Source organism: Mauremys reevesii, linkage group 1 (assembly GCF_016161935.1).
Source record: "Mauremys reevesii isolate NIE-2019 linkage group 1, ASM1616193v1, whole genome shotgun sequence".
Lineage (NCBI taxonomy): Eukaryota > Metazoa > Chordata > Testudines > Geoemydidae > Mauremys > Mauremys reevesii.
The window spans coordinates 58,690,393-58,834,571 of record NC_052623.1 but is presented as its reverse complement, the minus strand read 5'-3'; the positions used below and the strand labels follow the sequence as shown (position 1 = coordinate 58,834,571).

Sequence of the window (144,179 nt, the reverse complement as noted above, 5' to 3'; positions counted from 1 at the left end):
TCATCAGTGACAGTTACCTGGTTTGGTGAACCTCGGGTACTAAAGAAAATAATTGTGTAGCAAATGAACCAAATATTTTTCAGAAGATGTTCAGGAAAACAAGCCATCTGGCTTCTCTGTAGTAGTTTTTAGCTCTCCAGCCTATTGCTATTTCCCTGCTGTGCAACGCATGCGAAATATGTCACTCGGCTAAGAAACAATTATAAATAAGCAATAGTTTGTTCAAATGAAAAATGTTTCCCCAACCAACCAAAATAAATATAGAGAAAGCAAAAAAAAAAAAAAAAAAAAGCGGTGGGAGGAGATGCAAAATCCTCAGCCTGTGGTATGTTGGAAAGGAGGTGTCTCACCTTTTGGTGCAAAGGAGACTCAGAGCTGGGCAGAGAGAGATGCCACATTTTAAAAAATGGTAGGTTCTAAGTGAAAACATGGATGAAGGGATTACTGCTATTTATCATTCACATTACAGTAACGCCTAGAGGTTCTAACAAAGATCAGAACCCGTTTTTCCTAGTCACTGACATGTAGTAAGAAAAACGCTGCCTCCAAAGAGTTACAAATCAAATAAACAAGACAGTCAAAGGGTAGAGAACAGAGGCACAGAGACTTGTCTAAAGTCACACAGTACATCATTGGCAGTGCTGGGATTAGAACCCAGGGCTATTGCCCTAGGCTACTGCAGCATACTGCCTGTCTCACATGCTCCATTTTTTGTGGTTGCCTTTTTTTTTACAATGGTTGTCTCTCTCTCTCTCACACCCCACTCCTCCCCCAGTCAGAATCTTTCTGTGCTTTGGTAGCTCTGTAGGTCACAGAAATAGGAGATTGCAAAACCCAATAATCGGAGATTGTGGTTTCTTTGGGATATGAGATAAACTATTAGGGGTTAGTAGCTCTCCGTCATACACACATTCTTCCAATATCACAAAGAAAGTCAGATGAAAAGAATGTTCAGATTATTAATAGCCAATTTCATCCATAATCTGCCTGCTGTGTTCATTAACAGGATTGCCTTACAGTGACACCTCCTGGGAGAGACAGCAGTAGCTTTCCATAGGCTTGTGAGTCAATAGGCCATGTTAACTTGGATACTGCTCTGTTTCTTTTTCATTCCCTAAGCAGCCAGAATTCGATGCTTGTGCAAATAATATTGGAAAACACAGTGCAATTTCATTGTGAGTTTGATTTCCCAGTAGACACTAAGCCACATACCACAGCACTTGGAGGCCAAGACCCTGGCTACTAAAAGATTAAAGAATTATTCTTTTTCAGACGGTCTTTTTAAAGAGGCATGGGCCTGATTCAGCCCTTAGTTACAACTTGGTGACCCCACTGGAATTTGATGAGATACATCAATGGAGTTCTTCTGGATTTATACTAATGGGAAGAGGAGAAGATTTGGGCCCAGGGGGGTTGCCCAGCTGTAACTAGGGACAGAATTTGGCTGTGTAGGTTTGCATATGTAAGGCAACTGTTGCCCCCTTACTAACATTCAGTGGGGGTGTTTTGGTTGGCTAGCTCCCAGCACTAAAAGATTGGGGAGAGGCCAATGCTCCAGGTCAGCCTCAGCCTCTGAGCCTGATTGACAGGGTGGGCAGGCTAATCAGGGAGTCAGGAGGCCGGGGGTCCCGTCCTCCATGTGAGCTGTAATTGCCTGGGTCAGACAGAGTGGGGCTAAGCTAAGGAGAAAGCAGGGGCCCAACCTGTGCTGGGAGCAGAGCTGCAGCCACAGAGCCAGAGACACAGCCCAGGGAGAGCAGATCCTGTGCTGGGAGCAGAGGTGCACCCACAGAGCCAGGTGTGGTGAGCAACTGGGTCCAGCCAAGGGGGACGTTGGGCAAAGAGCCCAGTGCAGAAAGATACCCCCAGCCAAGGGTCCTTGCAGGCCAGACTGGGAGGGGGATTTTAACCCAATGGGGGGCTGACGCTGGAAAGAAGGGTCCCACCACCCAAAGCCCGGAGGGGTGTGGCCACGACCATTGCAAGTGTCCAACCTGCAGCATCCCTGCAGCACTTCCATGGCCTGAGAAGGAGGCCTGGGACCTACAAGGAACAGACTTTAAACTGCCCTGACGTTCCAGAGACACTGTTTGTGATGTTCTCTGCCACAGAGCAGGGTGATGTGTTTCCTTTTCCATTTTTCCCATTTTTCCTTATTCTTTTTTTAATGTAATTGTTAATTAAACTTTAATTTGTATGAAATTGCTTTAAATTGTATGAAATGATCAGTGGGTCAGGGAGATGCCCAGTGCAGAGAGGGTACCCCGGAGTGGGGACACCTAGCCCCTGTCCTAGGTGATCACAGCAAGCTTGGGGGTTGAGCCCCCAGGAATTCTGGGCCCAGCCTCGGCAGAGTTACGAGGACTCTGCCAGACAGGAGAGTGGAAGGGGAGTCCTCGAGGGCAGGGAAGCCTCTGCGTAAAGGAAGTAGGAGCGAGGACTCAGATCCTTTCACTAGCCCACTTCACCAGGGTAGCGCAGAAGCCAGGAAAGTTCCCTACAATAGCGGGACCATTCTCCTGCTTACACATGGGTACTCCTTTATATAACTCGGCAAACTACTGACTTTCTTGTATTTCTAGTAAAACCATGAAATAAAGAGGCATTATGGTATGTTTATACTGCAGTCACGAGCTGTGACTATAGCCCATGTAGACATAAACAAGCTAGTCTAGATACTGGGCAGTGAAGCTGGAGGAGCATGGAGTTCAGCACAGGTTTGCCACCCATGTAATCACTTAGAGCTCTGAACAGGCTTGACCAGCCTGTACTGCTATGACCTCATTGCTTTGGTACCCAAGCTAGCCAGATTAAAGCCAACTCAGGTATGTCTACACAAGATGCGATCACTCCCTGGGACTGCAGTGCAGACATACCCTAAGCTAGATTCTGATCTCACTTACATGGGTGCAAATCAAGAGAAATGCAGCTGAAGTCAATGGAGCTTCAACATGACCATCCTCATGCCAGATTGGAATTAGGCCCACTACATGTAGTTATTACTTGTAATTTATGTTGGCTGGAGGATTTATCACAACGAGTCCTCCGATCATTCATTGTTCCTATCGACTGTAATGATCTCTGCTGATCAAGAAAGAGCAACTGAGTAGAATACTTCTGAACTGAGAGCCTCATCCAGCCACGCATTTAAGCACAAGTGCAAAGCCTTAAGCATGTGACTGTGCTCCCATGGACTTTAATGGAACTTGCTGGATGGGGCCTTTCCATAAGAATTCATTGGCGCTTTCCAAAGGGATTCAAAATGTGAACTTCTTGGGAACTTTTTTATGCACCACGTTTCTTACCTCCCTCTCAAACACCAGAGCAGCAGCTAAGAATTAAACTATATTTTTACCACTAGAGTCTGCTAATGTGCAGCGGAAGAGTAAGTCAGTTTGAGGTTGAGGCCTTAGAGCTGAGGCTGCCATTAATTACCCAAGTCTAAGTTTATTTAGTAGTCTATTAGGGAGAAAGAAATAGGGAGCACATTTCAGTCTTTATTTCCAACAGAAGTGAAAAGAGGCCTTGCCTGAGTAAAGACTAAGATCTGCAGGATTTGGCCCCAGGTTGCCTCAGAGAAGAGTACGCAGCACGCTTTCCAAATCCTGAGGAAGGGGAACGAGTAATGTATACTGTATCACACTGATTCAAATAAGAAATATGCTCATGTGTTTCCTATTACGCATTTTTTGACATCTGCAATGTAACATCTTCTGTAAGTCATGAGCCAAATGCTGCACAAGGCCCGCTTAGGGCTTCAGGCTGGAACAGGAAATTCAGCATGGAACAAGAATTCTCTGTTCAATGAACTTTGGAAACTGGATCTGCGTTGTGGAATGTTTGGGTATTGAGCAATGGAGGAAAGTGGAAAATAAGCACTAGCAACTGCTTTGTTAAAGCACTAGCACGAGTCAGCAAGCAGGCTGCGTGTCCTGTCAGCACTCACTGGGTACGTCTACACTGAAAAAAAAAAATCCCCCTCAGCAGCAAGTCTCAGAGCGCAGACCAAGTGACTCAGGCGCATGCTAAATGTCTAAAAATAGCTCAGGCTGGAGCCCAGGCTCTGAGACCCACCCCCCTTGCTGGGTGGTCCAATAAAAGATATTACCTCACCCACCTTGTCTTGCTAATGTTTATTTGCTCAGACTAAACATGTCAGCAGTAGCCCTGATCTATTCAAGGCTGACCTTGATATGCAAAGCTTCAGACAAGAGTGGGACCCCAGGCTGCTTGGAGAGAGAGAATGGCAAGGGAGGTCACCTCTCACTCCAGGCCTATTGTCAGAGGTTGAAAGTGGGCCATGCTGTGAGTTTCAGAGTAAGCGCAATAATGGGGCCCCCAAAAAAGCATGGGAACACAAATCATTACTGTCATGGACCAGGGCATGGGCAGTCATGCCTAGTGGTTAGTGCCAGAGTCAGGCTGCAGGACTCAGAGCTGAGATTCAAACTCAGAGTCAGAAATCAGAACCAGGAGTCAAAGGCAGAATCAGGAGCCAGGAATCCAGCAGGGAGGCAGGGTTGGGGCAAGGCTAAGAACAAGGCAGGAAAAGGAGCGATCACAGCTGTGGGCGTAAGCATTGAGCAGCTGCTGGCCAAGTGCTACTGCTGGGTTTAAGAGCAGTCCTGGAAATGCTGCTGAGCCAATCAGGTGATCAGTCCAGTTAGGGGTTTGAGCTGTGGCTAGTTGGCTGATCCCAGGCCCTGCTACAGGCCCTCATTCCTCACAGTACCCCACTCTTTGAGCATGCTTCCCAGGGACCCTGAGGCCTGGTTGCTCAGGATGAACTTGGTAGAAGTCCTGTACAGGTCCAGGATGTGGATGTTTTCAATCAATTCCCAAGATCGGTTGTCCGGACTGTAGCCCTCCCAGTCCACCAGGTACTGGAGTTTTCCTCTAATTTTCTGGGAGTCAAGGTTTTGCTGGACTAAGTGTTCTTCTTGCTCCCAAATAGTTATGAGCAGTGGTGGTGGCCTGGAGCTATTTGAGAATTCAATCTGTGGCTTAATGGGGGAAATGTGAAATACTGGATGGATCTTAAGTAGTTGCAGCTTGAAGGCCACTGGATTGACAAGTTTTAAGATCTTGAATGGGCCAGATACTGGTAATCAAATTTCACTGACAACCAGGTTGACTTGAGGTTCTGGGTAGGTAGCCAGACCCTTGTTTCCCCACAGGTAGGATGGGGGCAGTCCAATGGTCCTGGTCAACATGGTGTTTGTAAATTTCCTTTGGAGATCTCAATTGCTCCTTGAGCTCTTGATGTACTTAGCACAGGTGGGCAGCTCAGTCTCTGGCTGAAGATATGGGGGAGTTTGTGGGTACATCATGATGAAACTGAAGATGAAAACTGGTAGTTCACAAAGAATGGGCTTTGTCGAGTTGAGGTGTGGGTTGCATTGTTGTAGGTGAATTCTGCATGGTGGAGTAAAAAAAACCAGTTGTCCTAGTGGTAATTCAAGAAATGACATAGTTTTTGTTCTAGAATCTGGTTGACTCATTCTGCTTGCCAATCACTGGTCTAGGGGTGGTATGCAAAAAAGGTGAGGGACTCTATGCCAAGAAGCCACAGAAAATCCCACCAAAAATGAGACATATTGTGGGCAACATGATTCCAGTGGGTGGCCTGTGATAGCAGAAGATGCTGGTAAGGTTGGCGCAACGTGGAACAAAAAGCACCATTTTAGTTAGGAGGTCAAACGCGATTAGGATCACTGATAGGTAGGAAGTACAGTAAGAACAGGAGCGAGCACTGATTCATAAAATCATGGAACTGGCTGCAGTCACCACCAAACTTGTCTGGCAGCAGACTATTAGGTTCCCCGAGGGAGAGGAGTTGCAAGTGATGCAACCTATGCCTGCAGCCTAGCATCCTGCACCTGCAGGGAGTCTACCTGCATATGTAGGGCACCCACTGTTGCCAATAGGGAACTGCTGGCCTTAGCAGGATCCATTCCAGTAACCAACCTGTGCCGACTCCTCTGCTTTCCTTTTTTTGGGCTGCTCAATCTGTCACAGACCGGGGTGTGAGCAGTCAAGCCTAGTGCTCAGAGCACTGGCACTCAGGCTCCCAGACCTGGAGCCAAGGTTGGGAATCTGTAGTCAGAAACCAGGAGTCAGGAACCAGACATGGGGGCAGGGCTACAGCACAGTGGAGCGGGGCTGGAGCAAGGCTGGGAACAAGGCAGGCACAGGAATAGTCACAGCTGTGGGCATAAGTGTTGAGCACCCCCTGCCCATGTGCTAGTGTTGGGCTCAAGAGAAGTCCTGACAATGCCATTCAGCCAATCAGTTGATCTGGCCAATTTTAGGGTTTCAGCTGTGGTTAGCTGGCTGATCCCAGGCCCAGCTGCAGGCCCTCATCTCTGACCATTACTTATTGTGCTTGGGCCAAAAGACAGCCCTAGTTCTGTTCATTTGGGAGCACAAATAGTGAATGAGGAGAATAGAAACATTCTGATCAGAGAATAAAAATGAATATGCCAAGAGACTCATGTTTTTGTTGGATCCTTGAAGTGGTTAGCTTTAATATTTTGAATCCTTGCCATGCTTTTCATCTATTACGATAGTACAAAAGTCAGCAGCAAAATTCTGTGAAATAATGTCCTCTTGTCTTATGATCATTCCCATATGCTCTGCTTTCCCTTGATTCCCAAGAAATACTGCATACCAAAAAGTTTTCAGATGCCATGCTGGAAGAATGATGATTCCTCTAGGTGTTAGGGATAAGATTTAAATCTGTTCTCTCACTTTCACTGTGTCACATTCCACCTCCACAGTCTTATTCAATATAGTGTCCGTAAGGGGTGAAATCCTGGCCCCATTGTAATCAACGGCAAAACGCCCATTGACTTCAATGGGGCCAAGATTCCACCCACAGCCTACTTAATAATAATAAATGGGGGAGGGGAGGCAGTTTGCAAACACGCTTATTTTCATACATAACTTTAATAGTCCCATTAACTGCAGTGCCCCTACTTTTACTTACTATATAAGGGCTTGATTCTGCAAGGTACTGAGCACTCTGGTCCTGACCCAGCAAAGCACTTAAGCACGTGCTTATATTTAAGCATATGAATAGTACCATTGACTTTAAGGTTTTTTATGTTATATTCCTTACAGGATTTACTGTTATCTCCATTTTAATTTTTTCTTGCCTTGTTTATTTCCCTCTTCTTGTTCCTACCTCTTTTTCTTCTCACTCTCTCATTCTGAGATAACACATTGTTAAAAGCTGGGAAAAATCTTGTTATGGGTTGAGTTAAATCCCCCTTGAGACTGATTGGTGTGAACTCACCCTTCAGGTAACATAGCTGTAAGCAAAACCCCTCCTCAATAAAAACTGGGTGTATGAACCTGCCCTGGAGGTTTTGGCTAAGTATCGTTTTGGTTAGGAATGGGGTGGGGGAAGAGAAATCTTACAGAAATTGAGGTCAGACAACAACAGAGAGAGAGAGAGAGAGAGAGAGAGCCTGAAGGAGCATTTAAGACTGTGGCTGACCCAGGAAGAAACCTGGGGTGCAGGCTAAAAAGCGTTCTCTTGATGCTGTGAACAAAAGTAGCTGTTTCCTGTTATTTGGTTCCTTGTGCATTCAGAGACCCAGGACTTTGTTCAGTCTTTGTAAATCAACAAAATTGCATCAAAGAAATACATCAGTTTCTACCTTGACTGGAACACCCAAAGGGCCCCAAACTTTGACTAGCCACTTGGAGCAAAGGGGCCACACTAGTGTCAGCAGTGGGATCTGGTTTGCAAGGAGAAGATTGTGAGCTGGTATTCCTGTTGAACCAAGAAGGAACAAATATCAGCGGTGCTTGCAGAAATCAAAAATGGCCAGCAGGACTTAAAACAAGACCTGAAACAGGAGCTGGAGATGTAACAAAAGGAATTAAGACAAGACCTAAAATAAGATCTAGAACAAAAGCTGAACGTTTCTCAGAAAGGGTTCAGAGATGACTTGCAGGCTGAGATGGGATCCCGGTTGGAGTAGCAATTACAAAGTAACCAGACAGACTGGGAAAGCAAGCTGCGACACACCAAGGCTGGAACGGTGACACGGATTGATGAGTTAACCAGCAATCTGATTGCCATAGATCAGAGGCTTTTGCATGGAAGAGCGGAGACCACATAAACTTTGGTCAGTCTGGAACTTGCCAACCGAGAAGAGCTGTAGCAAAGACTTATGAACCTAAAACATAAGCTGCAGCAGGAAATCAAAGGCTCCCTGACCACAATGGTAGACTGCTACCTGGATGACAGCTGGGGCCAGTCAGAGAACTTGGGTAAGACTAGACATTTACAGCCATTTTCATCTCATATGTAACCTACAGAGGCCTTGAGGGGAGAGATCAGACGGCTCCAGCTCACATAATGCAAAATCCCACTATCTTGAGGGAAAAAATCCCCGTGAGGGTTATTTGGTTCAATTCAATATTGTAGCTCAAATGAACACCTGGGAGGAGGAACAGAAAGAGAGTTTGCTAGCAGCCAACTTGTGTGGCCCAGCTCTGATGGTGCTTCAGAATTTACCACCAGCAAAGAGATGGAGTTATCCAGACTTGGCGTTAGCCCTTGACATGTGGTTTGGAGTTAGCCATCAATCTAAGCTAGCAGGGCACTGCTAAGGGCTAGAAGGAAAGAGAAAGAAGAAACCCCACTTGAACTGGCAGAGGACCTGAACAAGCTTCAGAGGGGTAGCCGTGTTAGTCTGGATCTGTAAAAGCAACAAAGAATCCTGTGGCACCTTATAGACTAACAGACGTTTTGCAGCATGAGCTTTCGTGGGTGAAAACCCACTTCTTGCATCTGAAGAAGTGGGTATTCACCCACGAAAGCTCATGCTGCAAAACGTCTGTTAGTCTATAAGGTGCCACAGGATTCTTTGTTGCTTGAACAAGCTTGTGTTTTTGGCATATCTAGATTCCACCAAGGCCTTCTAGGATAGATGGTAGATAGGCAATGGACCAATATATAGTCCAGCAGGATCAGTGAAAGAAGGCCAAAGACACCCTGAGAGGCTGTGGGATTTGCTACAGAATTTGAATCTTTGAACTTGATTTTTTTTCTTTTTTTTTTTTTCCAGTGGTGCACCAGCAGAGGAAGTAGCTGCTAGCGAGGAAATACGTAAGCCTATAAGTACAGCTCTGTGTCTAATATGGATGATGGAGGGGATTCTAATCTGGTTCGTGACCATATTGAACAATTAGAACAAATGAGAAATTTGGCTTGTAAAACAAGGGAAATTGGAATAAGGCAACAATTAAAGGAAACAGTTCTGCTAAACGCTGCCAAGTGTGACCAAATTGGCCACAAAAAGGAGGATTGTTATAAATTTAAGGCAGGCCAAAAAAGATTGTCACAGACGTGTAGTGAAAGCCTCTCCCATCTTGGGAAATCAGATGACAGCAAGCTGAAGGGCAAAACTTAGGTACAAGGATCAGCTCCACAGTTTTTATTTAGATCTGGGCAGTTAAACAATAAAGGGAGTTTGGCTATCAAGTGTGTAGTAGGATCTGTGATGTGTATAGGGATAGCTGACACAGGCTCAAGCATAAGTTGTTAGATCAGACACGTTAAAAAGGAGAGGGAATAGGGGATCCAAAACTGAACTGCCTAATTGGTCTCAAATGGAGACAGTGACAGGGGCAAGGGCACCTGTCAGTAAACTGGGAAAATTGGGTTTGAAGACTGGACCTCTGGGATTTGAGCAAGAAGTCTAGGTGGCTGAAATGGATGAGCTAATAATTGGCTTGCATTTCATTATGGCTAATAACTGTGTAATCAATGCCAGAAAAGGTGTCTTACAAATTCAGTCTGTGGAAATTCCTATTAAAGGTATGGCCCAGGAGAGACAAATGATTTGTAGGCAATTGGTTTGCAGTGAATAAATTATCCTGCCCCTAGGGTCAGAAATCATTATAATTACTACAAGCTGTAGTAGCTTTCCAGCTAGGGAAAGATGGGGAGTGGTTGAAACCTGTTTTGAGACCCAGGGTCTTGGGGGAATCTTAGCAGCTAAAGCTCTTGTGGATCTGAAACCAGAAGTGATCCTTGTTCATTTGTTGAAAGTGTTGGGTAAGGAGCAAATAATAAAAAAGGGAATGGTGGTTGTGAAATGTCAACTGGTGGATCTGGTAAATACTGGTATAGAAGAAAACTACAAAGGAACAGGGGAGAAGGTGAACTCCCAGAGTTTCTGTTGGGCTTGTTCCAGTGTCATACTGTAGATTTAAATGGGGAACAACAGAACAGTCTAAGGGATTCGGAATCAGGAGTTGTTTTTCCAAACCAACAAAGATATACGTTGTACTGCGCTGGTCCACCACAAGACTGATACTGGATGAAACTGAGTGAAGAGGCACTACAGACCATCAAGGAAATGTATCAGGAAGGCATAACAGAGCCTTCAGTCTGTCCTTGGACCTCACCCATAGTTCTGGTTAAGAAAAAGGATGGCAGCATCAAATTCAGTGTGTACTATAGACAATTAAACAAAGTCACTTAAAGGATTCTTATCAATTACCACAAATAGATGATACCCTGCATGCTGTACCAGGTTCAGTCTGGTTTTCCACACTGGTTCTTAAAAATGGCAAGTTGAAGTGGATACCAGAAGATGGGGTCCAAAAACTGCTTTCACAGTTGGACAAGGCTTGTAGCAATTTGAAGTGATGGCTTTTGGCTTGTATAATGCACCAGCCACGTTTGAGAGGCTAATGGAGAAGAAATTTCATGGTATGCCCCTCTCAGCCTGTCTGTTATACCTAGATAATATCCTGCTACCTCAGGGTTTCTCAAACAGGGGTCACCGCTTGTGTAAGGAAAGCCCCTGGTGGGCCGGGACGCTGTGTTTACCTGCCCCGTCTGCAGGTCTGGCCGATCGTGGCTCCCACTGGCCGTGGATCACTGCTCCAGGCCAATGGGAGTTGCTGGAAGCGACGGCCAGTAAGTCCCTCAGCCCGCGCCGCTTCCAGCCGCTCCCATTGGCCCGGAGCAGCTATCCACAGCCAGTGGAAGCCGTGATCGGCCTGACCTGCGGACAGGGCAGGTAAACACACCGGCCCGGCACACCAGGGGCTTTCCCTACACAAGCAGCAACCCCAGTTTGAGAAACCCTGTGCTACCTGTTAAAACATTTGAGCAAATGGTCTGTGATAAGCTGAAAGTGGCCAGTTTGAATCTGAACCCCAGAAATGTGAGTTGTTCCAGAAAGGGGTAATTTACCTGTGGCACACAATTAGTGAAGAGGGAAATTCCACTGTCAAAAAGAAAATGGAGGCTTTACAGAGCTAGTCAATGCCCTGGGCCCTCACAGCTGTGCAGTGTTTTATAGGGCTCTGTTCCTACTACAGAAGATTCATCTGTGGGTTTGCCAACATTGCAAAACCATGGCATAGACTGGGTGAGAAAGGGAAACAATTTCAGTGCTCATCACAGTGTGATGTACCATTTTCATATGTTCACCTTATTTCAGATGTCCCTTTTTCAGACTGCTCCTGTTTTGGCTTATCTGTGTTTCAAAACCCCTTTCATACTGGACGCTTATGGTTTGAGAGCAGTATACATAAGTGACTTGAGAGGGTGATAGCTTACTATACCGTTGGATCGCAGGAGTAAATACAAAGTTATCCATAACTTATCATGGATGGATTGTTCCCATACTGGACATGCATACTCTGCTATGGAGTAGCACAAGGTGATAGCAGTCATCTGCAAAGTAACTAGATTGGCTCCCCACTTGGAGGTGACCAACTTTTGGAGGATGTTGCTATGGGTTTTAACTTTCCCTTTCATCTTCTCTACATGTGCTTTGAAGGAAAGTGTCTGGTCTCGTGTCACCCCCAGGTAGAAAAGGTTCAGATGATTACAGTGGGATTCCAACTCAGGTGGTGTTTAGTTTCTGCTTGGCTTCTCGATGGTGTAGGAGAAAGGCCATCACCTGTGTCTTGGTCAGGTTGGCATGAGGCTGGTTCTTATTGTAATAAATTGAGAGGTTGCTCAGTGCACGTCTGTCTATTCTTCACAGTGGCAAAGTCCTTCTCCTGTGACGTGATGCATAGATCATCGGTGTAAATAAAGCTCTTCATATTGCTCTGTATGGATTGGTCATTGGTATATGTGCTGAAGAGGGTTGGTGTAACACACTGCCCTATGGAAGGCCATTTCTTTGTCGTCTCCAGTGGCTCTGTTTCTTGCACAGTTCTACGTAAAGACATCTGTTCTCAAGAAGAGGTCGGATGAACTGCACTAGGTAGTAGCCATGTGTCATATCATAGACTTTGGCAAGCACGTTTTGGTGGTTGACTGTATCGTGTGCCGCTGATAGATCTATGAACGCAGCACCTGTTATCATCCGTCTCTTGAATCTGTCTTCTATATGCTGGGTGATATTTAATATTTGGCCAGTATAGGACTTGCCTGGTCTAAATCCAACTTGTTTAGATGCTGTTCCATATGAGGTGAGAGGCAATTGAGAATGAGGCATTTATAAAGGTGGCATACAAGTGATACTGGGCTGAAGATCTCTGAGTCAGAGGCATCCTTTCCAGGCTTTAATAGAGCTATTACATGAGCTTATCACCATAATTTAAATATTCTAAGGGTTGATAAGTAATTGTGAAAAAGGCATCATTTGGTTAACTTGGTTGCAGGACCAAAATGCTTAATCTGCTCCATGCTTATATTGGTGAGTCCAGCTGCTTTGCCATTCTTCAAGTGATTTATTCTGGCACTGAGTTCATCTAGTGTCTATGGCACGCTGAAGTGATTTTCTTCCAGATCAGTTTATTGTCTAATTCATATTTTAAGCTGCTTGTTCAGAGTTTTCCCATAGAGCAGAAATTGGTGTGCCACCTGACTGGCTGTGAGGTTGTGGTGTTGCTCTACTTTCTTTGGGTCATTATTCAACTTGCGAATGGTCAACCATGCTTTCTTACTAGTGTGGATCACATCTATTTCTTCAATCAATTATTTCCATTTCTGTCACCTTACTTCTTGAAGCTTGTTAGCTAGGGCTGTCCCTGCTGTGATAGTGTCTTCCAAAAAATGGTCTCTGGAACATTTGTTGGTATTTTTTATATTCGGCTGCTAGCATGGGACTGAACCCTGGTATGTGCTCAGTTCTACATCCTCAAGGTATATACCTCTTGTAGGTATTGCACAGTGCATTCACAAAGAGGTCGAATTCTCTGTGAGTCAATTTTTCCACCATGAAACGGCATGCAATAATTAACCAATATTACTGTTATCTTCTCCTTCTCTCTCATTAAGGGAAGATGGATGTGTATTTCATAAACCTATATCATCATTATGGTGCTCCAGAACATACTCATTAAGAAGAATGATACAGACAATTAAAGATTCTCATATTTTTTTAATTCATAGTTAAGAATGTGAATGAACTAAACAGATGAGTTATTGGTACAATTTTGTACTGAGGGTTTAAAGATGATCACATGGTTTGCCAGACAGAGCTCCCATTGTATGAAAATACTAGCTAATATCTCAGTTCGCTTGTTAGCTTTCAGAGATGAGTAATTTCTATCTATTTAACAGACCTGCTATATTTCATTCTTCCTATATAAACAAATTGCACAGATACATTGCTTAGGAATTGAGAGTATATTTTTAGCCCTTCAGAATTTTAGTTGAATCATGGCCCCCAAGACTGGAGACCTCTTTATGTCTCAGCACCAGTGCTATTTGATAATTAGGTAGTAAGGAGAACGTACCTCTCTGAACACCTCCCTAAGCTGGGCTCTCTTGGGTATATATATTGCAAAACATTGGTACGGCCATTCCAGAACAGACTAATGGTCAAAGACTAGTCTGGTATTCCATTCATAGTTCCAGCTCTTGCCAGTGTTAGATGCTTCGGGGATGACACAGAGCTCCCACAGCACCTAAATTTGTAGACTACTCTTGTGTACTATAGTATGCAAGGACATTTTTTCTGACTTCATTTGGGGAACAGCTTATTCCCTAAAGCAAAACGGAAAAGTTTGATTATAATGGAAAGTGACTAGAGATGTTGCACATACCCTTCTCATAAAGATGCCAGTGGCTCAAAAATGGAGATGCTTTCTATAGGATTTTATCCCGAGAGGTGCAAATGTGATGGTCATCACCTTAGCCTACATCAGGGATTGAACTGGGACCTTTACTGGTGAAAGCATGAGTATCTACATTTTGAGCTAAAGAAAAAGGCTCTGTAGTGGGAGGCTAGAACAGACCTACAAACTTTGTGAATCAGGAACAAAGGGGGAACATGTAACATAAGGTACACTGATTAGCAGGATATACTATTGTCCTCAACTTCTGTTGACTTCAATGGAAGTTGAAGGTGATCAGCATCTAGAAGTATTAGGGCCATAATGGGTGAGTGTGTGTATGTTGGTTTGTTTGTTAAAATATTTACTTAACTGTAAGGGCAATGCCATTTTCTAGTTGTCATTCCATAAAGGTAACATTTCCTTTAGGTAGTTTTTCTGAGATAAGTGAAGCAAATCCCAAAGCACAGATTTTCTGACATTATATTGTACGTGGAATTTTCAACATCCAGATAAATTCCTGGAATGATGTCACTGTGTACTTGATCAGTGAGTACACTATATTTGGGTGAAGGCACATAATGGGATACTCTCCTACCCACACACTTTTACATATGTATGTGAATATTCCGTGAGAAAGTACATGTGGATAAAACCATCTCACAGCTTAACCTGAGGACTTGCAGGCCCCTCAATGGTACAGTACCTGAGAAATTCCATGCAGGCCTGCTAAAATATTGGAATCCTCAGAGCTGGCCTAAAAGACCCACAGCGAAGATTATAACCATGGACCTTCCCTCATTTAGGGGAACCAGAAACATAAAGGAGAGTCTTAGATTTCATTTTAAGACATATTTCTGCCCTTTTATGAAGGGTTAGGGTTAGGGAAATATAAACTGATGTAACCCAAGATGCACCAATTGTCAGGTTGAAAAGAACTTCTGGGTCTGGCTTCTGCAGCAGGAAGCCAGGGAGACCAACAGAACACCTTCCCTTCTGTCTACTCCCTCCCTCAACTTTTTAAGTTTGGGTGTATATGGCATAATTTTGCATATCCTCCCCAGAATCATGACCTCAGCCTTGTACATTATGATGTAATTCACGGTGAACAGGAGTCAGTCATGTTTGGGGAAATGAGCAACAAAGTTTGACAGGTCTCTCTAAAAACGTTGATGCTGACTCTGTGACTCCATCTTGTTAATATCCTGTGATCTGGTATTTCAAGTCCATTTGGGTACTCTGTACATCCTCTTGTACATTCTCAAAGTGAAAAATACAAATCTGATATTTTAGTAACCTTCCAGTTTATTGCTTACCTCTCCTGAATATTTAAATCGCCTAGTTACTACACTGCTGTTTTCACAAAATGTCCTTTATTAAAAATGCAGAATTTTGCAGGTATTTTTTAGCCCTGGGCTGTTCTGCCAACAAGGAAGGAGCATAAATGTGTGACCATGATTTAAATTTAACGGAACAAAGATTTAAACTAGGTGTTTGTTTGGAAAGCTTCCCTCTCCATCTTCCAGGGAGCTATTAAAATATGGAATTATTGGTCACATGTTCTTATGGAAAAATCCTGCAATTTAATATCCTTTCTATATAATTGTTAAACCAACTCCTAGCTTCTATAGCAGGGATAACATTATCTATTAAATTTTATAGGTTGTTTATAGTAATTTGTATGGAATTCTAATTTGTATAGATTTCATTCCTAATCAGTTAAAAGGATTTTACTATAAGAGTAATAATAATGCTTAGCACTTATATTTCACTCATCTTCCAAAACCTATTGCACACATTAACTAATTAATTCTAAAGACATCCCTGGGAGGTAGGTATTTTAATCTTGATTCCACAGAAAGGGAAGCTGAAGCACAGAGCTTTGACCGTCTCGTGGCTGCAGAAGAGACCTTTGATGAGTGCGTTGGTTAAAACGGAGAGGTTTGAGGCTCCTGGTCCAGTGCTTAGAACATTAAACTCAAAGGGTCAGAACCTCTTTGATAAAATGGGGGGGGGTATTTTTCAATACATGATAAACACACAAATAAAATGAAACTGCCAGCAGTAGCAAGATTGAGACTCACTGGTGTGGTGCCTCCTGCTGGTCATCCTGGGAATTAGCTCTTTTCAGCCTTGGAGATCCCTCTGCTGGCCAGTGGCTCACCTGCCTCAGGCCCCGTGTTCCTCCCGGACCCCAGTGCCCTTTACCTCGGGGTTCTGCCTCAACTGTACCCCCATGCTCAGGGTCTCACCTCCCAGGGGAACCCCCAACCCTCTAGCCCCACCTTGCCTCAGTGGCTACTGCCAGTCATCATCTAGCCCCCTTTCACTGGGGCAAATTGCAGTCTGTAATGGCCTCTCATCATTGGCACGGGGGCCAGACCAGCTGCCTCTGCCTATTCCTGGGCTGCACCTCTGTAGCCCCAGTATCTTTGTAGGCCTTCACCAAGGCCTGCAGCCTTGGGGTTCACTAGGCTGGAGCTCCCCAGCTCCCTTTGCCCTTTTCCCCAGCACTGCTCTGTCCAAGGTGCCCTTTTCTCCTTCAGGCAGCTAGGTCCATCTCTCTGCAAAGCTAGAGAGAGACACTTCCAGCTCCTGGCCCCACAGCCCTCTTATCAGGGCCAGCTGGGCCCTGACTGAGCTGGCCACACCTGTGTCTACTTCCTCAATCAGCCTAGCTTGGCTGCTTTTAACCCCTGTTCTGCAGGAGTGGGGCAGCTGCCCCACTACAAGCACAACACAACCAGATCAACTCACCATCAAGGGCAACCCACAGCATGCCCTGAAGGTCAAAAGCCCCAGGCTCTTCTGCACTGTAGGGGAAATCTGTTCAAGAGCTGATGGCCCCTCACAGAGAATTCCTTACCACCAGGCCCCTCTCTCTGAAATCAAGGAAGATCCAGCTCAAGTGCCTCCTCTGCTTGCAATGTGGCATGAGGAGAAAGGTGATCCCTCAGGGCCCCAAGCTCTTCAGAGCTATTCAGCACCAAAACCCAATGCCTTAAATTCAATCCAGAAACCAGTAAACAGTTGGTGCAAATCATAAGGTACAGGTGTCATGTGTAGCCACCAAGAAGCATCACCTAATAAGTGTGCTGCCACATTCGGCATCAGCTTAGGTTGACCTAAAGCATGGACACATGTAAAGCTTATTGCAGCCATCCAGTCGTGATATGACAAGAGCCTGGACAACAGAGGCAAGGTCCAAATCTGAGAGAAATAGTTGTAATCGCCTAGCTAGGCACAGATGGTAAAAATTGTTCCTGGACACTAGTGTTATATGAGCATGCAACAGCAGCTGAGCAAAAGATACTGTATACGAGGATAGGAAAATATACTCGGACACTATTTGTTGGCAGCATAGTCAGCATTATAAGGTGGGGGCATGGAGAAGACAGATCACTGGCTCTCTCTGTCCATAAATTCTGTACATTTTGTTTGTCTCCTGTTCCTATAGTCTGATTAATTTTTTAATAAAACACCCACATCCTCACTGGCCGGTCACAGTGCAGTGTGATCCATAACAAAAGCAATAAAACCATTATAAAACACAAAAATACGAATGGAATCTTAAAAACCACCCTGGAAACTGAACCCCCTCCCCATGAAAGACAGAGCATGGCCCTGTGTTTAGGTTTGCGACTAGGGTTAAGCATGTGAGTATTCCTACTGAAGTTAATAGAGTTAGACATGTGCTTAAATACCCTGCCAAGTCATGGCCTAGGACACGATAAAGGGAAGGTTGTTTGCATGAGATCTGACAATGGTCATGAATAAATTAGCAAAAGAAAAGGTTTTGGGTGTTGCTGAGAAGCAAGGATGGGTGGATATAATAGATGTTGAGAGACAGCGTATTCTACTCCACAGGAGCTACTGCGGTAATGGTGTGATCACCTGCTGTCCTCAGGGGTAACGGCAGGTCTCTAAAATGGAGGTGGTTTCAGAGAACAGATACCCACCAGGAGGGAGCTCGAGTAGGGGGTCTGTAATATAGCCAGGCCCTTCTGTATTGGGGACTTTAAAAACAAACTGTCCTAACTCATACGACTGTTCTCAGTGGTACCTGGTGACAGAACAAGGAGTAATGGTCTCAAGTTGCAGTGGGGGAGGTTTAGGTTGGATATTAGGAAAAAACTTTTTCACTAGGAGGGTGGTGAAGCACTGGAATGGGTTACCTAGGGAGGTGGTGGAATCTCCTTCCTTAGAGGTTTTTAAGGTCAGGCTTGAGAAAGCCCTGGCTGGGATGATTTAGCTGGGGATTGGTCCTGCTTTGAGCAGGGGGTTGGACTAGATGACCTCCTGAGGTCCCTTCCAACCCTGATATTCTATGATTCTATGATAACCAGTCTGCCCCAGTGAGCAAACATTCTGCTGCATGAACAGAGAAGAATGGCTTGAAGCCCTATTGAGTGGGAGTTACAATAACCAAGCCCCATGATCCTGAGAGTGTCTATTGTTGGTACAAGGTCATTGCAGGATAAACAAAAAAGACAGATGGAACATATTAGGGGGAGGAGGGAGGGATGAAAAATCCTCTGTATCTCATCCAGCTCATGACTTGCCATGGAAAGGACACAGCTCACAGTGTTAGATTCCTAGTCTGGCTCGTTCACTCCAGCTGAACCCCTTCAATAGACAGAGACGCCACCTCTTATCGATAGCCCACTTCCTATTAACTAAAAAATATGTTGGAGATAAGCTTAGATTAGTCCTCAGTAGGAGTTGTGGCATTGCCTCTCTCTTAGACTATCTGCATTTAGTGCCTGATGCTGGCAGTGCTGAGGACTTCCTGTGTGCTGCTCAGCGCTTTCAATGCCTGTTAGCATCAGTGGGTGTTAAAGGCAATCGTTATGCATATATGATCAAGCCCTAATTGATCTGGCTCCCTAGAAGGGCTTGGTGAGATTTGGAGACACTGTGCAGTATTCAGGGTCAGTCTCTGGATTTGTCCAACCCCCCAAAACAAATCTATAATCCATGATGTTTGCATCTCCATATGATATTTCATTAGTGCACCATGAGGCTATGGGGAATTGATGCAACATTAAAATACAAATACACACTGTTGCACTGCTGGGAATAAATTGAGACTTTTCAATTCTTCTATAAACTAGGCTTGCAGAACATGGTAGGGCAGATTAAGATAGGGACAATCCTGTCATGGTTATCAAAGGACTCATACAACCTTACACTACTGAAGCCAGCCCTAGCAAATGTAGCATTAGGATTTCATGAAACTAAAACCAAACAAACAAAAACAATTTTATCAAAATGTATTTCCCCAAGCTGATCCTGATTCAACTGTGCCATGTACCGTATGTCATCATTTACACTTGAGCAGAGTGGATGCAATGTGCTGCCAAGTCAGAACGCTGGAAATGACAACTCAAGGTGCAAGGCATTGAAGAATCAAGCCATGAGCATTTATGCCTCAGATCATTTTTAAAGCGTAGAAGTTATAGGAGCTTAAAAATCTGTAATTAGCCAGTAATATGGTACAATACTTAAACTGGTCTCTTTACAGCATCATCTTTCATAGTTTGGATGGATCCTGTAGAGGCTCGGCATTTTTAATCCTGTCACCTTTATGATTTCTCCCCTCTGGGCAATTACAAGAAAATTTGAACTATCAAAAATAAAATTAAGATTCAGCAACTGCAAATATCAGGAAAACAGCACGGCCTAAGCTCGGAAAAAGATTTACAGAAAGGGGAGAACATAGTTAGAATGCAAAATATGGTATAATTTCAGTTCACAGTGTAACAGTTGAGTGTTTTCAAAGTAAACTGACTGCTATGTGAAAGGCAACAAAGTTCACTTTGCTGCCAGAGTTTTAATTGAAGAAACGCAGACTCAGAAGAAAAACTTCAGACCAAATGATGGTGCAATCCCCCCAGGAATCCCTGTAGGGAATATGCTAAAAGGAATTAAACATTTGGACTGGAATCCAAAGAAACTTTACATGTTTCATATCACTTGTTTCTTTTTACATCTGAAAAACCACACTTGCACCTTATTAATGGAAATCAATTAGAAACAGTCTGGGAATCAAACAGAAGCCAAGTGAAATGCAGAGTTGACTAGAGGCTCTGAAGGAAATGTGCTTTGTGTTAACTAGGTTATTAGAGAAAATAAAATATAAAAGCACTGACAGCTTCAAAGACATGTCATGGCCCCGGTCCAAATTCCCAGCAACACACTGGGCTAGAATAGATTCACTGGGCTGTCTGATTTATTTAACCCTTTCATTTCCCAAAGGAGGTCATGAGAACCAAATATCATGCATATAGTAAATATAAATAAATCATGTTGCATTTCTTTGAAAGCAGTAAATTGGGGCTAGATCAAAGTTTTCATTTTTCACTTAAAAGCTACTTAGTATAACTGGGAGCTAAATTGGCTAGAAGATTAAGAAAAGAAGAATGTAAACAAGAGAAATCTCAGGGACTGGAAAATGAAGAGAAAGTGATAAAGACGACTGGAGAGAGTTGACTGGTATGATTGGGTTTTTAATTTCTCTGCAGAATCCTTTGTTGTTTACCACATCACAATATTGCACCAATGTTAGGAGTTTGATGCAGAAGGGAAGCTATGCAAATCCTATCGCAAGCAGGAGCACTCACCACTCGATCATTCTGAGTAGGGATCGCTAAAGGAAGAACTGTGACCCTGCCCCCCACTCCATGGAGAACTGGTCACAAGAGACAGACAGAGCATTACAAAGCTACTTCTCTGATCTTTTTCGGTAGCAGGTGGGAGGAGGTGTCATTGTCCCCCATCCTTTCAGCCAATTGGGTCCTGGATTTTTGAGTCCCGAAGGCCAACAGGGCCATATTCTCTTCCAATGTAAATTGCTTCAGTTCCATCGATTTTAAATGGCAGAGAGTTTGGCCAGAAGTCTATTTTGCTAGCTTGTCTGTGTTCCCAAAGTCTCCTGATAACATGGAGTGGGGAACAGGGCAGCCACAGGCTCCTTCCAACATGGCAGGGAGGGAGGGAAGGATTGTGAGAGTTGGAAGCAGCAGCACAGCACAGACTAAAAGAAAGAGTGAGGAGCAGAAGCCAAGAAGAGAACCCAAGCCTGTCCTTTGTCATGGAGACGATGTTCCCAGGTACTCTCTTTAACAGAGAGCAGGAGGAAAACAGAATGACACTTAACAAATGTCTACAAAGTGATTAGTTAGTAACTAGGAAGTGCACTCTGAAGGGAAATGCCAGGGAAGGGAAGGCTCAGAATGCACAGGGTCCTGAAAAGAGGCGAGAGAGTTTAGAGTATGTAAAATTACATTTTAAAGTATTCTGAGAGAGACACACGCATGTGAATAGATGCACAGGGGATGAAATCCTGTCTCCATTGAAGTCAATGGTAAATTGGTGTCAATGGGAATTTTCCCATTGACTACGCTGGGGCCTGGATTTCACTCAACATACAAACAAACAAACACACACACACACACACACACACACACACACACACACACACATGTACACTCCACTACTTACATTTGTATTCTAGAAATAGTAGTGTCTCTGCCTCAGGCACTGGCATACATTACATGGGGGATTAAGTGCCTTTCATTTTTCATGAGAAAACAAAACCTTGGTATCAATTAGGGCTGTCAAGCGATTAAAAAAATAATCACGATTAAAAAAAAATTGTGATTAATCGTGTGATTAATCGCACTGTTAATAATAGAATACCATTTATTTAAATATTTTTGATGTTTTCTATATTTTCCAATATATTGATTTCAATTATAACACAGAATACAAAGTGTACAGTGCTCACTTTATATTTATTTTTATTACAAATATTTGCACTGTAAAAACAAAAGAAATAGCATTTTTCAATTCACCTCATACAAGCACTGTAGTGCAATCTCTTTATCATGATAGTTGAACTTACAAATGTAGAATTATGTACAAAAAATAACTGCATTCAAAACTAAAACAATATAAACCTTTAGAGCCTACAAGTGCACTCAATCCTATTTCTTGTTCAGCCAATTGCTCAGACAAACAAGTTTGTTTACATTTAAAAGAGAATGCTCTCTGCTTCTTGTTCACAATGTCACCTGAAAGTGAGAACAGGTGTTCACATGGCATTGTTTAGCCGGCGTTGCAAGATATTTACATGCCAGATGCGCTAAAGATTCATATGTCCCTTCATGCTTCAACCCCCCATTCCAGAGGACATGTGTCCATACTGATGACAAGTTCTGCTCAATAATGATCCAAAGCAGTGCGGTCTGATCCATGTTCATTTTCATCATCTGAGTCAAATGCCACCAGCAGAAGGTTGATTTTCTTTTTTGGTGGTTTGGGTTCTATAGTTTCCACATAAGAATGTTGCTCTCTTTTAAGATTTCTGAAAGCATCCTCCACACCTCATCCCTCTCAGATTTTGGACGACACTTCAGATTCTTAAATCTTGGGTCTTGCTGTAGCTGTCTTTAGAAATCATGCATTGGTACCTTCTTTGCGTTTTGTCAAATCTGCAGCAAAAGTGTTCTTAAAATGAACAACGTGCTTGATCATCATCTGAGACTACTATAACACGAAATATATGGCAGAATGCAGGTAAAATAGAGCTGGAGACATACAATTTCCCCCCAAGGAGTTCAGTCAAAAATTTAATTAATGCATTCTTTTTTTAACGAGCATCATCAGCATGGAAGCATGTCCTCTGGAATGGTAGCCAAAGCATGAAGGGGCATATGAATATTTAGCATATCTGGCAAATGAATACCTTGCAATTCCGGCTACAAAAGACCAATACGAACTCCTGTTCTCACTTTCTGGTGATGTAAATAAGAAGCGGGCAGCATTATCTCCCTTAAATGTAAACAAACTTGTTTGTCTTAGTGATTAGCTGAACGAGAAGTAGGACTGAGTGGACTTGTAGGCTCTAAGGTTTTGCATTGTTTTGTGTTTTAGTGCAGTTATGTAACAAAAAAAATTTCCCTTTGTAAGTTGCACTTTCATGATAAAGAGATTGCACTATGGTACTTGTATGAGGTGGATTTAAAAATACTATTTCTTTTTATTACAAATATTTGCATGGTAAAAGTGATAATCAAAAATAATAATATAAAGTAAGCAGTGCACACTTCAGATTCTGTGTTGTAACTGAAATAAATATATTTGAAAATGTAGAAAAAAATCCAAAAATATTTAATAAATTTCAATTGGTATTCTATTGTTTAACAGTGCAGCTAAAACTGCAATTAATCATGATTCATTTTTTAATTGCAATTAATTTTTTTTTAGTTAATCGTGTAAGTTAACTGTGATTTATCAACAGCCCTAATATCAATGCCTCTAACTTAACTATCCAATCATCCCCCTACGTGCATGCATTATGGAAGTCTACCTTGAGATCTGCACATCTGACTTCACACAGGGATCCAGAAACCTAGAATAGGCCCCTACTTTGAGGACTGAGACTTAGTGGTGGAGCAAGAAGGGGAGATCTTGCACTGCTGATGCTTGTACAGTACCTTGTCTGTAGATGAACAGAAGACTTCATTCTCCATTGCTCTCTCTTGTCCCCTTTCATGAGCATCCAGTCAACATTAGAAAGGTTTAAAAGGGAACAAGCTCTTTGTTATGTGTGTGTACAGTGCCTAGCACAATGGAGCCCCAACCCCTGACTGGGTTCTCCAGGCACGACACACAATATAACAAATTCATAACAATAAAAGTATTATAACCAAAACACAAGTGTGCTTTTAGATAAGGATTTTTGTCTCACTCTGGAACTTGCCAAGTTGGAACTGAAGATAAGGGCCTCTTTGTTACTTCTAAGGAACTGAAAAAGAAAAGATTGGGTTTGTTTGTTGGAGGAGGCTGCAATGAAACGAGGAAAGGATGTGTACATTCCCATGGGCCTTCGTGTAGTTGTGAGAATTTCTGAGGCAGGACAAGGTCATGAAGTGTATGTGCTAACAGTGATTATGTAAAATCCTGGCTCTGTATTGGCATCGATGCTGTGCACAGAAAGGAGGCATTAATCAGTTGTGTGTGTGTGTGTGTTTGTAAGGGAGGGCAAGTGCAGCACAGGCTGGATTAATGCAGGGGCTTTAGGGGCTGCAGCCCAGGGCCTTGGGCTAAGGGGGGCCCTGCAGGCCAGATGCGGCCCACTGCTTCTTTTCATCCAGCCCACAGCAAGTCTCCGCGCCATGGACTGGACACCAGTCCCTGAGCCTTGGCACCCCACCTGGGGCTGGAGCTGCGAGCGCCGGCTCGCTGATGTGCCCCTGCAGCCCCTAGGTGAGGGGCATTCAGGGAATCTCTGCACACTGCCCGCCCCCCCAGCGCCAGCTCCGCAGCTCCCATTGGCCAGGCACTGCAGCCAATGGGAGCTGCGGGGGCAGTGCCTGTGGGCACAGGCAGCGTGCACCACGGCCTGGCCCCTCTCCAGAGGCTGGACATGCCGGTTACTTCGAGGAGCAGAGCAATGTGTAACTTGGGCAGGCAGGGATCCTGCTGTAGCCCTGCTGCACCGCCAACCAGGAGCCACCTGAGGTAAGCGCTTGCACCCCTCATACCTCCCTGCACTCCAACCCCCTACTCCAGCTTGGAGCCCCCTCCTGTACCCAAACTCCCTTCCAGACCCTGCACCTACCCCTGTCCCATCCCTGGCCCCACTCCAGAGCATGTTCTCCAACTGGAGCTGCACCCCCTCCCACACCCCAGCCCCCTGCCCCAGCCCTGAGCCCACTCCAAACCTCCAGGGGCCCCACAAAATCTAATAGCCCCAGGCCCACAGAGGAGTTAATCCGGCCCTGAGTAGATGTTTTTAATTGAAAAGCTCTTTTTTGAAAATAAAAATGTTTGCATTTTTCAGTATTTTCCATTTCTTTAGACAAAACCTGAAACCAACAAAATGTTGGGATTGCAATTTTCCTTCCTTCTCCTCTCCTCACCCACAGCTCTTTGTAGTGGCAAAGTGGAAAAAGAGAAAAAAGAAGAGGAGAAAAAAAATGGGGAAGAACAAAGAGAAAGTAATGGAGGGGAAAATAACTTCCCTCCACCCCAAGCAGTAGACCTGAACAGTTTTAAAACTGAAAATTTTCATTAAAAAAATTTCAAGGACTATGTTGAATAAATGAAAACTCCTTCATTTTCAGAACCCAAGGAACAAAAATTATGATTATTTTTTGCACAATAGCATGACCATTTTCCAACCACCTCTAGTTATTATTATATATTATGTTTATTATAGTAGCACCCAGAGGTCTTGATCAGGGTCCTGTTGTGCTGGGCATGTACAAATATCTATACATATACACCTCTACCTCGATATAACGCTGTCCTTGGGAGCCAAAAAATCTTACCACGTTATAGGTGAAACAGCGTTATATTGAACTTGCTTTGATCCACCGGAGTTTCCCCCCCTCCCCCCCGAGCAGTGCTTTACTGCGTTATATCCGAATTTGTGTTATATTGGGTCACGTTATATCGAGGTAGAGGTGTATATAAAATATGGTCCCTGGCCCATAGAGCTTACAATCTGACTAAGGATAAGATCTGCCAAGTGGATGAAGAACAGAAGGAGAGAGGGTGGGGAGAAGGGAATGACAAGGGGGACAGTAATAAGAACACCAGGAACCCAGGGCTGCATAGATTAACCGTGTGCATAATTTATAGCCTTCTGTTTTTTTAAATGTACAAATAAGTGAACAGGAGATGTTAATGGATCTGTCAGAAACCACCTGCTTAGTCATGATCATTAGGCAGTCAACCATGGGTATCGGGCGATTTTGAGATGGAAATTTGAAGGACAGAGTGGTGGCCTTGCAGATGGATTCTGGCAGGGTGTTCTGTGTCTACAGAACACAACAGGAGAAGGTACAAGGTCATTATGAGCAGACACGCCAGCATGGAGGCTGCCACAGACGGAAGAAAAGCAGGAAGATGGCTGCCACAAAAATAAAAGCAGAGCTATTGTATATTGTCCCTTTTTGCCCACCCTCCATCTAAAGGTTTTAATTTTTCTAATGAATCAAAAGAAAATTGTAATAGAATGAACAATAACATAATCATTGTATATACACCTCTACTCGATATAATGCTGTCCTCAAGAGCCAAAAAATCTTACCTCGTTATAGGTGAAACCGCATTATATCGAACTTGCTTTGATCCACCGGAGCATGCAGCCCCGCCCCCCCGGAGCGCTGCTTTATTGTGTTTTATCCGAATTCGTGTTATATCGGGTCACGTTATATCGGGGTAGAGGTGTAATTATCAAAGCTGGGACATAACTTAAGAAAGCCTGGCTCCCAGTACTGTGCTCATACAAGTAAACCTTGCCTGACCAAAAAAAAAAAAAGATTGGCCTAGGAATACTGTATAAATTACATGTGCCTACATGCATCATAATACAAAGAGAACTATAATGAATGGCTAGAAATGTAGGCAGAAAATAAATGGAAAAAAACAGTCTTGTACACCCCAGCAGAACTAACCTGACACATATACTGACTGGAGGGCAAACCTGAAAAACAGAATGCCGAAAAAGACTTAGGGATGATAGTGGGCAGTGTGATACAGCAACAAATATTCTAGATAATCTTGGAGCCATACACAGAGACAATTAATATCAGACTCCAGGAAAGTGACAGGCCCAGGCAACTGGGAAAAATCCAGTGGCCCAGAAGCTCTGGACAAATGAAAGTGATATCTAGCCAAGTGAGCGTGTCTGGTTTCCTGCTCATCAGACATGGACAACAGGGTGTAGGGGCAGGCTGTGTGCCACAGAGGAGGGTGGTCCTGCCTGAGTGAACAAAAGGGAACTGAGTTGCCCCAGGGTAGGTGGAGCTAGAAGTAGAGGCTGAATGGAAGGACAGAACTGAGCTGTCAGTCAGAAGAGAAGAAATGAGCCCAGTCAACATCAGCCACACAAATAATGCTGTGGGAGAAAAGGTTGGGGCCAGAAGGGGGTGCATTGCTGATCCTCCCTTTGAATGTGTTGTCTGTTAGCTAGTTCTCTGATAAATTCAAAGATTGTTATCTTTGCTAGAGAGGCTAGCAGTTGTTTAATTTTCCAGCCAATCCAGAGCAGGCTGTGTAGCAAATTTTAGTGCCTAGAGATCTCTGAATTCTGACCCTGTGCCCCCTGAAAATTATTACAGCATTGAAGCAGGAGCTAATGGATACAAGCTATAAACCCAGCAGCTTGCATGCCATAATCAGTGATTCTGAAGTGATAGTAAGTGGGAACCCCTCAGTATTGTGGATTCACAGGTGAACTTTATACTCTGCTTTTCTTGGATTCTATACAGGAGCCTTAACCATCTGTCAATAGAAGTTTTACCACCACGATGGGACAAATTACAGCCCAGGTTACAAATCCATTTAACATCTAGCAACAGTGATTAGCAACAGACATTTTATTGTGTGATTATCTTCCCCGAATGAAATCAATAATGAGCCTGATCACACTGCTGTCTCTCATGTGATGCCTCTGCTCCCTTCTCTGAATAGAACTGTAAAATACTTATTTTAATATTATTACCCAAAGGGGTTATGTTTGCACCTTGTTCTTGTTCTCATTATCATCAGTGTCATTAGAAGAGATTCATTTTGTGCCATATCTTGTTCTCATTATAATCTTTGTCACAAGAATATGGTACAGAATCAGAATTTTTATGCCTCATATATTCTCTGAAAGATGATGATGGCAGTAAACTCTCCTGCTTTGACCTTCTCAATGTTTTATAATTTGATTCATTGGCCATACCATTCTTTCTCCCCCACCCGCATCCCTTCCTGCCCATTTATAGCCTAAAACAACCAGAGAAGAAAGGCTCAGGTGGCTAACCAATCAAAATACAGACTATTTACAAAGTTGAATGGACCCTACTTATAAGCCTTTCGAGGTCCCTTCCAGTCCTAGCATCTATGAATAAGGAGCCCGCTGAGAATAACATTTGTCAGAAGACTTCTTAGCTTGGCAAATGCAGCCAGATTCCAGCTTCTTTGAGTATCAGAGGGGTAGCCATGTTAGTCTGGATCTGTAAAAAGTGACAAAGAGTCCGGTGGCACCTTATAGACTAACAGACGTATTGGCACATAAACGATTTGAGACCCTGGGCAGGATGGAGAGGAATTTACTGCCATCTGCTATAATAGAAAATGCCAAATACTCTCTGTTCACCCTAGTTTGATCAAATTTGAAAGCACCAGCTCTGTTTATTTCACTTTAAATAGTATGGCAGTCTCAGTTTCACTAAACATTGGCATTAATATTGGAAATCCAATATGCAGTCATGGCTGACACTGCCAGCCCTGGCTAATCATCTAATTTCTTTTTGGTCTTATGCCTCAGCTTTCTCCTTTGGACTCCACAGAGATGTCAGGTTCTCAGATACCGTCATTCCAAGTGCATCATTCCAAATCCAGGTGAAAGCAGAGTGAGAGTAAGGTCTAGTCTACACTAGACGCACTACAGTGGTAGCACCACTGTAGTGCGTCTAGGGAAGACTCTTTATGCCAACAGGAGAGAGCTCTCCCGTCAGCATAATAAAACCATCTCCCGAGAGGCGTAGCTATGTTGGTGGGAGCAGCTCTCCTATGCTCCTCCGTCAATCAGGTCTGGGCACAGCCTGGTCACTTCCTAGCTCGGGGTCTTTAAGGCACGCTCCCAGGGCAGGCCACAAGTATGTCACCCTTATTTGGGATGTGGGACTCTGCAGCCCAGCTGCATTAGCCCTCCCACAGCCTGAGTTGCTTATTAGCAGAGCTGTTTCTAATAATGTTTTCTTCCAGACAATGATTGAGAAACTAATAAAAGGCACCAGGTACCACGCTGGAAACAGAATTTGCCCCCCTTTCTGGTAGGAAGAGTAAGCTGAAAGTCTGTGTATAATTTTGTTCAGATAACTGTGGAAGCTGGCTGCTGCTATTGATACCTAGTCAGTCACTATTAGTTATCTTTTTATATGATTATATATAATTTGAGATTTTGGAAACTTTTGCTGTGATGTCAACTTTGGAAAAAAGTATCCCACTTGTACTGTGAGTTAGCTTTGTACAAATTTCATAGCCCTATTGGTCTAGAAATGTTCAACTTATTTTTTTTCCATTCGTACCAGGTGTAGTGGGCCGGCGTGGCTCCCCTCCAGCCCGGAGGAGGGAGAGCCCCACCGGAGGCCAGAGTGGGCAGAGCTACGGAGCTTTGAGCCCGCCCCTCAAAGGATCAGGCGGCGACCCAGAACTATAAAAGCCAGCCCTCAGAGCTCAGTCAGGCCCCAGCAGCCGGAGAGAGCAGACGTCCCTTAGGGAGCTTGAAACTGGGAAACTCCTGTGACCCAGGGCAGCCGCCCAGACTGGCCTGAGCTCCTCCAGGTAGCAAGCCATGTAAGGACATGTGATATGCTCATGTGACCCTGGACTCCATCTTGGGCCAGTAACTGTCCACAAACATGGACTGTGGGCTTTGTTTGGGGAAGTAAATTTACATGTGCATGGCAGAGGATATAAAAAGGCTACTAAGACATCTCAATTTGTCTTCATTTCCTGCTTCATTTCTCTGCACTGGATTTCTAACACTGAAGCTCTAAACAGGGACTGATGACTACCAATCTATTTGGGTGATTCCAGAAAGACTTTTATTCCATGACTGCTACAAATCTAAGAACTTTGTAATCACTCATATGTATATGATATATTAACAATTTATAACTCTCTTCTTTTATTATTAAACCTTTAGTTTTTAGTTAGTAAAGGGTAGGCATCAACATGATTACTGGTAAGATCTGAATTATACATTGACCTTGCTAAATGGCTGATCTGTTGAGATTTTCAATAACCACTCATCATAAAGTCTAGTGTCTGGGTGGTAAGCCAAGGGCTGGAATGCCTAAGCAAACTGCATTTTTTACTTCTTGTTAACCAGTGTGGTGAGACAGAAGTTTACTTTTGCTACTGGCTTGGTATAATTTAGTGATAGAATAACCACCAGTTTGGGATGAGTCCAATCTTTTTCTTAGCAGTCTGTCCTGAATTTGGTATTCTCAGCTGAGAGTCACTGAGGCACAGTAATACCAGGTCTCCAATGGTATGTCTACATGGCATTGAAAAAACGAGGTCTGGGGAAACTGGGTCTGCAGACTCAGTGTTTCCAAGCCCATGCTATTGCATCTACACTACATAGTGAACCTGGGTTTACAGTTTCTGATCCTAGGTCTCACAACCATGCTGACTTGTCCATACTGCAGTAAGACCTGAGTCAAACCTTCTGATTCCTATCTCATCATATTCCAGGCTTCCTGGCACCCTCCTCAGCTGTACTGCTCTAGGTCTTGGTTCATGGTGTATTGTGGAAAAACTTGTCTGTCCACCCCATGACACTTGACCGGATGTTGTCACAGCCCATCAGCACATCCAGCCAAGCCATAACCACACTCCCAGTAACCAGAACCAACAACACAGAAGCAGCACTGTTGGAAGCATTTGTCCAGACTGTCGCTTTTGCTCCGGTTTCAGGAAAGAGGTAAAGTGTCTGTGAGACACTGGTGGGCATTCTGGTGAAATTATTTGACCTAGTCACACAGAGACAGGGACAAAATGGATGCTAGCAACATCAACAACTTTATTGTTAAAAAAAGGGAAGAGAGTGTAGACTGTCTCCAGCACTTGGTAAAGATGTGCTGGGTTATGCTTCTGCCAATGCCAGCTAGTGATCCAGGGCTTGTCTTCATGTACTGCAGCACATGTACTTCATGTACTGCAGCTGCGCTGTACAGCTTTAGTGAGGACACTACCACACCAATGGGAATTCTTCTCCCGTCAGCGTAGTTAATCCACCTCCCCAAGAGGCAATAGCTATGTTGGCGGGAGAAGCTTTCCCATTCACATAGCGCTCTCAGGTTGGCATAACTACATCACTCAGAGGAGGGAAGTGTGTGGATTTTTCATACTCTTGAGCAACCTAGTTATACTGATATAGGTCTGTAGCGTGGACCTGGCCTAAATGTTATAATGCAATTTAAGCTTTCCATACATCTCCTCCCCCTTTGTAATCTTTCTTTTTCTGCATTTTAACAATTTAAAAAAAACTTTCCCCCCCAACTAACTTGTTACTCATCCCTAAATCATATTGTTCTTTTTTTAACGATATGGCCAGAATGAGTAACATGTTGGTGACTAGGTTGCCTTTTATTTGCTATGGCTTTCTCTGGTGAGTTTGGAACAGATGGATCTTCTTCTCCTGGATCTGCATCTGCAGAGTTGCTCAGCTGATTGATCAGTCTCTGGAATGAATGAAAGATGATGATTTCTGTTGAACTCTCCACAATCTTCCTCAATAATATAATCTGGGCAATGCAATCTTTGTCTTTACAACACCTGAAGTTCTGAAACCCTTTCCTCCATCCAGTTTGACACAGACATGGTCACCAAGTGCCAGATCAGGAAATTCTGAGTGACGTCAGTTATAGAAGAGCTCATAAGCTCTTTTTGCTTTTTGATCTGATTTGGCCACTTTCCTCATGGCTGGCCATTCTGGGGCAAGATTCTTTTCCAGGGTTGGAACAGAAGTCCTGATTTGCCTTCTTATCAGGAGTTGAGTTGGGTTATAGCTGGTAGCTACTAACAGTGTTAAACTGTAGCTCAGAACAGCAAGGAATGGATCTTCCTGCTTTAGTATTTTCTTGGCTTCTGTACAGTCCACTCAGCCTCGCTGTCCATTTGTGGGTAATGTGGACTGCTAATGGTGTGTTCAAAATCATATTTTGTTTGGAATGACATAAATTCAGCTGGAGTGAATTGTGGGCTGCTGCCTGTCAGTAGTTGTTTTGGAATATCAAAACTGGCAAAAGTGCTCTTTAATTTCTTGACAACACTGCAGCATGTTGTATCTTCCAAACATATTATTTCAATATATCTAGAAGAATAACCACAGCGAGGTAATGGTGTCCTCTGAATTAGCATAACTCTGCTTGCCTCTTCCAGGTATTCTTAGAGGCTCTTTGCATTGTGTTTGATCTGATAGTTCTGCAATGTTCACATGAAGATATGTTATTCTTCATGTCCTTGCTGATCCCAGGCCACTACACTGACTGGCCTATTCACAGTATTTAGTCCTTGCTGTCCTTCATAGATGAGGTCTAGAATTTCTCTGCTATCGTTCTTTGGAAAATGTCTGGAGTGCTGGTAATCCTGAAAGGTAGTTTTTGAAAACAAAATCTCCCAAACAGCATAATGAATGTAGCCAGTTTAGCACTTTCTTTGGCTAAAGGAATTTTCCAGAAACCACTTGAGTCATCTAGCTTGGGAAATACAGTAGGGCCTACCACTGCCTGGAGAAAGTTTTCTAGTGTTGGGAAATATATTTTTCTCTCACTACAGCTTCATTAAGTCTCTCAAAATCCACACCGATATGTATTTTCCCATTTTTCTTTATAACTGGTACCATTGGTGTTCACCATGCAGTTGGCTCAGACTTTCTCAATTACACCATTCTTTTCCAGTCTTTAACTCAGCTTCTACTGTAAGAAGTATTTATAGGAATTTTGTGGGAGGTATGTGCACTAGATGCGTTAGCATTGTCTTTTAGAATTATTTCCACTGGATCTCCTTTTAAAAATCCAATATCGCTAAATATTCCATCAACTTCTTCCACCTGTCTCGCTAGACCTGTCATGGGAACCACACTGTGACTGAGGAGATTGTCAGCCTTTGATCCTCTAATCACAAATACACATTAAAATTAAAGCTTTTTGTCTCTGTGGAAAATTGTCCAATGCAATTCAAAATACTTCCAAGGCTATTTAGGAAAGTATCTGCTGGTTTCAGCTCTGGGAAAGGATGAAAGTGACTGTATCTCTTCTGATACGACTGTTATATTTGCACCTGAATCTATTTTAAAATAAACAGTCTTTCCACAAAAATTCAGTTCCACTCTCCAGGCTGGCTCTTTGTCATTACATCTGATTGATCCCAGAAAAAATGGCTCCTCATTTGCAGAGGTCACTTTTCATGCTGCCCTTGTGTGGCAGGCAGTGACAAATGTCCAATCGTTGTGTATTTAGCACATCTGTCTCCTTTAGCTGGACAATCACCTATTGGACTATGAACTTTTCTACATCTTGTGCATCTAGTTTGGAGAGTGATATGTTTTGCCTGGCACTTACCCCACATTGGTTTTGCGTGCTTATTACAATTGCTTTTTGCATCTGTGCTAGATCTCCATCACAACTTTGTAAATCATTTCTTCCCAGTTTCTTTCTTGTGGCCACTGGTCTCTATTTCGATTTATAATCCTCTCCGGTTGTCTTACCCTTTCTATTGGTGTGTAAAGGGTTAACATTCTTATTTGCAGTTTGTCTGACAGTCCCTTGTCTAAAATGCCAGTCACTATCTGAAGAAGAGCTCTGTGTAGCTCAAAAGATTGTACCTTCCACCAACAAGAAGATAGTCCAATAGAAGATATTATCTCACCTACTTAATCACTTATCTGTCTCTAATGTGGTCTTTCTTGTTGTCTTCAAAAATCATAGTTTTCTGCCATGCCAATCTAATAAGATTCCTCAGGTTTTTGGACATGCTGGTGGAAACATGCTCTCTCATAGCACATTACACTGAGGTATAAAATGCTCTTCAAAGTTAGCCCACACCACAGAGTAATTGTTCTTGTGGTTCTCATCTCCAAAGGCAAAGGATTTAAAAGTATGTTCAGCTTCCCTGCCCAGGGCATAGATTAGGGACCAAACCTGCACCTCTCCACTCTCCTTGTGGAGTTCAGTTGCAATGCGAAAACATGTAAACCACCCAGTCCAATCCGGCCAGTCTAGTGGTCTGTCGAAGCTGAAGCTCTGTGGGGCATGAAACTTCGGTGTTGTGACAAAATTCTGCAGTTTCTATTGTTTTCCTTCTGACACCTTGTCAGGTTAGTCAGAGAGGCAAAATCAGTGCAAGAAACAGAAACAACTTTATGAGTAAGAGGCGGCGGGGGAGAATGTAGACTGTCCCCAACACACAGTAAAGGTGTGATGCTGTATTCACACAGCGCCACTTAGGGTCTACACACTGTAATGCAGTTCAGGCCTTCTATCTCTCTACTGAAGGCACGTCCCAGAGGGGGATACCAACATGGCAGACTCTAACCAGCTGATGTTGCTCATGACACTTGCCTTAGCTATAGGTTTTCCAGATGTAGCTTGGGACTTCTGGAGCAGGGCCACAAGCACAGTCTGGCCCAGGCAATTATGGGATAGCATTTGTGGACTATCTGGACATGAGTCTGGAGACCCTGGTTTGAGCTGCATCCACAAGACAAAGCTTGGAGACACAACCCCAATGTGTCCTAGGACCCAGGGCAAAAATACTTGTGTGTGGACAGTAGTGGGGGTGTTGGCTCAAACATGAGTCTAAGCCCAGGTTTACAATGTAATGTAGACATACTCCAAAGTCCCAGGCTAGCTACTTAACCACTGGACCATCCTTCCTCCCTGAGTTTCTAGGAGGATATTGCACCAAGTAAAAGTACAGTACAAATATTAGTGTGACACAAGACTTGCTTAGCGCTATAATACAGTTTATGCAACAATTTCTTGTGTAGACTTTTCATTATAAGAATGGCACTCCCAAAACTGATACCCCCTTCTACCTGAAGAAAACCCTTAAAAAATAAAATAAACCTCAAACAAATCAACCCCCAAACAAACATTAAAATAAAAGAATAAAAACTAAAAATCAAACACAAACCCTACCTCGAGCAGCCAGTATATCCCAAAACAGCAAGTGCACTTGGGGACTTCGCTATTGCTGTGGAAGGTACCCAGATACTATAGTGATGAGCAGCAGCATAAAAGCCTTAGAGGTAATGCTGTATAATGTACTTTCCTATTCATTACTACAGGCATAGATCTTGCTGGGCATGAGTAAACTTGCACATAGCTTGATTTCAGTGCAAGTTTAAATTGTAAACAAGGGTCTGACTGGCTGTGTGCTAGAGACAGTGGTTTGGAGCTAGTTGAAATAAGTAGGAACATCCCAAACTGATAAGCTTGAAATGTAGATAAGGTGAGAACATAACTAATTGGTCCTTATATAATCTTCAATGCGATTGGTCCTTACATGAATCTGTACAATGTCCAAACCAATTAGATTCAAGAGGTAGAGATGTTAGTAGCTACGAAAAAATGTGCATAAACTGTGTAGTGTATGATATAATTTGGAATTGTGGTATCACCCTGTAGCTAAACACCATGTCTTGACCTGGTCAGTGTGGGCATAGAGCTGTTACTTAGCTGTGGCTAATTAGGTAACCTGAGTGATGAGCCAGAGTTCAATGGAGTTTTTTGACCCAGAGAACTGGATGAGGTGTTATGGATAAGCCAAGTGGAAAAGATCTCAGAGGGAATCCCCACAATTAGCATCAACCTGCAACTCATCTTTGCTGAGCTAACCACTGCTATGCTAAATTACCTACTAGTGACTGATTTAGGGTATAAGGTAATGCTTTGGAAAAGTGATTCAGTATCCTGCATGACAGGGCTAAAAGATTTAATAAAAATTAGAATGGTTTTAGAAACTGAGAATGAGCGTGTATTGTGGTTGTTGTGGGTTGTTCTTACAGGGCATGATGAGATGTGTGTTATAGAGTAGATGTGACAGTAATTGCTCACAGCTGTGTGCATAACTAAGCCCAGCCTGTGGCAGGCTACATTTATTTATTCTCCTTTTTTGCCAGATTTTTCCCTGCCAGCTACGCTTTTGGTCTCTAACAAACACTTTTTTTAAAAAAGGGTGGTGATGCATGCTTGTGAACAGAGCTGGATTGCCAGTGTCAGAGACTGAAGGATCTGGGCCAGTTCTGGCCGTGAACAGACAGCAGAGGATTCCCCTAGTGAAGGGGAACTCACAGTTGCTGGTGCTGGGGTTGAAGTGGTTTCCATCATATCCAGGGTTTACAGTTTGGTTCAATGGCTCTCAGTTCCCCCACTATATAAACTGTACCAGCACCCCTGGGGGAACTGGCACTGTCCCAGCAGCTGCTTGTCCCTGGCCTAAAAGCCACATCAGGAGAGGGAGGAGGTGTGCTGAGGTGAGGAAGGAGCCCCTTAGTTAGTTCTAACTCACAACAGGGCTGGTTGCCACAGAGTCAAGAGGCCATACCCAAGCCATAGCCTGGAGCTTGGACACTGGAGAACAGAGCCCTTTTTGTTTAAATAAACAACAAGTGCAGCCCAGGGAGTGCAAGATTCTCCAGCCACTCCACCAACATGCCTTGTCCTTAAGCTGGAAAGAGCATGCTATGGGCAAGAAGATAATTCAGCCTCTTCTGTGGCCATATAGTCCTTGACACCTCTGCTAAGCCCAGCTACAGTGTTGTCAGTTGATGCCAGGTAAGATGTAGTTTTTATGATACAGACACAAGTCCTCTAAGAACTGGACTGAGACTCACCTCCCCCAGCTCATTTCACCTGGGCCACTAACCAGCCATCACATGGTAATAACTTTTGACTACTCCTGATCAGTTGCCTAGAAGTGAAAAGTTCTGTATCCCATTATAACACCCATGAGCCATTCATTTCTCTCTCCCCTCCACATCCTGTGCCTGATTGGCATATAATTCTCTCTGCAGCATATCTGACCCCATCCCTATGTGAGCTGAGCATCTGATAAATGAGGTCCAGAAATTGGTCACTTGCAGCTGAGTCCCTGGGTTAAGTTAATCACTAAAAGACTTTTCAAACCCAGTGTTATACATTGTTCTTTTAAATTCATAATGGTAAAATAATGCAGGGTAAGAGCATATCTTCCCATCTCATCTGACTAGTTCTCTCCCTTTCTTGAATCTCAGCATTCATTTCCCTCATCTGTATTAAGCACAAATTATTCACCTTCAAAACTTTTCCCACCTCCATCCATCCCTACATATCTACCCTCATCTCCTCCAGCATCTCCCTCCTTCCTATGCAGTGCCCATGCCCCTCTAAAAGTTTCCTGTCTCCTTTGCCCCTTCAGGCTCTGTGCCTTCTTCCCCCATCGCCCAACACATTTGGAACCACCTCTTAACTGATGTGCACCAAACCCCTCCCTTGCCTTAACTGTTGTCTTAATTTTGATGGACTAAATGGGCCCAAAGAGTGAAAGGTTTTAACATGACCCTGTCATTGTCCTAAATTAAACAGTGTTAAACAACCTTTGGGGCTTGCTATACAGAGACTTCAGCTTCATATCATGGCAAGCACCATAAAAAATTCTTTTAACCTTTTATTAAAGATACAGAAAAGATTACATTTAACAACATCCCTTGTTCCCTTTCCTTTCAGCTGTGGAGAGTTTTTAGAGAACTCCCACCCCCTCTATTTGACAATCTGTTAGATGGTACTAAAGATGGTGGTACCTGTCCTTGGGGGGAAGAGAGAAGTTAGCTGAGATGAGCTGGAGCTGTTGTTATTGCTGTTATTGTTAAAGTCCAATTCCATCTCTTAGAAGACAAAACAAGACAAACGCACACAAGAGAGGAGAGAAAAGAACAGGAAATATAGGAAAATGCAGCTTCTGTCTCTGATATTGACACTCACTTGCAACCTCGCTGCTGGAAGAACACAGGCATAGTACAGAGTTGTGTCAGCCACTCCAAGATCTGGCAAACTTGTAGCAGCACTGGGATGTGTAGAACATTGCTTTTAGTTGTCTCTCTTGGCTGGCTAAGCCAGACTCTGATTAGACAGAAGGGAAAAGAAAGAGAAGAAATAAGGTGGGGAAGGAAAAGGACACACCAGGGTGGAGGCGGAGGGGCAGAGGGAGGAACAGCAGGGACCCAAGGTGGCGGTCAGAATTTAGCTGAAGCCGGTGAGGGAGGCTATGTCATCCTGGTCCCTCTCTCTGGCCCAATCTGCTCAGGACATCTCTTAGGATCAGGACAACAAAGACCCAACAGTGTAACAGTAGATCCTGGGGTCCCAGGAAGTAATGGGGTGGCAGCCATAATGGTGACGCTTTCACCTTCCGGTTCTCCCATCTTTTAGTTAGCCAGCACCTGCATCTGTCCTCCTCTAATTTTCCTTGAAAGTCTTTTATTTTAAGGACCCCAAAAGGGAGTAATGGGTGGAAGAGCCCATCCCTACATTATTTTGTTCACCAGTTAGGCATGATTTTCAACACACCAATTTTGATTCACTGATTTCTGGGTCCACACATCTCTTGTTTACCAGGCATGAATTATATCAGTGAGCCTCTTGGTCTGGACTAATTCAATTTTTCCGTCTCCTTTTGGCACCTTTTCTCATCAATATTTATTATGATAGGTTATTTTGTCATTTGATGAACTTTCACTCACTTTTTTTGCAGTTGAGCTCACAATTAGGGTAAATTTGTTGGGGCAATTATTACAACAGAAGTCAAGTCTTGACAAGCAACCTATGCCATAATTTGCTTTGTACTCATTGCATGATTTGGGTTACACATTCACACACTGACCCTTGAGTGCAAACCTTTTGGGGGCAGACACTTATTACTTAATGGGCATGTTTTACCTCTAGTGCTGCACTGTTTGCACGGACAGTGCAATATAAAAAGTCAATTACAGTGCATAGGAGCTCAGAGGCTATGGATAAAGGGCCTTTTCTGGTATGTCTTAAAGTGATTACAAAGAACACATTAGACATTACCAAGACTGATTCTGTTTGAGGAAAAGAAATACAAACACAAGCACCAGGAGACACACCTATACTACTTTGTGAAACTAAATTTAGAGATGCAGCAGGTGGCCATTAGCTGTACAACTCTTTTTGACTTTTCAGTAGAGAGGAGACCTCAACTGGAGCCTCAGGAGTCTTCTCACTCTTCTTTAACTCACTCTTTGAAAGATCCGGCTGTCATGATCACTCTCCTTCTGGCTGAGGAGGACTAGATAAGAGACTGATGGCACTTACTTCCTTTAGTCATTTGATCAGAGAGTTTGCTATTCAATAATCTACCATCCCAGGGGATGAATAGTGAATTGCTGGGAGTGTTTGTTCAGATTTTGTTTCTGAATATATCAGGGGTTTACAATGGAAAGCATTTTGTAATGTTTACCTATTGTTGCAACTGCTATATAACAGTGATAGCAGAAATTTAACCGCAGGTTCCTGGAAGCCCCCAAGAATCCTTTGACGTACAGCACTGTGTTTAGATCACATCTGTAGCTAATGATTTTAGTTTAGTATCCATTTACTGTGTGATGTTCTGATTAATCAATATGTTATATCATATATATTCATTGTATGTTAACTAGAGGTGATTTGTAGGATTATAAAAGTGTAAGATTGATCAGTATTTAGAGGAATTATGTAGTAGGCATAAGTAAGACAAGCGGAAACACAAGAAATTGTGGGCTGAGGCTTTCAAGCTTAGCTATTTTAGGCCTTGGAGACAAGAAATGATGGTGTAAGTCAATAACCAAGAAATAACCCAAAAGATTATGGGAAAAGAGCTACCAACTGGTAATATTGTGAAAGTATAGCTGGGAAGATTAAATTTAAAAGATAAAATGCTGTAATAACAAATTGATGTACCACCTTTACTTGCGGTTAAGGCACATGTTAGAGACAATATTTGTTGTCTCCAACACAAGCCTTAACCCTAAGATAAAGGTGGTACATCAATATTAATGAGAACCTACACAGCCTATAGAATTCAGGGTCCCTTGTGTTTCTAGGGGACACAGGCTAATAAGAAAGAGAGGGTTGACACGTTCATATACATGCACAGAATGTAGGTATAGACAGAATCACAGTATAAGAAAAGATGCCCAGAGAAGGAAAATTGAGCTTCCTATGGGAAACCCCAGCAGGAACCACTCCCGTATTGATGATCAATCCATGAGAGGGCCAACAGACTCTAACACCACCTAGGAGGATGTGAGTCTATCTGTAGGTGTAACTGGTACATTATACTTATCTTTAGGAATTGTATATGCTGTAACTTTGTTTATAACTTTGTTGGTAACTTTAATAAAATTGCTAAAAGATAGATGCGCTTGTAATTGTGTGTGTTATTTGTTTATGGTTTCATGTGTTCCTATAGGCTCTAGATCCAGAACAAACAGAGATTGTAGCCGCCAGAGCTGAACCCACTGGAGTATAATTAACATTAAATAGAATAAAAGGCTACACATCCGTCTCTCTGTTAGAATGGTATTGCTCCTGTACTCTGTAGCGGAGAATGCCCTCTACAGTCTAGTTTTACATTGATTCACGTTAACAGGTAGCCCATCACTGGGCCTAAAGATCAATATACTGCATGTCCATATCTGTACCACACAATACATCTTGAAGAACTTGGCATGCTAAGCTGAGCCTGGTCTGAACCGTGCAAACAGCTGTGCACAGTTACTGTCAGGGACCCACTCCAGGGCACACATCTACTCAGACCTTGCAGGAAGAACCCTGGGCACCACCAGTTTTGATGGGCCCAATTCTCCATTGCACTTCATCTTGTGTAGTCATTTATGCCTATAGAAAGTGGGTGTAAAATGTTCCCTCTCTGATCAAGGATAATGGCATAAATGACTACACAAGGTGCAGGGCAGTGGAGAATAAAGCCAGCATCATAATTAGACCATAAGCACTTTGGGCAGTGATCATCCGTTGAAGTATTCCAGCACCTAGTACAGTGGTGGCCCTGGTCTTTGATTCGGGCCCCTAGTCACTACCATAACACATATAATAATAAACTGCTAAAACCATTCTAACAATTACTGGCAGTCTATTAAACCTGCTATGAAAGCTATTCCTGAGTTCTTAGAGCAAGAATCCTTTCCTTATGGCCACTCTGGGAAGATTCAGGAATTCTCTCGAGTCTCATTTTTGGAGTTACTCATTATTTAAATGCATAGTGACTGTTTTAGATCCATAAAAAAACAACAGTACATTCTGGGCCCTTGTATGGCTGATTGCTCTCCTCTTTGCCCCAACAGAAATAGAATAGTGCCAGCTGTTTGTACGCACAGGGAACAGACCTTTGTTTTATATTATTTCTGATCAAGTTCAAGAATTACAAGAAGTGCTTTCCTCTCTTGTGTTCAGAAACATTTCCAGTGCATCTTTCTAAAATTCCCAGGAATACAGACTAATATTAGCAGCTAGCAAATGTTTTTGTGAGGGAAATAGGTAAAAAATTCCTTTTTATAAATTCATAGACGTATGTCTAAACACATTGAGAGAGTCTTCAAGAGAGGAAAGTGTGATGAAAGGTCTCTCCATCCAACACTGCACCTACGTCATTGTTCTTAGTTGGGCGTAAATGATGCAAATAACAGTACTGAATCACAACTACTATTTTCTCTTCTAACTGATGTAAAGTATTTATTTTGTCCGTGGTATAATACCCAGAATTTGGCAGTACGAACCAAAGTGCACCCCACTCAGCATGTCAAACTTCCTTTTATGTGACTGAACAATCCTGTTTTCTAAATTTTCTTGTGAACAAGAACTCTGTACATCTGATACTCAGTAGGAAACTGAACTGCTGATGATGAAAACCAAAGGCGACAACGTCAAGGAAAAAATAAGAGTTGAGCGACCTCAAACAGTGTTCTGTGCATATTCATACCAACAAAATAGCAAATTCAGTTTGATTCTTTTTGTGCCTCTTTAGGATTTGCTTTCAGTGAATGTTCCACTAAATGAGGTTAGGAGAAGGAATGTTCATGGATTCAATGTGTTTTTAATGTCTATGAGATTCTTATGGAAGTGAATTTCTGACATGTAAACAAAATTATAAACCAAAAGCTTGAGTCTCTGAAACAATGTCTTTGGCCCTAGGTGTCCAATCAAAACTAACCAACACAAATCAAACTTCAAACATTAAATACTTTCAACAAACTGGTCACAACAATCCACAAACCAAGAATTAGGGAAAATTGAAGCAGATTAATTTGAACTCTAATTTTAAACTGATATAGTTAATTGAGAGAGAAAAAACCTATGTAGACACTCATTTCAGTCTACGGGTGGCTTATTTCAGTTTTGTTTAAACCAGTTTATAATCAATTTAAGCTAAACCAAAGTTCTTCAGGGTTTAAACCAATCTCTAACTACTATAGATCAGGATAAAACGTGGGGTATGTGGAAGGAGCAGATAATCCCACATCTTCCTACTTTGGCATTCTTTCCTCCAAAGAATCTGGCGCTGGCTCCTGTCAGCTACAGTATACTGGACTAGATGGACTGGGGTCTGATCCAGCATGGCAGTTCCTATGTTCATAATAAGCTTGATTTAAATCAAAATAAATGTCTACACAGACTTTTCTGACAGTTTAACTAAATTGCTTTAAAATCACACCACTGAAACCTGTGCATCTTTCTCTTGTAGACAAGCCCCTATTCCCTGAATACTTTTAAAAAGACAATGAAGTCATGAAAATTGCAATCAGCTAGTGGTCAGCTTGTGAACAGAAATAGGTGAAATCTGTATAATAAATTATTCACAAAGAAATATCCACTCAACTCTAAAGATGAATAGCCCTGTTAGCTCTCTTTAGAGCACTCTCATATTGAATAGACAGATGCCGCATGTCACACTGTTACATGGATTTGATTATAATGGGAGTTAACTTTGAAAAGACATGGCATACAAAGAGTAACTATGAATGAATTGATTTATTTTATTTTAGTCATCCACTGGAAGTTTAATTTAACAGTGCACTACCTCACAATGGTACTTGCCATGGCTGGCAGTGTCCAACAGAACTAAAATGGTATGTATTCATTTTCTTTCTGTATATATGACATTAAAACCATACAAGCCTCTGAGTATCCTCACATTAATTTAACTTGCGATAATCACTCAGCAGCATCAAATACAATTCAACCCCACCAGCCAACAATAATGAAATGGAGGTAATGATTTGCTTTAGCCAGCACTGCAGACACGAAAAATTAAACTCCAAAAACTCCTCTCACTCCCAAACTATAGCCAGGAACATGCTCTCATCCTTCCCCTCAAATCCTATCAAACAAGGGGCTTTTGTAGCATGCCCAGAAAGTCATCAAAATTCTGGCTATTACAACAAGGGGTATCCAATTTGAACCCCTCTGCTGACTGCAGCCATGGCAGTATGGTCTGGGGAGAGTGGTAATTGGTCAGATTGGCCGGTCCCAGGCCAAAATGTCCACTGCCTCTTCATTAGCCAAAGATGGACAACGTATGATTATGGTGCAGTGATTCTAACTGGAAAGTTAGTACATGTATTTAGCTGTCTTCTGCCCATGCAGATGCATATGCACATGCAATTCCCATTGACTTCAATGAGAGCTGCATGTATGTAGCCGAGGGGAAAATGTACCTCTAAATACCTTTTAAAAAACTAACGGAATGGCACATGCTCAGAAATTACTTACACATAAAGTACTTTGTGATTATCAGATGACAATGAAATGTATTTATATTAATATATCTTACATTTATATAGCACCTTTCATCTAAAAAAATCCCAAAGTGTCACCTATGAAGCAAAACACAGCATTGTAGCACACAACGACACTATGCACCAGGAAATAAGGGAGAATACTAGATCCATTTGAAACTCCAGGGAGAATTTAGGCAGACTATAGTTAATTAAACTGGAATTTGACTAGGACTCACATGCCTAATCAGAAAGCCTGAGATTTGAAATGAACACCATTTGTCAGAATCTTGGTTGTACATCTTGTCCCAAAATATGATTGTTACCTTGAATCAGTTGGCAACCACTTCCCACAGCCATTAACATAGGGACAAATCCTCAAGTCATTACCCAATATTACTCTATCCTTATTCAGACAAACTACCATTGAAGTCACTGAATAATAAAAATTGAAATCAACAGAAATTTGCCTAAGTAGAGAACTCAGGAAAAAGTGAGTACAGAGATCAGGATTTTGCCTATGGATATTATGCACTTTTATTAGGAGTATTTGAAAATTGTCTGTTAAAACTGTTTTTGGGTAGAAAATTGGGATTTTGACTAAATGACTCTTTTCACAAGAAGTGACTGCTTCCTGAAGAAAACTTTGATTTTTTTGTTGAAAAGCCAAATGCCTAAAAACTGAAATGTTTTTGATTTTTTTTCAGTTAAAATACACAAATTGCCATTTGGTTATGCCATGTCCATGCCTTGTGGGATTTGTAATTCAGTTGCAGCTTGTTCCTATTCTCTAGGGGCTGTGCTCCCCAGCCAGACTTCATTTCCCGTAATGCATGGTGGCAGTGGGATCATAATGAACCACTTCTCGCCAAGAGGGGAGACTGTGGTGCATCATGGGAACTGTAGTCTGACAAGGAAGCCTGACCTATAGAGAAGAATGGGATCATAAGGCACCTGAATTACAAGTCCCTTGAAATACCACAGTGGCATTTAGGAAACAACATAATTTGGATTTTGGTCAAAGTATTTCAGGTTTTGATTTCTTGCTAAAAGTTCAAAATTTTCTGTAGAGAAAACAAACATTTTCTGACCAGATCTAACTTTCATACACTTGCAAATACAGGGCGAACTTTCTATGTCCTTATTCAGGTTTTACTAAACAAAAGTCTGATTTTTCAGCAGTGCCAACTTTAGCTATTTTATCAAGATTCTCATGATAGTGTTTGTTTTTTCTTAAAGCCCCATCTCCTGCAGTTATGTGAATAGCTGAGATTTTCAGTTTTTATATATGAAAACAGAATTATCCAGCCCTGTTGGCTGTCAAGAAAAGTAAGAAAACATAACCTGAATGTATCCTAAAGGCTCAAAAACAGAAGGCAAATAAAAAGAACCCAAAATATATTCTTTTATTAAAATTCCCTAATTTTTGGGAGCCTGACTCATTTTATTAAATGTTTTGGGGTGGCAATACATCGTTTTCTTCAGTGGGAGTTTTGACCAAATATACAACTTCAGGATTGGCCTAAGGTCTAATAAACCATTTTATCACCTGATAACAACAAGAAGTTACGTGTATGAATAATAGTCCATATCTGGAGCTGTTGGACAACGTAGTCAAACACTGTGGTGAGCTAGGGTGACCAGATGTCCCAATTTTATAGGGACAGTCCTGATTTTTGGGTCTTTTTCTTATACAGGCACCTATTACCCCTCACCCCCTGTCCTGATTTTTCACATTTGCTGTCTGGTCACCCTAGTGGTAACTACTTTACTAATGGGTATAAAGCTCCCTGTCTAAAGAAGGAGACAGTTCCCAGATTATTAGCTGATTCATGACATCTATTTCTAATTAGTAACTAGACATAGTCTTCGATGCTTTAGTACTCCAATAGGGTGCATGTTGCATAAAAACGTCCCTTTAAATGATGGATTTGTCCCACTCCTGTCTATTTGTGGTGTTATTACAAGTAAAAATAAAACTCTCTTGGCAGATGTTTTTGTTTCACAACAAAAAGTTGATAGCCTTGTGAATTGCAGTATGTTTTTTATGGGCATGCATTACTCATTCAAATCTACACTGCAGCATGACTTCTGGAGTAGGCACGTTCAGGAAAAGGCAGATGAATTCTTGTGATGCCTTTGCTTTGCAGATACCGGTGATGCAATTAAATCATAGGATCAAACCTTTAGAGAAATGAGAGTGCACATATACCAATAAACTCACCTGCAAGGCTATCAGAGTTAAACTATACAATCAGTGCCTCGGATGCTATCAGGGATCTGAAGGAGCACACATTAAATACGACATTTGAAAGTAATACAGTTTATTATAGCATATAGTGCTAGCTTTGGAGGGAGCTTGACAGCTAATAAAATGATCAAAGTAGTTTGATATGTCTCATTTTGGCTCACATAGCTGAGCTATATTACAGCCGATACAGTGGTTTCTTTTTGCGACTTCCTGAGGGAGCAGACCCCCAAGTGGAAATGCCTTGGGTGACTAGCACAGCACCACAGCATCTTTTTATTATTCTAAGTTAATAACTAAATCAGAAATCAAATATCTGAAGCCTGGAGAATAAATCCAACTGCCTGTTGGTTTTATTTTTCCAAATCAGTTTGAAAATTTGTCTAGCAAACAATGAGTGTGAAGACTGGATAATAAAAACTTTACAGTGGATTAATTGCTTGTATGTATTTCAGTGCACTATACAATTGAGCTATTCACTACCAGGGAAATGTGTGCCATTCTATATTGTCATAGCGCAGGTGAGATGAAGTGGAAAGGAATGGAATTTTTACATCAATAGGAAATGAGTTATGTAAGTATTACATTCAGAGTATTCCCATGAAGCATCAGAATTGTATTGTCTTTTACAACTACACAGAGGAGAAATAAAACCAATCTATTTTATTAATGTTTTCTACAAGAGAGTTTATGGAATTATTAATTAAATTGGAATGAGACACAGATGTTCAAAAACAGTAATTGAAATTCTTCAAATCTCTCTGAAAAAACCGAACCCTTAACTACAATAACACAGAGACTGAAATCCTGCATGCCCCACCAATGCTTTAATAACTTACTTCCATCCCAAGGATCCTAGATGCTTTTGCAAATTTAAACTAAATATGGGAAATCCTATTACCAACCACAGAAATAATCAGCTTAAGGCAATGAAGTAGAGCAGCTGTGTTGGCCCAGAATCTCTGAGTGGTTTTTTTTGCCCTGGATCGTGGGAGATATTCCAAATGCTAACTCGGTATTTCTGATCATTTTAATGTACTCTGTGTAATGGTGTGGGAGATCATTCATTATTATTACTAATAATTACTGATTATTTGTACAGTATCAATAATATGCTTGGAAGTAGATGCCTGATTAGGACCTTAGAATAATCTATGGGACACCCACCAGGAGAAGATTAATGCAGGATCTATTGATCCACAGATCCAAGTCCCAGGCTGGGAGCGGGTCCTTAGACCCACAAAGTTTGGATCCAAGGATTCAGTAGAGAGTACCATGACCAGAATGCTGTGGTCCACTACAAAAACAGGGAAATATGAGTGTGGGTTGGCAGGACAGGGAGACAGGACCATGATTGTACAGCTGATTCTTGGCCCTACCCCGTCTCCGAGCTTTAAGGTGACCAGACAGCAAGTGTGAAAAATCGGGACGGGGGGGAGGGTAATAGGAGCCTATATAGGAAAAAGCCCCAAATATCAGGACTGTCCCTATAAAATCGGGACATCTTCCTTCATCTTACACTGTCCATGCCTGCTCTCAGGCAACCAAGAGCAGATCCACTATGAGGCTGTGTGTTGAAGTCTGCCAACATGCAGAAGAGTAGAGCTGGCTGGGAACTGGTACCTATTTCCTATTACACATTTTTGAACTAACAATTTTTTCCCCAAGAAAGTTTTGGCAAATTATAGTTTCCTTCAGATCTTCCATTTGCCTTCACAGCTCTCAGTGTTAATATCTTTAACCCTGAACTTTCCGTCTCCTCACACCTCTCCTGTCTATAAACCAGCTGGTCACAACTTCTGCCACATTGTCAGTGTTCTGCACACTGCCTTGACTCCCCCTCTGCTGAAAATCCTCTCTAGGCCTTTACCTCCTCTCCCTTTGACCACTGCAGTGCATTTCCCTAAGGCCTCCCCAATCTCCAGCTGTTCAGACTCCTGAAAGTGCAGCATGATGTTGCCAGTAACCACCTAGGGCCTCATACAGCTTCCATTGAAATCAGTGGAATAATTCCCATAGACTTCAGTGGTACAAGATCAAGGCCCTATCTAGAGTTAAACCACATCATCCCACCCTTAAATAACCCTACCTGCCCAAAAAGGGTTTCAGTTTGGACTTCTTGTCCTGTTGAGTGAAAAAGAATTTGTAAAGGCACACACAGAGATGGCTGAGTGGGCTCCTTCCTGTTCCCCATACATACCACAATCCACGTCCACATAAGCCAAATGGGAGCACATTCTTTTTTTTCCCTGCTGGCCACAGAGAGGGAGGGGACAATTTAGCCCAGTCTGCCTACTTAGACTCCCATTGTCCTGTCTTCATCACTTTCTTCTTGAACTGCGTATAGGGGTTTATGCGCTGGTAAACAGCTGCCACGCATACCACATTCCACACCAGAGATGCCTGCATGGAGGTGGTATGTGAAATTATAACTACAATCTATACCCCTTGTTTTCCTTAGTGGCATGTGTATGGGGAGGGGTGGGGTGAAGTGGGGGGCTTGAGATGCTCTAATAGTGCTTTTTCAGTTAACCACAATGACTCCTTTTTATTTTTCCCTGACCAAGCTGACTCCTGAAGTGCAATCTGTTTTCATTAGACAAGTGATAAAGTCTAAAAGTGCTACTAATGCTTCCTTTAAAATTGCTCATCTGCTCACAAAGAAGAAAAAAAACCCTTTCAAGATGGTGAATTGTTGAAGGAAGCATTTTTGTCTGGTGCTGATTGCCTGTTTCAAGGATTTCGTAACAAGGGTGAGATTTTGCCAGCAATACAAGACTTGCAGTTATCAGACAACACAGTTACAAGGAGGATACATGCAATTTCAAGCGACATGCAAACTCAGCTAAAGGATGACTTGGAAATATGTGACTGGTTTTCACTGCAATTTGATGAGTCAACAGATATATCGGATACAGCGCAGTTGGCAGTTATGGTGAGGATGGTATTTAGTGACTTCACCGTAAAAGAAGAGTTACTAAAAGTATTGGCTATGAAAGGGCGAACAAAGGGTGAGGACATCTATAATTTATTCAAATCATACGCAACATCAATTAGTATGCCACTACACGAACTGTCTGCGATCACTACTGAAGGGGCACCAGCAATGATGGACAGCTCCAATGGATTCATTGCACTCTGTAAGAAGAATGAATCCTTTCCAAACTTTATGTCTTATCATTGCATTATCCACCAAGAAGCTTTGTGCATCAAAGTTCTTTCTTTTCAACACGTCATGAATGTCGTTATTAAAATAATTAACTCTATTTGAGCAAAACCTTTGCAACACCAACTTTTTAAGGCCCTGTTGGAAGATGTTGATGATAAACAATCTGATCTTATCTTGCACACAGAAGTACGATAGCTGTAAAGGTAAAGTTCTTGCATGTTTTTTAAGCCTAATTGAAGAGATCAAAGAATTTCTGAAGTCCACAAATCAGAACTTCCAGCAACTAGAAGTCTCCAGCTGGTTAATGGACTTGGCTTTTCTTGCCAACATGACTGAAACATTGAACATTTTAAATCTTGAGCTCCAGGGAAAAGACAAACATGTGGCTCAAATGATAGGTTCTGTAAAATCATTCAAAGCAAAACTGATCTTGTGGATGTCACATATGAAGACGAAGTCTCTCGTACATTTCCCAAGTAAGAAGCACATTGTGAAAGAACTATCCAAGTTGAGTGGCCCATTAACGCTTAACTCACAATGGAAGACACCCATCGACACTTAATGGACTTTCCTGCAGTGACTAAGTGAAATCATGCATGGACATGTGATTTGCTCATGTGACTCCAAACATCATCTTGCTATCTGTAATTTTCCACAAGCTGTGCTGAGGGCTTTGTTTGAAACAATGGATTTCCCTCCACATGGCAGAAGCTATAAAAGGCCCTGGAAACACCTCCATTTGGGCTCTTTCCTGCTCTATGGACTATGAACTTTCTGGACTATGAACTTATACTAATGGGAGCATTCTAACCAAGGGACTGATGACCTTCCAATGATTTGGAAGCAACCAGAGACTTAACAAGCCAGCAGTTTATTCCACCACTACTACAAGCCTGATCCAAGAACTTTGCATTTATTGTATGTATTTGATTCCTTTAACCAATTTTAACTCTCACCTTTCTTTCTTTTTCTTCTTTAGATTTTTAGATACTAAAGGATTGGCAACAGCATGATTATTGAGTAAGATCTGAGTTTTATATTGACCTGGGTGTGTGGCTGGTCCTTTTCAGATCAGAAGAACATTTTATTTGATGAAATTGGTTTTAAAGAACCACTCATCTTTAAGTCTAGTGTTTTTGATGGAAATACAAGGACTGGAATACCTAAGGAAACTGCTTTTCTGACTTCTTGTTAGCCAGTGTGATGAAACAGAAGTTTACTTTTGTTGCTGGTTTGGTATATCTTATGGGAGAATAACCACCAGTTTTGGGAAGTGTCTTCCCTATTTCTCAGCAGTTTGTCCTGAATTTGGTATTCTCAATTGTGACCCAAGGAGGCATGGTGACACAAAGTAATCATGGTTGAACCAATTAGTAACAGTGACCACAGTTTAGTTAAGTTCAACACCCTTGTGGGAAGAATAGTAGGGGGAAACACACACACACACACACACACACACACACACACACACACACACAAAACACTAAAGCTTAGAAAGGAGAGTTTAAAAAAAAGAGGACGCTCTCTTTCCATCTCTTGGGAAAGATTAATTGTATGGGGATAGTGTGCCACAGAGTCTGGTGGGGGTCTCCATCCGTTTGCATACACTTTCTTTGAGTGAGCGTCACATTAAGAACAATTGTGTTTGTAGAGGAAAAGTTATAGACATCAGTACAGAATTAGTCACGCCAATAACTCGAGGTAACAATCTACTAAAAGTTTATATAGTCATTTTTATAAAACAGGTTAATTGAAACATGGGTCAGTCAATGGTTATTTAAGAAAAAACAAGTGTAAGAAAACAATAAGAGAGAATACCGGTTACTGGTGACTTAATGCTCAATAATGTTTGGCAGAAACGTTAGCTAGAGCCCAACTTGGAGATGATTGGTGCCTGCTAGGCAAATTTCTTTGGTCTGCCAGGCTATATCAGTTCTTAGAATTTTATCCAGCATACAGTGATACCTTCTCCCAAGGGTCCTTTGTTGTAAAGCTTCCATTGATAATAAGGCTGGTGCTGTATGACTACTAATTCTATTAAAGACCATTATAAACTCCAGAATGATATTAAAGTTCATTGAAATTCTCCACCGGCTACATAAGTCATCTTCATTTATCAACCATCAACAATAAAAACCACTATCTTTCAATTTTCTACTCTCTGGATATCCCCCAGTTTAATGCCCTTGTCATTTCACTCGTTCCCTAGTCACAACGTTTATTTCTCTAAAGAATGAAGCTTGCAATAGCTAAGAATCATCTCTGTAGGGTTTGGATTAACTTAAAACAATAGTGAATGTGCCAGGGTTTGACTCTGCAGACTCTGCGTACAGTACAACTGGCTTCTCTCTTCCCCCTTTCCCCCCGCCCCCCCCAGAACTGCAGGATGCTATGTTCATTTACATGAAGCTTTCCTGCAAACCTAGCAGGAGAGCTGATATCTTTATAAAATATGAGGAGTAAACAAGGAAAGCTATAGAAAACTGTCAGTGGGAAAGCAGCAAAGAATCCTGTGGCACCTTATAGACTAAAAGACGTTTTGAAGCATGAGCTTTCGTGGGTGAATACCCACTTCGTCGGATGCAAGTCAGTGGGAAGTTCATGAATCAGACTTCTGCCACTTAACAAGATTCAAAACTGGCTGCTTTCTGAGGACACTAAACACGGCCTTTCATATTCTAGGAGGGATCTTTTTGACTCTGGCATTACCTTTGAAGTAAACATGACAGAAATTCTCACTCCTCTTGTCAGTTGGAAAGGACCATCTGGTACTACATTAGACCAGTCTTCTATTAAGTTCGCCAGCATGCTAATTAAAGGATGACAAGAAGATGGTTAAACTGCCAGATGCTATGAAGATCTATCACTGTCTTTTTACGTGGTTAGGCAAACGTTTAATTAAACCTGCAGGCTGCCATGTCTGCTCTACCTACTAAGATATCTAAATCTCATTTACCTGTGAAAAGAATGTAGCTCTCTCTCTTTCAAGGGGCAAGCAACTTACTACAGAGCTTGCTGAAACATACAATACATATGAACATGATTTAATTATACACATCAATAATTTCATCAAATCCACTACAAGCTATTTAACTTCTCTCCCTTGGATAGTGGTGCCTGATACCCGATTTAATCTTTCACCATACATGCCAGCTTTAACAGCCTAGTTGCTCTACAGTTTAACATTTATTGGGCTATTTCCAACATAACCTTATTGGAACACCAAGATATGGCCTGTGATAGACAGAAAGTCAGACTAGATGGTCAGATTGTCCCTTCTAGCCTTAACATCTATAGATATTTGTAACCAGTGGGCTGGGATTCTGCCATCTTTACTCATGCACCTATCTTCATTCTAAAAATCTGTCCTTATGTACCTAACTCACTTTTGAAAATGGGACTTAGGCCCATTTGAAATTTGTATCCTTAATCTCTGTGTTTCAGTTCCCCATCTGTAAAATGGGGATAATAATACTTCCTTGCTCCATCTTGTCTACTTAGACTAAAAAGCTCTCTAGGGCAGGGATTGTATTACTCGGTTTGTACAGCACATAATAAAATGGACCTGGTCTCAAATAGGGCCTGTATACATTACTATAATACAAACAAATAATGACCAGTGTTATCTCCAGTTAACACAGTAAAATGATTAATGTATGCACCACGTTCTATAGGCAGCGTGCCAATCACGTGACAAGTCCACTACTGTAGAAAACAATATGGACAGGCACCAGATAGACAAATACAGACTCATGTGTTTCAGTGTAGCAGACGGACAGTCTCTACGCAAAAGAATAAATGGACACAAATCTGACATCAGGATTCAAACTAGGAGGAGAACACTTCAATCTCCCTGATCACTCAGTAACAGACTTAAAGGTGGCAATTTTGCAACAGAAAAGCTTCCAAAACAGACTCCAACTAGAAACTGCTGAACTTGAATTAATATGCAAACTAGATACCATCAATTTAGGCTTGAATAGAGACTGGGAATGGCTGAGCCATTACACACATTGAATCTATTTCCCCATGTTGAGTATCCTCACACCTTGTCATTATCACTACAAAAGTTTATTTTCTTCTGCTGATAATTGCTCATCTTAATTAATTAGCCTCTTAGAGCTGGTAGGGCAACTCCCACCTTTTCATGTTCTCTGTATGTGTATATGTATCTCCTTACTATATGTTCCATTTTATGCATCCGATGAAGGGGCTGTAGCCCATGAAAGCTTATGCTTAAATAAATTTGTCAGACTCATGTGTTGTCTTTGCAGCTAGAAAGCTTCAGGGATAAAATGGGTTTTGAAAAATGACTCCACGGAAGAATTCTTGGCACGTCAGGAGCTGGAGGCTGGGGAGCTCATGGGAGACGACACATAGCTAGAAGTGAGTTTTACCTGCAGAGGAGTGAAAGGAAAAGGAGCTGTGTGAGGAATAGGAAGAGATGTGGCCAGAAATGAAAGGAGCAGGCAAGGTGGAGTAGAGCAATCTTGAAGGGATGAATGACACAGGCACTGATTCTGCAAGCTGCTGGAGTGCTGAGCCTCTGCATTCAAGCTGAAGAAAAGAAGGCAGTGAAGGGCTCCTAGGTTAGGTGGATGGAATATTGTACAATAGGAGATGATCTTAGCAGTGGCACTTTTTTTTAGTCTGGAGGGAAAAGAGGTGAGATGAAGGGTGGTCACACAGAAGGAAATTCCAAGGGCCAGGGTTCTGGCCACAGGAATGAAGAGGAAAGGAGGGAGTACAGAGCTGTTCTAGAGGAAGAAATAAAATATTTTCATCACTTCCTATTTCAAATCATATACAGCCATTTATTTTAGTTTTTTAAAAGCCTATCCAGGTTATAACTTCATTCATAGATTCATAGACTCTAGGACTGGAAGGGACCTCGAGAGGTCATCGAGTCCAGTCCTCTGCCCTCATGGCAGGACCAAATACTGTCTAGACCAACTCTGATGGACATTTATCTAACCTACTCTTAAATATCTCCAGAGATGGAGATTCCACAACCTCCCTTCATGAACCCAGTCAGCGCTTTATCATCTGCTTCCAGTTAGGAGGCTGTGTCCTTTCCTTACATCCCACTTGTTACCTAAAGATTCTGCAATATGCTCTACATGGGGCTACACCTTAAACCCATTTGGAGATGGAAGCTGGTGAAGAGCATAATAGCTGACCTGAGCAGAGCATCACATGGGGAGCACATGACACCAGTGCTCTGGAATCTGCTCGGGCAGCCCACTGGTCTCTGAGTAGACTTTAAGGTGTTAGTTGTGACCTATAAAGACATAAATGGCCTGCTACTGGCCTACCTCCCTGTGCCATGCTACCACAGCAACGGTTGGCAGATCCAAGTGGATCCCTCTTGTCATGAAAGAGAGGGGACAGCAGGCAGGGGCTCCAGGACTCTGGAACTCCCCAACTTGATCCAAAATAGCCTGAATTTGATGACTTTCTGCAAAAGACATCTTTTGAGAAGGTTTTTGGAGGATGCTGAGGGATGCTTCCTAGATGATGAAAGAGGCAAGTGGATCTGATGATTTTAATGCTGCCAAGATTTAATTGAATTGTATAATTAATTATGCCAGGACCTCCTAGAGCATCTTTGTTATTTTGAATCTAAATAAATGATGGATCATTGTATTAATTAACACTATATTTCAGCTGACAAACTTCAGACACAACACACAGTTCAAACTGAGGCTTGCAGTGGCAGAATCAACTGTAATTTTACAAGAATATCCACTATATAATTATCTTAGACCACAAAGATTATGTGATGTCACAACATGTTCCTCTGTGGATTTGCAGTCTGGCATTTAGTATTGATCTCTTTACACAAGCAAAAAATCAAAACAGTACACACTGAATTTCATAATAAACTGGGGCTAGTTGAATACCAGTGGTAAAATTATCATCTACATTCAGTAGCCCCATTGGTGTGCATGGCACTTTAACAGGTAAATGAAAAGACAAAGTCCTTGGCCTGAGGAGTTTGTGCCACATTCTGTTACTTTTATTGACAGTTATCTGTCTATCCAGCCAGCCAGCCTCTTATATAGAATCATAGGACTGCAAGGGACCTTGAGAAGTCATCTAGTCCAGTTCCCTGCACTCCTGGTAGGACTAAGTATTATCTAGACCATCCCTGACAGGTGTTTGTCTAACCTGCTCTTAAAAATCTCCATTGATGGAGATTCCAAACCTCCCTAAGCAATTTATTCCATACTATTAAGGCTGGCAGAATCTGGCCCTAAATAAGACAGATAAACTATGGGCCTGGGGGAAGGGAGTTGACAGGAGTAAAAGCGGAAAGAGAAAATGGCTCCAAGAGAAAACGTTATTGGGAAAGAATTCAGATAATCTGTTTGCTTATTTTGTGTGATCTGCTTTCTTGTAAATAAACTTGCTTTTCAAAATTAAATGTTTAAAGTAAAAATAACATCTTCTTTTTAAGCCATAGGAGGGAGGGAGAAGATAGTGCCAGAATAGAGATTAATGATGGCAGGTTGATAAGTAAGTAATGTCATTGCTATTACATGTCAACTAACAGCACTGATCACTGTCATGTGAAGTGAGGCATCCCTGGCACCTCCCTCTCTTCTTGCTGGACAATTTCCCTGCCGTTCTGCTGAAGAGCAGAGGAAGGAGCAGCCTTCCTCCAAAAGAAAAGGGTTTTTTTATTATGTAGTGTGCAAATCCCATAAAAAACAGAATAACATTAATGATGGTATTGCAATGTCAACTCAGTTTCCTGGTAGTATTTCCTAACTAATGGTGAGATTGTGATTTTAGACAGAGCCCCGAACAAGAGGTGGGGCATAAACTGTGCTCCCCAGGAGTAGCTTTAAAAGGCATTTTAACTCAGAGATATAAAATTCCTGCCCTGCTTCTTCCTTGCTCTGGAGTACACCAGCAGCAAATGATGACACCTCATGGGCTGCTCAGCTGCATTGCCTGGGGACATAGGGGTGTGTGTGGAGCGGAAGCACTGCCTGCTCCCACACAGGCAGCACCTTCTTACTCCTACACACCTGGACTGAAGGTCCAAGTAGCCCATAGAGAGGTTTAGTTCCTCTCACTCCCTGTGACATCCCTGTGTCCCTTGAATTCTCTAGCTGGGGTGACTTTTACACTGCTTCGCTGTATAAACAGCCACTTCTGGCCAGTTCATACACAGCCCCCAGCGTGTAAAATCATTCCCAGCTCAGTACATGGATCCACGGCTAGCCACTCATGAATTACATACAAGGCAACACCAGCAAATCCCTAGTCCTAGCCTTGTTCCTCAGAGATGTGGCTTTTACTCCTCAGTACCCCTCTGTACAAGTTCATGGAAAGTCCATCATTTCATAAAGGGAAAATGATAATGCACCAGCCTTGTTATCCCAAATGGAGCGTCCCATGCACTTTAATATAAGCACACACTGGTATAGATAACACAATAAGATAAGGTTATTAACTACAGAAAGAGAGATTTTAAGTGATTATAAGTGGTGATGCATAAAAGGTGGGATTGGTTACAAAAGAAAAGAGTAAAATGCAAGCTAATGGCTAACATAACAAACTAACAGAATTCAAAGCGAAGGTTTCTCTCACCATACACTACAGTAAATTTCACAGGCTGGATCCCCTTTCAGCCTGGGACCAATCCCCCTTAATTCAGTGTCCTCCAGGACTTCATTGTTGTCATGAGCAGAGAGGTGGGAGGAGGAGTAGTGAGATGGCGGCTACTGTCTCTCATTCTTATACCACTCTCCCTTCTTTGAGGATTACCAGCAGCTGGGGTGCAGGTGACACACAGTCTCTTGTGAACCTGAGGTTTGAACCATCCCTGTGATGAAATGTAAATTTCTTGTTTACCTCTTTCCCCTGCTGGAGAATGGCCATGTAAGCAGCTGATAGCCCTTTAACACCTGGCTGGGACCAGTGTGTCTTCATTTCTGAAAAAATGGTTTGTGGGTGTTACCCAGAATTACAACATATTCAGTAACAATCATACAGTCTTATAACTTCATGTATAGTGTTGTTACACATATTTCAATGGGATAATAATGTTCAGCAGATTATGACTTTTCAGATGATACCTCACAAGGCATACTTTGTACAAACATTATCATAGTCTTGTAAAAGTGGTGACTGCCACATTCCCTGCATGGGCACGTAGACTAAATCACAAGTTAGCCTGAGTCTTGGACTCATCTGGCTGCCCTGTCACACATTCCTGCAGCCCAACTAGATTCTCATGCTTCCTGCTGAGCTGTGTGAGGGCACCAGGCATTTGACTGTAGTTGCGCCTTGCAGCCACATGGTTTCTTGTGACTAAACAGCAAGTTGGCATCTCTCTCTCCCCTCTCGCTGCTTCCATGCTGGATCCTAGCAGCCAACCGTCACATCCTCACTGGTCCCCAGGCACTCCAGCATACTCCTGTTTAGCCCAGCAGCCACCTAGGCCCAAAAAAAACCTTGTAGCCTCAGGCATCAAGCAAGAACACCCCAGATACTTCAACAATTACAGGCACCCCACCACTCTTAGTTACGATAGTACCACCCATCCAGCACCTCAAGCTACCTGGCTACCCCAGGTGTCCTATCCCCCAACCACTCCCAGCTTTCCTTCCCAACTACCTTCACCCTCCCAGCTATCTCCCAGTCACCAGCCTTCCATCCTGTCACCCTCCCACCTACCCAGCTGTCAAGTTTGGATACTTCGACCAGGTCCTATACCACCACTGTTTGAGAAAGGGTGTACAGACCACAACCTGGTCGGGAAGCTGCACAAAACTCATCAGCTCTTTGTACTCCATACGTGTCCTGCCTGAATCTCTCTCTCTGTACTGCAAAGCATCAATCAATCTGGGTACTTTGATGAGACATGTCGGCAGCAGCAGGCTAGCACTGACTTACTAGCACCAACTGTCTCTTTTTCTTTTAATGCCTCCTTTCTGAAAAGTGAATGAAGTCTGCAAATTATCCTCCATGAAACAGAAATTTCAGCTGAGTTTAGACATGAAGTTTGCATATTAGGGGATTTCAGTTCCCTGAGGTGCTTCTAAGACATCATGCTGGCCTCTACTATTCACTTTGCTTGCCTCTAACCTCAGGAGTATTTCCCCCCACAAAATTACATTTTCTGAGGCAGGAGGAGGAAGTGATGAAACATTCCATGAGGCCATTATTTTTGTATCCCAGAATAAAAGCAAAAGGACAAATTTTCATACATTCACACCTGCAAGATTTTGGGTGCACAGCTTTGTGTGTGCCAAATCTCAGAGCTGTGAATGCAAGCAGCTCTTTTGCATGCAAATCAGGTAATTAGATGTCTAGCTGCCTGATTTCCTTGAAAAAATGCCATTTGCAGCTGTACTACTTCATTTTTGTGGGAGCAAACGTTTGTGTGCCACAAGCTAGTGCGTGCAAAATTGCAGGCCCAAATTTGGGGCCAGGGTGAAACCTTTTTGAAATTTTGGCCACAAATTACTAGTATCTGCTGCTAATAGGGTCAGGCAGCTTGATACTGCATCAGAGCATGCACTTTTCAACACAACTTCTATAGGTGTGAGTTTCTGTGTCTCCAGGAAGGGAAAGACACCAAATTCACCCAAGACTGAGTTTGAGAAACATCTTAGAAGACTGTTTTTATCTGTAACTTGAGACCTATTAATTTTACATGAATTATAATATTAATAGGATCCATAAACAGACAGATTAGAGCTGATTAGGGGCCAAATCCTGTTGAAGCCAATGGTAGTTTCAACACGGTCAGGAATTTGTTGACAACTTTTTGTTGTTGAAAAATGCTGATCTGCTGAAACCAAAACTGTCTTTGAAACAGGGCCCGTTTTGATGAATTTCCCAACCTGAAAATTTCTTTGAGAAATTTCAGATTGTTGAAGTGTCTGCTTTTGAAACATTTAAAATAACAAATTTTTACTTTCCAATTCAAAATAATTTTGTTTCAAAATGTAAGTTAATTAGCCCAAATAAAGGTTAAAAAAAGAAAAGTCAAATCAAAATGAAAGTTTTGAAATTATCTAAATGAAACATTTTGATTGACCCAAACAAAAACAAATTGGTTTTTTGGTTCACAAATATTTTTCAGATTTCAACTCTCACCCCCTGCCCCCCATTTCAGAGAGGGAAAAATGTTGAACTCTTGAAAATATTCCCAGGATAGGAAAATTATTTCCTGACCAGCTCTAGTTTCAGCCTTAATAAACTATTGATAGTTGCATCATACTGCCTGCAGTTTCTGTGCTACCTGTCCTAGTACAAGCATATATTAGTGACAAAGGACCTATGATGGTGTCCCTTGAATAGATATGTGGACAGAGTTGGCACCGGGGTTTGTTGGTGCCAACTCTGTCCACATATCTATTCAAGGGACACCATCATAGGACCTAACCACATCAGCCGCATCATCAGGGGCTCATTCACCTGCACATCTACCAATGTGATATACGCCATCATGTGCCAGCAATGCCCCTCTGCCATGTACATTGGCCAAACCAGACAGTCTCTATGCAAAAGAATAAATGGACACAAATCTGACTTCAGGAATTATAACATTCAAAAACCAGTCAGAGAACATGTCAATCTCCCATGTCACTCAATTACAGAACTAAAAGTCACAATTCTTCAACAAAAAACCTTCAAAAACAGACTCCGACATGAAACTGTGAACTGGAATTAATTTGCAAACTGGACACCATCAAATTAGGCCTGAATAAAGACTAGGAGTGATTGGGTCATTACAAAACCTATTTTCCCCCATACTAATTTCCCCCTACTGTTACTCAGACCTTCTTGTTAACTGTTTGAAATAGGCCACTCTCATTACCACTACAAACGTGATTTTTCCTCCCTTGGTATCCTACTGTTAATTGAATTGTCTCATTAGCCTGACCTCCCACTTGGTAAGGCAACTCCCATCTTTTCATGTGCTGTGTATTTATACCTGCTACTGTATTTTCCACTCCATGCATCTGATGAAGTGGGTTCTAGCCCACAAAAGCTTATGCCCAAAAAAATTTGTTAGTCTCTAAGGTGCCACAAGGACTCTTCATTGTTTTTGCAAATAAAAAGAGGTTACCCTCGTCTCCATGGGAGAATATAAAGAAACTGAAAACCATATAAGCTGCCATGATTTGCACTATGTGTTCAAAAGACCCAGGTAACTAAAACAGCAAGTGTTACAGGGCAGAGTAAATGTGCAATGGCAGAGTCAAATGACAACTTATACCATGTCTGACTGAAACCAGTCTTAGAATCCATCACTTTCAGGAGCTTTACCATTTATTTACAAGTTTATTAAGACAATAACTGATAGATCAATCAGGAGGCTGCACTCATAAGATTTTAGATAAGCCATCTAGGCCCAAAGATCTCATCTCCACTGTAATTCCTTCTGTACTGCAACATGGTCATCCCACAAAATAGCTGAAATGGAGTTCAGTTTTGCAATGTAATGGACCAAACTGTTTTAACCTTGGGCTTTTGCAGAGCTGTTGTGTGGGGAAATATTTACAACTGGGAAGATCATTAATACATTTTTCAGTCCCATTTTCACTACAAGACCAAGGTGTTTTATTAACTTACCAAAGTTCTCAGGTTCACCTAACAGTACGAATTATAGTGTAGAGAGGACCAAACTTGAACTCTGCTGCACTACGACCTGTTATCCTGTAGTCAACTTCTCATGAACACCTTCCTTGAAATGATTTTGTCTTCTTAATGCTGCCGACAGGCATATGCTGATTTTAAAGATTAAACGATGTGTCTCTAAATGAAAAGAGACATGCCACCCATTATTGTTTGTTTACAGCAAAACTGATCTAGGGACATTTCTGGCTCTATTGAATAAAAGAGGAATACAGTATATACAATAGCTGTTACAAAGCTCCATCAATTTCACTGAAACAAAATGGAACAAAAACCAATTATTATGGTAAATCATAGAATCATAGGGCTGGAAGGTCAAATAGTCCAGTCCCCTGCGCTCAAGGCAGGACTAAGTATTACCTAGATCATCCCTGACAGGTGTTTGTCTAAACTGCTCTTAAAAATCTTCAGTGATGGAGATTCCACAACCTCCCTGGGCAATTTATTCCAGTGCTTAACCACCCTGACATTTAAGAAGTTTTTCCTAATGTCCAACCTAAACCATCCGTGCTGCAATTTAAGCCCATTGCTTCTTGTCCTATCCTCAGAGGTTAAAGAGAACAATTTTTCTACCTCCTCCTTGTAACAACCTTTTATATTCTAGTAACAATGCTGCCTCTGGTGGGACGCAACTGAGAGTATCAATTCAGGACAAATTGCTTTGAGCAGGGCAGTTACAACCCAAGGCTGGCTTTCCTTTATTATTAAGGTACACCAAACCAGCCAAACAGAGAGGACTTCGGTCTTACCCCACTAGTTAACCATAAGTCATACAAGCAATTCCCTTAGACACTCCAGTTTCCCAGTATCACCGCCAGTGCCACTCAGTATGGGGATGAATGGTTATGAAAACCAATACCCCAGTAAAAGAAAAAAGGTTCTTCCGATCCTAAAGGACCAAGCCCCAGAACCATGTCAATATACAAGTCATACCCCTTACCCACAAATCATGCTGTTGCCAATCCTTTAGAATCTAAAATCTAAAGGTTTATTCATAAAAAGAAAGAAATATATATGAGAGCTAAAACTGGTTAAATGGAATCAATTACATACAGTAATGGCAAAGTTCTTGGTTCAGGCTTGTAGCAGTGGAATAAACTGCAGGTTCAGATCAAGTCTCTGGAGTACATCCACAGCTTGGACGGGTCATTCAGTCCTTTGTTCAGAGCGTCAGTGTAGCGAAGTCCCTCCAGAGGTAAGAAGCAGGATTGAATTAAAAATGGAGGGGTTTCCAGGGCCTTTTATATTCTTTCTCTTGTAGATGGAAACTCCTATGTTCTCCTGTGCAAAATCACAGCAACAAGATGGAGTTTGTAGCCACCTGGGCAAGTCACATGTCCATGCATGACTCAGTTTTCAGATGGCAGCCATTGCTTGCCTATATTTGCTGCAAATATATAACAGTGGTTGCAACAATGATCTATACAGTCACAGTTTATGTCAATAACATCACAGTACTTGAAAACTATTGTCATGTCCCCTCTCAGTCTTCTCTTTTACAGACTAAACAAACCCAATTTTTTCAATCTTCCCTCATAGGTCATATTTTCTAGACCTTTAATAATTTTTGTTGCTTTTCTCTGGACTTTCTCCAATTTGTCCACATCTTTCCTGAAATGGGGTGCCCAGAACTGGACACAATACTCCAGTTGAGGCTAAATCAGCACGGAGTAAAGCTTTTTTTGCAACAGTGTTACACTATTGACTCATATTTAGCTTATCATCCACTATGACCCCCAGATCCCTTCCTGCAGTACTCCTTCCTAGGCAGTCATTTCCCATTTTGTATGTGTGTAATTGATTGTTCCTTCCTAAGTGAAGTACTTTGCATTTGTCCTTATTGAATTTCATCCTATTTACTTCAGACCATTGCTCCAGTTTGTCCAGATCATTTTGAATTTTAATCCTATCCGCCAAAGCACTTGCAACCCCTCCCAGCTTGGTATCATCTGCAAACCTTATAAGTGTACTCTCTATACCACTATCTAAATCATTGATGAAGATATTGAACAGAACCGGACCCAGAACCGATCCCTGCAGGACGCCACTCGTTATGCCCTTCCAGCATGACTGTGAACCACTGATAACTATTCTCCAGAAAGGGTTTTCTAACCAGTTATGCACCCATGTTACAGTAGTTCCATCTAGATTGTATTTCCCTAGTTTGTTTATGAGACGGTCATGCGAGACAGTATCAAAAGCTTTACTAAAGTCAAGATCTACCCCGTCTACCACCCCCACATGCACAAGGCTTGTTACTATGTTAAAGAAAGCTATCAGGTTGCTTTGACATGATTTGTTCTTGACAAATCCATGCTGACCACTATTTATCACCTTCTTATCTTCTAGGTGTTTGCAAATTGATTGCTTAATTATTTGCTCCATTATCTCTCCAGGTACAGAAGTTAAGCTGACTGGTCTGCAATTCCTTGGGTTGTCCTCATTCCCCTTTTTATAGATTGGCACTATATTTGCCCTTTTTCAGTCCTCTGGAATCTTTGTGTAATGATAATATGGCAATATGCAAGTCTGTACATCAGCAAGTCCTTTTACTTTTCTGTTAACAAAATAAAAAGGATTAGGGGAATGGCTCACCTTCTGTTTGGAGAATCTGCTTTAATGTCAGAAGGAAACTTGAATGATAGCACTAACTTTATATGTAAAAGGCTCTGTTCACTTACAGTTCAGCTCTGCAGTTGCAAACTGCAGACATTCTGCAGCAGCAGAAACAACTCACTCTAAGTGTTAGAATCATAGAATCATAGAATATCAGGGTTGGAAGGGACCTCAGGAGGTCATCTAGTCCAACCCCTGCTCAAAGCAGGACCAATTCCCAACTAAATCATCCCAGCCAGGGCTTTGTCAAGCCTGACCTTAAAAACCTCTAAGGAAGGAGATTCCACCACCTCCCTAGGTAACCCATTCCAGTGCTTCACCACCCTCCTAGTGAAAAAGTTTTTCTTAATAGCCAACCTAAACCTCCCCCACTGCAACTCGAGACCATTACTCCTTGTTCTGTCATCAGGTACCATGGAGAACAGTCTAGATCCATCCTCTTTGGAACCCCCTTTCAGGTAGTTGAAAGCAGCTATCAAATCCCCCCTCATTCTTCTCTTCCTCAGACTAAACAATCCCAGTTCCCTCAGCCTCTCCTCACAAGTCATGTGCTCCAGCCCCCTAATCATTTTTATTGCCCTCCACTGGACTCTTTCCAATTTTTCCACATCCTTCTTGTAGTGTGGGGCCCAAAACTGGACACAGTACTCCAGATGAGGCCTCACCAATGTCAAATAGAGGGGAATGATCACGTCCCTCGATCTGCTGGCAATGCCCCTACTTATACAGCCCAAAATGCCGTTAGCCTTCTTGGCAACAAGGGCACACTATTAACTCATATCCAGCTTCTCGTCCACTCTAACCCCTAGGTCCTTTTCTGCAGAACTTCTTCCTAGCCATTCGGTTCCCAGTCTGTAACAGTGAATGGGATTCTTCCATCCTAAGTGCAGGACTCTGCACTTGTCCTTGTTGAACCTCATCAGGTTTCTTTTGTCCCAATCCTCTAATTTGTCTAGGTCCCTCTGTATCCTATCCCTACCCTCCAGCGTATCTACCACTCCTCCCAGTTTAGTGTCATCTGCAAACTTGCTGAGAGTGCAGTCCACACCATCCTCCAGATCATTAAAGAAGATGAACAAAACCGGCCCCAGGACCGACCCTTGGGGCACTCCGCTTGAAACCGGCTGCCAACTAGACATGGCACCGTTGATCACTACCCGTTGAGCCCGATGATCTAGCCAGCTTTCTATCCACCTTATAGTCCATTCATCCAGCCCATACTTCTTTAACTTGCTGGCAAGAATACTGTGGGAGACCGTATCAAAAGCTTTGCTAAAGTCAAGAAATAACACATCCACTGCTTTCCCCTCATTCACAGACCCAGTTATCTCCTCATAGAAGGCAATTAGGTTAGTCAGGCATGACTTGCCCTTGGTGCATCCATACTGACTGTTCCTGATCACTTTCCTCTCCTCTAAGTGCTTCAGAATTGATTCCTTGAGGACCTGCTCCATGATTTTTCCAGGGACTGAGGTGATGCTGACTGGCCTGTAGTTCCCTGGATCCTCCTTCTTCCCTTTTTTAAAGATGGGCACTACATTAACCTTTTTCCAGTCATCCGGGACATCCCCTGATCACCATGAGTTTTCAAAGATAATGGCCAATGGCTCTGCAACCACATCTGCCAATTCCTTTAGCACTCTTGGATGCAGTGCATTCAGCCCCATGGACTTGTGCTCGTCCAGTTTTTCTAAATAGTTCTGAACCACTTCTTTCTCCACAGAGGGCTGGTCACCTTCTCCCCATACTGTGCTGCCCAGTGCAGCAGTCTGGGAGCTGACTTTGTTCGTGAAGACAGAGGCAAAAAAAGCATTGCGTACATTAGCTTTTTCCACATCCTCTGTCACTAGGTTGCCTTCCTCATTCCTCATTCACTAAAGGGCCCACACTTTCCTTGACTTTCTTCTTGTTGCTAACATACCTGAAGAAACCCAACTCCAAGTGTGATTTGGCCTTCCTGATTTCACTCCTGCATGCCTGAGCAATATTTTTATACTCCTCCCGGGGCATTTGTCCAATCTTCCACTTCTTGTAAGCTTCTTTTTTGCATTTAAGATCAGCAAGGATTTCACTGTTAAGCCAAGCGGGTCACCTGCCATATTTACTATTCTTTCTACACATCGGGATGTTTTTTTCCTGCAACCTCAATAAGGATTCTTTAAAATACAGCCAGCTCTCCTGGACTCCTTTCCCCCTCATGTTATTCTCCCAGGGGATCCTGCCCATCAGTTCCCAGAGGGAGTCAAAGTCTGCTTTTCTGAAGTCCAGGGTCTGTATTCTGCTGCTCTCCTTTCTTCCTTGTATCAGGATCCTGAACTCTACCATCTCATGGTCACTGCCTCCCAGGTTCCCATCCACTTTTGCTTCCCCTACTAATTCTTAAAATAGCCACTTTCCCCAGGTCTCCTGGTTGTGTTAGATGGCCATTCCTCTAGGGGGTTAGAAGGAGTGAGGCATCAGAAACAGCCATTTCCCCCTTCAGGTCTCTTCAGAGGAGCAGGAAGCTGAATCCCATTGGGTTCAGGAACCAGGAGAAACCACCCAGATCTAATGAAGAAATTGTCCATGTCTCCTCTGAATAAATCAGGTCTGGTCCGCCACAAATAAAATATCTCTCTGCCTATTTCTCATTATATCTATTCCTCCAAATGAATCGGATAACTCTGTTCCTGACAAAAAACAGTCATCCCCTGCAATCAATTTTGCTTCCCTTTCCCAAATAAATCAGTCAGTTCTTCCTCTCCATCTTTCCCCCATCTTTGCACAGTTCCTCAGTTGCTACTTCAGTCTTCCAGCTCCTCCTCTTCCTTCTCCTGGACCACTCTGCTCCTCTCCCCTTTTAAAGGAATGGTGGTTCAGGGAACACTCCATACCTCACTTCAACAATTTAGTCTCAAAAATAACTAGTGGTGCCTGGGCCATTCTGCCATCTCTCTCCCCTTTCCCTCCTTGTAAAGAATCAGGAGCAGTGAGGCCACACTGCTCCCTGCTAAAAAATTCCCCCCAAGCCAGTGGCTCATCGGGCTGAAGCTGTTAAGGTGCACCAGTTTCATAGCTAGTGGTACACAAGGGAGCAATGTGGCCATCTTTACGTCTGATGCCTTTGATTGCCCTAACCTGACAGATCAGGTACCCATTTTGCAGCAGGGTGAACTGAAGGTGGCCTTCCAGTGTGAGATGAAGCAAGACACAAAGCCACAACCTTCAGCATCATAGTCAAGCACCTTACACTACTCAGGTACTGCACACAAAGAGTGATCTGGGCAAAATTTCTACTAGCATAACTATACCTTCTTGTGGGGGCTCTTCTCACCCTAAGTTTCACAGTATGTGTGACCAAGCCCTTGGTCAGGGTATGCCAGTGAGGGAAAGGGGTTCATGATGCTTTGGTTTTGTAGAATCCATATATGCTATGTTTTTGGGACACAGTCCATCTGTTTTTAGCAATATATTTGCCATTTTCTTACTTTGTTCCTCCACAAAGTTCTCTGTGTCCCATGTGTGACTAGGCATCTGGGATGGACCACATTGATAATGCCACACACAGGGCAGACCATAAGAATCAGGGCAGACAATCCCCCCAAATTGGTGGTTTAGTCTATAATTAGATTCACCAAGCCAGTATCAAAAGAGCTTCGGCAAATACTACACTGGTTAATCAGAAGCCAAACACAGTCCCCTTTAGACAGTCCAGTCCTAGGCTCCCATCCAGACAAAAAGGTCTAACAAAGTGAGAGGTTACTGAAAACCCAATTCACCATATGTGAGGTTCTACTAATCCAAAAGGATCAGACACTTACCCCCATGTCAATAAGTATCTCAGATCTTACCCAAATATCATGCTGTCAGCCAATCCTTAGTAAACTAACTAAAGCTTTATTAATAAAAGAAGCGAGTTATAAATAGTTAATCGATCAAATACATACAAATGATTGCAAAGACCATATATCAGTTTTGTACCAGTGATGGAATAGACAGATGGCTTTCAAAAGTCTGGTAACTTCAAAAAGATTGGAAGGTCCTCTGTCCATGGTTCAAGATATTCCTTTTAGTTGTAAATCCACAGTCCAGAAAATTAGGAGCAGAAAAAAGCTAAATGGAGATATCTCAGGGGTCTTTAATAACCTCTGCCATGTGCATGGAAATTTACTGTCCCAAAGCCCACAGCCCCTGTATATAGAAAGTTACTGGCCTAACATGGAATCTAGGGTCACATAAGCATAGAAAGCAACTGGTAATTTACGGAGTCTTGGATCACATGTCCTCATCACATGTCTTTACATGCTTTGCTGAATCACAGGGGTGGCCATTGGTTCCATACTGTCTGAGGCATCTGCAGGAAAGCCTACTGTGCAGGATGAGTTTCTTCAGTGGCCCTTTGTGAGAGCTGAGTGTCCTTACTGGGCCATCAACACATTGTTGTCTAGCCTTGATGTAAATCTATCTGGGGGGTGTCACCCAGGAATACAACACATGAATATTGGCTATGTACTTGTATCTTAAACATTACATCAGAATAGGGTGACCAGACGTCCCGATTTTATCGGGACTGTCCTGATATTTGCTTGTTTGTCCCGCGTCCCGACCGATGTTCGGTCGGGACACTGGACAAACAAGCAATTTTGCCCTCCGCTCCGGTGCATAGACGGAGCCCGGAGGGGCTTTCACCCCCCACTTCCCCCGATCATCCCCCTCCTTCCCCCATTGGACCCCTCCCCAAATCCCTGCCCTGGACCTGCCCCAACCCCACCCCTCACTGCCCCATTGGATCCCTCCCCAACTCCCCGCCCTGGCCCCACCTCTTCCCCAAGCATGCGGCATTCCTCCTCCCTCCCAGGTTTGCACACGGGCCATGGCCGGGGCTGGGAGCGCAGCACGGAGGCTGCTCCAGCCCTGCAGCCTGCAGGGCAGCGCAGAGCAGGCAGGGCCTGGGTGGGGGGCGGAGACACGTGTGGGGCAGACACGCTCCTGCCAGGAGGGGCCGGGCCCGGCTGCCTGGTTCGCCCCCTGCCCGGGGGGGGGTCCCCGAGTTCCCTGCAGCCGGAGCGGGGTCCCCGAGTTCCCTGCAGCCGGAGCGGGGCTGCCCGGGGCGAGTGTCCCGGGTGGGGCAGAGTGGAGCAGCTTCTGCTGTGGGGCTGGTGCAATGAAGCCCGGGAGCGGCTGGGCCGGGAGCTGCAAGAGGGGTCCGGAGCGTGGCTCGGCTGCACAGCTCGGGGCCCAGGAGCGAGGGGATGGGGGAGCTGGGACTGTATTGGGGGTCAGAGCTGAGAGTTGGGTGGAGACGGGGCTGTGCCACTGCCGCCTGGTGGCGGGGGGCGCTCTGGCTTTTTTTTTTCTGCCCCCCCGCATCCCGATATTTCATGTTTGTCATCTGGTCACCCTACATCAGAAACAAAGGTGATTCATAACATCAGATACAAAGATGATATATGCATAAACAGGATAATCAAGCTTAGCAAATCAGAACTTTTCCATTCATACCTTACATGATATACTTTGTACAAGACTTATGGAAATTGTGTAACAGTGGTAACAACAATGATATAAATATACACAGCATCACACCATATATTTCAATGGAGTTAAAAAATCCCTACTTTAGCCTCCCTAGATCCTAGCTATTCTCTTCTACAGCTTTTCCAGGATTAGTGCATATGAAATCCTGAACCTCCAGCAGAAACAGCAAGGCTTGGGCATGCTATCTCCACCCCATGAAGAGAGACTCTGCAGGGTCTGGTGTGTGTAACAACTGGGCTTATTTGGCCCAAGTCACAACTTCATCTTATTCATACAAAAAACATCATAATCACACGCTTTAATGAAATTCAAACTTCACTACAGTCTACTCAGAGGGATCCATGATTTGAATAACAGAGGTGTTGCAGGCAGCTTCAATTTGCATAGATGCTATGTGGTAATGCTTGTAGAGTGCATAATTGCGCTATGTCTGTCTCTGGCAAGTGCCATCTGTTTTTCATTTTCTTTAGCAGTATAATCATCACCTCCACCCTCCCCGCCTCCCAGATTCAAAATGTGATTGCCTTTGTGCCTTCAATGCAATCCCAATTAGGCGGGGGGGGGGGGGTCTACTGATTTATTCTACCACAATGCAATGAACCAACTACTAGATCATTCTCTTCTAAATTAGATGGAATTTGATTTGCAACTTTCAAGGAAGTAACATCACTCATAAAACCGAATGTGTAGGGGGAAATCAAATGCTAAGAAGATAGTGATACAAACCAGAACCCAGTTCTGCTCACCTGAGCGCAGAAGAAACGTTCTTAAATATGCAGAAGTTCATGAGGATGAAAGCAACTTAAGTGTTATCTTAATACAAACTAGTAATAACATACTAGTAGTGAAGCAGCAGCCACATGGGAACGGGGAAGACTCTTGTCATAGCTGGGCAAAGGGAATTATTTGCTTAATGTTTTCTGTTTCAACTAACATTCCTGCCAGTAAACTCATTTGCAAAATACATGAGGAAAGTGAACACAAAAGGGACATGGACACTATCACAGTGAATTCATTTTAAAATCGGAATATTTGTGGAAGTTCCACCCACAAATTCCCATTATTCACTTCACTGTACTTATTAAGCATCTTTCATATATACATTTCCAGAAAACTGCCAGATATACTCCAACATGCTCTGCATATGGGGGGGCAGAAAGAACTGGGAAGGCAAAGTCATGATTTTGTATAAAATCAACTAATTTCAAACCAGCATATGTGGTGGGTCAAAACATTCAGCGGATTACAAAAGCCATTAAATTGAGTGTACTTTAAACACCATGAAGGTATTTGCTGAAATATGTACAAAGTAATCATAGATTCCTGAGTCCTTGAACAAATACTCTTTCTCTTGAAACATGTAGATTGCAAACAATACAAAATATAGTTGCAATTTGGTTTGAGAACAATTACAAAGAAAGCCTAAATAAAAAGGAGAAACTTTACCTAAAGCCCTCTTTGCTTTGTACTTTTCTACACCTCTATACCGTTGTGATACAATTACTTTCATGGAGAAACGGGACTTGAGCACCAAAGCTACTGTGTGCTGCAAACTGAATGAGATGATTAGCAGGGCATTGTCAGATTACATATACAATTACACACACAAAACCACGTTAAAAGAACAGTAATAAGGTTGAAAAGTTGAGCACTCAGAGATTAGGAAATGCCAGAATGAAGGTTGCTATGCAACTAGCAGGATGTACAGAAATGTGCTGACATTTTACAAATGTGAGTGAGGAGAGCAAGGGGGGCAGTTGCAAATAGAGAACACTGGGATGAAGTGCTTTTTGGAGGTGGTGTTACAAACAAAACCAAATATAAACATGATTCAACATGGGGCGAAATACTGAAGCCATCGAGGGAAGGCCATACTGGCCCATTCAGTCCTGTGAGGATGGTCAGGCTACGAGGGCAGAAGGCTCAATCACTTGATGACAATGGTCTACAAAGCCACACAACAGAATGTGGAAATCAGACAACAGGTTCCCCACGAGTTTTCCTTTCCTAAGGACCCTGGAGGCTACCACTGCCCTGGGTTGGCAGTACCTCCAATGGACCTGCCTATAAGAAGGAGAGAAATGGGAGGACTGGGGCGGGGGGGGGGGGGAGGAGCTCACTCTATAACCTAAAACAACAGATACCTGAATGGAACTGGAACCAGTGGCTTCCGAGGATCTGTATTGTTCCCAGCATTTTTATTTTTTTTAGCTTGGGGACGTTGATAGGGGGAAGATCTTCAACCCCACTGTTTCATTTGGCAATGTGTGTATATGTGAGATACTTAACAAACTTCAGCTCCAGAGGGAGGTGATGGGGCTGGCAGCCTCTGTGCTTCAGTGTGGTTGCTGCAGAATGGGGATGCCCATTGCTCTGCAACTGCAAAACTCAACCAGGTCATGGAGCCAGGCTGGAGTCCCCAGCTGCAGGGGAGCAAGGCCAGGTTTTAATTTTTCTTTCACTGCATAAAAAGAGGGAACAGAGCACTTACCCCGGGCACCAGAAACCCTTCCACTTACTTAAAATACACGTCATGGAACTCAACCAAATCCAGCAGCCAAACTATACTTACCCCATAACAACAATGAACCAAGACGATCTAACTTGTCTATGGTTTTTAAGTAGACAATGTCCCTTTAATTTTATCCTTCAGTGTGTTTGATTATCTATATTAAAGGCTAATAAATTCTTAGCTAGGCTTAAAGCAGCAGCAGCATTTTTGAACACTCAACCATTCAGAATTTAGCCCATTTTAATTATTATGCTTCATGAAATGTATCCTGTTTTGCCTTTTCCCATCTTTCTTACAGAGGAAACGAGATATAGAAACAGAAAATTGATCAAACGCCAAGTCAGTCTGTGTATTTGTACTTAGTTACGTATCACCAATTGCCACAGTTGATTTGGAATCTAATCTGTGCTTCAGATTTGAAAATGCTAATTTAGGAAGAGCACCCATCTAAAGCTCTGAAAGCATGCATTGTTGGTCACATTTAATTTGACTCAGCTTATATGAAGCATGACCTAGTGAAAGGGTATGTTTCCAGTCTGTATTATGGACACGTGCCTCCATTAAATTGCACTGTAGGTCTAATTATATTTTGAATGCTTTTTACTTGAGTGCATATATAAACACACAAGGGAAAAAAAAGAAAAACCCATTCCACAAGGCCCACAAGTGAATTCATAAAAAATAAACCATTTTAAATGTTGCTCAGGGTTCCCCATCTCTTGATTTATTTCAGTGTTTCCCATCTTCTCTGTGCCTATATTTTAGATGGCAAAGTCTTTGGACCGAGCATTTTTGTGTGGGTATTACACAGTGCCAAGCACATGTTTGAAGCTCAACAAATAATTAATAAGGAAATAATAATAATCTGGAGTCTTTTGAGCTTTTGGTCAGGCTGCAAGTTTTGCTCCTTTGATAAAGCTTTTCCACCATGCAAGTACTGCCCCTTCCCTATCTCAAGCAGCACATCCCATAACCAAAAGAGGAGAGATGAAGACTCCATAAAGTCAGCTAAAATCTTAATATAGCAAGTAATGATGTCTGTTAGCCTGGTGTAATGGGAGTTCTTGGGTACCGACGCTGTTCTGTCTTTAGAATGTAAATCTTTCAGGGAAACCATTGCTTGTTTTCTATGATTGTACAGCACACAGTACAGTGGGTAACCTCAATCTCTACTAGGACCTTGGGGCAATACCATAGTATAATATTTACTACTACTTCATTCTCTCCCAAACTAATAGGAATCCACACTATCCTAATGCAACATTAAAGTAATCAAAAAACCAAGAAATTATGATATATCTATAATAATATATCAGCACATCCCTCAGCCCACGCCGCTTCCCGCAGCCCCCATTGGCCAGGAACGGCGAACCGCGGCCAGTGGGAGCTGCGATTGGTCGAACCTGCAGACACTGCAGGTAAACAAACCATCCCAGCTTGCCAGCGGACTTCCCTGACATACCACATACCAAAGGTTGCTGATCCCTGAAGTATACTATGTGGTGTTTTTCAAATTAATTAAAATGTGGCTTCTTAAAAATTATCTCCAACTGTTTACATTCCTCCAGCTTCTTACCTGTTTATTGATGACCCAAAGCTACTTTAATCTGATAGCATCATCTGTCACAAGCCCCATTGAAAGTACGTCTACCCTGCAATAAAAGACCTGTGGCACAGCCATGTCTGGCCGGCTTAGCTAACTCTGACTGCGGGGCAAAAAATTTGGGCTCATTCTGGATCCTGGGCTACAAGACCCTGTGAAGGGGGTGGGTCTCAGAGCCTGGGCTCCAGCCCAAGCCCGAACATCTACACTGCAATTTTTAGCCCTGTGAGCCTGAGTCAATTGACCTGGCCTCTGAAACTCAGTGCTGCAGGTTTTTTATTGTAGAGTTGTATGCAATAAGAGCTGCAGCACAATCCCTGCTCACACAGCAGTTCCCTGTGTCTCAGTTTTGACAGGATATCAAATAGTACTGGGAATTAGACACTGCAGACCTTACAGCAGAAATGTCATTGCAAAATATGTAGAGTAGAACCACACCTCTCACCTATCCCTTTAAAAATACTTATTAAAGAAATATTCCTTTTATGAGAATTATATTTTGGTGAAATATTCCTATTGTGTGTCTCTCTCATTTTATTACAGGACAAATGTACATGGTTACTATCTATACTTGCTTATAAGCCAAGCACACTAACATGAATATTGAAATTGATCCACGTGTCAGCTGCCCATAGACACACGTATATATGTATCTAGTAGCACACATATGGCTACTATGGACACACCCCAGCCAGGTGAAGATAAGTCAGTGGGGCCAGTAGCAGCAGTTGCTACCTAGGGATCCTGAATATGTGTGAAGGAGGCACTTTCCTTTTAAATCCTAGATTTTTTCAAATGCTTCTAACTATCCATAGAACTTAGCCTGTGGCTGGAGTTCCTCATGTCTCAGCCCAATTGTGACTCTGGGTTGTGGAAAATATGGCATGATTCTGCTCAGCAATTTTGGGTTGCCCACATGCAGAAAGAAAAGTGTTTTTTACAGCATAACCCTGGAGGAACTGGATAGTTGCCAGAGCACTGTCAGCTGGAGACCAGAGGGCCAAATGACAGGAAGAGGTGTACCACCAGAGGAGCAGAGCACCTGTGGCAGGGGATGCCAGATGGGGAGAGATCTGCCATGCCCAGCCACGAGGAGGTGCTCTAATGGTGAGTCCACTCTTTCACAGAGGCCATTACCAGAATACTGTGTCCTGTTCTAGTATCCACACTTCCAAACGGATGCTCAAAAACTGAAAAGGGTTCAGAAAGGAGCTACAAGAATGATTCACTGTCTGGAAAACCTGCCTTATTCTCAGTCTATTTAGTTTATCCAGAAAAGATTAAGAAGTGACTTGATCACAGTCTGCAAATGCAGGGATTCCTGTATCAGAGATTCCTGATAAATAGCTCAATCTAGCAGAAAAAGGCAAAACTGTGGCTGGAATCTGAAAGTAGACGAATTTTGTCAGAAATAAAGTGAAAATTTTTAACAATGAGGATAGTTAACCATGGGAACAGTTTATCTAAGGAAGTGGTGGGTGAGGTCACTTGAAGTTCTTAAACAAAGATTGGATGTATTTCTAAAAAACTGAGCAATAGCTCAAACAGAAGTTATGGGCTTGATGCAGAAACTGCGGGGTGAGGTTCTGTGGGCTGTGTTATGCAGGTCAGACCTAGACAGTCATGATTCCTTCTGGCCTTAGAATCTATAAATCTATGACTTAGATTCTATGATTTGTAGCTTCAATTCAGAGGCACAAAACAACAACAAAAATAACTGGTACAATTTGGACTGAACTGTTTTTTTTTTTTTTCAGTTTTTCTTGATGAAATGAAAAATCAAAAACATTCATTTCGGCCAAAACATTTAGAAAGTCAGTTCAAATTGAACATTTAATTTTGAAAATGTCAGTTTGAAACAAAGTGTCAAAATGATTCATTTAGACACGTCCGAAAATTGTTTTTTGGTTTCTTTTTTTGCACTTAAGCTATTTGCGGAATTTAACCTGAATTTGTGAATAGTTTTGGTGCCCTAAACAATGCATTTTTCATCAAATTTCCTATTTGCTGGAAAAAAACCTGCCTAGCTCTTCTATGACTATCTTTATCATTTATACCTAGTTGTATGGGTGTTACTTAGTCTTCAGCATTGTGACAAACTGCTGTATGTGTGAATTAATACATTACAATTATCACTATTTCACATTTCCTATAAGCAGCAGCACATTACAAGGTGTTTTACGCTGAACACTGCAAGTCTCTGGTTCTTTCAACCACTTATCATAGACAACCCAGTTATGCAACCTCTTTATGCAGTGTGTTATTGTGGATAATATGATGATGCTGAGGTAAGGCCTGATTCTGACAACCTTACTCCAGAAGTAACCCCATTGATCACACTGGGAATTCTCATGGAGTGAGTTATTACTCAACTGCAGATTACAGGTGGTAGAATGAGGACTGATGAATTAGAATCAACAAGCTTAATTCTGACTTCACTTAAAGCTTGTCTTTACGGGAAAAGTTGCTAGCATTATTCCAGCATTATTATACTGCTACAGTTATGCCAGTAATTCATGTGGACAGTTTTTGGAATAACAGTGATCTTTTTTGGTTGTACATATGTCACTTCTAACGCAACAAACTCCATTGAAATCTTTGGTGTAAGGAAAAGAAGAATCAGTTCAGATATCTGGTAGCCTCTGGACATTAGATTACTGAAAGGATTTCGTTCAACTAGAAAAAGTAATGGAGAAAAATAAAATGACCATAAATTCTGTAACAATACACAATCATTTGTAACAGAATTATCTCGTTTGAAAAGAGAAAATAAAGAGCAATTGATTACTGTTGACCCTCAGATGTGATTTGTTGTTTGTGCTTGCCTTGTACGTTGAAGATGTCAGCCATCAATAACAGAGGTTCGGTGCCCTCTTGTGTTTCAAATAAGCAATTTCAGCAACTGCCAAAATGTACCTGTTTGCAGTGTTGCTGTAGCCGTGTTGGTCCCAGAATATTGGAGGGACAGGGTGTTGAAGTAATAACACACATACTTCCCTAATGGATTGTATTTTCAAAGGGAAATCCTATCATAAATTCTCAATCACTGAGAGACAATCTACATTCATTCCCATATTTGCTTTCTACAACCAATTCTCTGTATAACTTTTCATGAGTGATGTACCCAAATTCTTGGATGCTAATATCTAAATGAATTGTTAAATTTATTCACCTAAATTTGAGTTATTTCAGATTATGTACTATATGTATCTTAAGACTTTTTAATCAAACTTTGTATTTGTGGATAATCTAAGCACTATACCCAGATGTACAGACATTCATACAATTTTAACATTAGGTTTAATAACATTTTTAAATCTCTTTTTCGAGCTCTATGTAAGCCTGAAAGCTTGACTCTTTCACCAACAGAAGTCTGTCCAATAAAAGATATTACCTTACCCACCTTGTCTCTCAAACCCATATTTGCACATTTGTTTCAAATGTAAACTTCTATGGGTTAACCTGTTTGCTCAGGTTACTTAATTCCTCAATAATGTATCAGAGAGGACAACAATCACTTTTTTATATGTGCCACAGAACCTCCATTCACTTTGCTGCAAGGGCATTTTCCACTGATAATATCTGATTTGGACATGATTTGGACAAACCAATGAACAGTTTAGTAGCTATTTTTCAGACTGAAATAGTTCAACTTTTTTTTATTTCTAAATCAACTTTAACAAAACAAAAAAACAAAAAACCTTCGGAGGAGTCCCTGGCTCAGGGATTATTAACAGGATAAACTGGTACAATTGCTATACAATGCTATTAACCAATGTCATGTCTCAGTATCGTAACATATTTAAATGCTGTTAATTTGTTGTCACCGGAAACTGGGATTTTACAGTGCTTTTTAGCAGCCTAGACAGTAATGTGTTTCCAAGTGTCTAGCAAGGCTTTCTAGAACAGGTGTCTATAAGTAGTTAGCACAATGTGGTTACTGATTTTGCATACAGAAGGTAGCTCTATTATAATACAAATAATAAATAATAATTCCCACCACGTTCATGTAGTCATCCAAGAGATTGCTCTTCCCCTGGGGTCATTACCATGGTCCCTCTACAATGTGTAACTGCTGACTACACAGCAGATTTCCCACAGGATGAAAACACATGTGCATGAATGTGCCTGTACTTTCCATTAATGTTAGAGGAAGGTGCATAAACTAAGGAAAACTGAAGTCAGCTGGCCAAAGCCTGAAGTTTCAAAAAAAAAAAATCATGAAAACTTTTCTGCATTTTTCTACCAGCAACGAAATTAACTTTTTTTGTACAGCCTGGTTACACTGAACAATGGAAAATGTCACCAAGCAAATCCTTTGTCTTTGACAGAATGTGGTCAATTTTTTTAAGGCATGGAGGAAGAAATGCATCAGTACCACACTGCTGTTTTCTGCAACTTCAAGATATAGTTTCCCATTCTTCTTAATGAAAAAAAACACCAGATTAATCTGAACAGCCTTGCCTTCACCCAAAATGGTTTGCATGGCTGAAAAGATATCAATAATGGTATTTAAAGATACTGGTAACAAATTGCTGGCACACAATTCAGAAAATAAATTACATAAATAAACCTTATTTTGAGGAAGAACTACCACCTCTGGCACTACAGAAATTGTTTATTTGAAAGATTGGTACTATTGGTACATACAAGAAAAGTAAGATAGGTTACATTAACTCAGAACAAACACCCACCCATCCATCCTCCTTATAGTGTGGGAAGTCCAGCTTCACAAAACTGTTATTAAAATTTACCTGCTCGCTCACACTTATATTGAGAATAATCAAGTAAAAATACCCTTCTGATGTATTACTCACCCAACCAGAAACAAACACAGTGTTGCTCACCTTGAGAGAGTTTTAAAGAAGGTTGTTGTAGTCAAATTCAGTCACTAGATTTTAAGGCCAGTAAGGACCATTAGATCTACTGTGACCTTCTGTCTTGGATTTCACCCAGTTAATCATGTATTGAACCCAATAACTTGTGTTCCAGAAATCATCCAATCTTGGTTTGAAGACATCAAGAGACAGAGAATCCACAATTTCTCTTGGTAGTTTGTTTCAATGGTTCATCCCCTATTAAAAATGTGTGCCTTATTTCTAATTTTCATTTGTCTGGCTTTAACTTCCAGCCATTAGTTCTTGTAATGCTCTTTTCTTCTAAATTAGAGCCCTTTAGTACCTGGTATTTTCTCCCCGTGAAGGTACTTTATACATTGTAATCAAGTCACCACTTGATCTTCTTTTTGACAAGCTGAACGATTTGAGCTCTTTAAATCCCTCATTGATTTCAATCTTAATTTAATATCTGGATTTTTTTTAAGAATTAGTCTAATCCTCTACAAAAGACTCAATGTAGCTGGAAATGATTATACTGTTGTTTTCATATCAAAGCTTATGTAACTCAGTCATCACGTATTAGTAATTACTCTGAGGGAAACATATGATAAACTGTAATAATTAAAGAATCCTGTGGCACCTTATAGACTAACAGACGTTTTGCAGCATGAGCTTTCGTGGGTGAATGCCCACTTCGTCGGATGCAAGAGTGGAAATTTCCAGGGGCAGGTAAATATAAGCAAGCAAGAAGCAAGCTAGAGATAACTGCTGAGCTTCAGTTCAATAAGACTGTGAATGGCTTGCCAACTACAGAACCAGTTTTCTCCTCCCTTTTTTTCACACAACAACTGCTAAAACAGGCCCTCTCCTCCCTGATTGATCTAACCTCTTATCTTCTAGCTTGCTTTTTTTTTTTTATATATTACCTGCTGCTGGAAATTTCCTCTCTTGCATCCGGGAGTGGGCATTCACACCAAGCTCATGCTGCAAAAAAAACGCCTGTTAGGTCTATAAGGTGCCACAGCTTTTTTGCTTTTTTAGAGAACCAGACTAACACTCTCTCTCTCTCTGTAATAATAAATAATATGTAATCATTTTTCATTTTTTTTTTACATTGAGATGAGTGAGAGAGAGAGTCAGAAGAGGAGGAAGGGAGGGAAAGGACACACACAATTTTTTTAAAAAAGTAAGTAATTGTAAAAAGTTGTGTAAAAAAAAAAAAATGTTTTTAAAAAAATTTTTTAAACAAACATGAACAGTTCAAGTTTACCAGTCTGATTTTTCCCCCATTCCCCGCCCCAGATCAAAAAATCCCATGCAGCCAAAGTCATCACACCAAGCTACAGAAATGAGGAGCACTTTCAAATTAAGCCATAAGGTCCCCCATTGTGAAAGCCTTACTTATTTTTTGCCAAATTATGCTAAAATGTAATTTTGCTCAATTATTTTTAATAAATCAATTTCAAGCACTTATCAGTCACCTCTTGAACTAGGTCACAAGTATAGCAGTGAAAAGGAGTTTGATAGCCTCCTACTAATCACCAGGTGACATCTGTTCATACCACAAGTTCCTATAAACTGAACAAACACACTTTGGCCCAGATTCCCAAAGACATTTAGGCACCTAGCTCCCACTAATTCCAAGGATGCGGGAGGGAGCAAAAGTCAGACAAAAATAGTTTTAAAAAATTGATGTCTGAGTGACAAGTCTCAAAGACAAGTCTCTAAGGCACACGCAGAACTTCATGATCTGCATCACTTGGAAGGCTTCTTGAGCTGCCAGTTTGAAGGTATCTGCCAGTACAGTGTCTTTTTCAATATCACAACCATCTATACAAAGTCCTCTTTGTTCAGGATTGCCTGGTTCCAAAGCAGCAATAATGTCCAGACATGGCAACCAAATCTGACTCTTCCTTGATGATTCACGTAGACTGTTTCTGTAATATGTTACATAAGGATCTGGACACCATGGCAAAAAAAATCTTCAAGGTAAACTGAACAAACCTCAATTTTAGTGAACCTGGTATTGAACTAAGCAATACGACATTCAACTGCTGGGACATCCATGATGGTGAACCATAGTTCCACTTCCCATACTCCTTACCTGGGGAGGTGGAACAGCTTAGCCTCTCTTGACCTACTACTAGCACCCAAAATAGCCAAGGAATCAGGATAGTTATGTGAAAAGAAAAGGAAAAAATCCCCCAGACCATTCTGCAACGCATTCATAGCTCCTGTCTGAACAAGGAGGATGGGCCCACAATCTTTCACCAGGAGAGTTATTCTTTACCACTAGAAATATATCAAAGAACTGGTGCTCTTTTTTTCACCCCTTCTACACTGAAGAGAGGATACTCTGAAAGGCTGAACAGCAACACCTAATAGGCTTTGGAATTACTGTGGACTAGGGAAGGGATGGACAGAAAGATGCTGGTGTATGTTTTTTGGAGAAGATAATGAAGCTAATTTATGCAACTCAAAACCAAAACTAGATTCAGGGGAGGAAGTATGAAGACAATGACTCTGGAACAGTCACAAAGAAGTTTGCAAGTTCTGTGCTAAAGAGAAATCAGCTGCTGATGTATTGGCAGAAGTCCCTCAAAAAGAAATGGAAAGTCACAGCTTAGTATTGAAAGAATGTCCTTGAAAATCTGAAGGCAGAATAAAAGATCAGACTGGTCTCTAAAAACAAGAATCCAAAGGCCAAATATTGCTGTAGCCAATGTGTCTGAGTTTCAACAAGATTAAGAGGACAAAAGCATGTTATAGGTCTCCAGGCCTAAGGCTGATTAAAAGTCTCCTAGTAAATCCCCAGTATGTGCCTCAGGATTCTCAGATGTGCTAAACGTCACCACATTCTACTTTGAGGCCTTGCTTACACATAAAACTTGTACCCATTTAACTAAATCAATTTAGAAATTCAGTTAGTTAAAAATCAGTGTCACCTCATTGTGAAGATACTCTTAATTTTATTTAAAGTGCTTTATATGGAGTTAGCTTAAATCAGTAAAGAACTGATGCCTTTGATGTCAACAGCGGTATCAATGATTACCTAAAGTAGATGCCAGAGATGCTAATACCTCAGCACTGGCCGTAAGTATCAAAGGTCTCACTGAAGCCCAGGAGATTATGACATGCTGCATCTTTATGTTCTGAGTTGGACAATGTTAGCATAAAGAGTCAAGGAAACCTGAAGCAATGTTAAGCTAGAGTCCAGAGCCTCAAGTGGACAAGGCTTCTGGAAAATTAAATATGTAGACATTTCTCTCTGCCAGCTAGGACGTTAGGAGGTAGCAGAGTGCACTGGCTAGGCAAAGAAGTCACAAGATTCACCTCGGACACTGGAGGTAGAGTGTACATTGATTAACAGTGGAAATTATGTCTAGACTAGCAGAATAATGACAAACCTAATGTCTTATGATTTATCAAGAGACAAGGGGAAAAACTACCTTGAAGTTAAAAGCAGGGTAAAACATGGTTAAATGGAACTAATATGCATATCAAATGCATTCTCCAAATTCCAACAACTAACAAAAATGAAACAAAACATGCCAGTAAAGACAAATAATGACAGGTTAAGAGAAAATAGCTCCCTGAGTTTGACAAAGAAAATAAGAGTGAGAGCAGGTCACAAAACAGTTATTTTATGCATTCTAGTGCTGCAACATGCTGTGCTTATGTGTGGAAGCACAGTCTGCAATGAACGTAAGGAAATCCAGCACCGGTCTTGTAATCCAGAAGAAATGGCTTGTGCTAAATGAACCAAAGAAAACCATTAGTTTAAGGGTACATATTTTTGTACTTGTTGTGCACCAATTTCTGCAACATAAATTGCTCCAGTCTTCACATTTACATCCACAAGGTGTGGTTTAACCTCATCAGCTAGCTGGATTGTGTTTACCACATGGCAATCTCCAATGGATCCTATTGGTGGTGCTGCCAAGACAGACACTCTGTTAATGTTCAGCTGAGCTACAATTAGATATTTCTCATTGGTAGTTAATCTAAAAATAAATAAAAAAAATCAGAATTAACATATTCTTAGGACACTTTCTGTTAACACTGCTATGTGCTTTAAAAAGTATTATCCATATCTAGGTGAGCAAACAGCGTTCATGTGCAGAGGAGGCAATCAGTTTTCTAACTTTCTGATTTGGACTTCAAATCTGAGTTTTAGGGTCCCCTTATGTATAACCCATGTGTCAGTCACTTAACATCCAGCTGCTGAAGTTTTCAAATCAAATGAAAGTGATTCTAACATTCTCAGCCTTACAGCGCTGTATACAGAGTAAGCATGCGGGACTTGCTCTACGTGCTGCTGCTGCTGCACTTTGGAGCCACAGATTTTGGTGTAACAGCAAATTAATAGGAATTTACACAAAGGAAGGTAGAGCCTGTGCCTGTAGCCTTTACACATCTGAGTAAGGGGGGCAATATCAAACTCCTAATCGTGTTCCCCAATTTCTATGAAACTCACAGCTTTAAATTAAAATGAAAGTCCCAATCCACCAGTCGGATCCACATGGGCAGATCTTATGAAGTCATGTGATAGCAAGGATTCACCTTTACAGGTCCTATTGCAGGATAGGAGTCAGGACCTAATTCCACAGCAACTCCACTTGCTAATTCCAGAGCCTGATACCAAGCATTTGCTATCAACTTAAAGTAATGTGGAATCTTACTGGAGAAAAAGTAGCATTCTGTTTCCTTTGAAATGTTTTTCTGGAAATACATAGTTACACTACCTGACAGAAGAGGGACCATCTTCTAGGAAACAACTACTCCAGGACCCCAGCCATTCTCCTGTGACTTTATCAAAAACCTGGATTCGTTTGTTTCCTCGGTCAGCAACCCACACCTATTGGACACAGTAAATACAGCTATAATACATCAATACAGTATATACAGCTATAAATAGCTACATCAAAAGCATCACTTCCTTACACATAATGGGCCAAATATAGTGAAGAAAAGAGGGATACATCAGGAATGAATTTGGCTCTGCTTTTATTTTACAAAGTTGACTAACCAGGTATTAATTCTCAGATTCCACCTCAAAAAAAAAGAAATAGAAAAAGAAAAAGAAAAAAAAAGAAAAAAATCCTTACAATGAAGTTAAACTAAATATCGAAAATCACAGATAAGATACACAAACTACTTTACTCTGCCCCAATAGAGATGCCAGTGTCTTATGCTCCCCTCTTTTGTGGGTGCAAGTCTGAAATGTTTACCACAAAACACAGGTTTTTCAGTGCTCATATACATATCCAATACTAAGTATGATGTTACCAAACTAATAATTGCTCTTTATTTTCAGCTATGTGATCTAATTTCATGAGCAGGGTCTAGGAAGTTTACATATGTAAATACATACGTGTGCAATGACACTTTGAAAACTGGCTGGCACAGGGAATTCTGGGGATTGGTTATTTTCAGTATGCCCTTGGGCTAAACAGAAATGTGTAGAGTTGGCTTTTTTCTGTAGACTGTGAATGGGTTGTAATAACACTGTACTATTAAGATTAAGGCATCCCATTTATTGCAATCACTGACAAGATGAAACTGTTTTGTTATAAACAATCATGTCCATCAAACATTTTAGCTTTCTCAGATTATTGCTGAGGTCATATTATTGCTTAGGGGCAGAAGTAAGTGACAGTTTGGGTACCTTACCTATGAATTTCCATACTTTGAATTTTTTTTAAAAGTTTATATTTTAAAGTTATTTATGTATTTGTTTATTTGAGAAATTAAAGCATTTCTGTAAGACTGTGTGTGACCCAGGGACTCCCTGCCTGATGCCAACTGGCAGAGGGCACAGGGGGCACGCATGTTTTTTACAGGGATTCCCCAATATATACTGAAAATTATGTTCTTACGGTCTTGGAGTTAAGGCAGGTCACCAGGGGTGGCATACCTCAAAGGTATTCCCTTCACAGAGGAGGTAACTGATATCTGTTTCCCAGTCTGGCCATTGGTGTGTTGTATGTCACACACTGTATGCCTATTTGCATACTGAGCCAGGTACAAATTGAGAGATTGAGAAATATACAAGAGAGGAAATTTACAGGAAGAAACAAAGAATAGGGGTGTGTCCTGTTTATGAATAAAGCCAAAGAATTGGTCTGATATATCTTGGAGTGCTACGAGACACACTGAATCCTTCATCTCGGAGGCAAACTTACAGCGTGCATGTCTCATGAAAGAAAGGTCACAGCCACCCTAGCTCTAAAGTGCTGCAAGGAGTTTGGGCGAGCGGTATCCTATCCTACCAGATATGAGGGTATCTTGTCAATTAAGTCTAGCTCCAGAATGCATATTATGCATTTATTTTACATACAATCATTTGTTTCAAATATTTCCACTTGCTATTACTTGAATCTCTATGATTTGTTAAATAAATGTATAACTATATATACCTATAAACAAATTTAAGTGCTGCGAGTTAAGCGAAGTGGTGATCTGAAGTTAAACTGGTAAGGTGGGTTGTAGTTTCTTTGGAAGCAGCGGATTGGTGAATACTGCAAGTGTCCCATGGACAAAAGTCTGGACACTCCAGGGAGACACTGGGAGAGCTCAAAAGTTCCAGTGTGCCTATTGTTAACCTGTAGAGTGACAGCAGAGCCTGCAAGGCCTAGAGGGGAGTACTTGTGTTGCCTGTGGCCAGTAAGGTTGGAGAGCTGACCCACAGCAGTCCCAGACAAGGCTTCCTCACACTAAGGGTAGGTGGTAGTGAGGTGCCACATAACCCTGTGTTTACCTGGGAAATGTCACAATGTGTACTCAACCTCTGAGGCACTCAGTTAAGGTTCTACCTAAGTTAGAACCCATCAGAGTTGTATGTCAGGGAATTTTCTTAGTTTTTTAAATTGTCCTAAGATTCTCTGAAGGAGCTTTGGAGCCACAACACCAAAGGTCCTCAGAGTCAATGCTCCCACCTTGCAGATCCCATAAGATGCACAGGAACAGGGTGGGGGTGGCAGCATGTTAGGGGGACTTCCTTCTTCTTGCCCCCTTGCAGTGCAAACCCTTTAAAGGTCTGTAGGAGTAGCAGCCTCTTCCTGGGGTCTGTAGGAAGTCCGTGTATATATGTACGTGAAGAGATTATGGCAGCTTGCCAAGACTTCATCTTACCCTCCCAGCCATGTCAAGAAAAAATTTTCAATGTGAAAAAGTTAAGCATGACTGCTCACATGATTAAAAATGTATGCACTGGGCCAGATCTCAGTAATCAAAGATGCAAGAATGGCACTTCTTAGGCTGTCTCCCCTCCAACCCTCCCAAGGACATTAAGTACCAAAAATACATGTAGACATATACGGGAGAAGGCATAAAAGTTGTCTCTAAAACACTGAAAAATAGAGTTTTAATTCCTTACCCGTCCAACAGAATCCACTGTGACACTGTGAGGAATCTTGAACTGACCAGCACCTGTACCATTTTCCCCACGCAGCCATATCTCCTGGAAATCTAACAGTAGAAACCAGGATAAATAATGAAAAAGCAGTTTTCACTTTTATTATGTAGTACAGGGATTGGCAACCTCTGGCACGCGGCTCACCAGGCTAAGCACCCTGGCGGGCTGGGCCGGTTTGTTTACCTCCCGCGTCCGCAGGTTCGGCCAATCCTGGCTCCCACTGGCTGCGGTTCGCCGTTCCAGGCCAATGGGGGCTACGGGAAGCAGCACGGGCCGAGGGATGTGCTAGACGCCACTTCCCGCAGCCCCCATTGGCCTGGGATGGCGAACCCGGTGTTCCCAGATGTTTGCACCTGAATAGGGTCATTGTGTCCTGAGCACTACCTACTGCATCTATCAGGTATGTACCTGCTACAGGCCCTGTCAGCAATGGTGAATCCAATATATATAGACACTCAAGATATAGTAGTTTTTCAAAAAACAACTTCACAATATCAATCAGAATTCATAAATTGTACTGGTATAGCCCCATTCATCACAGCCCCAATTCTGAAAACACTTACACATGCTTAATTTCAAGCATGTGAATATTCATAAAAAAGTCACTGCGACTATTCACATGTTAGGGCCTTAATCTTTAACAAAACAATGAGAAAATAGGCAAGGGTTAAAATAGCAGTGACAGGTATTAAAAACATGACAATCAAGGAGTTAGCTGATTAGCTGGGTGTTTTTGTTAAAATGATCAGTAGTGAAATAGGCTCTGATCCAAAGTGCATCAAAATCAATGGGGAGTCTGTCAACTAATTCTAATGGCCATAAGATCAGGCCCACAGTTAGCAATGTTAATGTTTAAAACTACTAGACCTCTAAATTGTCAAATGTCAACTCTTGTGTACGTTCCCTTTTCACATACCTGTGGACAGTTTGAATAATCTGTTGTTCATCCCTCCATCTCCATCCACAATGTAGATCTCCCCTGTTTGTTCCACAAATATTTCTGCTGGCTGATCGAACTGCAGCGGATTTAAACCTGATCCAGCTTTACCTTGAGTACCCAGGATCTGAATAAGTTTCCCAGACGGACTGTACTGTTTAACTGTGTGCCCATACTCTCCTGTATTAAAGAATGGCATAGAAATTTCTCAGCAAAACCATGGCTCTTCGACATCAACACAGTATAACAAGATAAAAATCCATTGTCACTTTAAGAATGAAACTGAACTAAGAAAACTCTGTAGTAAGAGAATGATTTCAGATTAAATCCCTCCTGGCCAGAGGTACAGAATCACTTACCTGTAAAGGGTTAATCAGTTTAATTAACCTAATTGGCACCTGACCAGAAGGACCAATGGGGAAAGAAGATACTTTCAAATCAGGGGGGCGGGAGGAGGGAAGGGGAAGGTTTTGTTTGTGCTCTCTTTGGCTGTGGCTACACTTAGCACTTCAAAGCGCTGCTGCGGCAGCGCTTTGAAGCGCTAAGTGTAGTCAAAGCGCCAGCGCTGGGAGAGAGCTCTCCCAGCGCTGTCCGTACTCCACCTCCCTGTGGGGAATAACGGACAGCGCTGGGAGCCGCGCTCCCAGCGCTGGGGCTTTGACCACACTGGCGCTTTGCAGCGCCGCAATGTGCAGCGCTGGAGAGGGTGTGTTTTCACACCCTGCTGCAGCGCTGCAAATTTGTAAGTGTAGCCAAGCCCTTTGTTTGTTCCCTCTTGGGACAGAGAGCGAGACCAAGCAGGTAAACCAGTTCCTTAAAAGATACCTGAAATGATACATCTAAAATTACAGAAATTGTAAGTAAAGGCAAGGAAATGTGTCAGATTATCTTTTGTTTTAGCTTGTGAATTTTCCTTATGCTAAGAGGTAGTTTTATTCCTGTTTTTTTGTAACTGTGAAATTGAGTCCAGAGGGGAGTCCTCTGTGTTTTAAATTTTTTATTCCCTGTAAAGTTACCTTCCATCCTGATTTTGCAGGTGTGATTCTTTTACTTTTTTCTTTATAATAAAGTTCTTCTTTTTAGAATTGGTGTACTAAAAACCAAAGGATTTGGTCTGTGCTCATTTTGTTAACCTATTGGTTAGTATATTATTCTCAAGACTCCCCAGGAAAGGGGGTGAAGGGGCTTGGGGGGGAGGATATTTTGGGGAAATAGAGACTTTGAATGATCTTTTTCCTGAATCTTAGTCTGAATCACTCGGTGATGGTAGCAATACTGTCCAAGGACAAGGAAAGGATTTGTGCCTTGGGGAAGTTTTTAACCTAAGCAGGTACTTATAAGCTTGGGGGTCTTTCATGCAGGTCCCCACATCTGTACCCCGGAGTTCAAAGTGGGGAGGGAACCCTGACAGACACCTTATTCAAGTAATTAAAATTACTGTTCAAAGGGCAATATATTATTGCCCTTATATAAATCCATGGTACGCCCACATCTCGAGTACTGTGTACAGATGTGGTCTCCTCACCTCAAAAAAGATATTCTATCACTAGAAAAGGTTCAGGAAAGGGCAACTAAAATGATTAGGGGTTTGAAGAGGGTCCCATACAAGGAAAGATTAAAGAGGCTAGGACTCTTCAGCTTGGAAAAGAGGAGACTAAGGGGGGATATGATAGAGGTATATAAAATCATGAGTGATGTTGAGAAAGTGGATAAGGAAAAGTTATTTACTTATTCCCATAATACAAGAACTAGGGGTCATCAAATGAAATTAATAGGCAGCAGGTTTTAAACAAATAAAAGGAAGTTCTTCTTCACACAGCGCACAGTCAACCTGTGGAACTCTTTACCTGAGGAGGTTGTGAAGGCTAGGACTATAACAATGTTTAAAAAGGGACTGGATAAATTCATGGTGGCTAAGTCCATAAATGGCTATTAGCTAGGATGGGTAAGAATGGTGTCCCTAGCCTCTGTTTGTCAGAGGATGGAGATGGATGGCAGGAGAGAGATCACTTGATCATTGCCTGTTAGGTTCACTCCCTCTGGGGCACCTGGCATTGGCCACTGTCGGTAGACAGATACTGGGCTAGATGGACCTTTGGTCTGACCTGGTACGGCCGTTCTTATGTTATGTTCTTAAGGGATACCTGCAAAAAAACTATTTTCTCTGTAGCATAATATTTTTAACATGTTCCCATTATACATACCGCTTCCAACATCTGTGATCCATATTGAGGTATCTGTAGAGGTGCTGACTGCAAAGATACCATGAGGCATTTCAACTGTGGAATTCCACGCATGCAGGAAATTTCCTTCATCTGAAAACACTAGTACCTTAGGTACATTAGTCCCTCTCTGAAGAAAAAAGGATCTTATCAAACAAATCTCACCTTTGACAATTCTGTTTAAATGTTAGTAATTTTCATGTAAAATACCTTTACACACATTAATTAATAATTTTCACAACCTTTGTGACATGGGCAAGTACTTCAAACCCCATTTTACAGCTGGTGAAAGACACAGAAAGGTTAAGGTTGCAACTGTGTTCATTAATTTTGGGACACTTACAGCCTGAGTTTCAGAGGTGCTGAGCCATTGCTGCTCTCATTGTCTTCATTTTGAATTGTGATTGCACACCACCTCTGTAAAAACCATCATGCTCTAGATCTCTCAAGATGGGCACACAACATTTTTAATTGTAGTTAATTGTCCAGGATTGCAGGTGCCATGACTGTGTTTTATAAATCAAATTCTCACCACTTTTGTTTGCATTGCTGAAGAGAGAGGGTCTCGACCAGAATCTAGAAACCAACATGTAGGCATGACTAGTACAGTTAGTAAAATTCTATTATAACAGTTGCTTGGGATGGCTGATTTTCTGTCTATCCATCCTAGATACTGATATGGCCACTGTGACAGATATGGTGATTTCCTGCAATATCCTTGAAAGTCTTATGTATCTGTTATTGTGGGCCGGGACTGTATGTAATTTCTTTATGAGAGAGATGAGATAAATATTGCAACCCCATGTGTATCTTTGGGGTCCACTGTTTAAATTAATGTTTTATTGTGTTCCACTCCAGGGGGGAAGGTTACCACAGCTCCTACAGGAACTAAAAACAGTGGATGGTGATCAAGGCAAGTCAGCCAGGTTGTAATCCCCAAAAGAGGTACCACCTCCTGGGGATGCTTGCGTATACTAGCTCAAACTAGATTTTTCACAGCCCAACAAAGAAATGACTTTGCGATAAACAGCCTGAGTTTAAACTGATTAGGGCCTTCTTTCTGATTTACACAATGTACAGAACCTTCTATCTGGAGGGGTGGGAGTGAGGAGCTAAAAAATCAATGATTTTGTTAAAAAAAAATCAAGAAATTTTTCATTTAAATTGGATTTTTTTATTTTATTTAAATTGTAATAAGTTTTTCTTTATAAAAATAAACCTGTTTAAAATGAAATATGAATTTAATACAAAATTTGTTACGGCGTAAACTTATAATCTCTTAAAACATTTAAAAAAAATATGCTGAATCCATAAGCCTCTATCAAAAACTGAGTTAAAGGCTGCATTTCTATATAAAGAAAGAAGCAGGGGGAAAACAGCTAATTTTTGACATCAAGCTTTATAGATAGAGCACAATAGGTCATGTACTGTATTAAGGGCTTGTTTTGTTAAATGAAAATAATTTCGATATGCTGTTCTGTATGTTTAATTAAATTCTAGTTACCATCCTAATGCAGCTTGACACAAATCATGAGAAAAAAGTTAATTATCTAGTGAATAAGCAATATATCATTCACCATCTTTTAACATACTAAAAATGTACAATAAGAATTTGAAAATATTAAGCTATATAATTGCTTAAATAAATGTATATAGTCATAGTGTAACCTCCTAGGTAGTAAAAAGATGTACTAAATCTAGTGTAAAGGCTCTATTTAGTTGTAAATAAACACGTTGTAATGGTTATATCAACCAATGAGAATGCACCTTTCTCTAGAAAATAACTGAAGTAAAAATGGAAAAGTAGATTAAAATCAATCATTTACATGAGGGGTGGGGAACCTACAGCCCGCCGGCTGGATCTGGCCTGGTGGCAAGTCTCCATGCTGTGGGCCGAAAGCCCTGAGCCTCAGCACCCCCCGCAACCCCATGACGCTAGAGCCGCAAGCGCCAGCTCACCCTGCTGCGCGCGAGAGGAGGGGAGCTAGGGTTGCCAGGTTATTAGAAGTCCAGTTGGCTCCGTGCAGCTCTCGGAAGCAGATGGCATGTCCCTGTGGCCCCTAGGCGCAGGGGTGATCAGGGAAGCTCTGTGAGCTGCTCCCCCCGCCCCCATTGGCAGGGAACCATAGCCAATGGGAACTGCAGGGGTGGGCAGTGTGCACTGCGCAGATCCACCTGGCCATGCCTCTGCCTAGGAGCTGCAGAGATATGCTGCCCACTTCTGGGAGCAGTGTGGAGCCAAGGCAGGCAGGGAGCCTGCCTTAGCCCTGCTGACTGGGAAACACCTGGGATAAGCACCAGCCAGCCAGAACCCGCACCCTGAACCCCCTGCCTCAAATCGGAACCCACACCCTAACTCCCTCCCAGATCTCACACTCCAACCCCCTGCTCCAGGCTGGAATCCCCTCCCACACCCTAAATCCCTCCTAGAACCCATGCCCACACCTGCACCCCAACCCCCTGCCCCAGCCCTGAGTCCCCTCCTGCACCCAAACTCCCTCCTGGAGCCCACACCCCGAACCGCCTCCTAATCCCTTGCCCCAGCCTGGAGCCCCCTCCAGCACCCCAAATGCCTCATCCCCAGCCCTATCCCAGAGCCCTCACCCCCCTCCTGCACCCCAACCCCCTGCCCCAGCCCAGAGCCCCCTCCGACACCCTGAACGCCTCATTTCTGGCCCCACCCCGGAGCCTGGGGGAAGCCCTGAGCCTCTGCCCACCCCGCCAACATCCTGTGGGGCTGGAGCTGTGAGCACTGGTCCGCCTTGCTGTGGTGGGACACCCCGAGCCTCCGCATCCCCCACGGGGCTGTATGTGGCTCCTGACTGATTTTTTCTGTGGGTCAGTGGCCCCTGATTGAAGAAAGGTTCCCCACCCCTGATTTAGATTGAGGCTTTCCACATGCTGATTTAAATCAACTCACCTGGGATGGCCCAATCCTTGCAGAAGAGTTGGAAAGACTAGAGCCTTTGTTGGAGTTGGGTGGGATCGTTATTAAGCTTTTTAGTATGTGTGTAGGTTCCTTTATTGTTTTTAATATGTTTTGTCTGTAAAATTTTCACCTTAAATATAAATGTACTTGGTTAGAAAAAGATTTGTGGTAACTTATAATAGCAAGCAATTACAGCTATTCATAGCCTGTGAAGACAAAAGCAAATCACAGATGCTGGCCTGTTTAGGCAGTCTGGCTTGCTGGGAACATCACAGTGTACCCAGGGAACCGTGCAGCCTAGGAAACCCCTCCACCCCCGTCAGGAGGGCGAGAGATGTGGGTCTCAGATCAAGAGAGTTGTTGGCTGAGGAGCCATAAACCTAGAATGGTGCCCTTGAAGGACCATGAAGGGGGAACACGGGTGCAACTGCCCTGGACTATGACATATATGGTGGCAGCATATGTGGGGTCTATGTCAGTGTGAATTGCCATAAGTGCTAACAGCAGTGAAAGAAAGTACCATAGAAGGGAAAACCACTGAGTGAAGTCATAGTCTTTTGTGGAAAGGAATAGCGAAAAGAGAGCCTGGCAAAAATGAATTATCAACAGCTGAAGAAAGGTCAGCTGGCTGAGCTATGCAAAGAAAGGCAGCTCAACACAGAGGACTAAAGACACAGCTAGTAGGTTTGCTGTATTTTGATGATGAGAAGAGGTATGAAGTCCAGGTTGGTAGGGAACATTCAACTCACTGGCGCAGGGTCCAGAAGGCAGGAGAAATCTTGGAGCCAACACTTTGCAGGGCAGCATGGAAGAGGCTGACAAGAGGCAGTAACTATGTTCTGTCCAGACTGAATCCATCACTGCAACTGGGATCATGGGCAGGTCCACAGGCTGACCAAGACAGGACACAGCTGGAGAAGGACTGACTGCATCTGGAAACCCAGCTGTTTGCAGACCAGGAGCAACAGCACCAGCATGAAAAGTGCCAGTGTCAGCACAAACACGCAGAGAAGGAGAAGTATTGTCAAGCTGGAGAGACTGTGCCAGTAGGACCAGGTTCAATAACATCAGCTCAGAAAAGAGAAACTGCACCAGCAGAACCATAGTCTGGTAAGTGGAGCCAGTCACTAGCTACCTGTCCTGGTGAGTGGCATCGACTCCAAATTTCTTCCTCGTTTTAAGGAGGGGGATGACATGGACGTATTTCTAAATGCTTCTGAAATGGGGTTTGAAGGACTGACTCCTACCAGAGCCCTGGCTGGAGCTGGAAGTTGATCTCTGGTAAGCTTATTAGTTTGTATGTAGGTGCTTTCGTTGTTTTAATATGTTTTCTCTGTAGCGCTTTCACCTTAAGATTAAATGTGCTTGCTTATAAAGGGCTGTGTGGTAACTTTCAACTGCTGGCAACTATGTTGTGCATAACTGCCTTGAGAGAAAGCAAAATGCAGACCCTGCCCTGTTTAGGCAGTCTGGCTTCCAGGGAATATCATAGTGTAGCCACGGAACTGTGCAACCTGGAAAGCCCCTTGGTCAGCAGGGAGAGATAAGGTCTCTCCCCAGGAGAATTAATGGCTGAGGAGCTGGGATCCTAGAAGGGGTGCCCTTAATGGACCATAGAGGTGAATGCAGGTGCAGTTACCCTGAATTGTGACAGCCCCCAACACTGGAGTATCTGAGCACCTCACGGTTTTAGATTTACTCCTGTGAGTATTATTATCCTCATTTTACAGATGGGGAAGAGAGGCAGAGAGAGACTAAGTATCTAGGGATGTAAATACTGTTAAAAAAGTGAATCGTTTAAACAATTAAAAAGATGTCATTTAAATGGCTAACTGTTTAAGTGGCTGGGGCCTCTCTGGCCAGCACGGTTGGGCCCGCTCCATCTGGGTGCTGCAGCTGGGCTCGTGGCACTGCTCCGAGTGGGCGGTGCTGCTCAGGCTGCTCCAGGCGGCACAGCTGGGCCCACTGGGCTGGCCGGTGCAGGGCCGCTGGGGACAGCCAAGGTTAACCGGTAAGACTATGCTTACCAGTTAACTTTTTACATCCCTATAAGTATCTTGCCCAAATTCACACAGGATGTTTGTGGCAGTGCAGGAATTAAACGTGGGTCTCCCACTGCCCACTGGGGCTATCCTTCTTTTGCGTTTACTGAGTTGAGGCAGGGATGTGAAGAACAGTAGCAGAAGTGACATATACAGTTGCATCGGTTCTCCTAGCAGGCTTCCATGTTTGTATCTTTCCTTGTGGCACTTACCATTTCAAAACTTTTTTTTTTAAATTTGAAGACTTTAAAAAACATAAAACCCACAAGTCCAATATGCACAGAAAGAACCTTCATATCCAGGACTACTTTAAAGAAATGTATATTATTAATAACCTTAGTCAAATTTACATCAAGAATTTAATACAATAAACTGTTATAATTATCTTAATATAAATACAAATGGTAACTCCACACGGGAAAAACAATATAATGCTAATAAGGACAAAAATCCAGTGCTATTACTTACTTGTGCAACATAGACCAGATCATGGAGAGGGTCAACAGCAACACAAAATGTTTGCCCAGTGAAATATTCTGGACGTTTAGGCCAGCCTACATCCAGCTTGTAAAGCTGTTGTTCTATCCTCCAAGGGGAGTAAAAAGCAATTGCTCTTAATACCTTAAAATGTAAAAGTAAAAAACCATTAACAGTTAAATTCCATGAGATTCCGCTTTCTATAATCCTTCTGCTTTTTATTAGTTATTATTAGGGTGAGATTTTCAAAGACACAAATTTGATGGTTGGGTGTCTAATTTCCATTGAAAGTCAATGGATGTTACGCATCTAGCTGTTTTTTGGGCCTTTATAAATCTTCCTTGTTAGAGCCAAGTGAATCAGCACACTTGAAACATTAAATCAAGTGTACATCCACCAATTACTTAATAACAAATATTATTCTGACATGGGATTGTATCTAAATGGAGCGCAGGGATGCTGTAGAATTACTGAGGCAAAATTACACAATTGTTTCCCAGTTATGTAGTTCTTGGCACTCAAAATGTGCTAATAGCCTTCCAGTAGCTGTACCTGATGTGCTGGCTAAACCATGCTGATCAGAATCATGTTCAACACAATTCACCCCAAGCACCCTGAGCAGTGACACAGCTTTGAATTGGGTAATATGGAAACAAGTCATACCACCTGTGTTTAAAGAGGTTGTGTGAACAGGGTGGCGGCTAAATTTAATTTCCTAAAGTGGTTTCCATTATCAAAGGACTTTAACTGTATAACATCTCTGTGTGTTAATAGGTAGTTGACAGCTCCATCACAGAGCATCCAATGGATCTCAAGACTCTTGCTGCCACAACCACAGAGTTCAACGTGACTCCATTCTGCTACAGCCAGGACTGGAATCCTAATTCTTCAGCTCCCTACAGCCCTCTACAACTTAAGCTAAAGAAGATCTCTAGTGGCTTATTCTAGTAGTAGGCTCCTTATGCTCTTGGAGGGCTTTGCTGAAGGATAACATCATGCTCACTCTCTTGTACACATAAAACCAGAATGTTACAATAGACGAAAGCATCAGAGATGGGTCTTTGGAGATGAAGTGGGTGACAGTAGACAGGATGAGCACATGTGCATTGCAAAGACCACATCCAGCCAGGTCTAACACATTTTGCCACCCTCCCAGAAGCCTCCCATAGAGACCTTCAGCCTTTCCTTACACACAAGGAGAGCCAAAACTCTTAAGGAAACACTTGATTAGTAGCCCTGCAAGCAACTCGGCCTCCTGGCCACAATATGCAGCTGGCTACTGATCCTGTCAGAGCTGGAAAGGCATCTATTTTACCTCTCTCCAAAAGTAAAATGCTGGATTGTGCAGGGCAAGTGAGCAAATGGGGGGGAGGGGACTTAGTTTAAGGAGGGGCCAGAAGAGGGAAAACAAAGTACAGAGAGAATGAGTGTGGCAAAGAGAAAGCGGAAAGAGAGGAATAGGTTGAAACACAGGGAGAGAAGGAATGAGCAGGGAAGTGAAAAAAGAGGATAAAAGCCAGAATCCTGTGAACATAGACAAATCAGGAAAGCAAAGCATAAAGACAAGAAAAAGGAATATGCAGGGCCCTAGACACTCCATGATTCCATGACAATGGGATCTGCTACATAATTTATCTCCTTACCATAGAACTGTGCTCCAGAATCTGACCTTTATATGTATACTATATATATATAAAATGTATGTTCTAGCCCTTACAGTCACAGAGAAAAACTCAAATGTGAGCCAGGCATAAACTCTCTGCATCATCTACCAGCATCTGGAGGGATGGGGTGACTTGTCCCATCCATTTCAATCAGGGGCCTCTGGACTCTGCAATTCTATGGCTGCTTAATTTGGCATTCTCCTAATAAAAGTCAGACTTGCAGACACCTGATAAAAAATATAGTAAAGGGAACAAAGAGAGAGAAAATATTTTCTAACATCACCCTTTACTGTAATATAGCTGGTATTCTTTTTCTTAATTAAGGGAAGAGGGTCGGAGAGAGACACAAGGCTGAAGTTGATTCCTTACTCCCAGTTCCTTATTTGTGGTACCAGCTCCACATTCATGGTTCCCAGTTCCTTATTCAAAGGCCAACATTATTTAAAAATATATCAATATAAGATTAAATATTTAGAAAAATCGTCAGATTAATGTGGCAATGTGATAATTTTAATTACTAATTCCTTAATTATTTATTAAGTAAATAATCAGAGAGCTGGGTTTTCACTGCCTGCATGTGACTCCCCAACCCCAAGTTTTGTTCCTGTGCAATATACTGTCACATGTCACACCCCTACCACACTTCCATATCATAGAGTTTGAATAAGGGGGTGGGTTTTGACAGACTGTATGTGAATAAATGAGTCTTGGGACACCCAAAGTGACACATCCCTGTGACCATCAGACTGCTCTTAAGGAGCTGCGAATCACACTCGCTGACCCAAAGCTTTGTTGTTGCATGGTAAGCTGCAAAATGTCATACCTCCACTCCACTTCCATTTTATAAATGGTGATTGAATAAGGAAACTAGGATTTGACTAATGTACATGACAAAATGTCATTTAGGATGATCCGTGACACCTCCCCATGACTATCGGCTGTTCTGAAGGACCTGGGCCATGCCATTCGCCGATCTGAGGATTTGGTCGTGCGTAACATGCTGCCACATGTCACACCCCCAATCCACTTCCATTTTGTATATGAAGATTGAATAGGGAATCGGATTTTGATTGGCTGTATAATGTGTCTCGGGTTATCCCAAGTGACATGTCCCCTGAGGAAGCTGGGACATCCCACTTGCCAACCTGAAGCTTTGTTGTTAAACAATATGCTGCCACGTTACTCCTATTCCACACTGCTTGAATAAGGAGCAGGGATTTGACTGCCTGTATATGACAAAATGTGTCTCAGGTCAATTCAGGTGACATGGCCCAGCGACTGTCAAGATGTTCTGAAGGAGCTGGGATATGCCCCTTGCCGACCACAAGGTATGTTCTTGGCCTTCATGCTTCCCCACCCATTCCATACTGTACATAGGGCTTAAATAAGGAGCTGGGTTTTGACAGACTATACGTGAGATAATTCAATTTGGGTCACCTCAAGTGACATATCTCAACTGTCAGACTGTTCTGAAGTAGCTGAGACATGCCAGGAGTTAGATTAGATGACCCTTGTGGTCTCTTCTAACCCAGTGGTTCTACGATTCTATGCCACTTGCCAAACCAAGGATTTGTTCTTCAGCAATATACTGCCACTCGTCACATCCCCACCCCAGTTCCGTATTGTACATAGTGTGTGAATAAGGTGCTGGCTTTTGACTGGCTGTATGGGACAAAATACGTATTGAGTTACCCCAAGAGACAAGTCCCTGAAACAGTTATTTCATTATGAAGAGATGAGGTTATGCCCCTTCCACAGGCAAATTTTTATTTCTGATCTGACAGATATATTGCCCCAATTTGTGTGTGTGTTTTCTCTGTTAGTTAACATACAATATGCAATATTGCATGTAAAAATCAACAGAATCAGTATTCAATGAATTTGCTGCAAATCAGGCTGTAATGTTTTCATAGAAATTATATGATAGTTACAAATGAAGAAGTCCATTGGAACTTTGGTTTGTTTTTAGATGAAAAATGTATAATTTTTTTAAAATTCTGTTCACATAAAAGCAGTTGTGCTTATTAGAGTTGTGTGTTTTGCTCATTACACAAGAAAAAATAAAGAAAAGACACTGCATGGGCACAGCTACCTTCCAATAATCATGTTTATGAGCTATATGCAAACATAAAAGGCCTATCAATGCATATTGCTGCTTTGAGTGGTTTCTGATGGCTTCTAAAACACAGACAACAGTGAACACCACTAGCGTGCTCACATTCTACTTAAATGAATATGTAATGTAGTTGTAGCTGTGTTGGGTGAACCAGTTTGTGTCTTGCGTTGCTGTGAGACTCAGACAGAAGCAGTGTAGACAGGTACACTGTAATGGAATTTGAAGAATCTATCTGTAGTTAGACTATCTCTACCTCCTTTCCTTTTTAATTCCAAAATTCCATCATAGAAATGCCAGCCCTCAATTTGACCAAATTTGTGGAAACAAACAAAATGGTTCCCAGTGTTGTATGTCATTCCAACAACTTTGTACATATGATGACATGACCTTTTGTTTTGGTAAGTTTTACTGTTTATACAAATAATATTGATGACTTCTATTGAACTAATCAATATTTGAAACACTGTAAATATTAATACTATATTCAAGTTACATAAAAGGTACTACAGGGAGGGCAGTTGGTGTATTTTTCTGTGGTAGGGGAACTGCATTTTTGTTTGAATATTCAATGAATGGTATTTGAAAAAAGACAAGTCACTACTCTGAAACACATCCACCAAAATGCATCTGTTGTCTTTCAACTTACTTGCTATCATACACAGAAATTTTTGCTGTAAATAACCCAGGGTAAAATTTTTGAATCTTTCTGTGATCAGACTTAACGATAACGAATAAGATGCATGGGTCACCATTAATGAAACGATGTGTACACAATTGGCATAATCCATTGCATACGTTCATGTTTACTCTGAAATTGTAAAATAAGTATAGCTTTTGCTATTTATTATAATATTTTAATTAATTGAGCAATGGTTGCTGTTAGTGCTGATTATTGGTGACACCTATATTTAAGCATTCCTAAGGATCTGTATGGTCAGACCTTGTTTTGCACAGAAACGAAGTTTCTTCATAAATTTCTGCAAAGAATTGCTGCATAATCTGGTGCTGTCTGTCACTTTATGGTCTGTAATCCTGACATAACCACCTATTGCACCAAACATCCACATGGAGGCAGAAACTTCGATAATGTGTGTGCAGAAGGGCCAGTAACAGGGCTTCATAGATTCTCAAGTAAACCTAGACCATCCCTGCCAGGTGTTTATCTAATCTGTTCTTAAAAACATCCAATGATGGGGATTCAGCAATCTCTCCTGGAAGCCTAATCCAGTGTTTAACTATCTTGATAGTTAGAAAGTTTTTCCTAATGCCTAACCTAAATCTCCCTTGTAGCAGATTAAGCCAATGACTTCTTGTCCTAATGTAAGTGGACATGCAGAACAATTGATCACTGTTCTCTTTATAACCCTTAACATATTTCAAAACTGTTGTCATGCCCCTTCAATCTTCTTTTCTCAAGACCAAACTTACTCACCTTTCCTTTTAAGTCAAGTTTTCTAAACCTTTTATCATTTTTGCTTTTCTCCTCTGGACTTGCTCTAATTTTTTCATATCTTTCTTAAAGTGTGTCATCCAGAGCTGGGCACACTACTTTGGTTGAGGCCTCACCACTGCTGAGTAGAACAGGACATTCTCCTAAGTGTGTTATATGTGACACTCCTGCGAATACAACCCCAAATAGTATTAGCCTTTTTTACCACTGAATCACATTGTTGGCTCATACTTAAGGCTCTGTGTTTGTCACGGAAGTCATGGATTCTGTGACTCTCCCTGACCTCTGTGACTTCTGCAGCAGCTGGTGTGCCTGGCTCGGGGGCTGCCTGAGCAGCTCAGGTAACCCCGCGGGCCAGGTGCAGTGACTGCTGCTTGGGCCGTCTCCTCACCTCAGCCCCCCAGCAGCAGGAGTTTGGGTGTGGCAGGGCTCAGGGCTAGGGTGAGTGGTGCTTACCTGGAGAGGGGGGCTCCCCTCCCTCAGCTCCTAGCTCCATATGCTGCCTCTATCAGCAGCGCTGTCCCCGCAGCTCCCATTAGCCATGGTTCCCAGCCAATGGGCTCTGCAGAACCGGGGCTTGGGCAGAGTGGAGGCAAGGCAGCATGTGGAGCTCAGGAGCTGGATAGGGAGCCTACCCCGGCCCTGCCAACACCTCCCCCTGTCACCTCTCCCAGCACTCGCAATGCCCTCCCCCAGCCAACCTCCCGCCCAAAGCACCCGTGGCACCCTCCCACGTTTTAGTCAGGGGTATATAATAAAAGTCATAGGCAAGTCATGGGCTGTGAATTTTTGTTTACTGACCGCTGTGACGTTGCACTCTATATGATTTTATGAAAATATGCTAATATAACTGGAATATGCTTCATGCAAAAGGTCTCTTGTAAGGTATCATTACAAAGCTTATAATCTACTGAGTGTGATCATCCTATCTGTATAAATGTACCACTCTTGTATTTGAACCTAGAAATATGAAATACAACTCTGAGGGCCTATTGTAATTATGCAAAGTGTGGGACATTAATGGTGGTTTGGAATCTTGATGACTCCCATTAACCAGGACAACTGACTGCAGATGGCTCTGTAAATCTTCGGCTATGGCTACACTTAGCGCTGCACAGCGCTGCCGCGGGAGCGCTCCCGCAGCAGCGCTTTGAAGCGTGAGTGTGGTCTGAGCACCAGCACTGGCAGAGAGCTATCCCAGCGCTGTCCGTACTCCACCTCCCTATGGGGATTAACGTACAGCGCAGGGAGTCGTGCTCCCAGCACTGGGGCTCTGATCACACTGGCGCTTTGCAGCGCCGCAACTTGCAGCGCTGGAGGGGGTGTTTTTTCACACCCTGCTGCAGCGCTGCAAATCTGCAAGTGTAGCCATGGCCTTCCTGTATACCTGTGTGCTGGCAAGTGGCTAATGAAGTCTTACAGTGATATGTGATCATGTTACCTGAACTAGAATTCATCTTTAACCTGATGTCTTTCCATTGAAAAGGAGGGGGTGGGAACCCAGAGAGGGACAAAGGATTCCCACCTTATGCCATCATGTGGAATCCCCTAGCTACCACCTGAGCTGGAACAAGGGCTGTACCAGGGGAAATGATGGTGCCCAGACTAGGAAGGCATCCAGTCTGTGAAAGAAACGTATTGAAACATCTTTCAGCAGAGGTAGTCTTGGCACATCAGATGGCAGCTCCCAAGGGGGTTTCTGTGATCTAACTTGTCACACCTGTGACTTTTACTAAAAATACCCGTGACTAAAATGTAGTCTTACTCATATTCAGTCTGTGACCTGATAAAACCCCCAGATCATTTTCAGCAGTACTACCACCTAGCCATTTATTCCTCATTTTGTAGTTATCCATTTGATTTTTTCTTCCTATGTATAGTATTTTGTGTGACATATATGGCAATTTCCTGCAATATCCTTGGGAAACCTTTCCTGAATTAAGGTTAAGTACATTTTAAAATAAATAAATAAATAATTGGAGATATACCAATCTCCTAGAACTGGAAGGGACCTTGAAAGGTCATTGAGTCCAGCCCTCTGCCTTCACTAGCAGGACTAATTTTTGCCCCAGATCCCTGAGTGGCCCCCTCCAGGATTGAACTCTCAACCCTGGGTTTAGCAGGCCAATGCTCAAACCACTGAGCTATCCCTCCTCCCCATTTTGAGTCCATTGCATTAAATGCAATGGTTATGTATTATTGTGGACTAGGGTTGTCTGTACTTCTCTAGGGGAGAGATAGGATGTAAACCACAGGAAGCGTTAATAACTTCAGAGGAGTATACTGAACAATGGGCCAGACAAGAATGGACAATTGGGGTAGTGTCAAGTGATTTTCCTGAGGATCGCTAGGGGGAGGTGAATGCACATTTCCCCACCTCTAGTTATGCAAAAAAAAAATCAGACTTTTGAAGCTATGCTCTTCAGAGGAGCTCACTATCTACTGATTACCTGTTCCTGGAATCTGAAGAGCAATGAAAGAGTGAACTTTCCTAGCAATTCTGGTTCTGAGCTGAGGTTGTTATGAACTTGTAACCACAGAAAAACCCCTTTGTGAGGTTTGAAGGACTGTCTCCTACCAGAGTCCTTGTTGGAGTTGAGGGTGATCAGTAGTACGCTTACTGGCATGCATGCAGGTTCTTTTGTTGTTTTAATATGTTTTCTGTGTGATGCTTTCACCTTAAGAATAAATGTGCTTGCTTATAAAGGGTTATATGGTAACTTGCAACTGAAGGCAATTACGCTGTTCATAGCCTCCAAAGAGAAAACAAAGTGCAGATGCTGGTCTCATTAGGCAGTTTGGCTTGCTGGAAATCTCACTGTGCACCCCTGGTTAGGAGGAAGAGAAATATGGGTCTCTACTCAAGAGAAGTGACAGCTGAGGAGCCAGAAGCCTAGAGTGGGTTCCCTCGTGGGACCATGGAGGAGGAATACAAATGCAGTTGCCATGAACTGTGACACTTTAACTTGTCTTTATTTAACACTGTTGATTTCCAACCAATTCTTGACTTTGTCAAGGTCATTTTGAATTCTATTTCTTTCCTCCAATACCTTGTAACCTCCCCCACTTTGTGTCATCTGCAAATTTTATACGCATACTCTTCACTCCATTAGCTATTTCATTACTGAAAATATTGACTAGTGCCAGACCCCTGCAGGACCCCACCAGATACTTCCCCCCAGTTTGACAGCAAACCCTAACTACTGCCATCTCTTATGTGCCCATCCTACTTCATATTGTAAACGGTGCTTGCTTAGGGAATTGGATTTTGACTGGCTGTATGTTTTAAAATAAGTTTTTGGTCATATTAAGTGACATGTCCCCACAACCATTAAGTTGTTCTGATGTAGCTGACCCATGGACCTACCTTACTTGAAACTCTTTGCAAAAACTGCAGCCTATTTCACAAGAGATTGTGTGGGGGTGAGGGGAAGGGGTAATAGGCCAGAATTTTTTGCACCATAAAAGTTTCAAGTAAGACAGTTCCATGTCTCAGCTACATTAGAACAGCTTAATGATTGTGGGGACATAACACTTAGGGTGACCAAAGGCTTATTTTAATCACATACAGCCAAAATCCAGTTCCCTGTTCAAGCACTGTTTACAATATGGAAATGAGGCGAGGGCATAACAAGTAGCAACATGCTGTTCAAGAACAAAGCTTCAGGTCGGTGAGTGGCAGCATGGCCCAGCTCCTTCCGAACATTCAGATGATTGTGGCGATGTGTCACTTTGGGTGACCTGAGAAACAGTTTGTCATGCACAGCCAGTCGAACCCACTTCCTTATTCCATCACCACTTACACTATGGAAGCGAGTTGGGGTGCTATGCAACAGCACACTGCACAGGAACAAAGCTTTGGGGTCAGCGAGCGAGGTGCCCCAGCTCCTTCAGAACAGGCTGACTGTTGCAGGGACACACCTGTTAGGTGACCTGAGGCTTATACTGTCGCACACAGCCAGTCAACACCCAGCTTCTCACTTGATTAGTAATGAGTAATTTACATTATTCACATTCATTAGATGACATTTCTAAAAACTGACTCTTACACTGATACGTTTTAAAATAAAGTTGCCTTTTGACTAAGTTAACTAGGAACCACGAACCAGGAGCTGGGAACAGAGAACCAAGTGCAGCTCGTTGGGAGGGCGAGACAGACAAGGTGGGAGAGGGAGCGGGTTTGGCTTGGGAAGAGACAGCGAGGAAGGAGCGGGCTCCCCCTTCCTCCAGCAGCCATCTCTGCCCACGCCCGTGGCCCAGCCCCGTCCCGCACCTGTGGCCGAGGTGGGATGCAGGACGCGGAAGACGGGCGGGGGTACGGAGCCAGCAGACACAGGGGGCCCAAGCTCACCCCACCCACCTGCAGCAGGACCCTCCGCCCAGACCCACCTGGGATCCCGAGAGCGCGCAACAGAAAACCAGCAGCGCTGCTACCGCGCTGCCCATGGCAACCGCCAGGCCGGGCCTGCCGCGCCGCTTCATGGAGCCCGGACACCGTCAGCGCCGGCGCTCGGTCTCCCCCGCCCGCACCCCGGAGCCGCTGGTGGCTCACGTCAGCAGGAGGCCCCGCCCCTCAGCGTGCGCGAGCCGGGCCTGCTATGGGAGGCTCCAGGCAGAGCCACGCCTCCGACGGCTTCCTGCCCGGGAGAGTGCAGTTTTGTCACATGACAACAGGAGGCGCGTGTCAGTCACGTGACTTCGGACGCGAAGACGGTGAGGTCAGGCCTTCCGCCCAATTGATCGGCTCTGTGAGCTAAGCTCATACCCTGTTGCTCGCCTTTGGGGTTGTCCTCCTGAGTGCCTGATCGCAGGAGAACAATCTCCGGTAGTTAAGAATTTTTAAACAGTCGAGACCAGGCCTTTCGGCAGGAGGCTGGGAGCACAGTAGCCAGGGTGATGATCGCTGCAACAGAGGGACCGTTCCTCCCGGATTCAGGCATTCTACTCAGTCAACTTACTGTTGGGGTTTCTGGCGCGTGAGGGGTCCTCCGAGAGAGACAATGGACGTTGGTTGATGATGTCACTGGGGTGCGATTCCTGGGCATTGTGGACCCCAGTGGCGAGGAGGAACCTCGTCGCCGATGGTTATTGCTCGTGCAGGGCTCGCTTGCGGCGGCGGCGGCGCGGGCTGGGGCTTGGCTCTTGGCTCTGCCAGGTGCGGCGGCTTCTGTTGCTGCTGGTAACAAGGAGCCGGGAGCTTTGCAGGCGATGGGCAGCGGGGGAGCCCGGGGGCTGCCGGGCCTGAGGTCCGCGCGCTGACGGGAGCGGCAAGAGGCTGCGGCTGCTGCACAGCCCCGTGTGCCCGGCGGCACCTGAGCCAGGCGCTGCCCCGCTTCTCTCCCCCCGCCCGCCCATCCGGGGTCCCTCTCTCCCTGCTCCTCGGCTGCTCTGTTTCTTCTTCGTCCCGTTTCTCCCCCCCGTCCTCACAAAACCATGTAACTCTCCCCCCGCGCGCTTAATGTGCCAGTTCGGCGGCAAGGAGCGTTAAGCCCCGTCTCCTGCTGAGCTGGGCATTGGGCCAAGCATCTATATCGTGACTGAAATCCGCACCGCTGTCCAAAAGAGGCGCATCCCTCTGCCCTGACCCTTTTTCTTATTGAGTGTTTTAAAGGATTTTTTTCCATCTCTGTAAAGTGTCTCTTTTCGGTGCTTTTCTTCTACAATAAAAAAGACGCTTCTGCAGTAAAGAGTCTTGCCTGGATGTATTTTTTCTTTAAATAAAAATCTACATTGGATGAACAAGTAAAGATGGATAAGAAATCATTTGAGACTGTGCTTGATGAAATTAGAAAGGTAACTTATCTTTTTACATGTTTGGTTTAATTGTGTAAATGCAAAACTCCTTGCTGGAGTAACGTTGGTTAAACACTGTTTGCCTTAATTGTTGTTCCTTCTGGAAGGCGGTAAAAATCAAATTATTGCCCGCTCTTCAAAGAGCAGAATGATATGCTGATAAGACATACTAGTTTTTGCTGAATGTAAACCACATTTAGTCTAGTTGAGACTCATCTTGTGTGGCACATTTGTTTCCATCTGCATGCTTCATGACAGAGAGATTATATCTCATGAGATTGTGTTGAAACTTGACTAATTCTTAAAAGGTTAAAAATATAACTATCGTAGATTTTTTTTTTTTAAAAGTGGATTTAACCTTTCTTCATTTGCAGACTCCTAAAAAATTTCAAATGGAGGTGGAAATCTTAGTCTGCAGATCTCTAGGGGTCTGTGGACTACATGTTGAAAACCACTGTTGTATGTTGACAGCCTTTTGTGGACCTCTCAGATATAGTCAGCAGACCCCTGAGCTCAGTGCCACAGGTTGAAAATCACTGTTTTAAGTTACTTTGTTCTGGATTTGTAAGTAGTATATATTATATTGTATCGTTAAAGCAAGAGGGTGAAAGACAGCAGAGCTGCATTATATTTCTTGCTGTTCTAGAGTTCCTGTGCAGTGTCTATCTAGTTACTTAGGCCTTGTCTACACTGTAGGGGGGGAAATCGATCTAAGTTATGAAACTTCAGCTATGTGACTAACATAGATGAAGTTGATGTACTTAGATCTACTTACCGTGGTGCCCACACTACTCTATGTCGATGGAAGACGCTGTCCCGTTGACTCCTCTTGCGCTTCTCGTTTAGGTGGAGTACAGGAGTCGACGGGAGAGCAATTTAGTGGAGCTTCACTAGACCCGCTAAATCGACCACCGATGGATCGATTGCCACATGTGGATCCCCCGGGAAGTGTAGACAAGCCCTCAGTCTTTACATAGAATGAGACATGCTATGGGACTTAGTTCATTCATGTCTATAAAGTGCTGTGAGATTCTTAGGTGAAAGGTTTTATGGAAGTTCAACATATTATAAAGGTTTCAATATTAATGCGATATTGTGCATTTTGTGGTGGTTTTTTTTTTTTTTTTTTTAAAGCATATGTAATCCCTCCCTGACTTTTGGTCACACATGAACAAGTTTTCCAATGCTTTTCATTCACTCAGAAAACAGAGACTAAATGACAGGCATTTTAATATTAAACTGGATCATGCTCTATCAAAACATTTATGTTTAATACTGGTGAACTTTAAATTGTTTAAGTGGACTAGCCTGTTCTATAGCTTGCATTCTCATCCCAGATGTGATGAAGATTTAAGGAACACCAAAATAACCCATTTATTTTAGGTATATTTTAAATTTGCATCACTTTCTTCCTTGATCAGATTTAAGGAATATGTTTATAAAGTTTTATATTAAGCTAAAAATTCATGGGATAGAAGATAGTTGGAAAGTTAAATACTGCTACTATTATATGTGGAATTTAACTTAACACTGACATGTATTTGTCTTTATATGTAATACATCTTATTTTTATCTATTTCCCACATTTTATCTTTTAAATATACATTTGTACCTCATAGGTGTTCAGTTTAGAATTGAGTTGTTTTTAAAGTGGCAGCAACATCCAGTTTCATGTTTAAATACAGTTTTTGATTGCAAGTAAAATTAATTCAGTATCTTAAAAGAGCACCCCTAAAAGTTAATCATACGTTGAATTAATTTGTTATCCCATTAGTGAAAGGCCCTGCCTAAACTGGTATTTTTATTATTTTTTTTGTTAATCTTGAAACGACAATTCTTTTAGAGGATATAATGCTTTGAAAAATAAAATTTTACCTAGAGCTAGTGACATATTATGAGTATGAGGCTAAATCTTCCCCAGTAAATATTTTTGATCAATGGTAGTAGAAGAAATTCATTAAAAGTCCAATTTTAAAAATAGCTTGCTAGTTGATTAAATTAAATGTGAGTCTCTAATCTTTAAAAGTAGGTTAAAACATTCACTTGTCTGACAAACCGCTAGCCTGAAATGTTCTACTGGAATTTTCTGCTGAGCTAACTGCTGCTGATCTAGTTGCTTAACTTTGCCTCCATTTCCTAATCTGTCAAATGGGATTAACATGTCCCAACATTAGCTTTGTTGTGAATCAACTAATTATTTGTAAGTGATTTCAGATCCTAGTACTGAAGGCATGGTAGAAGTAGTGAAGTGGTATATATGTATATGAGAGAGTAAGTATTCAGGGTCAACTTGAAATCTAGTCAACTTTTAAAAATGTATTGAAAGTATCAGACACTGTGTGTCTCCCTGAATTCACATGTAAATTTTTGCAATTTTATTTTATTATTTTAAAAATATATTCTCTCTGCTTTTCATTATGTGAAAGGTTCATGCCAATGAAAGGAAACCTCAGATTCCTGTAGTGTTTTAGGTTTCTTATGCTACTTGTAACAATAGTAATTTTTTTTGGTCAGTATTAATTTTTCACATAGCCTCCCATTAAATAAAATTCAGTTTTCTGAGTTATATTTTAGAGATACCAACTGCTTTTTGGTTTAACTTAAAATACCTTTAAATACAAGTTTTATCATGCTATTGTTACTCAAACTGTTAGCAATTTAGCTCTGAACATGTGAATGAAGGAAAGGTTACCCCTGTCTCTTGTAAGTACTGTACCTACAATCCAAGTCCCTTTCTAGTAAATTATTGATGAGTAGGCCCATTGACTGACTAGAACCACTTGTGTAAAAATTTTAAGAACAGCTCTGTACCACAATGACAAATAATTCTTGTATCCTTTTATTATGAAACTGCAAATAAATAATTTAAAATGTGATCTGTAATTGAACAGCAACCTATTTTGGCACAAATATCACTTCATTCTTCTCCTGAATATATCCTTTCAATTTCTTTTGTTTTCAAGGGGAGTTACCAATGTGCAGCATTTACTGCTAGTCTAAAGCTGTAACAATATCACTGATATTTTTTTCTTTTTCCCAAAGAGTTGTGGCTTTAGAATGCTACTTGAGACCATACATAAGTATGCTGGCTTCCAAGTGCTGGGGTGTAATTAAGGAAACAGTCTAATGCTTGAGCTGTATCTTGAGCAACTTATTCCTAACTGGAAAAGAACTTGAGCAACTGTGAGATGTGTCTGAGGCTGTGGTCTTGGCTACACTGGCGCTTTACAGCGCTGCAACTTTCTCGCTCAGGGGTGTGAAAAACACCCCCCTGAGCGCAGCAAGTTACAGCGCTGTAAAGCGCCAGTGTAAACAGTGCCCCAGCGCTGGGAGCACGGCAGCGCTTTGGAGTTTCGAGTGTAGCCAAGCCCTCAGTCTACACTACAGCAGCTACAGTGGTGCAGCTGCGCCGTTGTAGCACTTCTGGTGAAGATGCTCTAAGCTGGTCATCTTAATAACGCCAGCCTCCGTGAAAGGCAGTAGCTATGTAGGCAGGAGAAGTTCTCCTGCCAGCATAGCACTGTCCATACCAGTGCTAAGGTCAGTATAACTTATATCGGGCAGGGGTGTGGATTATTCACACTGCTGAGCGATGTAAATTATACTGAAGTAATTTGTAGTACAGACATAACCTGAACCTCTACCTGCAATCTGTGAAAACACAAACTGATGTATTGTTCCTTATGAAACTGTTCAGTCTTTTTAAAGAAGCGATCCTAGTCATTGGCTCCCATGACACCAGGCATCATCTTTATGCTGATGACCTGTAGATATAGCTTCGCCACTATCACCTTTCCGCCAATCATATCTCTCTCCTTGGATGCCTTGTCATTTCCAATTGAATATGCCCAAAACAGAAGTTCCTCATCACTGTCAGCGACATGCTCACCATTTCTCAGGCCTATAATCTTGTGACTGTTTGACTTCTGCTCTCTTGCATATTAAGGCCATATCTGAATCCTCTTGCTGCTGCCTTTTCAGAACCTTAAAGTTTCATTCTATTCTTTTCCATCCCTGCAGCCAAACCTTTTTGTTCAGAATCCCATCACTGATCTCTGGAACACACGTATTTGATCCGATAACTCTTACCTTTGAATCCCTCCATTGGTCCCCTGTCTGCTATTGCATTAAACTTAGGCATCTGGTCACCTCCTGTAAATCTCTGCATAACTTTGCTCCTCTGTCAAGTTTCATGTTGCCCATCTCCGCTCTGATAGTACTCTCAGCCTTGTTGACCCATTTGTCTTATTACACAACCATTTCCCTGCCTTCTTCCACACAGCCCCCTATCCATATGAACCACTTCTGCTGTGCTACTTATGGTGACTGCTGACCTCTCTTTCTTTGTCAGTCTGTTTCTGTCCTGAGACTAAAGTCTTTCAAGCACAGACCTTTTTTTACTGGTTGTAAAGCACCTAGGATACAGTGGGTTCTACTGTAAATAAAAACAAAGTTTTGGGAGCAAGTTCAGAACTGTATTTGAATAAAAATATGAAACAAGATTTTTCAGATGTGTGGATGTGTAATATTTTGAAATTTTATGTGATCTTCCTAGATATTTGGACATAGTATAAGTAAATAAAACTCTCCTAGAATCTTAACAACAAAAAAAAGAGATACTGGTATCATTCTAAGGCCTGCAACCCATTTCACTTCCTTCAAACATACCACATGTTATGATGATGTCTTGATTTCTGGAAATAACTTTTTAAATGGAAGCAGAGGAATAGGAATGCAGGAGTTCAGTAAGAATGAGGTTATTTATCCTCAACTTTGTGTAGAGATGAAATTTGTTTGTAAATAGCTTGATCATACTAGAGTGGTATGGTGCAGAGAGAGAGAGCACTTGTTCATTTGCATTTATTGTTGTAGTCCCTAGAGGCCTGAACTGGAGGTCAGGGGAGGAGGCTATGCACTGTACACAAAGAGATGGTTCCTTTCCTTTCTACCTTTTCTTTTAACTTCTAGAGGGGATAAAGCCAGCGTGATTACTTTTGTTATGGTTAAGCTGGGTTTAACAACTTGATTGTTGAGTTTCACAACAGAATGAACAGTTATGTTTGCTAGGTAGCAATGCACTGAAATAATATTGCCTCTAGTTTTGAAGATCTTGCCATGGGCCATAAGCTTAGACATCTAACAGATACCATGGTATCAAAAAACATCTGATATAAAAATGAGTGCAGTTTCTTTGTGCGAGGCCTAAAGATAGCATAACTTACCACAGGATTGTCTACCCCAGGTTGCGACACCCTCATGCAATGACGATCACTGAATATGTTTTTAGTTTTGGACTGTTGGAGTAGTTAGAACACCCTTTGCTCATACATGACCCCAAGACCTGGCCTAATTATTATAACTGCTCTTGTGTAGTGATTTTTCACCTGCAAATCTCAAAGTATCTTATAAAGGAGGTAATTATCATCCCCATTTTATAGATGGGCAAACAGTCACAGAAGGGTGAAGTGATTTGTCCAAGGTCTTACAGCAGGTCAGTGGCAGAAAGGGGAATAGAACCAATCTCCTAAGTACCAGTCCAGTTCCCTAACCAGTGTGCCACCCTGCTTCCCTATGTTTTGTATAAGTGTGTATTAAACGTGTAACAGGAGAATACTGACAAGATCACAGCATTCTCTAGAGCTAACTTTCATGACCATAATTTTAGTTACCACCTTTATATTTCTAGCAGCCTGTCCCCAAGAAATGCCCAGAGTGAGTGGCTCTAGATCAGGGATCGGCAGCCTTTGGCACATGGTCTGCCAGGGTAAGCACCCTAGCGGGCTGGGCCAGGCCAGTTTGTTTACCTGCTGCATCTGCAGGTTTGGCCGATTGCGGCTCCCACTGGCCACAGTTCACCGCTCCAGGCCAATGGGGGCAACAGGAAGCGTTGGCCAGCAGATCCCTTGGCCCGCACTGCTTCTCGCAGCCCCCATTGGCCTGGAGTGGCGAACCGCGGCCAGTGAGAGCTGCGATCGGCCGAACCTGCGGACACAGCAGGTAAACAAACCGGCCCAGCCTGTCAGGGTGCTTTCCCTGGCGGGCCGCATGCCAAAGGTTGCTGATCCCTGCTCTAGATTCTTTATAAAAGTAACTAAAGCAAGATATACAACTAAAATGCCTTAAATAGGAATATATATAATCTGCAGTTTGAAGTAATTAACTGCCATCTCTCGGTTTCAAGAGCCATTAGCGAGTTAATATTAAAGCCAGTGTATCTAAAGCTTGAAAGGAGGATCACTATGGTATTCTTCCAGTCTGAACCTAAACAGAGATATGGTGAACTTCTTAAAAGAGAAACTAACAAAGTAAAAGAGATATTAAGTCTCCTTCTGCTTGAAAATATTCACCAAATTGTTCAAGGACTATTTTATGGTATAGAAATCTTTCAGTATAATTGATGCAAATTTTTGTGAGATTAGATATGTTTTTCTCCTGAATACATTTGTCTTGCAGATAGTGTTTTAATTGTTCTTTTGTCAGCTAAATGCCTTTCTTTGTCTTTTAGGCTGTGTTGACTGAATACAAATTAAAAGCTATAGAATATGTGCATGGATACTTCTCTAGTGAACAGGTAATATTCTACATACTGCTATGTATTTGTGGAAAATGTAAAATTCAGGATTTGATCTATACAATCATGTACATAGACAATTCCTCCTACTATGCAAAGCCAGATCAGATTTCACTAGTTGCCTTTCTACTAATTTAGGAGATTTGTGACAGATTCTTTGTTGCACCAATTTTAATTTGGAGTAACGTAATAATGGGGTCCGGATTGTACCAATTAATAGAGATCAGATTTTGGCTCTTAGCATGTGGGAGGGAAATATCTGTAGTTAACTATCATAGAATTCAGAACCTTAATGATGATGGGATATTTTGAACCTGTCTTTATCTTCTAAGCTTATAAGTAAAGATTGTTACTTTGGTGCCAAGTAAGATAATGTTATGGGATTTTTTTGTATATGTTTATAAATTTGGATGCTACTCTTTTTGAAATTAAATGATTATAATCTTCTCTAATGCGTCTTTTTTAAAAGTCTATAATACTTTACCATATGTGATATTTGATCAGGTATTTATGTATATAAAACAAGAATATATAATGTGTTTGTTTAAAATAATTACCTAATAATCTACCTTGCTACCCAGTGGGATTTTAAAGGGTTAGATGAAAGGAAAAAAACACACTGGACAAGAATATAAGAACGACCTTACTGGGTCAGACCAAAGGTCCATCTAGCCTGGTATCCTGTCTTCCGGCAGTGGCCAATGCCAGGTGCCCCAGAGAGAATGAACAGAACAGGTGATCATCAAATGATCCATTCCCTGTTGTCCATTCCCAGCTTCTGGCAAACAGAGGCTAGGGACACCATCTCTGCCCTTCTTGGCTAATGGCTGATACTGTTGTGTAATAACACCTGATCAAATATTGCCTGTATATGCACACAGTGCTTAGCAAAATCCCACCACACTCAACGAGTAGAATGGCAGCATAGATATTTAACATTGTTAGCAGAACACGTGTATATATAAGAGGTGAACTGTAGGTTTTTCTGTTTCAGATTGTTGAATTACTGAGATACTTTTCTTGGGCTGAACCACAACTAAAGGCAATGAAGGCTTTACAACATGTATGTTTTCATGGAGCAATCCTTAGAAGTGTCTCCGCCTGTTTCCTCTGGTTTTAATTTCCATAACCACAACTGTATTCTCATCGCATGGGCATAGTTTATAATCTGTGTGCTTTCCTCTTCACCGCTTTCTCTTATGATGGCATTATGCTGTGTTGCTTCTCTTACTCTTTGCTTCTGTCGGGAGTATCTTGATTGTACCCTTTCTGCACCATATATCTCAGGGAATAATCTAGTTCTTGGTAATTATGACTAATTTAAACGTTTTGCAGTAGCATACAGTTTACCAGAATTGGGGCTCTATTATGTATTCAGCACTTAGCACATAAGAATACTGTTCCCCAGAGAGCGTAAGATGATTGTTTATTAAAATTCCTGATAATGAAGATTTTAAAGTTACATACTGTACTAAAAATAAGAATCCTGTCTTATTTTTTATTTTCCCTACTTGTGTTGTCAGAAAATGGTAGCTGTTCCAGCATCAAAAGTGGTTAATATCCTTAACTGCTTCACCTTTAGTAAAGACAAGCTTGTTGCTCTAGAACTCTTAGCTTCGTAAGTATCTCTTTTATGTGTTGTATTTACTTTATTGAGATGTTACTGTTTTTACTCATGTCTGAATATGTCAAACAAAGGACAGTTTCAGAGGAACCACTTTGGACAATTAAGGCAAAACACCTACTTGCTTTAAAATGATTTGGTGCTCATGATTGGAAAAAGTAATAGCTGTAGCTTGTAATAATGGAGATAGGCGTTGCCAAACTTCCTAAGTTCATCTGTCCTGAACTGCAATACCCCTGCTACCAGATTAAAAACTGACTGTTGTGCCAAAGTTAATGATGTATTCAAAAGCCTTTTAGGCTATGTCTACATTGCATGTCGCTGGCAGCAGCATGTAGGGCGGTGTGTAGCTACAGGCTTCAGTGAAAGGCTCTGGCAGGTGGGGCAGCAGCAGGGAAATGCCCCAGCAGCTCCCCGCTGCCAAAGCCTTTTCCCACTGCCTGAGCGTTTCCTGCTGCGGGAAAGACTCTGGCAGCCGGACACTGCACCCCTAAAACTAGCAGTATAGAGGGGGGAGGCATTTCTTGGGCGTGTACCTGTTGTGGTTGCTGAGAGATGGCAGGCCTAAGCCCACTCAAAGCCAAAGGCTTGCTCCCTCAACCGGAGGAAAGGGGCTATTGAACCCAGGCCACAATTAAATACTGAGGACAACAAATGGTGGAAAAAAGAGACAGGAGTGAATCTTAAAGGTTAAAGATCAAGGATCCAGAGGAGGATCCCGAGCAGAGAATCCCCAGCAATGCCCATCGCTCCTCAAAGGTGTCTGAGGAGTCAGTGGACACCACCCAGAGGAACTCTGCCCAGTGTTGGGCAAGGAACCAGATAGAGGTCCCACAGTAGCAGAGCACCTGCGGTCCAGCTTCCTCCTCCTGGTGTGATGGTTGGTCATCTTGGCCAGCACCCAAGGGAGGTTGATGAGGAGGTCTCATGAAGTTGTGGGGCTGCAGCTAGGATGTGCTAGGATAAACAAGTGAGGGGGAAAGTGCAGCTAGTGCCTCAGTAAGAGGTTCTGGAGGAACTGGAAGAGGGACTGCAGCCTGATGCACTCTACGTTAAATGTGTTGGGAGTTTGTAAATAATGCCAAAACATGCCAGTACTTACGGCTCCATGGAGGAGCTGCCAACTAATATTCCCAGGGTGAGGAACCACCGAGGTTCCTCACCCGCCTCTGGTGTCAGCAGGTCCCGGAACTTGGTGTCGGGGCAGGACACAAGGGCAAGGAAGTGGATGGTATGAAGCATGTGTACAGATGTTTTCTGGGTGCAGTTCAGAGACAGACCAGCTGGATGTCATTCAGCCTATTAAAGTGTCTTGTTGAGATGGCCAGAGGGGCGTGGGCAGGGGCCTGATAATAACTTCTAGAGGGCCAGGGTGAGAGGTGGGCCAAGAGCACCCTCGGCAGGACCCGCTCAAGAAAAGAGAAGCAGGAGACTTTGGATGTGTAGAGAGTCATGTAGGGTACAGACCGTGTGGATTCAGATATGTCTTTACTCTAGACACTGAAGCACCGCTTAGATGACTACACTACTGTTTATACCCATGCTACTGGGGGGCATGTAGCTTATCTCCATAAGGAGTGTGTAGTGCAGATGTACACTTAGGAATTTGGCAGAGCCTATCAAACTCATTTCCACTTACTGAACTATGCCAAAACTTGAGTTCAGGTGGGTTAAAACTGTGTATTCGGGTTCCCCTGACACCTCTTCCACTTGGTTCTCCAAGAATTCAGTCTGACTCAGATACCTTTATTTGGCACATGGCAAAGCTATGCTGAGTTGATCGGACTTAAGCATGGGGGTTGGTATAGGGCAGTGGTTCTCAAACTTTTGTATTGGTGACCCTTTTCACATAGTAAGCCCCTGAGTGTGACGACCCCCCCCCCAATAAATTAAAAACACTTTTTTAATGTATTTAGCACCATTTTAAATGCTGGAGATAAAGCACGGTTTGGGGTGGACCCTAGCTTGCGACCCCCCCATGTAATAACCTCACGATCCCCTGAGGGGTCCCGACCCCCAGTTTGAGAACCCCTGGTATAGGGCATACGACACATCCAAAGTTACACAGAAAACCTCTTCCTTTATATGCATTTACACATTACATTGCATATACTATCAATTGTATCACACGTTTTGGGATTGGCTTAGTCTCATTGTAGGAACCAATCCCTGTACATCATTCACTGTACATGTAGGACTATACTTTACCTCATTTTATGTTCTGGCATTATATTATCCATTGTTGTCTTGTCCATTGTAAATGGTTCCCTGGGTATTCTCCTCCTAATCTTATCTAGTATAGATATTCTGTTTCCAGTCAGCAGATTCTAATCCTCTCTCCCAAGGGATGAGGCCTCACCCATGTCCAACAACTTATATCAGGCCATTCCTACACAGGGTATTATTAGCTCACTGTCATCTATTCAATACCCAACGCCTTCTGCATTTTAAAAGCTTCCTAAGTATTTATTTACACTTGGCAAATAATTCACATTTTTAAAAGTATTTAAATACCTATTTAAATAGGCCTGTTCAGTTGCTAGGTCAGAACAGTTTTTAAAAGCTTTCCATGTAAACATCCATTTGGGATTATTGATGGAACACAACTGCTCCAGGATCTGTCTATAACATAAATCTATATTTGGGGACTCTCGTACTGTGGTTCACAGTGTTAAAACCTATTTGAGGACTTCTTAGTCTGTAAATTCTTGACATGAGCATCTGTTAAAACAGAATACTAACACCATAAAAAATATACTAAGTTCATGTTATGGCTGTGGTACAAACTAACAAAACAGAAAAAAAGTTAAAGTTGATCCGCTTTTATTTTACACCATTGTGCTTATGTGTGGCTAACAGCTTTGATCAGTACCCTGATGATCCCTTTTACACCACATTTTCCTCTATCAAGAAATCTATTTTAATGGAAAGTAACTATAATCATAGTTGTTCTTTGCTATTAGTGCTCCCTGCTGCTAGTCTGGAACATCTGTGACAGCAGTGTGGCTGCTGCTACCAAGATCATTAGGCAAAACGGTGACACCAGGTATTGGAATGCCTGCTGCACTTCGAAATGTTAGTTGTTTGGTATATTTCTTTATTTAAATTTTGATGTGACATTTGGAGTGTTTCATCACCACTCCACAGCATGGAGGTAACTGCCAAGAGCCTGTTCTTTTTGATCCTGTAGGAATCTGTCACCAGGCCACCAGATGGTGGAGAGCAGGAGCCTGTGCCAAGCCTGGTAGCTGCAGCCTTGCTGCTGTGATAAGAATTGTGCATTAGTCGGAGTGAGAGCTGCTAATGTGAACTATGACAATAAACTTAGGTTTTACTCATCCTTTCAACGTGGCTGTTTTGGCCACTCAGAAACTCAAGTTTGTATTTTCCTGTGTATTGTATTAATTTACAAATAATTGAGACCCTATTTCAAGACATAAGCATTGGTGGCATATGTAAGACTGAATTCATTTCTTGACTTGTAAGAGGGAGAAATCAAGCACTGCAAAGGTTTAATAATAGTTTGTGCACAGACTAATATATTACTGAGAACTGTTTGAATAAAATAATGCACAATTCAAAAATGATTAGTATATAATATTCTAGGAATGTCACTCTGTGCATCACTGTGAAGCCTAAAATGTCTGGTTAGATAATGTAAAGTCGTGGAAGCAGCTACAAGCACGGTCGAGAGCTCTTTTGGTTCAGAATATCACCAGGTTGATCCATCACCGGGTTTTATGATCTGTTACCATCCAATTTTTAACTTCTCAGCCATTTTCTCCTTTTTACACACACGCTCCACTATGCCTGTGCAGTTGCATGGGCTTTCAGCTGCTAGTTCCTGATAGTGTGTGTGTGTGATAGGTATAAGAAATGACAGTAACTGTTCAACCGTTTCCTTTATAGCAACATTGTTGATGCTCAGAATTACCGCCTTATTGAGGACCTGTTCAGGATTAACATGTCAGAGAAGAAAAGATGCAGGAGAATTCTTGAGCAGGTATTAGAAGATGTTCGCTGATATTGTGTTATTTCCATCCATATCGTCACTGCAGGATCAGGGCCCATATAATTAATAGCTAATGGAAACTGTTGGTTGACCATCTGAAGGAAGTGAGTCTGTGAAGGAGGAGAGCAAATAATTGGTGGTTGTAAGAGAAGAGGAAGACTTTTTCACACAAGGGTTGTGTAGGAAAAAAGCCATGATAATGATAGAGGTGACTAGGGTCACAGTCCTACTTTCTTTAAAGTCATTCTGAGTCCTGCCATTGACTTCACTAGGAGCAGAATTGGGCCCAAAGGAGCCATCAAAACAAGGTGGGACTGGATAGAGCATATAGCATGCAGTGAATAGGGGAGGAGTAGATGGAAGGAAGAACTAACATACAGGGTAAGCAAAGCTATGGAGAGCTTTGAATCTGGATTTCCATGTAGGTATATTCATTATTAATGAAGGCTCAATATCACAATTCGTATCCTTTTAAAAGTGCTGAATTTCAGACACTAAATAATGCAATACTATCTGAATTTGTAGAGTTTTATTGCTACTTTCTTTGGTTATGTTGCAGGCTTCCAAAGGAGGTTGTAAAGCCCCTCATGCTATGATATCTTCCTGTGGCATGATTCCTGGAAACCCTTATCCCAAGGGGAAACCAAGCCGGATAAATGGAATTTTCCCAGTATGTGAAGTCTACTTACGTTCTTCAAAAGTGCTTTTGATTTAGGATGTACTGTAGTATACCTGAACTGCTGTTCATTCAAATGAAAGGAGGACAACTTGGCATGAGTGGAATTAAAAGCAATAACTTTTTGTCATATATTGCCCAGTAACCATTCATAGTGAACAATTAAAAAGAACTCAGATTTCTTTCCTTCAGAGTTCTATGTACGACATCCTTTTATTCAAGAAATAGATAGGAAAACTTGTACCACAAACATGCTATACAGAATCATGGAAACTAAAGGTGTAAAAGGCTTATTAGTAGAGTGATGAACTTTCTGACATAATATGGGATTGGTCTCTGCAATATATTTACTAGTCTCAGTTCAGTTTTAAATGTCCTATGCTAAAAATGTTGTCTGTGAACTCCTTATAGCTTGTCTTTCTGGTGGGGAGGACCCCAGAATTGAATGCAGAATTCCAGGTGTAGCAAAAACTGTGACTATTTAATATACTTCTGCATACAAAAGCCTAGTGTTATAATGCAGCCTAATTCAAACTTTCTTAATTGTGATGCAACAAATCCAGAACACAGTTCTGGAATTTGGAATGTGTGATTAATTGAGAGTATCAGAATAGCTGTGAATTTGAATATTATTCAGAATAAGACTGAGGTGAAAATCTTTATCTCTGCTTTCTCCTATTTATTTCTAAATAAAATGCTTAATAACCGATGGGCTTTATGTCTTAGGGAACACCTATCAAAAAGGAGACTGAAGAATGTACTAACGAAGGGAAGGGAATTGCAGCCCGTATACTTGGACCATCCAAACCAGTACGTCTTAAGCCTTATGATTTTTTTTCCTTATGAAATGCTGTCATATCACTAGAAAATAAAAAGACTGGAAGAGAGTATGAGGAAGCTGCATCTCTACTGTCTTGTCATTAAGTATTGATGGCTTTACTTAAGCTTCTTAACTGTAATAAGAATGCTGTGCAGTGTTCCAGTATTTCTATAATTTTATTCACTATAAAGAAATAAATTCTGCAGTGGCTTCCATTCACTACAATATGCATGCATTCTAGGACACAATATCAACTAGGCTAGTAAGAAAAGCCAAGCTGGTTCCTGTAGTTCCATCATGACCTGGTCTAGAAGTTTTACCAGTCATTCTGGCTTTGCTTCATGAGCTGTGAGGCTTTTCCACATCAAAATCTAATACACAACTCCTGAAATAAGGTGCTTTATGAGGAAATTTATTCTGTGGCAACACATCTGAATTTCTGATTTAAAAATAAAACTTTTTTTTTAAACAAATAGACAGCAAAGTACTGAATCTGACGTTTTCAGTGTGAGTTGAGAAGTATTGCAGAAACGTATGACTGGGAAACACATGAAAGCAGAAGTTCTAATCTAGTGGCTGTATTTTTAATTTTATTTATTTTAAGGACTGGATAATTTTTATGGTCATAGTTTACATTTGTGGTTGTGCAAATTAAGAGAAGGGAAACAGAATCCAATGCTTTAGGGCATGAAAGCTGCATGGATCAGGAAAGACTTTCCTTTTGTCCTCTCCTATTGCTATGTTACACAAGTATGTTGTTACAACACAGTATTTCACCTTCTTTAGAAGCATTCAAGTATTGGCAGCTTTAGAGACAGGGTAGCAAACATAATGAGTCAGCAATGTGATTTGATACAGCAAATTCTCTTTCCCAAGATAAGTAACAATGACCTGTACAGTATCTAAGCATCTAAATGCTATATTTTTTTGTGGAGAAACATATTACTTAATGCTTTTTCACTTTTTTTAATGTAGGCCCCAGCAACGTACAACCCACACAAACCTGTTCCATACCCCATCCCACCATGCCGGCCACATGCAACTATTGCACCAAGTAAGGCTTCTTTATGTTTTAGCTTGATCCTATTATTTGATCTATTTGTTTTCTTTTAAAAAGGTTCTAGTGTGGTGATACGTTTCTGACCATAGTTCCTTTTTACTTGACTGTGCTCCCTATGTGTAATCTGGGTCCTAGCTCTAACTTCTCCTGTTATCACTGTAGAGCCAATATGATGAGTGTATTGGCTTCTTTTCTGGCTTGTGCATCATTCAGAGAACTGTCAATGCCGTTCTGATCATAGAATCTCTTATTACTGGAGATGGCATGCATTTCAGAAAAGATGAGGATAACTATGGGGTTCTTAGAATTCAATTGAATATAAATATTCGACTTCTGTATCATAAAAGCCAATACAGAGTTTGTTATTGGGAAGCTGGCCGTGTTCTTTGAATCTTGCCATGAAAAAGATATGCTGTCCCCTTTAGGGAACGTTTGCAAAGCCAGTGCAAAGCCAACAGACTTGGGCTCATGCTACCCCACTCAATATAGCTGTGTAGACTGCTTTTAAATTGCAGCTTGGGCTAGAACTTGGGCTCTGAAGCCCGCTTCCTTCTCTGGGCTTCAGAGCATGAGCTCCAGCCTGAGCCACAACATTTACAAGCTATTTGTAGTGTGGTAGCACGAGCCCTGTGAGTCTGAGTCTGTCACCCTGCATTCAGAGGCTCGCTGCTCCAGGCTGTGTAGACATATCCTTAAAGGCAAAGACCACATTGTCAAGCAGAAGTGAGTTTATTTCAGTTGCTTTAAGCTCCTTTCATCAAATGCTACACTGCATTAAGAAACTGCATTGTAATTAGTTAGTAAATAAAGTGAACTGAGCCTTGCTTCACGTGACTGTTTTTAAGCCATGAGCAAAACTTATGTTTAAGGTGTTTTGGTATATATCAGTGGGAAGTGTTTGTCCCCTTGTTATACCAATATAATAAAAACCAGCAGGATCTTATTAAGAGGGATAAGGCAAAGATGCCACATTTATTGTAAATATAATAATAAAGCAAAAGGCAAAAGTAAACAACGTTGTTTGACTAATTCCTATTACTACTTATTGCTTATACACACTCTCTCTCTCTCTCTCAGTTAAGTTCTGTATAGGTGTTATAGTTACCAGCCTAGAAGTTGCTCATGCCAAGTTACTGGCCAGGTATCTTGGTCATGAGGATGGAGCCGAGTATGTGTCAGATGCACCTGATGCTCCTGGAGGCTGGCAGCAGAACCAGAGACTCAAAGTCCTCAGTCTTTGGAGTTCATTCTTATAGGAATTAATTCCTATGTTAGTCTATGGGAACTGTTTCATCCTGCTGTTGCTGACTCAATCAGCAGATGGCACATTCCTGGTGGCTTTACACCAGTGGTCCCCAACCATTTTGGCTGGCGGGTGCCAGCCGAAGGACCACTGCGGCGGTGGAGCACCCGCCGAAATGCTGCTGAATTTCGGCGGCATTTTGGCGGCGACGCCTCTCGATGACGTCGCTTGCCGTCAACAAGCGGCATCAGCGAGAGGCGTCACTGCCAAAATTCGGGAGCGATGCCTCTCGATGACATCACTTGTCGGCGACAAGCGTCGTCATTGAGAGGCGTCCTCGCCAAAATGCTGCTGTGGCATTTCGGCGGGTGCTCTCCCGGGGGCCAGGACGCGGGCACATTAAGATGCCCCCGCGGGCGCCATGGCACCTGCGGGCACTGCATTGGGGACGTCTGCTTTACACTGTCCAAAGTTTGTGTTTTTCATCCTTTCAGGTGATGGGGTGGATCCCAGTTTACCCTCCGGGGGTTGTCTGGTGGTCCACTTGACACATTCTTCCACCGATGGATACTCCCTTTCTAGGCTGGCACCTCCCTAACCATTCATGCACCTCAAGCATTCATCAACATACATTCCATATCTTAACCATATTTTAATTTACTATCTCCACCACTTTCGGGGTGTGTGTTAATTCATATGAGACTCCCGGCCCTGTAATCACACAGGGTGGGGGTCTGTTTGTTTACATTGTATCAGTTACAGCTTAAGGCTAGCATAGTGTTTACATCAAGAACAAAGTCAATTAACTTGTTTGTAAGTTTTACATAGTAATAGAGTATCTTTCACAGGACAGATACAATCAATATTTTCTGCGGACAGGAGCTTACAAGTTTTAACAGAAGAACTAAAAGATTTTTGTACTTGGTGAAACTGGGGGGTCCCTGTCACTTGGGGGAATCACTGTTAGTACCTTCTTTAATATCCCTACACCCTCAGTGAATGTAAACTGCTCCTTAGATTTTTGCCATAAACAGTCATGCAAGGAGTTTTAATACCTGTAGCATGAATGAAAAGTGCGCATATCGGAAGTTACTTGATGTGCAAAAGCTCCTTTCCCTGTTTTGAGTGGTGTTGATAGTGCTGTCTGTATCTTATATATGTGAATTTGTGTATATGTTTTTCACACCCTTTGTGGGGGTCTGGATACATATTTTTATATAAGCTCTGTCCCTCTTCACTGCAGTAACTAAGCGCTAAAACAATACAACAGCGTGTGTCAGTTACTATACATTATAGGAAAATAAGGAAGCTATTTTAATGATAGGAAACATTTACTATACCTAATCTATCAAAATGACCTGCTATTCCAGTTTAGTACCTTATCCTTTAAAGAGATGTTGAAGGACGACGGTTCCAAAGTATGACATTTACCTAGAAAGGACTCTCTCATGTAAATCTCCTTGCCAGTGTTGGTGGGTTTTTTATTATCAACCCTCCAAAAACAAGGTTTGTCACAGCTTTGGGGTGGGAGTTGTTAGGGTGGGAACAACAACAATAAATACTGTGACCCACATATGCATTTCGTATCACTTCCTTTCTCCCATCTCTTTTCTTGTAAGACAGCATGGAATTGAAAGGGGCAAGAATTTTGCTCTCCCAGATTGCTTTAGAGAGCAAGAAATCCATTTATCTCAGTCTTCCGTTGACACTATCTTATGAGCCATCAGAGAGCTGCCCTAACTAAAACTTACATTGGAACACATGCCTCTCATCCTATGCAGCCTGGAGGGTTAAGTGGCTTTGCTTTAACTAATAAGGGAACATTTTAGAGCCTTGAAAGTATCCTTTTAACAGAATAATACTGACTAGTCCACTCTTAAATCATCTGTTTGTATTTATTGACTTTTGTTTGATGCATATGTGCGGTGTTTGGTGTTTTTTTAGGTGCTTACAACAATGCCGGTCTAGTTCCAATGGCCAGTGTCCTAGCACCAAGCTTACCAGCTCCTCCACCATATACCCCTAATCAAGTGGGATCAGGTAAAGCATGTGTGTCTGTATAAATGTTGGCATAAACAAATGTTTTTAAATGTGAGTATGGATAACTTATTTCTGAACTTGTTCTGCCCTTAAATAACTGTTGTTCTCTACATAGAAAACGAAGACCTTTCCAATCAGGCAAAACCTTCCCAAAATCATCAAGGTAAAGTGCAGCTCTTCAGGGAAAATCTGCTGTATTTTGATGCAATTTAATGCATTCCTTTGAGAAAGTTGTAAATTATTTTTAAACCTCAAGATTTTTAATTTAATCTGAATGAACATTCATATTTTGTATTTTTAATTGTGTGCCTATTTGTCCAGATAATATAGCAAACAACTAAGGCAAAATACTCTTAGAAATGCAGTGCATGGAAATTCATTATTAGCAACTGTTTTTCAGTTGCTGAAAAAATTGCTTTTTGCCTAATCTGGGGCCTGATCAAGTAGGATTTTTGTGTATGTAAGTAACAGTGGGAGATTTGAATGCACAACCACCAAATTTTGCTGATCGCACAATATGTTCACAGCTTGTAACTTGTTTAAATCCAGTGTGTGGGGAAGGTTTTATTGCTGCTACTTGTGCCATTCCTATTATGTGGCAGAAACTAAAAACAAAATAACTTGAACTTTTTTCCAGCTGAATTTGTCTTCTGTTATGCACACAAGCAAGTAACCAAAACAAAGTAAAATGGGCATGTTAAAGGAGCTAACATTAAAAATTCCAGGAAAATGTTCTCTGTCTGTTTTGTCTCCATCCTCTGTGCCCAGGTGTAGTTGCTCAGGAATTTTGCTACTTAAAGACACACTTAGTTATACGCTTATGACAGATACACAGGTAAATCAATACAATTAAAAGGACAACATCCTCATTGAAAACCAGAATACCAACAACAATCCTTGGCTATCTTGAACCTAAATTTCTCTGATACCAACTTTAATGGGTCAGAGCCAAGAAGTGTGATCATTAGTTAATTCTAGGGTTGTCGATTAATTGAAGTTAACTCACGTGATTAACTAAAAAATAATAATAATAATCGTGATTAAAAAAATTAATCGTGATTAATCTCATTGTTAAACAATAGAATACCAATTGAAATTTATTAAATATTTTGGATGTTATTCTACATTTTCATATACTGTATTCTGTGTTGTAATTGAAATCAAAGTATATATTATTTTTTATTACAAATATTTGCACTGTAAAAATGACAAACAAAATAAATTTTTCAATTCACTTCATACACATACCATAGTGCAATATCTTTGTCTTGAAAGTGCAACTTACAAATGTACATTTTTATTTTTTTTTGGTTACATAACTGCATTCAAAAACAAAACAATGTAAAACTTCAGAGCCTACAAGTCCACTCAGTCCTACTTCTTGTTCAGCCAATCGCTAAGACAAACAAGTTTGTTTACATTTACAGGAGATAATGCTCCCCTCTTCTTATTTACAATGTCACCAGAAAGTGAGAACAGGCATTTGCATGACACTTTTGTAGTCGGCATTGCAATTTATTTCCTTGCCAGATATGCTAAACGTTCGTATGCCCCTTCATGCTTCGACCATCATTCCAGAGGACATGCTTCCATGCTGATGACGCTCATTAAAAAAATAATGTGTTAATTAAATTTGTGACTGAACTCCTTGGGGGAGAATTATATGTCCTCTTCTCTGTTTTACCTGCATTCTGCCTTATATTTCACGTTTCGGATGATGACCCAACACACGTTGTTCATTTTAAGAACATTTTCACTGCAAATTTGACAAAATGCGAAGAAGGTACCAATGTGATATTTCTAAAGATAGCTACAGCACTCGACCCAAGGTTTAAGAATCTGAAGAACCTTCCAAAATCTGAGAGGGACGAGGTGTGGAGCATGGTTTCAGAAGTCTTAAAAGACCAACACTCCAATGTGGAAACTACAGAACCTGAACCACCAAAAAAGAAAACCAACCTTCTGTGCACTGCTTTAGATTGTTATTGAGCAGAACCCGTCATCAGCATGGAGACACGTCCCCTGGAATGGTGGTTCAAGCATGAAAGGACATATGAATCTTTAGTGCATCTGGCATGTAAATATCTTGCGACACCAGCTACAACAGCGCCATGAGAATGCCTGTTCTCACTTTCATTTGACATTGTAAACAAGAAGTGGGCAGCATTATCTCCTGCAAATGTAAACAAACTTGTTTGTCAGAGCGATTGCCTGAACAAGAAGTAGGACTGAGTGGACTTGCAGGATCTAAACTTTTACATTGTTTTATTTTTGAATGCAGTTTTTTTGTACCTAATTCTACATTTGTAAGTTCAACTTTCATGATAAAGAGATTGCACTACAGTACTCATATTAGGTAAATTGAAAAATACTATTTTTGTTTTTACAGTGCAAATATGTCTAATCAAAAACAAATATAAAGTGACCACTGTACACTTTGTATTCTGTGTTGTAATTGAAATCAATATATTTGAAAATGTAGAAAACATCCAAAAATATTTAAATAATTGGTGGTCTATTATTGTTTAACCGTGCAATTAATCACAATTAATTTTTTTAATTGCTTGACAGCCCTAGTTAATTCTTCAATTTGGAGTTCAGGATGAGATTGTGGAAAGAGAGTCCAGGACATGGGGCACAGATCTTGGTTTTGTAGAAAAGGACGGAAGTGAACCTTTTTCATTTTGTTTGCAAATATCTAAGATGTTTAAGTTTCAGAATATTAAGAGTATTTGCCTGTATCAATTTAAACAGTATCCGAAGATCTTAAGGCTGAGTTTTCAGTGGTGGAAAACTTAAGGTTTTAAAGGGAGGAGAGGTAAATTTAGGATATAACATGGAGTTAAAGAAGCAGTGAGTTTTGCCTCCTGGGTCAGTGTTCTGTTGATGGTTAAACAGAAAATGTTAATTTCTAAACAAAATATAAATGTTGGTTTTTAAGGGAAACGACCAGTGATTATAACGTGCCTTATTTCTAATCCACAATGGAGCAAGGAAATTGTATTAAAAGTAATGGGAACAAAGAACACGATAGCATTTATAGGGAGAGCAAGGTGTTATAAAAATGCTATAGAAGTGACTAGAATTAAAGGGCTCAATCCCTACGTCGTATTTACATAGCACTCCAAATTGGTTAAAACACAGTTTAGCACAAATTTTGGGGTGTTGAGGTCAAATAGTTCTTACTTATGAAAATGCCCACATTGAAGGTGATGGAGCTACTCACATTTAGTAAGAGTTTCAAGACCCATAATGAGCTCTGAGACACCAGCTTTCAGACATAGATTTAGTGTCCTCTCTCCATTTAATCTGGTAGTGTGCCTTCCTGCTTTGCTCCAGAAAGCGTCCCTCTTTATTTTACTTTGTAGGGTTGATATAAACTGAAATTCTTGGTGTTAGCTGTACTGCATTGGTACTTGCAGATGGGACATTTGATCCTCAGTTGGAACAAACTGTTTCTTAGAGACTTTGTTTTTATGGGCAGGTTTCATTGTTAGCTAGTACACCTGTAGCACACGTGAATCTCGTAGTGCACTTCCTCTACTGTCCAGATTGTGATATACAGAATCAAAACCAGTGAAAGAATTAAATCTACCTACCAATAAAATAAAAACTAATCTTCTCCTAAAATTATGTACTCTGCAGTTGTGGACTGGATTCCAACAAACCTCTGTAAAATCCTGGCATTCTGCCTGTTCTAGAATTAGTGTAAACCTTCATATAGAGCTCATGTGGAGAGCAAAACGGTACCAGTGCAGAATGCTCATCCTATTATGAGTGCTGCTAGCTGTTAGAGGCAGAAATTAGCTGTTTACCTGTCTTACATAGAGAGATCTCTGGGAGCGTGTTTGAAGATCTAAACTCTTTCTTGCACTAGCCCATTAAGAAGTTGTAAATGCTATTGAGTGTTTAGACATAATTGCTAGTGCATGTAATAGATAACCGTTGAAGGGAGACACATAGAAACATGTAGTCTACTTACTGTATACTGCTGGGCATGTATCGCCTATATGTAGATACCTCTATATTTTATCTTTATAGCCTTCCATGTAGATTGTGTATATACAAACATAAGTTAGTTACTGCTTGTGTATCATATTTTATAATTATATAAGATGCATTTGTGTTTAATGGAAACATTTGTGTCGGTTTCAAGTATTCTTACCAGTTTTGTTTCTTTGCAGCTTTTTCTGCACAAGCGAATCAGCTCTTTGCTCCTCATGGTTCTAATCCTTCAACACCTGCTGCTACTCCAGTCCCTACCCCATCCCCTGTCAAGGCGATAAGCCATCCATTAGCACCTGCCACTGCAGTCATCCCTGGGATGAGCATGTCTACCCCTGTGCTTCCTGTTTTCCCAGGGCAGGTCTCCTCTTCCATCCATACATCTCAGCCCTCAACCCCAACCCCATCTGTCATCAAATCCCTTTCATTGCCTGGTATTCCTGTCACATCTGTTCATAGTGCAACCTCCATCCCTATTCCTGCAGTTTTCTCTGGACTGGCTTCTATCCCTGCTGCTACGCCAGCTCCACAAGCTTCTTCCACACCATGTGCCACACCTGCCACTAATGAAGCTTTTGCATCTGCTTCTGCACCATTTGCTGGCCTCCCTTTTTCTGCAACCTCTTCAATTGCTTCAGTTAATAATCCTGCTCCATTGTCATCAGTTTTTGCTGGCCTCCCTTTGTCCTTGACCCCCACTCCTCAAGGGATATCTAGTCCCATTCCCTCTGCAATTGCTAGCTCTCCTGCCACTAGCATCTCTGGCCCACTTAGCTTGCCTAATCCAATTCTGTCAGTCTTAAAAGGATTTCTGACATCAAATGATACCTCATTAATCAGTGCTTTACCTTCTGCTGTGACAAGTGAGCTTGCCTCTTTATCTGCTCTTGCTAATCAAAGCTCTGAGCCTCCTGCCTCCTCTGTAAACAAATGTTATACTCCATCTGCCACACCTACACCTCAACGTTCTTCCACGCCAGGGCTGGCCATTTTCCCGGGTCTTCCATCTCCCTCTGTAGCCAATCCTAGTTCCACTCCCCCAGCATTGCCAACTCAGTCACCATTAACCACTTCGCAATCTGTTATACCAGTCAGCTGTGGTGCCTCTGTTGCGCTTTTGCATGGTGCGAGCCCTACTAATCCCGAGCATCAGATTTCATCAGCCCCAGCTGCCACAGGTATTCCAGTTCTGGTCAAAACTGAACCCATGAGCCCTACTCTCTCAGCCTTCAAAGGCCCTTCTCATTCGGCTGGCCCGTCTCATAGCACGCTAGGATTGTCAGCACTTGGGCGTGCATATACCTCTGCAACTTCAGTGCCAGTCAGTTTACCTAGTTCCCTTAATCCAGCATTATCAGGTCTCTCCTCTTTGAGTGCTCCCTTAAACAGCTCCACTTCTCTTGCCTCCATTTCCCTTGCCGCACATGCTTCCTCTGCTCCAGTTGCCCCAGTATTTAATGGACTTCCTCCCTTCACGTCTCTGACCAGTAACTTTGCTTTTACTGGTAACCCAGCACTTACACCACCGGTCACTGTCCCAGGGTCTTTGTTAGCCACTCCATCTACAACTGCTTCATCTGTGTCTGCTTCTCATGTGAATTCTACAGCAGCTGTTCTCTCAGGACTCACTGCTTCAGCAACAGTCTCTGCTCCACCCTTTCCGCTTAACTTGTCCAGTGCCGTCCCCTCCCTATTTTCTGTCACCCAGGGGCCTCTGGGATCATCAAACCCATCCTTCCCTGGTTTCCCTGTCTCTAACACACCCACTGTCACTCCAGCTCTCCCTTCTTTCCCTGGCCTCCAGGCATCTTCTACAGTAGCAGCAGTTGCACCGCTGCCGGCAGCTGCCACAGCCCCATCTCCGGCTCCGGTCCTGCCAGGGTTTGCCTCGGCCTTTAGCTCAAACTTCAACTCTGCACTTGTTGCACAGGCTGGGTATGTTTCTGTTTCTGAAGGAGGTTAAAATCATTTCTTTCTCAGCAAAACATGTATTTACTTTAGACATAGATGGTATTTCCAGGCACAGTTATAAAGTACTTTAATATTTTAAATGGTTACTTCAGCAGCAGATTTTCATCTGTCTTTAGAATTTAAATGAGGAAGCAAGTCTGTATTTTGCAGCTAGTGCACAGGATTCCAGTTTCTATAAGGTCCAATCCTGCAAGGTGTTGAGTGTCCTCAGCTCCCTATTGAGGGTACTTGGCATCTCCTACAACATGCTAGGTTTTTGCAAGAATGGGTCTAAAATATGTATCAATTGACATACTTAGGTAATAGCAGACAATATCCTAGCCTTTTCTGTGTCAAGAAAAACATCCAGTACTACATTTTCACCTACAAAATATTCATGCACAAGCAGGTAACTGCACACAAGATACTGGCTTGCATGCTCAAGTTGCATGTGTGTACCAGTGTCCTGGCTTGTACATGCAAACATTGTGTGGGTGGCAGCTTAGGTGTGCTGTTTGGGAAACTTAGTAACTGAGGTTTAGAAACCCTGGTGCTCTTAGCAAGATAAGAAATCTAGGATAAAATATTGTTGAAAGTGTTCCTAATGACTGCCATGTCTTGATTATTTTAGCTTGACTTCTGGGCTGCAAACCCCAGGAAATACAGTTTTCCCTGGACTCTTGTCTCTTCCTGGTATCCCTGGATTTACCCAAAGTGCCGCACAGTCTTCCCTGCAGGAATTGCAGCATAGTGCAGCAGCGCAATCAGCGCTACTACAGGTAAGCTGCATATGTCTTGATATTTCACTGCCTTAAGGCCCCACTGGAGCATTAATTGTTCAATATCAAATCTCTGCTTTTAGAAAGCACAGCTTACTTTAAAGAATTGGCTATAAGGCTGATGCAGTACACTCTGATAATCCAACATCCAGTTGTCTGAAGATAGTCCTGTCCCCAAGAGCAACAGCTATCATCAATGGCACTTCAGCTGACTTTCTCTAAAGGCTATGGATGTGTCAAATCCTTTCTTATGGGTGGCATTGTAAAAGTGGGGAGGAGGAAAGAAGGGGACAGATCTGACATGTAAAATTTGTAGTATCTTGATCTAGTGCACTGACCTGGGTTCTGTTCCTAACACTAATTTTGTGATTTTAGGCAAATCACGTAATCTGTGCTTCATTGGTTTTTACAGACGGGGAAACCGTTTGCTTTGTAAAGTCTTTAAGATCTACAGATGGAAAATGATAAGGGAACAAAGAATTACCTACAGGATTTTAAAATTATGCCCATATATATTGTACTAATAGAAGACATTGTTCTTGTTTGCATGCTTTGATCACTGAAATTACACCTCTACCTCAATATAACGTGACTTGATAAAACATGAATTCGGCTATAACGCGGTAAAGCAGTGCTCCGGGGGGCACGGGGCTGTGCACTCCGGCGGATCAAAGCAAGTTTGATATAACGCGGTTTCACTTATAACATGGTAAGATTTTTTGGCTCCCGAGGACAGCATTATATTGAGGTAGAGGTGTATAATTTAAATATAGATCATAGTTAAAAATACAATAAGGTTGTGAAGGAAGACTTAAGATTAGAAAAATAGTGAAACTCTTCTTAAAATCTCAGTCTCAAATGAAGCCATCTGGAAAACCACCCCTCTTTACCATCTCTGTGAATCAGACTGCTTTCCTAGTGTTCTGTAGTGGCTGTAGTGTAACCCTGAGTTACACCTAGAAAGGAACATAAAAGGCAATAAGAAGAGGGTTTATGAATACATCAGGAGCAAGAGAAAGACAAAGGAAAGTGTAGGTCCTCTACTTAGCAGGCAAGGAGAGCCAATAATGGACAACATCAAGAAAGTTTAGATGTTTAATGCCTATTGTGCTTCATTCTTCATTAAAAACATAAATTGTGGCTAGATACATAACAAAATTAATATTTGCAACAAGGGGTAAGGAATGCAAGCCAAAATAGGAAAAGAGCAGGTTAAAGAATATTTTGATACGTGGGATGTATTTAAATTGACAGGGCCTGATGAAATTTACCCTGAAGTACTTAAGGTAAAAACTAGCTGAAACAATCTCAGAACCATTAATGATTATCTTTGAGAACACATGAAGGATGGTTAAGACCTCAGAGGACTGGAGAAGCACAAATCTAGTACCTGTCTTTAAAATGGGGAACAAAGAGGCCCTGGGGAAATTATAGACCAGTCAGCTGAACTTGGATACGTGGAAAGATACTGGAACAAATTATTAAACAATCGGTTTTTATAAACAGGTAGAGAATAATAGGTTGTAAGGAATAGTCAGCATGGATTTGTCAAGAACATATTATTCCAAACCAACCTAATTTCCTTCTTTGACAGGGTTACTGGTCTAGTGGATGCGGGGAAGCTGTACACATGATATCTTAATTTTACTAAAGCTTTTCATACAGTCTCACATGACATTCTCAGATTCAAACTAGGGAAATGCAGTCTAGATGAAATTACTGTAAGGTGGGTGCAAAACTGGGTGAAAGACTGTACTCAAAGAAGTAGTTATCAGTGGTTTGCTGTCAAACTTGGAAGATGTCTTGGTGGAGGGGGGGGCATAGGGGTCTGTCCTGGCTCGGGCACTATTCAGTATTTTCATTAATGACTTGGGTAAGGGAGTGGAGAGTGTGCTTATAAAAATGTAGTAGAGGTGGCAAGCACTTCGGAAGACAGCATTAGAATTCAAACTAAACGTGACATATTGTCTTGAAATCAACAAGACAATAAAAACACGTGCAAAATACTGCACTTAGAATGGAAAAATCAAATGCACAACTACAAAATGGGAAATAACTGGCTAAGCAGTAGTGCTGCAGAAAAGGATCTGGGGATTATAGTGGATCCCAAATTGAATATGAATCAACAATGTGATTCAGTTGCAAAAAGGGCGAATATCATTCTAGGGTGTATTACCAGGAATATCTTATGTCAGACACAGGAGGCAATTGTCCCGCAGTATTTGGCACTGATGAGGCTTTAGCTGGACTACTGTGTCCAGTTCTGGGTATCATGCTTCAGGAGAGATAGGGACAAACTGAAGAGAGTCTAGAAGAGAGCAACAAAAATGGTAAAAGGACCTGATCTCTGAGGAAAGGCTAAAAACCCCCCAACAAACTCTGAATATTAAGTCTTGAGAAAAGAAGACCGGGAGCGGGACCCGAAAAGTCTTCAAATTATGTTAAGGGCTGCCATAAAGAGGATGGGGCTCAATTGTTCTCTGTGTCTACTGAAGGTAGAACAAATAATGGCTTAATCTGCAGCAAGGAAGATTGAGATTTAGATTTTGGGGAAGGGATAGCTCAGTGGTTTGAGCATTGGTCCCCTAAACCCAGCGTTGTGAGTTCAATCCTTGAGGGGTTGCTAAAGAACCGCCTACACTTAGATATACTTCCTTCCCGTCTCCCTCCTCTGCAGCACACCCAACATGCTTTTCTGAAACGTCTCTTGTTAAAAGTTCTGTACCACGAACAGGAAGAGTTCTCTGCATGGCCTTTTGCTTTTTTAAAAGTTCCCTCCTAACCTGCTTGTTTTCTCTTTCTTGAAGGCACATTCAGCTTCAGCTCTAGAGAACTATCCAGCTCAGCCTGATGGTTTTACTAGCTATCCCTCTGCACCAGGAACACCATTTTCACTGCAGACAAGTCTACCCCAGAGTGGATGGCAATAAATATCATCTTTTTCTTGACAAGCAAGACATATTTGAAGACTGAAGTGGTGGCTTGACAGAGCCTGATCCTGTTGCCATTAAGTCGATGGCAAAATACACATTGACTTCAATGGGGACATGATCTAGCCCAGAAATTGGGACAGAGAAGCAAGACGAGAGTGAAGAGCTTCTGGGAAACTGTTCTTGTGTCATATTACAAACAAATCCATGATTACTCTTGCTTTTAAACAATTTGGGATGTGATCCTGTGATGTGCTGAACATCCTCAACCCCCTCTGTAGCTGGGGAGCTGGGTGTTTGGTTCCTCATAGGACCAGGCCCTTTAAACACAGACTTCCTGTATAATTAGAACAATTGGCTGCCAAACAGTATGGGGAAAACGGTATTCTAAATAGTATGTGGTATTTTTCACCCATCATTCTTTTCAAATTTGTATGGTATGTGTGGTAATGTAGAAAGAACATCTAGATTGAAATTAGACACTTAAAGCTGTAGACAATCCTTAGTGTAGATGCACATCTCTCATTACCATCAGTAAGAGTTGTGTGCACAGATCAAGGTCCGTGTATGGCGCTTGGGATTTATTCTCTCCTTCATATGCATGAGTAACTCTTTATTAGTATCAGTAGTATGTCGAGGGGAGACTAGATCAGGTTCTTAAAATGCCATATGAAACATTGTTGTGGACCTGCTGCTGAACTGAATACTCCTCTGAGTCAGAACAGAAAAAAGCCAGACAGTGATGCTGTACGGTATTCTGGGATAGGAACTAGTTACTTTTTCATTGAGTAAAGTTTAGCTAGTTAGGAACACTTCTTTACAGAAATGCAAACAAGCGTTTCATTTTGCCTCCAGGATATGCTCTTTAACATCCCCCTATGTTAGTGGAAGTAATTGTATTGCACATAGACTACTTATCCATCACTGTTTGCTGCAGGCTTTTGTGAATGTTTACAGTCATGGACCAAATTCTGCTCTCACACTTATGTAACCAAAACTTGGTTATATTCCATGGAGTAGCAAGTGTATAAGTGAGTGCAGAATTTGGGCTATGGATTTTTAGCATTTTTCCCTGGAAAACGTACATGATTTTAAAGGTAATTAACTGCATTGGCTAGGAATGGCATGACACGGCCTATGGAAAGGTCTTGCTTTGTAAGTAAAATACAGTATGTGCACTCATAATAATTGTAGTACCTGTGGCAGTGTGTAACACATCATTGAATATCATCTGTTTAAGAAAAACTCTTGATCAAGTTCTAAAAGACAATAGAGATGATGATATGCAATCATGTGATTTTAAAATAAACTGTAGAAGATATACTGTAGAACAGTTCTGCACCTAGAGTTTTACTTTTTTAAAGATGGATTCTGCTGGAAGACATTGGTAATGTATTTTCTTTCAATGTGTGAATGAACTTTTTTAAAACATTAATGGGAATTCCTGTATTAGTTTTTAACACAATTTTTTAAAATAAGTTTACACTCATGGCACTAAGGCTTTAGTGACTATTTGCCTAGTAGTTTATAAAACACTTGAATAAACAATTTTTTACAAAAAAAAATCCTGAAGTTTTATCTTAGATTAATCGAAATGAGAGATCCTATGGTATAATGTAGAATTTTGTGCTGAACATAATTTAGTTACTTAAAAACAAACAGTGTGATAATACAACAAATATCCTGCTGAGTATGTCTGAATCAGACCAGTATTTAAATACATTATTTGATTCTATAATACTTTAAACTGCATGTAACTGTCAACAGCAATAAGAGTGACACAGCTGTTTTCAAATGTCTGAAATATAACGTATCAGTTTATGAAAATCTTTCAAAGCAAGACAGAACAGTTGCTGCATACACACTTTGATACTGAAGCTGGGAGAGGAGATGTCTCTTCAATGTTTTCTTCAGCTTGGGCCCAATTCTAGAGTGTCCTGAGCAGCGTCATTTTTCTTTGAGGTCATCTTGTGGGTTCAGCTGTCTTTTATCAAAACTGTAATTCATTGCACAACTATTACTGTCTAGCACTTGGTTAGTTTTCAGGAGGAGGAAGATAAGGTTTCTTGTTTGAATTCATATCTTGGAAGGTAAGCATTGTGTGCTCGTGAGGATAGATACTGTCAAACATAGAGCCTGCACCATTTTGGGGCTTAGGATATGTAGTACATGTCCAGAAACATTAATGCAATTGGCCAAATTTGGATCTAGTGTAAGTGGGTGCGACTCCATTGAAGACAGTGCAGTTGCTGTACCTGTTTCCATCAAATCCAAATTTGACCATGGTATATTATGTCATTGAGTTTGCCTGTAAAATCTCTAATCTTATAGTGCTTTACAACAAATATTAGGCATCAGATATGATACTTGCATACAAAGAAAATTTGAAAATTTGGCTGTGGTTTGTCTATAAAATATGTGATTCTGGCTACCCACTTCACTCCCCATGTAGGGAGACTCTTTCTGACCCAGCTGTATTCAAATGTGAACCACCTTAGTTAGTTCCGTTTTCCAAAGATACAGCAGATATTTAAACTCTCTGGAGATGAATTCTATAAAGCACTAGAATGTCTTGGTTCAGGCATCCAAGTGAAGGTCAAATATTGTTTTTTAGGCAAAGTAGCAGTTCACACTAGATGTACAGGCGTTCCTTTGGGAGTTAATACAAGGAAAAGCCTATTTAAAAATTATCCAGAAGAGTCAATGTCAATTTGCTTCCCATACTCTTTCCCACATCAATTACTGATTTGTGAATATTTTACCATAGAGTACTATAATCAGTATTAGATAAAGAACTTCAGTAATCTTGATTTTGTTAATGCAAGCAACAGTGATCACCAGTACAGTATATTTAGTTCCATGTTTTCAGTTTTTATTTGTTTAAAAAAAAAAATTCTGGGAATATTTCTGTGTTTATTTTCCAAACATTAAAACTGGGATGAAATCGAGTTTAAAAAAAATTAGAAACATTGGGGAAAAAAGAAACCCCAAAAAACTTTCATAATTTACACATTTTACTACAGAATAATTGAAACTTCTTTTTTTGTACAAAAGTATTTTTTGTCTCTCTCAGAGATAGTAGTTTTTCTCTAAATTGTGGTTTGCGTATGCTCACATAATTTTTTTCAACGTGGCCTCACTCATGTTGAGTCTCTTGCTGTCTTGGAGGTAGTCCAACTTTGAAAATATGCACTCTGTGTCAATAGATCCAGAGGATACGCTCAAAGCTTGCTGTGCCACTTTGCTGAAGTGGGAAGTGTCTTAATGACTGTTCCAAAAAAACTAGCACATCCAATTTCACATTGTCAGGGTTAGGCATGTAAGTAGTAAATTCCCTTTTCAGATTTGAAATTTCATCTTTAGAGGCAAATGGTTGAAACGCTCTGCTGCAAAATTCATCCTGAGGAGGGGGTGCAACATTCCAAAAACAATCTTTGTCACCAAACTTAGAGACCATGGTCCCCTCCCATTTCTCACTGAGCGTTGTGTTGAAGGTTTTGAATGCTTTTTTGGCTTACTCATGTTCCGGGGTTGGAAGGATTTCCAGAAACAGCTGTTTTTTCTTGCAGTGTTTCTCTTGCAACTTTTGTGCTCAATTCAGCTGAGATTTTGCTTGTCAGGATCTGGTAAATGTCGGTAATGGCAAACATGTTGGCAGTAGTCAGAGAAAACTCCAGTGTTTCAAAAATGAACATTACCTTTGTGTGCTGAATCTGGCGGTCATTTTGCTTTATTTGCCAGTCTCTTCAGAGTTTCTGTTTTAGAACCAACAAACTCAGGATGATCTAGGAGACGCAATAGCACAGCCCATGATTTATTTACATGATAGGCAGTGAAATACAAGCTCATCCACTGATGTGGCACAAGAAGAGTAGGTAGCTCTGCACTTGTCTCGCATTGTGTAAAACACAGCCTTCAAGTTATTCGCATGCTTGAAAACGTCCCCAAATCCAGTGATTGCAAAATGTCATTTCTTTCATTTCTTCTGTAACAGTAGCTGCTGACAGCACAACGTTAATCAGACGAGCAGGACAGGTAATACGTAGCAGCTCTGGTTTCTGATTGACTTTAATCTCCTGTGCAAACGTAGCTGTGTAGGAAGTAAAATCTGTGTTAGTTGTGGCCACATTTTCCCAAGTTAGTTGGTACATCTCAAACATATCAGTGATTGCTGCATTGACAAAACGGCTGTCAGCAGAGGGGATGAATGTCACATCAGCACAAAACAATGTGGGTTTATTTGCTTTGAAATCAAAAAATGAAAACAAGGCCAAGAATCAGACAGTCCAAAGCATTAGGAGACCTGTAAAAAATCAGACTAGACACCACATTTCCATCAATTCGTTCCATCGATTTAGATACTAAAGCATCATTTTCTTTTAGATACTTACAAGTGAGATTGTCTGCATTAGGAAGGGATTTTGCTGCTGGACAGTATTGTAACACAAAGTCACCAATAAGCTTCCGCAATTAACAGCGGTTGTCTGGCAAAACAAAGAGCACACTCAAATTCATTGACAGAATTGTGCTGTGTTCTTCATGAAAGCCTTGGTGTAAGATCCTGATATTGACTGTTTATCCTGACACTCGTTCTCTTTTTTAAGCTGCTTGTGTCGCTTGCTTTTGACATGCTCCTTTATTAGGCCAGCACGAGCACTGACCTCAATGCTGCAGTACTTGCAGCACAATGAGTCTTCTTCATGCTCATCTTTACTTCTCTTGAAAATTTCTAAGCACTGATTTTCTTGTTGGTATTCTGGCATAGATTTACATTTTCACCCCATATTTACCTTTTTAGTTTATCTATCTGTAACCACCAAGAAGTTTACCTAGGTTCCTGGGGCTCTGTGTGCTGGTACAGGCGTGTCTCATCTTACGCTGGGGTTACGTTCCGCTGTCAGTGCGTAAAGTGAAAATCGCGTATAGTCAAAATTACATTGAGTTTAATGGCGGGTGGAATCGCCTGCACTATAGGTACCATATTGAAATTATTTTTCTTTTTTTGGTTTGTTTTTTGTTGTTTTTGCTGACCACGCAAAGCTGAATTTGCGCATGTTAAATGCGCGTAAGATGAGACTCACCTGTAGTTCAGCGAGAGAGACACTGTTCCTGATAGGAAGGAAGAGCCAAGGTCAAACTCAGACTCTGCTAGATAGCCAAGATGGAGAGAATAGAGGCACTATATAGAAGAGGGGTGCCTGTTGGTTTGGAGAAGGATTGCAGGTGGTCCTGCTCAGAGGATGGGGCAGAGTGAAATGATTGGCAAGGGAAAGCCTAGGAAGAAGAGCTAGCCTGACCAATTGAGAGTGAGATGCCCTCCCCTGGGATCCCTGGAAGGGGGAGTAGCCATTTTGGGGGTAGTCTGGAGCCAGCCACAGGAAGGGCAGGACTGGGTGTGTGGGGATCCAGAAGAACCCAGCCCAGTGCAGCCAAACCCGTAAGGAGATTGACACTAAAGGAGGCATCCGAGTGAATAGGGGGCATTACATATCTTTATCTGTGGAGGCTTCATTGTTTAAATTCAGCACTACACTAAATGGACACACAGAAATAGGTGGGCAGCATCTCCTTGCGAGCCAATCACTGCGCAATATTAACGTTTGATTTTTTTTCCCAGCCTCCCCTGTATGTGTTCTGTGCTTTACTCTATAGAACTGCTGCAGTCTCAGAGCTGCAGGACACAACAGTCACGTAAAGCATTTGTGTTTAACAAAAAGAAGTACCCCCTCCCCCAAAATACTGACTGGATTGATAAATGGGTGTAAATCAGTAAAAACTGAAAAGGCAGAACACTAAATATATTTCAACTTAAAGTTTCAATATTCAATATTTCAATTTGCTTAACGCTCCAGCACTGTGTTTCAGAAACCTTGTTGGCATCAAGGAACAGCATGTTCTTGGGCAGCCGCCGCAGTGAACCACGGAGGCTCTACCCACTGTTGGAGAATAAGAGTTTTTACTTTTTGGTTGGGTACAGCAAAGTTAGATATTTTATTTTGTTTAGCAGCTACAGCAGGGAGAGAGTGCACTAGGACATAGGGTTTGTGGGTTTTTTAGACAGGTTTTTTAACAGGTAAATAATTATAGCAAGCAATTATATTTTTGTTACAACAATAAGCAACAGCTGCATTTTGTTTATACATAGGTTATTTTGATTTTTTTTATTTAAGAGACTTTAGTCTACATTTCGTATTATTTACACAAGGTCGAAACAACTTTTTATACAGTTCTTTTTTACTTGCCTTACACAATTTTTGCTTTTACAAATTTTGCGTTATTAGAGTTACAGTTAACCTAACTCTTGCTAACAGAGACTGTCATGCATTAAGATCCCCTACAAATCCCTGTCAGTTTTTTCTCTACTTCCACACTACACTCTGGTGTGTAGCTACACGTGCCAGGGAAAGGCTCTAGCAGTGGGGAGGCAGCAGGGAAAGGCTCCCCACTGCGGAGCCTTCCCTGACTGTAGGAGTCTGTCACTGCAGCGGGGAAAGGCTCTGCCAGCTGCCAGAGCCTTTCCCTGCCCAGGGGTGAAAGTAACTTAAAGGACTTACCAGTAAGTGGGGGTGTGGCCTCAACCAGAAGCGGCAGAGCCTTTCAAGATTTAAAGGCCCTGGGGCTCCGGCTGTGGCTCAGGGTGAATTAAAGAGCCTGGGGCTCTGGCCGCTGCGGAGCTCCGGGCCCTTTAAATCACCATGGGAGTCCTGCTGCCGCTACCCCGGGGTGGCAGGGCTCGTGCGTGGATTTAAAGGGCCCGGTGCTCCTGCCACAGCGGGGAGCCCCAGGCCCTTTAAATTGCCTCCAGAGCCCTGATGCCACTGGGGTAGCAGTGCAGGCCGAGGGATGTGCTGACCGCCCTTACCGCAGCCCCCACTGGCCTGGGATGGCAAACCACAGCCAGTGGGAGCTGCGATCGTCCGAATCTGCGGACACGGTAGGTAAACAAACTGGCCTGGCCTGCCAGGGGCTTTCCCGGGTGGCCCATGTGCCAAAGGTTGCCGATCCCTGTAGACTTTGTCCTACAGTGCCTCTATGCTTTGTTCTCAATGTTCTGTAATACTTATAAGGGAAGAATGCTAGCATGTATGTTGTTGGCATGTTGGGGCATCACTCAAAGAGGGCATAGTTAAGATTGCCTTGCAGGAGCGGCGTGTACCTTTACCTTTGTATTTCCTGGTTTTCAGATGCTTACACGTAACTAAAGCTGATATTCCGGAAAGGCACAAAGCCCCATTAAGCAATCTTATAGTTGCATTAACAAAGGTTTTGGGCAATTAATTTCCTGGTTCTTTTAAAAATAATTTCTCAGCACCTGCATGTTCCACAGTCCTGATCTCCCCCCTTCACTACCTCTCTCTCCTAGACAAGGATTAAACCAGCCATAGAAGGCACTGGAAGCATGTTAGGCTCTTCAGTGTCCCTGTGTCATTGCTATGTCTCCCATCTACATCCACAACCGCTCAGCTCTGACTGCCTCCTTCCCTCCCCATACTTTTCTGCACTGAGCTGACCTCCCCTTTTCCCTAGATCAGTGGTCCCCAACCTTTTTGTGGCCAGTAGCACATTCATGTTTTCAGAAGAGTGTGGCAGGCGCCAGCAATTTTTCAAGGCTTATTTTGTATTTGTACATTAAATAATATGAAAAACATATTTAATATTACATAATATATGAATCCATAAGATAAAAAGGGTAATTTTACATGTTAAAGGTATTAATTAAATTATTTGTCAATTACTCTTTCACCTTAGCATGTGAATTTGCTCTTTTTTATCTACCTGTAAGAAAAATTAAGGAGTTTTGACAAAATAAATATCATAAATAGTTTTCATCTTATGTATTTTAAAAAAGTAAAACATTGTTGAACTGCTGGTCCAAATATATTTATTATTCTTACTTTAACATAGAATGAAGCCTGAAGCCCTGGAGTTCTCTGTCCCCGGCAGGTGCGGGGCCGTGGTTCCTCTTCGGCTTAAGCTGCAGCCCTGCGCCTGCCGGGGACCAAGAACACCGGTGTCTGCAGCCCCAGAGAAGCCAGAGAGAAGCCGCAGCCCCGTGCCTGTCAGGGACAGAGAATGCCAGTGCCCGTAGCCTGCAACCCTGGAGTTCTGTCCCCAGTAGGCACGGAGCCCCGGCTTCTCTCCCCTGCTGGACACTAGGCGGACCCCGCACCTGCCGGGGACAAAGAACACCAGTGCCCGCAGCCCCGGAGAAGCCGGAGAGAAGCCCGCAGTCCCAGAGTTCTGTCCCCAGCAGAGGTGGGGTCCCGGCTTCTTTCCCCTGCTGGGCACTAGGCAGGCCCCACGCCTGCCAGGGACAGAGAATGCTGGCGCCCGCAGCCCCGGCGTTCTCTGTCCCCAGCAGGCGCAGGTCTGCAGCTTCTCTCCAGCTTAAGCCGCAGTCCCGCGCCTGCCAGGACCGAGAACACCGGCCCCCGCAGTTCTCTGTCCCTGGCAGGCGCGCGGCTTCTCTCTCCTGCTGGGCACTAGGAGGGCGCACATAAATGCCCCAGTGGGCACCATGGTGCCCCTGGGCACCCCGTTGGGGACCACTGCCCTAGATGGAGCAGCATTGGGGGAAAGGGACTCTTCCCCACTGCAGGAGGCAACATGGGGCAGGAGGAGAGTTCTGGGTCCCTTCCCCTAATCAGGGAGCAGTGGATGGGAGGGAAGCCTCTAAGCCACCTCCCGGGGCCTGGTAAGGTGTAGCCAAGATGAAAAACTGTAGAAGAGTTTGTTGAGGAGGGCACAGATGGCTCCATATCCTTTTCTCCACGAAGTACCTCACTGGTGGGGAAGGTGCCCAATTTTCCCTATCATAGCTCTGCTCTCTCAGCACTTCCTAGCTCCCCCACTAATAAACACCTCCATCCTGATTACCCCTAATTTGACCACTAGCTCTACCCATGAGGCATAGTAAAGGTTAAGACTATGTGAGCCAACGTGGGTTTTAGCACATTTAGAATAATCATCTCTTAAACAGCAAGTGACGCTCATAACTGCTGCTCCACTCCAATACCCACCCAAGCAAAATGATGTTCATAGTTTATGTATTTCACGCTTTTTGGGGGTTCCCACTATTATCACCTTTAAAAATATGTAATGATTTCAGATGCTTTCTCCCAAAGAAACTGGGCAGGAAACTGTAAAACAAACTCAATCTCTGACTGCCCAAAGTGAAATACAGCAACACTCTTTCAGGGAAAAGAAAAATACCAGCTGCTTAGTCATCTTCCAAGGGACATATTTATGATCCCCATCAGGGTTTCTCAATAGGCAGCAGGGAGCAATTATTATTACTGTTATGTTTTAATAGGTTTACATAACTATCAACCATGTAAAAGACTGTGCAGATATTGTTTCTAATTAACAGCATTATTTTTGGTAAAATCAGAAAAAAATAACATTTTCTGGGACACTGTTACTTGTGCGGTGTCTGCTCCAGGAACATGCAACGCAGGAAGCATGAACCTACTTTTCTGCCACCACCCGCCCTTCCACCCCAAGCATGTGCTGCATGGCTTCTGCGGGCTGGGGTGGGAGGCAGATTTGGTGCAGCTGTGCATGTGACTGGCTGACTTCCCATTTGAAAGGCCACCAGGTGGCAGCAAAGAGAAGGGACTGAGGAGCAGTCAAATTGCCCAACTTTTGCCCCAAGTCACCTGCTGCCTTTCAAAAGTAGCCCAGTTAGTCACAAATTCCCAACGCTGGCAACAGTCAGCTGGAGCTAAAGAGTCGAGCAGCTCAGGGTGGTATCCCGCCTCCCACTTCCTCTTCAAGGCCAGGCAGTGGGGTTAGAACCCCAGGAGGAGCAGACGTGAAGATGGAGCTGTGTGGGTTGAACAGATGAGGGAAACTGGAGTCCAGGGCCATCCCTGGGGGGGGTGTAATGCCAACAGACCCCAGTCACGGGCAGGCGGGATTTAACCGGGGACCTCTGGAGCTTCGTACATGAGCCTCTACTGCATGAGCTAAAAGCCAACTGGCTGCTAGTTAAGGCTGTAGAGCAGATGCATTTTATCTCTCTCTCTCTAAGTGGTTGCAGTGCCACTAGATGGGACGGAACATAAGACCCAGGAGGTGTGTGGGTAATATGGGGCCTGGCACACTGCTGGCCCAGGCCCTGCCCCATTCACCCCTTCCCCCAAACCTCCACCCCACCTCTTACTGGCTTCTGACCCCTCCCCCGAGCAATGCTGGGAGCCAGCAGGGCGGGATGGGGCAGGTGGGCTGGGGCCGGGTCGCTTGCTGCTGCCGGCACCAGGCCACCCACTAACCCACCAGGCTGCCCTGGACCCTGTGTCCTGAAGTGTGCCCCCCCACACACACACCCAAAGTGTGGAGCCCAGGGCAGTTGCCGTGGGCCATCTTATGAACAGGATGGATCTGCTGGAGGGATGGGATTAATTGCAGGATTGAGAACAGGCATGTGGGGCGAGAGCTCCTGGTGCCGCAGCCAAAAGTACATTACACAATACATTTGGGAGTGTGGGCAACACTAATTGGCCCACACAGGACGTGTATGCAGTGTAGTTGTAACCATATTGGTCCCGGGATATTAGCAAGACAAGGGGGATGAGGTAATATCTTTTATCAGAAATTGGTCCAATAAAAGCTATTACCTTATCACACACAGGCTGGGCAGGAGACGTTAAACACTCAAAAGCCAGCCCAAACACCACACCATCATTTTTTTAATTTTAAATCTCCTAATTTTTTTTGAGCCCCTCTCCTGAAGTTTTGGGGTTCCGTCTTATAATTTTTGAGCTCTTGGGTTTGGCAATAGTGTCAGATATCATTCCCACCGTTTGTCTTTTACTTTCAACTGGAGAACTGCTGGAAAACAACAACAAACAAATGATATTGTGATAGTTTGGGGGATCTATGTAAACTTATACGTTCCAGTTTGATTTTATGAACTCTCGCTAGATGACTGTATTTTTCAGTGTGGAGCAGAACTGCAATGCCATGGTAGGAACAGACCATGACTGAATCTGAAACAAGGCCTTCCAGGTGCCCATCACCTTTGAATATCTTTCACCTATGAGACCAAGGAGTTTGCTAAAAAAGAGGGTGGGAATGGGAGGACAAGGTTAAAGCAAGCTGGTTCTCCCAGTTTGTCTCCAGGGCTGTGATGATCTTGGGAGTCTGTCAATGTGCAATTTATTAATTGTGTTTGTGATTATGATGTCTGTATGGTTAAGACCAGATGATTATCTTTGCTGTGGTCATGCCTCATTTCCCTTGTTTTAAGGAGCCTGGGCGAGGCACCTGCGAGTTTGCCTCTGACTAAATCATCCACATCTGACCAGATCTTGCCTGAACAGAACATGGGCATGCTGCATCCTAGGTGCAGTAGCCGGCTAAGGAGGACAGTCATTCTTTATATGGCTTTAACAGCACAATGCATATGTTAATAAACTTAAAAGTTTGTTAGCATATGCATTGTGCTGTTACATTGGTCAGGAGTCCTCAAGAGGGGAGGGGTGGGAAGGATCAGGGTTGGGGGTGGGACAGAAGGTGTTTAAACAGTGTTTTTGATTCTGTTTCTCCCCATTGGTCTGAATTATCCATGACATTCTTACTGCATCACATCAAGTCCAAATAATTAGAGGAATGCCTCTGCTTGCACTGACCAGAGGATGTTTGGATTCCAATGTCAGCCCAGTTCTGCAGCCTGACAGGTATCAGGTGTTGTCCCCAGTATACACAGAATTCTTCTTTGCAGCCAAACTAGTCTAACATGCATTTTGCTAACTGGAGCAGCAAAACAAAGAAAACAAATGCCTCATTTTCCATCTTTGTGAGTGAGGGAACTATAAGTGAAGGTTATAACGCTGGCCACTCATAGGATCATAG

The 144,179-nt window shown here is 42.2% G+C and overlaps 2 protein-coding genes across 6 annotated transcripts; one reads left to right on the top strand and one right to left on the bottom strand.

The window, feature by feature from the left end:
• Nucleotides 1–78,825: 78,825 nt before the first annotated feature.
• NHLRC3 (NHL repeat containing 3) lies at nt 78,826–103,475 on the bottom strand. 3 transcript variants are annotated; one of them, XM_039546678.1, is made up of 8 exons: nt 103,210–103,475; nt 95,308–95,481; nt 93,582–93,734; nt 88,125–88,272; nt 85,900–86,100; nt 84,945–85,036; nt 82,312–82,424; nt 78,826–81,570 (listed from the first exon to the last, which is right to left on the bottom strand). In XM_039546678.1, exons 2-8 carry the CDS (start codon nt 95,356–95,358, stop codon nt 81,342–81,344), a joined length of 987 nt encoding a protein of 328 aa, XP_039402612.1. In that variant the 5' UTR covers nt 95,359–95,481; nt 103,210–103,475; the 3' UTR covers nt 78,826–81,341. The 3 variants fall into 3 exon arrangements, with proteins under 3 accessions (XP_039402612.1, XP_039402620.1, XP_039402605.1); XM_039546686.1 differs by having other exon boundaries at nt 95,363–95,481; nt 103,210–103,474; XM_039546671.1 differs by lacking the exon at nt 95,308–95,481.
• Nucleotides 103,476–103,565: 90 nt separating this feature from the next.
• On the top strand, nt 103,566–133,867 carry PROSER1 (proline and serine rich 1). Of its 3 annotated transcripts, none has more exons than XM_039546642.1 (13): nt 103,566–103,975; nt 111,119–111,184; nt 112,179–112,247; nt 112,708–112,802; nt 116,718–116,811; nt 117,380–117,490; nt 118,223–118,306; nt 119,292–119,370; nt 122,564–122,659; nt 122,775–122,822; nt 126,844–128,599; nt 129,246–129,393; nt 132,201–133,867. In XM_039546642.1, exons 1-13 carry the CDS (start codon nt 103,835–103,837, stop codon nt 132,321–132,323), a joined length of 2,910 nt encoding a protein of 969 aa, XP_039402576.1. In that variant the 5' UTR covers nt 103,566–103,834; the 3' UTR covers nt 132,324–133,867. The 3 variants fall into 3 exon arrangements, with proteins under 3 accessions (XP_039402576.1, XP_039402584.1, XP_039402590.1); XM_039546650.1 differs by having other exon boundaries at nt 103,871–104,613; nt 132,201–133,866; XM_039546656.1 differs by lacking the exons at nt 103,566–103,975; nt 111,119–111,184; nt 112,179–112,247; nt 112,708–112,802; nt 116,718–116,811 and adding an exon at nt 117,157–117,201 and having other exon boundaries at nt 132,201–133,865.
• The last annotated feature ends 10,312 nt before the right edge of the window (nt 133,868–144,179 follow it).

Excerpts from the sequence above, each read along its gene's own strand:
- NHLRC3 (XM_039546671.1), bottom strand. The coding sequence starts at position 103,302 with ATGAAGCGGCGCGGCAGGCCCGGCCTGGCGGTTGCCATGGGCAGCGCG. Across the intron at positions 85,037-85,899 it reads ATTATTCAAACTGTCCACAG|ATTTCCAGGAGATATGGCTG; the intron begins GTATGTGAAAAG and ends TTCTACTGTTAG. Across the intron at positions 81,571-82,311 it reads GATGGTCCCTCTTCTGTCAG|ATTAACTACCAATGAGAAAT; the intron begins GTAGTGTAACTA and ends ATTTATTTTTAG.
- PROSER1 (XM_039546642.1), top strand. The coding sequence starts at position 103,835 with ATGATGTCACTGGGGTGCGATTCCTGGGCATTGTGGACCCCAGTGGCG. Across the intron at positions 118,307-119,291 it reads TACTTGGACCATCCAAACCA|GCCCCAGCAACGTACAACCC; the intron begins GTACGTCTTAAG and ends TTTTTAATGTAG. Across the intron at positions 122,823-126,843 it reads ACCTTCCCAAAATCATCAAG|CTTTTTCTGCACAAGCGAAT; the intron begins GTAAAGTGCAGC and ends GTTTCTTTGCAG.